The sequence below is a fragment of the Carya illinoinensis genome, chromosome 16 (assembly GCF_018687715.1).
Source record: "Carya illinoinensis cultivar Pawnee chromosome 16, C.illinoinensisPawnee_v1, whole genome shotgun sequence".
NCBI classification, from domain to species: Eukaryota; Viridiplantae; Streptophyta; class Magnoliopsida; order Fagales; family Juglandaceae; genus Carya; species Carya illinoinensis.
The window spans coordinates 26,899,725-27,021,470 of record NC_056767.1 but is presented as its reverse complement, the minus strand read 5'-3'; the positions used below and the strand labels follow the sequence as shown (position 1 = coordinate 27,021,470).

General features: G+C 36.7%; 6 protein-coding genes across 10 annotated transcripts; 3 read left to right on the top strand and 3 right to left on the bottom strand.

Annotated features, from left to right (window-relative positions):
- Positions 1-5,824: 5,824 nt before the first annotated feature.
- LOC122298990 (uncharacterized mitochondrial protein AtMg00310-like) lies at positions 5,825-6,403 on the bottom strand. Its single transcript, XM_043108832.1, has one exon. It carries the CDS (start codon positions 6,401-6,403, stop codon positions 5,825-5,827), a length of 579 nt encoding a protein of 192 aa, XP_042964766.1.
- A 37,380-nt stretch (positions 6,404-43,783) lies between these two features.
- LOC122298989 (uncharacterized protein At1g24485-like) lies at positions 43,784-45,436 on the top strand. Its single transcript, XM_043108830.1, has 3 exons — positions 43,784-44,403; positions 44,558-45,033; positions 45,147-45,436. Exons 1-3 carry the CDS (start codon positions 43,784-43,786, stop codon positions 45,434-45,436), a joined length of 1,386 nt encoding a protein of 461 aa, XP_042964764.1.
- Positions 45,437-51,007: 5,571 nt separating this feature from the next.
- LOC122298988 (uncharacterized protein At1g24485-like) lies at positions 51,008-52,324 on the top strand. Its single transcript, XM_043108829.1, has 2 exons — positions 51,008-51,624; positions 51,769-52,324. Exons 1-2 carry the CDS (start codon positions 51,008-51,010, stop codon positions 52,322-52,324), a joined length of 1,173 nt encoding a protein of 390 aa, XP_042964763.1.
- Positions 52,325-52,388: 64 nt separating this feature from the next.
- Positions 52,389-52,895, bottom strand: LOC122298987 (glycine-rich protein 23-like). Its single transcript, XM_043108828.1, has one exon. The coding sequence runs from the start codon at positions 52,893-52,895 to the stop codon at positions 52,389-52,391; it is 507 nt and encodes a 168-aa protein (XP_042964762.1).
- Positions 52,896-68,193: 15,298 nt separating this feature from the next.
- Positions 68,194-69,864, top strand: LOC122298986 (uncharacterized protein At1g24485-like). Its single transcript, XM_043108827.1, has 3 exons — positions 68,194-68,588; positions 69,126-69,146; positions 69,336-69,864. Exons 1-3 carry the CDS (start codon positions 68,194-68,196, stop codon positions 69,862-69,864), a joined length of 945 nt encoding a protein of 314 aa, XP_042964761.1.
- A 7,254-nt stretch (positions 69,865-77,118) lies between these two features.
- On the bottom strand, positions 77,119-95,053 carry LOC122298625. 5 transcript variants are annotated; one of them, XM_043108459.1, is made up of 10 exons: positions 94,874-95,053; positions 94,495-94,742; positions 94,307-94,417; positions 92,892-94,171; positions 90,084-91,449; positions 81,055-81,334; positions 79,839-79,946; positions 79,459-79,737; positions 78,947-79,090; positions 77,119-77,538 (listed from the first exon to the last, which is right to left on the bottom strand). In XM_043108459.1, exons 4-10 carry the CDS (start codon positions 94,087-94,089, stop codon positions 77,350-77,352), a joined length of 3,564 nt encoding a protein of 1,187 aa, XP_042964393.1. In that variant the 5' UTR covers positions 94,090-94,171; positions 94,307-94,417; positions 94,495-94,742; positions 94,874-95,053; the 3' UTR covers positions 77,119-77,349. The 5 variants fall into 5 exon arrangements, with proteins under 5 accessions (XP_042964393.1, XP_042964394.1, XP_042964390.1 ...); XM_043108460.1 differs by having other exon boundaries at positions 94,307-94,361; XM_043108456.1 differs by having other exon boundaries at positions 94,307-94,742.
- Between the last annotated feature and the right edge of the window lie 26,693 nt (positions 95,054-121,746).

Below are 121,746 nucleotides of genomic sequence, written 5' to 3'. Positions count from 1 at the left end.
AAATGAATAGTACCTCACTAAGTAAGTTCCCAGGAAAGATTGGAGGGTCACAATGGACACACTTAAAATTTCCAATCTCCTAGACAGAACCTCCTTAGACTATACGTATCCACACTACCACACCAAAACTCCACCCCACAAAAAGAACCTAGTGGCTCTGATACCAATTGTTGGGAATTTGGACCTCCAAATTCACCCCCCTAGGATCTACCCTTTGCAGGAATAATACGAAAATAGAGAAATAATAACAACACAAGAAATTTACGTGGAAACTCCAAAACAGGAGAAAAACCACCAGACCCAGAGAAGAAAATTCACTATGTGAAAAATTGTTACAATCACACAATTTTTCTCCTCACCACACCCACAAAGCTACCCCACTAGTAAATCTTTAACTCTACACCTATTCCCCTTTTACAAAAGGCTAATAGAGGAATTTAACTAAAGTTAAAAGTTACTAGATAAGCTTTCAACTGGTGCACTTAAACTAAGAGGCTAAGCCTCTTATTTATAACCTCAAAAAACTGCCCCTTTATTATTTCCCACCGGTGTGGGACTAAAAGGAGCAAAAAACAACAAATTCAACGCATGGTATTCTTAGCACAGGCTAGTTTATGTACTGTAGCAATTGCGACTAGAAAATTTGTGTTTGGTTTTTTGTTCATATTCAATATATCCACATTAATGTGGATATATAGCTTCTATGATTCGTTCATCATTGTCCATTTTAATTTTCCCATTCAGCAACTGCAGCCTCATGCAACACCAATTAATACTATTAGCTAGAAATCATATATATGTAATTAATCCCATCCATAATCCAAGTGGATAGACTTCAGTCAAATCTTTATTCAGCCACGACAATATGTACTGCTTGGGATGACGATATGTCTTTAATTGCAATTTCTGGACAGTCTCTTCAAAAACCACGTTTTCACAATTGTCCCTGTCAATGATCATTTTGTAGACTTTATTTGCAGTGTGCAAGTCGTGTTTGGAAAATATTGGTTCTCAACCAATCGTCCCCTGAATTGTCCTTGGGAGTTAGTAGACTCTTGTGAACAACTAGAGTCTCATGACCATCACCATACAACACATCACCATCTTCATCATCGTCATACATAGGCTCTCCTACCTCTTCAGTTTTGTCTACCACATCTTCTTCAATTAGGAGATTTTTGCCCTTCTAACTAGTAGGCTTCCTGCACTTAGTCGCTCTATGTCCCTGTTTACCACATTTGAAACATTTAATATTAGAGTTAGAATTACCCTGCAGTGGTTGCTAGGTGGGATGGGGCTCTTGAGGGCGAATTGGCTGCTTGCTGTGATTGCTTCTGATCACTGGCCTTCTGATCACTGGTCTCCTATTTTGCTGCTTTTCCACAATAAGTGCATGCTGGTACTCTTCAGAAATAGTCCACAATGAGTAAAGGTTGAGGACATCCTGCAAGGGCTATCGTAATCCCCCTAGATACTGAGCCACCATTTGCTCTTCTGTCTCAAATAAATGATTACAAGCTATCAATTGATAGAACTCTTTAGTGTAATCATAACCGATCTCGTGCCTTACCTCAACGAGTGAAGTCGCTGAAACAAAGATTGAGTGTAGCCGAAAGGGAGGAAGTAACCCTTCATCTTCTTCTTCATCCTCTCCCAATTAGTGATCTTGGCTTTGCCCTGCTTGTCTCATGATCGCCTCAATTGTTCTAACCACACAGATGCTCTGCCTTTGAGTTTGATGGCGACTAATTTCACTTTAACATAATCTGGGACTTCCTTAAAATCAAAAATCCACACCGCTTTATTCAACCAATTTGATGAACCCTTCAACTTGTAACATACCAGAAAACTTGGGTAGATCCACCCTGAAATTGAGGTCTCCATGTCACTTCTCCCAACCTTGGTACTCCCAGAATAAAGCACGATTGTGTTATAGGTTTTCGAAACTGGATTCAGAATCATGATCTTCCATCTCACGATCGCCGAAATCCTGTGTCATTAGATGCCGGGTTAATTCTGTAACTTGCCTCTGCAAATCCTCAATTATCACATCCTGAACGTTATGATCACATTGCGGGAATTCCTAGTTCAGAACCTGCCCAAGACGACCACGACCACAACCACTAGCCATAGAAACTGATGGGATATCACCCTAGGAAAGACGTTGAAGCTTTGATGCCAACTGACGCAGGATAGAATAACGATTATTTTATAAACTAGTTTTAACAGATAACTTACAAGGAAGAACACAAGATAATCACTCAAAAACATGAGAAACACCTCTAATGTTCAATTCAAAATTATTAAATCAAAGAATGTAAAAAATCAGCCTACAAGCCGGGCTGTATAGCTGAAAATTAAATACGTAATTAAAGAAATAATCTGTCAAACCAAATCGGGTTCAGAATCACTTCCTAAACCATAAATGAAATATTATAATAAAAAAAAATTAACTAAAAATAAAGTTTCGGAAGGGAAAATAGTAGATTTTAACTTTGAAAACGATGCACATCAAGCAAAGCTGGGTGGACACAACGTGCGCACCGAAAAAAGGCTTTTCAATTTATTATTTTTTGAAAAGCCGATTGTGCATGCTCGTGACATTTATCCTTTCTATGATTGGCTGTGATGTGGAAGATATGTACTATAATATTAGTACTATTTTTGTCACAAAACTGACCGAGATTATACAAGAGATATTTTGGCATTCCAATTCGACTCCCAAGTATTTTTTTAGAACTTTTTAAATTTCAGGACCTGTCGAAAAGGGTACAAATTAACCCTTGCCACTAAAATTGAAAGGGCTTGAACTGAATACAAGCACGAGGAAGATATAGCGCGCAAACCTTCATCTGGCTCAATGCTGATCCCAGAATTAATTGTCAAGCTATATATTAAACAGCAACTTTCACCGTGGGCAGCTTATAGCTTCCATGAATATGAGTTTTAAACCAATAAAATTTCGACCAGATACAGTTTTAAATGAAGCTATATATATAGGTAAGAGTAATACTAAATATAATTTTTGAGTGTGCAAGTACCAAATATACACTCATTTTGAAAAAAAAAAAAAAAAACAAAAGTGAAGTCTATTTAAAAAAAAAAAAAAAAAGGAGATTTTTTTACGTGGATACCACAAGTAGTCACCTTTTTTGTTAGAATCATTCATATATGTAGCATTGTAAATTACCAATGATATAAATTAAAATAAAATCAATTGATGGGTTGTTGTTGACAAAACAAAGTAAGGAGAGTAGTGCACACAATGAGGTGCTCATCATGATGATGATACCATAAATTAATATATCTTTTCTATATTTAAATACATTGTGGAGATGGTGTCTGGTCCTCTATCTACCATTCATGTTTTGACAGGCCAAGCTTGTTGCTTTTCTCAAAACCCCCACCCAAAAAGAAAAAAAAAAAAAAAAGAAAAAAAGTTCCAGCGTTTAAATATTCATCAATAAATCACCGAAACTAGCAAAGTGGTGGAAAAAACAATTCCTAGTACTTATTCCAAGCCAAGTGGGAGATGCTAGTCACGTCTTATATATTCAACTTAGTGCATTTCATTGTTTACTTTTCTGGACCAAGTTCATTGCTATATATGCAAGAAATTACGATGTGTATGCTAATTAAGCCCCACACTCATATTGAAATAAGAGGGAATTTCATATCAACTAAGCAAGGCACCGGTACCTCGATCTACTGGCTTTCTTCATTGTAATTTCATGTTGGCAATGTGTTTGTACTGTTAAATATTAATGTTGGGCCGGAATTGGCCTAGCTGGCGCGACAGCTCCATCGGATAAATTAATGAAAACAACCAGAAGAAGGAAAACCGACCAATATATAAAGAGCTACGGAAAGCTGGCAGGTTACGGCCATTGCCGGTTGACCAACGGCAAGGTGCCGAGGACCAGAGCTACTGTATAGGGCAGGCATAGGTGAGAAGTCCAATCGTGCGAGACAGAAAAAGATTTGCTCAAGTTGTTGTCTAAATTTGAAGATTTCAAGTAAAAAGGAGCAAAACATGTCAATTAATTAGTACGTCTTATAATATTCATTTATGTTCATATAAATATTTGAGAGAGTATTAAATGAGTAATAAATGCTATAGAACTCACTTGATCGTGCATGTCTATATATTTTTTGGGTACTTCTATATTCTCAGCCCAAATACCTACTCAAGAAGGAATTTTTTATTTTTATTTATTTTATTTTTAAATATTTTTTTTTAAAAAATTCACAACATCACTAAAAAACACTTCCATACTCACTAAGTAAAAAAAAAAAAAAAAAAAAGATTTGCGACACACTTTAGGTCCCAAAGCATTTCTCATATTTTTTTTAGAGGCGTTCAAGTTGGAGACATGATGTGCGAGAGACTAACAAATAAAAGGAAGATTAGGGCCCACGATGCATAAATTGTGTGGAAAATAGTAACTCGCAGTTTTTGCTTCCAAACAAATTCCAGGTGGACATTGTTTTTTTTTTTTTTTTTGAAATGGTCATTTATTTAAAAGCCAACAGTTACACTAAATTTATCGTTCAAAACTACACGTACAAGTTCAGTAGGAGCCCCCTCGATCCAAATCCTCTCGCTATTCGAGTGCTTTGCCAATTGAGCTGCTTCATGGGCAGCTCTGTTGCCATTCCTGTGGGTGAAGACCACTCTCCACTCTCTACGCCTCTCCATCATTTGCTGTATGTCATCTATTACTTGTCCTCTCCACGAATCATTCACCACACTAGAGTTGACAGCATCAATAACCACCTTTGCATCGCCTTCGAACTCCACCAGATTTAAACCCAGCTCGTGACACAGCTCCATAGCTCTTAGCAGAGCATAACATTCAGCTAGGCAAGTAGAGTTCACACCTACCTTAGGAGCAACCAAACACGCTAGCAAGTCCCCTTCACAGTCTCGGATAACAACACCCATGCCCATCCTCTCTTTCTCCTTATCAAAAGCGGCATCAAAATTGACTTTGACAAAAGGTCTCCTGGCAGGTACCCACTTATCTCCCCCCCCCCCCCCCCCATAACTGGTTCGCATATGGTATACACGGATCTCTCAGGTTTGCTAGTTGGAATTCACTAAGCTCGTTACTGGCCAACTCCAGTACCATCATAGGACTTTTAAACTTGCTTTCAAAAACCACCCCATTTCACCTAGACCAGATCTGGTGGAGAATCATTGAGATTAGTTCGAGCCTATCCTTTTCTAGCCTTGAGTATAATTCCCCCCATAAGTTCTGAAAGTCAGTGTACTCCCTCTTCCATTTCCTCACTGGACTTGTTCCCCCTCCCAGCACATCGGTGGATGCTGTTCAAGACCACAGGGCATGTATCACCGTCTCTTTCTCCCTTTTGCAGATTGGGCAAGTGTTATTATCGATAGCTTTCTTCTTTTGCCTTTCGTAGGCAAAATGTCGTTTAAAGCTTTCCACAAAAACTGTTTGGTCTTCCCTGGAACTCCTAGATGCCATAGCCTTTGCCACTGCTCCTCACCTTCCCACCCGTTAGAGGTTTGACCTTGCACCTGTCTACTCTGCTCAAGATCCTCATGATAGGCATTTTTAACTGTGAAGATACCTTTTGCTGTTTTCAACCATATTAGTTTGTCATTCGACCCCCTTGAACTGATAGGTATGGCACATATAGCTTGTGCCTCTTCCTTGGAGAAAACTGCCTCTACCACCTCACGCTTCCCGTATTTCTTTCCTGCATCTATTAGCTCAGCTACTCTTGCCTCAGCTCCTAAAGTGTTGATTGGTGATTGGACCTGGTAGGTTGTTGGCCTCGGCATCCACTTATCCGTCTAGATTTTAATACTCTCCCCGTTACCCACCCTCCAAACCAGACCACCTTTCACTAGATCGAGGCTTGACCAGATGCTCCTCCATACGAATGATGGCCCCGACCCCAGCTTCGCCTCCAGTAGCCCACTGTTTTGAAAATACTTTTCTTTGAAGATCCTAGACGCCAACGAGTTGGGATCCTTTATAAAACGCCACCCTTGCTTGGCAAGCAAAGCTCTATTAAAGCTGCCAAGGTCCCTAAACCCCATTCCTCCCCTTCCTTTTGCCCTTCCCAATTTATCCCAGCTTCTCCAGTGAATTCCTTTCTCTAAGTTTCCATGTCTCCACCAGAAGCGAGCTAACAAGGCTTCTATTTCTTCAACTAAGGTGCCAGGTAACTTGAAAACACTCATCGTGTACGCTGGTATCGCCTGCAAAACACTCTTGATCAGAATTTCTTTACCTGCAGTGGAGAGGAAACTAGTTTTCCAACTACAAATTCTCTTCCATATCTTCTCTTTCAGTTCTCTAAAAGATTTGTACTTTGATCTTCCGATAATTGTGGGAAGCCCCAAATACTTGTTGTAGTTGTTGCACATCAGACCCCCTACTTGTTGACTAATAGTACTTCGGGTTTCGGCCCTTGTATTCGAGCTAAAACAGATGCTTGTTTAAGGTTTGCCCCGATGCCCTTTCGAACTGCAGCAATATGTTGGAGATTACAAACCATTCTACTTGTTTTGCTCTACAAAAAATAACACAGTCATTAGCAAAAAGTAAACGGCTAATCCTTGTGCCTCCCCTCGCCACTGTTACTCCCTTAATGGCCCCACTGTTTTCAGCATTTTGAAGCATCGCACTCAAGCCTTCAGCACAAATCAAGAACAAATATGGTGACAGGGGGTCACCCTGCCTCAAACCTCTTGAAGGGATGATGGTTTCCCCCGGTACTCCATTGACTAAAGCAGCATAACTCACTAACCTCACACACATCATCACTAGACTTGTCCATTTCTGCCCAAAACCGAGCTTGAATAACATGGCCTCTAGATAATCCCATTCAACCTGTCGTATGCTTTTGACATATCCAACTTCACAGCCATACTACCCTCCCTTCCCCTTTGTCTCGAATGCATGGTATGAAGAAGTTCATAAGCTACCATAATGCTGTCTGTTATGATTCTACCAGGAATAAAAGCATTTTGGTTCCAAGAAATAATTGAGGACAGGACTTGTTTCATTCTATTTGCCATTACTTTCGATATCAACTTGTAAATAACATTACACAAGCTAATAGGTAATAGTCATGTACTGATTTTGGGGAGTTTACCTTAGAGATCAGCGCTAGGTATGTGTGGTTCAGCCCTCTCGGCATGCTAGAATTCCTCAGAAAATCCAAAACAGCTTTTGATACTTCATCTCCAATCGAGTCCCAATGATCTTGGAAAAAACCCTCCCCAAAGCCGTCGGGTCCTGGTGACTTGTAAGGGGACATTTGTTTGAGAGCTGCGTACACCTCCTCCCTGGTGAATTTTCTATCTAATTTGCTTCTCATATCATCGGTCAATCTTGCATGTACCCCATGTATACACTCTACGATGCCCAAAGGAGGCGGGTAGGATGACAAGTACACCTTTGAGAAGTGGTTCCAAAAACCAGAAGCTATAGCCTCATTATTCGATAGCTCCACCCCTTCAGCTGTAACTACCCTTTCAATCTTGTTCTTTTTCCTGCGTTGGTTGACACATGCATGATAAAACTTTGTATTTATGTCCCCCCCTTTTAACCAGTGGCTCTTAGCACGCTGCTTCCATCTCAGATCCTCCTGGTCTAACAGGAAACCCAACTCTTTTTGCACCATTTTCTGTTCAGCCATATTTTCACTGCATTCATTTCTTTGCAAAATACCCAGCAGCTGTGTTTTCTCTTTAATATCCCCGGTTCTTCTCTTTACCAACCATCTACTCCATTTTTGAAGACCCCTTCTACATGCTTCCAGCTTCCCTTGAACCCGTGCCAACCAATTGCCCCGTGTTAAACTCCTCTGCCATTCGGTCTTCACTATTTCATTGCACCCCTCTTCCTTAACCCAGTTAATCTCATATTTGAAGAAAACATGGTGGCTTCGAGCTGTGCGCCTGCTCCATAAACACTCTAATAAAATCGGCCTGTGATCTGAACAAACAGTAGGTAGAGTTTCGACCCTATACGCATCGTACATCGCTCTCCATTCTGGGTTTGCTACCACCCTATCAAGTCTTTCCTTTATAAAGGTATCATCCTCATGTTGATTACAGCAAGTGAACTTGTCTCCCTTCTAGCCTAAATCAGATAGATTTCCATCTTCCAAGACTCGCCTAAACATCCCCATTAGCTTCTCATTCCTTAGGTTCCCCCCCTCCTTTTCATCATTGGTTAGTACTTCATTGAAATCGCCTATTACTCCCCACCCCCCTTCAGCAGGCCTAAACGATGATAATAATCTCCATGCTTCCCCCCTATGCCTGGCCTTGGGTTGGCCATAAAAGCACGTTAACAACCACTTCCCTCTACGCCGTTCCTCTTGCACCAGGACGTTAATATGTCGCTGAGAGTAATTGACCAGCTCAATGTGTTCCTTCTGTCTCCACATTATCATAAGACCCCCGCTTCTCCCAATTGACTCGACCACTATCACCCCTTCAAACCGAAATCTACTTGCCACTTTAAGAGCTCTACCATAAGATAATTTCGTTTCCATTAAGAAAACCACGTCGGACACTTTTTCCTTTACTAACATGCAAAGGCTTTGAACTGTTCGGGGGTTTCCAAGCCCCTGACAGTTCCAGCTTAGGATTTTCATGACTCGTGGCGGGGCTGACTCGCAGCCTCCGCCATGTCCAGCCGTGTGTACACCTTCCTTGGCACTTCTCCAGCTCGTCCCCTCTTGACTCACCTCTGTGTAAAGGCTTCATTTTTATCCCCTGCATTGGTGGACATTGTTGATGAGTGGTGATCCAGTCTTGTAAGAAAATGTCATGACTCATGAGTTGAGATATAAGCTGTTTCCTCTTCAATAGGCCTCAAAGACTATACGTAAACCTTCTTCCCTCCCCTTCCTCTCCTCCTCCTCTTGCAACCCATAGCTATATTTTTAATGTTCCATGAAATTATTTATGACATGGGCGGCGCCGTACGTAATTGCGAAGTAGTAGTGGGAATTCACACTGAACACTGAACTAGTTTGTCTTCTTTTTCTCACGAGACATGATTAATCTATTGTCTAATTGAGAGATGTCCTAACCTCTATGACTTGTGGTTGACTTCCAATAGGAGAGTACTTTGGCAGAGTCTGTTGATAGCTAGCCTAGCTAGTTAGGCATGCAGGCAGATCAGAAAGCGTACGTGAGACGTGGTGGGGTGGGAGGCCTCAAATGTGTTATCCTCTCTAAGGTTTTAAACTGCCAACATGCATGGTACGTAGTTAGACATGAGGGATCGGTTCGCATGATCTTTTTTTTTTTTTTTTGGTCCTTTCAAATTCGCAATTACGAATGTACGGTGGGAGACACGGCCGTGGGAGTGGTCGGATTGGCCGACATGGCAGGTATGGATCACCAGGCCGCCGGGCTCGTCCGCACGGGACCCTTGGCGTGGGCGAAAAACCCGGCTTGGTTGCAATAGGAGATGTAGGGGGTGCTGCTATGTCATCAAGTAGCTGTCTGCGGCCTGCACCTACCGGCGATAAGATATATATATATATATATATATTGCAAAATCTAAAAAGAGACCAATTAACAAAGTGCTCTATTATTTAGTATGATCTACAGCTAAGAACTTGTGAGTTTTATAGCAATAAGAAGTTATCGATTCCATTAAGATTCCCTAGACCAATTTATATGGTTTAAGACAAAGCTATATAGAGAGGATGTTATGATCAAACATATATATGTAAGTGAGCAACATCGATGATCTGTACGCAATGAATTGTTTTCTGCAAGCAAAAGTAACACAACTCTTTAATGGAAATAATTAGTGATCTTAATTAATTATTAATTACCAGCTAATGCTCGGGCTAAAACTGGAGATGGAACCAAAGGAGAGGAAGCCAAGAGAATGCAGATAATTAGTAGAATGGCCTTCATCATGTCGATCGAGGTCAGCTGATATATACTATGATGGTCTGTTCTTCCCTCGACCTATTTATAGGCCAATATGGCGAGATATTTAAACACTTAATGTGGTATAGCAGTGTTTGGTTCTCTCTCAACTTATTCCCGTTTTGATCGATCGAGCGAGTCGATTTTCTCAACGCGCACTATGAAAAGCCATCGGAAGTCAAGCATTGAGAAAACTTTTAAAAAAAAAATTATCAGGCCATCTTATTTATGTTCTATTAGTCATTGTAAATTAGTAGAATTCAGTTTAGTGGCCGGATGATGATGACGAGTTCCATATATCCGTAGAAATCTGGCACCATTTTTCTTAATTCCTTTGTGACAATGTCCTCCATGATGTTGTAGATTTAGGCATATGTCAATAAATCCCAAAAAATCCCAAAGCGAAGTTGTGGAAAAAAATTACCATATGTCTTCCAAGCCAATTGGGTGATGCGAGTGTCGTTGTCAACTTAGTGTATTTCATTGTTTTCTTTTTTGGACCGATCGAGTGCATGAAACTCATTAATTGTTATGGAAGAAACGATGGCATGAATACTAAAGCCCTACATTCATATCGAAATCAGAGAAAATTTCATATCAAGCAAGGTACCTTTTTGCCATCCGGCAACTTTCCGGCGCTGGATGTCCCTTCTGGCAACTCCCTAATGTCAGACTGGACAGATTTGGCAGCAGGAAGGCGACGAACTGGCGTTGGAGCTGGTGGCTGCCAGTCATCCACCAATATTTTTTTTTTTTTTTCAAATTTAATTAGACGAGTATAATCTAGTGTGAATGTGCTTATTTTATCATTTGTTAACAAGGTGATATGGTGTAACAACTCAACCCGTTATGAGGCTGGAACCAAGATTCTCATAAGGCGCCCTTTATTTTCACAAATAGTGTCACGTCATCTCATCTAATTATTATAATTTTTTTAAGGGTGTAACGGGTTCGGTTTGGTCCAGTTTTGTATAAATTTTATGACCGAACCGATATACACCAATTTTACATTTTCAAGAATCGATCCTGGACCAATTACCCTCCTAAACCGATACTTCTGGTTTTATTCGATCCGGTTCAATCTAGTTTTCTAGTTATAATTAAGTGTCAATGTAATTATATATTATATATAAAAATTATATATACGATTAAGATTAAAATTTTATGTTATAAATTATAATATATAATTATTTCATATATAATTATATAAAGTATATATAAAATTTCATATATAATTATATATATTATATATAAAAATTATAGATACATATATAAAATCTTTTATATAACATTAAAAATTAAGTTTTTAATATATATATATATATATATATATATATATATATATATTTTATAAACCTGTCCGATCTGATGTCGAAAAGCCAAGAACTGATTCTAGACCGGATTTAACCTGTTTTTAAAATGTAGGAACCAATTCCAGATTGAATCAATTCAAAATCAAGCCAACCAAAACAGGTTCAGGCTGGGTTGGTTTTCTGGTTTTCTGATTTAAATTTTCAACCCTAAAATTTTCAAACTCCTACACAAAATATAATAAATAATTTAACATTTTCAAATTAAAAAATAAAAATAATATTAAAAAATTATATTCTAATAATATTTTATTCAATTTTCAACTTTCATCTAATCTCATATATAAAAACAAACGAGACCTAAACCCAAACTGCCTATCTTTAAGAAAAATCACTAGACGGTGGGTTTTGTGGGTTTAAACCCTAAGCTCTTCCCCCGCCCCCCCCCCCCCCCAATGTCCTCTCTCTCTCTCACTCTCTCTCTAAATTTCCATTACCAACTTACCACTCCAAACTGCAGTCCGTCGTTCGTGCCTCGTCATGTCCTCACCATTTGACCATAAGTCCACATTGGTAAGCCTTTCTGACCATCTCTCTCCCTCCCTCTCGTTCTGTGATGTCACCAACTTTCACGTAGGGAAATGCAGGAATCAAGGCTTTAGGAAGATGACAACACGGGTCACACACCCTAACAACAAGTACTAAGTTTGTGCACATGCAACACGTGTAAGACAAAAGAAGCAACAGATAAGTTAAAGTCAATCAACTAAGTACTAGAATTGATAAATATAAATTTACTTAAATATAAGCATTTTAAAAGTAATACAATTTTTCGATAAAAATATAAATAAACCAAAATACAATAACCAAAAGCGAGAAACAAATCACATCCCATGAGAAAGTGATCCCCAATCACTTCTCCAACAGAGCCGCATCCTTAGTTTTTGCATCAAAATCTATATTATCAAGAAATGGTACTGCAGGTAAGCAATAGACCAAATAGCCCAAGAGATAAAAATACATTTATGCAACCAACAAAATGCGTGCATATGATGAAATATGCATGGAACCCAAAAATCATCCTTTAAAAACAGTTATTTCCAACACACGCTAAAATCTCATTTTGGCCCAATAACAGATCCATTAAAACGTATCTGCCATTTTCCCAGAAAATGGTTCATATGAATCAATTTATCCAAAATTGAATATCTAATTTTAATCCGTATGCACCATGATCTCTCCTAGGAATCATCCGCACATCTTGGCTCCCTTCACCACACCACGGGTAACGACTGTGCGTTTGTATTGAGCGATACCCAGTTTCACGGCTAGCGCGTTTGTGGCCAAGCATCCTCTAGCCAACGTCAGTAGAGGGGCCACGGAGTCGGCACGAGAGCATTACCATCTCGTCCATCCCGTAGTCACCCAGTGACAACCCAAGAGATCTCACTCAGTATATTCTGCTCCCAAGTGACCAGATGAGCTCCATTGAGATAATACCCTATTTTAGCTTACAGTCATGATACACACGCACCTAAAAATCATCTTACACATAAAAACCCAGTTTTCATTCATTCACATGGAAATGCATGCCATAATGCAATGTATAACATGACACAATGCTCAACAAATCATAACCCAACATAATCCTATTTCACAACAACTCCATCCTCCAATCCATCGGACCCCCAAACTCTATAGACTCAACGTCCAGCAAAACCAACCAGATCACAAAGAATTGTTAGTATAAAATATACTTAAATCTCAAAAAGGTATTTGGAAAACTACATACAGTGCTAAAAGGCAATTTCTGAAAGATCAAGGGCACGCAAGCTCACGGGTGATGCCGAAAGTGGCGGAGCAACGACAGAGCCACTATTTCAAGGAGCTAGCCGTGGGTCCAAAACAGGACAAATGGAGGGGGAGCTACGGTGAGGTCATGGCCGAGCATTGAGGAGTTAAAGGGGTTGTGGGTGGTTCGAGGTGGTGGTTGGGGGCCGTGGGTGGAGACGCAAGGTGGAGATTGGCCATGAAAAGTGAAGAGAGGCTGTGGAAGAGTGTGGTGGCTAGGGGTCACAGTGGGGCATGAGATTGGCTAGGGGAGGTCACCGGTGGAAGGGGAAGCCGGTGGTGGTGGCGGTGAGGTGGTGTGGTGGCGCACGACAGTGCTGGCTTGTTAAATTTGTGCATCTCACTTTGTGCGTGGGAGGGGTCGGCGGCAAGATGGAGGCTGGGTTCGGTGAAGGGAAGAGTCGCTGGTTAAGAGAGGAGCTGCTTTTGGCATGGAGGTGGGTTACAACGAGGTTGGCGGCGATGGAAGGAGGAAAACCCGTGGGTTTCCTTGGTGGGGCATGGGAGAAGGTGGCCGCAAGGGGAATGTTGGGTTTGATAGTGGAGGCTTGCCAGTTTGAGGGGAGGCAGCTGAGGTGGGTGGTGATGCCAAGGCGGCGCATGGTGGTTAGGCTAGGTGGGTTGCACGAAACAGAGGATAGAAAGCGAAGAGGGGGGTTATGCGGGCTAGGGGGAGAAAAAGAAGAAGGAAAAAGATAAAGAGAGGAAAAAGAAAAGAGAGAGAAAAAGAAAAAGGAAGGGAAAAATTTGAGATCCAATCTTTCAACTCGGGGTCTCGAAACTGATCAAACAAACGGGATTTAAAACGATAACTTAAATTAAAACATAGGAACTAAATAAAATAAAATAGTAAATCCAACAATAAACTGATTTAAAATAAAGAGCATATTAAATAATGATCAATAATTAATAACAATAAAACACATTGAATTAAATTTCACAATTAAAAAATTATAAAATAATACTACGTAAACCATGTAAAATTTAAAACAAGAAAGTCCATACTTCTAATAAATGCAATAATTACTTAGTTAAAATACACGTAAATACAGGGTATCACACATTCGCCTCCCTCTCCAATTTAGTCTCTTTGTCTCTCACACATTCTAATCTCTCTCTCTCTCTCTCTCTCTCTCTCTCTCTCTCTCTCTCTCTCTCTCTCTCTCTCTCTCTCTCTCTTGCACCCTATTGTCGTAGTCAACCAAGCCTTGCACAACCACGAGCTCGTTGCTGCCGGTAAGTTATTCTCCATAGATATTTTTGTTCCTCAATCCTACAACATAGATATTTTTGTTCCTTGATCCTACGACAAGAAGAACTTGTCCTTGTATTGATTTTGCGCTCGATGTGGTGTGGAAAAATGTGTTATTTTATTTTTGAGCTCTATGTGTGTAAGTATGTTTAACATATTGTGTTTAGTTGTAAATACTTTATAAAATATGTAATTTTTTTTCTCTGTTCTTGTTTAGTTGAGTTTGATGTTTTTATTGTTTTTGGGCTTGATTTTCTACATGTAAATGGTTGCTGGAGTTTTTTGAAGCCCACCCCATGTGCAGCCCAAGACTGATTTGGAAGTCGGTTTTATCTTTCTTTTAGTGTCTGTGGGAGTTTTCTTTGGTGAAGTGGAGGCCAATATGTTATTTAAGTGGGTTTCATTTTAGTGTGAGAGAACTCAAATATGGGGCCTAGCCCATGTGTGTGAACCCAAAAGTTGAAACAAAGGCCCACCCTTCCCTCTATGCGGCATCTCTTTGTGCTGTCAGTGTTGCCAACCTGCCATCGCTAAGTGTCTGCTGAGTGGAATCCCCTCTTTCCCGTCTGCCACTCCCCTCTGTCAACGCTAAAAGCTTTGGCCATGGCAAATACTTGATCGTAGTCGCTACATGGCAACCATTGCATGCCACACGTGGGGCGCTCAACTTCCTCCCACTGTCCCGCACCACCAATCGCAGCCACAGCTGTGTTCCCCAAGCCCTAACCCATGACCTATTTATCATGCCTCACTCACTCGAAACTCATCTCCAAACCTCTCATCCTCTCTTAAGTCTCCTCCTATCATCTTTCCCTTCCTCCGATCTGCAACTCGATCGGTAGCTTTTAGGAAAGTTTTTCCTTAGCGCTGCCATGCGTCATAGTGGCCAACCACCGTTAGCAGCTCCTTTGTGGTTGTTTGACCACCCCCTCCACCTATTCCACTCTTCCTGACCTTCTCCTCCCTTGGTTCCATCCCAACCCGTGGGCTAAAACCCAATTTTGGGATGATTTTTGAGAATTAAGTCGATACTAAAAATTAACATTGGAACTAATTTGCAATCTTCAAGCTAGTGTGAGATAGACTAACCAGTTTGCAATAGCATCAAAGATAATCACAACTTTTCTCCCGTTTAACCATAAGAAATTATCGTAGGAATAACATGATCAAAGCAGACCATAATGGCCTAAAGCATGCAACAAAGGCAACTAATATATAATTCCAAAACATGATTTCATTCTTTGAATCACTATCCATGGAAGCTTATGTTGGAAGATTTCTTACTCAAGCTATCTCATTTCAACCACAGCATGTGTAAATAAAAAAACAAGTAAAGGGTTAAGAAATTACCTCTATGACTTGAAGAAGCAATCTCCACTGTACACTCTAACATAGCTGATTTTGAGAGAGGAAAAACTCCCTCTATCCCTAACCATACACCATAATAGAATCTAATGGCTGCCTCTATTATACAAAGGATGAGAGAAGGGGTTTCCTCATATGTTAATATTTTTTGCTCATCCCATTATCAGCCCAAGACCAATATAAGATCTATGCCAGTCCATAAAAAATATAACAGCTTATCCATCAAAGAAAGATTGAAAAAAATGTGCACCATTAATCTTGCAATATGTAAATTAATTACAAAGGGAAGTTACTCTCAAACTACCTCGGGTGCATTAAAGTTAGGTTTGAAACATCCTCTGGACTGTCTCTCAGAATACTATGGCAACCACAGTTTTTGCCTTAGGGGTGAGAGGAAGTTGAGCCTGAAATTTTATGGAGGAGGAACCCAGAAAGCTAGTCTTGGTTTTTAATTTTTAATGGAGATTGTTGGTGATATTAGAACCAAGATCAACCTACTCAATCAATGCAGGATTCCAAGCTACCTATGCAGAAAACAAGGAGCTAGTCAAAATCCAGGTTTGTTTCATTTGTTATTATGATTACAAGTTGGTTGTGTTTTTTTGTGTTTAATTATATGAATTTGGTGGTGTTAGATTATTATCTAGAATATATTGATCATAATATTCTAGCATATGTATGCAGGTAATATGACTTATTCTCTATCATATTTAGTTTATTGTGTGAATCAATTATTATAAATTAGTAATCCCATGGGTAGGGCTCTCGGCCATGTGCCGAAGTACAACGGTGACCCCTGGTCCTCTCTCCCCCCCTCCCCCTGGCGCGGGTCCACCTCCCATGGTTCCATAATTGAAATAGGAAAAAAAAAACAAAAAATGGAATAACAGAAAAATAAAATAAAAAATACACAAACAATCCAAACAATAATTTCCATCCATAACACAAGTTCTATCCAATATTTCAAATCAGAAAAAAAAAAACGTAAATTTGGAAAAAATGAACTCATGGACTTAAAGAGGAAGAGGAGCCTGAAGAGGAGAGAATAGCGACTGTGAGAGGGAGAGAAGACAGAGGCAGCCATATATATATATATATATATATATAGAGAGAGAGAGAGAGAGAGAGAGAGAGAGAGAGAGAGAGAGAGAGAGAGAGAGAGGAAAACTAGGGAGTGGACTTAAACCCAGCCTGAGGGCTGGGTGAGGAAGGGGTAGCATTGGGCATCGCCCTCGCCCTCTATTTCCCCTGGGAGCTAGGGCCCCTGCCGCCCAGCCCTACATTCACCTATAAAAAGAAACAGATGTTATGTTTATAATAACAATTGAGAATAGTGAAAAAGCATTAACCTTAAATTGTTCACTCTTCTCAATCTTTTTTATTTTTTAATTATTTAAAGAAAGAGTCAAAATCACATGTCCAAGAATGACTCCTTCCCACATTTATTAATAAGCCCTCACTTATGGTGGAGGAAAAATTGTAACAATAGGATCCAAACACAATCAACAATCTACCAAAGGAAACAACAAAACGCAAAACACAAAACAATCCAAAATAATTAAACCCAATCGTAACCAAAAATATTAAAACTGATGTCGCATATATGCCGTACCCATTAAGTCTAACATGTACAAACCTCTCACCTCACGTGGTAAATCCACAGGGTCTAAAGCCAGCAATAGTACCTCCCCCAATGCCCCAGCTATGGCTAATACATTAGCCACTTTATTGCCTTCCCTAAATATATGTTTAATAGAGAATTCAACATCTAACAAAGTCAACAATTAATCCCAGAAATCCCAAAGATACCACATTGTACAAACTCTATCCATCAACCAAGACAACACAATTAAAGAATCACATTCAATATCAATGGAAAAATAACCCAATTGTCGACAAATTTTTATTCCTTCTACAACTACCCGAAGCTCCGCTTCATTATTAGTACAAGAACCAAAGAATTTTGAAAAAGTAAATATTAACCTCCCTTCATGCTTCCGAAGAACTCCACCTCCCCCACTAGGTCCCGGATTCCCAGAAGAACTACCATCTAAATTCAATTTCAATCCTCCACTAAAAGGCTTCAACCATCGAACAATGTCAACTTAGGGGCCGAGGTTTCAGAGGTTGTATCTCCAACCTAGACAACATCTTTAAATCACGATTAGATATCCTCTTCACCTTGGAGATTTCAGATGTAAGGAACTCACCCAATATAAAACTGAGATCCAAACCTTTTGGATAGATTCATACTTTCCCTCCATGCGTGCAACACAACACCTTTGCCACACTCTCCATGTAACCACAATAGGGATTAAACCCAACAAAATACCAACCTGAGAATGTCTAGATGATCTAGAAAACCACAACTATATTCTATCTTGCCAAGATTGCTGTGCCAAGAAAGGAACACCCATCTCAGCCAAAATTTTCTTCCAGATTTCCTATGCTAACTCACCTTTGTCTAGCACATGTTCTAGATCCTTCTCATGTCCCTCCACACAACAATTGCACCGAGAAATAATAGGGATTCCCAGCTAACGAACTCGCCTATCCATACTTAAACAACCAAAGGATGCTTTCCACACAGCAATAGACATTTTTTTTGGAATAAGGCTATGCCAAATTCATCGTGCCCAATCAAATATGTGCATCTTAATTCTTAGAACCTCCCATGTCGATTTTGTCATAAATGTCCCCTGATTATCTAAAAGCCAAATTAAAATATCCTTCTCATTTCTTAACTCTCCCACTAGACTCATAACCTCACTTGCTTTTTGTGGGCCCACCAATAGCTCAAGTCTCTCAACATCCCACCTATCGTTTACAACCATCTCTAATTTTAATGCTCAGATCCTTCACCAATGCAGGCTCTTCACACAATGACCCTTGGTCCAAAAATTTATCAAACCACAAAGAAATATTTCCAGCACGAACCTTCCGCTTAGAATTTTGCAAAAGAATAGGAAGCCCTTCCACTATTTTCCTCCAAAACCTCGACCACTTATTTTCATCAAAGGACAAAGAAACATGCCCCAGTTTAACATATTTAGCTTTAAAGAATTCTGACTAGAGAGACTCCTTAGTCAACAAATTCCATCCAAATTTCAAAAACAAAGATCTTTGTACCTCTTCAAGTTTTCTCACCCCAATTCCCCCTTCCTCCACTAGCAAACACAACTTGTACCATGCTCTCCAATGCTTCTTACTTTTACCATCATGCTCCCCCCAGAAAAATTTGGCAAATAAGCCATTCAGCTTTGTAATAACAACTTTAGGCACCTGCAAAACTGAAAATAAATGGAGTGGTAAACTCGTAAGTACACGCCATAATAAAATCAATCTTCCCGGCCCCTTGAGACAAAAGTCTACTCTTTAAACCCAATAATTTCTTTTCTACCCTCTCCAATAAAGGCATGAAATGCCTAATTTTTAATCTACCATCCTCTATCGGCACCCCAAAAAATATAAAAGGAAAATGATCCTCAGAGAAACTAGTCTCATCCAGTATCTCCCTAGCTCTACTACCTGGCAAATGCTTAGAGAAAAAAATAGTAGACTTGTCATAATTCACTCTTCTCAATCTCCTTTTCCATTTTATTTTATTTTCTACATGATATGAGAGCCATTGGCTACAATAAGCTCAATTCTATGGACAATTACTTTTAAAGTTCTTCCACGAGCTTTACCTCTCATAAAATTTTCTCAGTTACGTCCCTTTTTCAATCTAGTTTTTCTCAAATCAGATCACCAATCAATTGTAGGAGTTGTCATTAGCATTTTGGCATAAGGGCCATCAATTTCCTATTGTCTCTTGCAATGTTTTTCCCTTTGTGATAAGTCTCATATTCAACGTGTTATTCGGTATTCTTTTTCGTTCTCTATACGTTCTCCAGATACTTCCAACGTAGTTAACATATCATCATTCATGATAAGTCTTATATTCAACGTATTATTTGGTGTTATTTTCTGTTCACCACACTTTCCTCAGAGCCTTCTTATGCATTTAACGAATCATTGTCCTTCTTTTCATCATTAATATCGTACATCGGTTTGCCCATACTGATTTCCTAGTGTCTCCTTGAACATTTATTTTCCATTCATGATAAGTCTTGTATTCAATGTTTTATTTGGTGCTCTTTTTCATTCCTCACACATCCTCCAGAGGCTTCCTACACACTTAACAAATCATTGCCCACCATTTTATCATCAATCTCATACATCAATTTGCTTCCACGCACCCCTACACATTGCCTATAGTTTTCTGCCAGCCATGCACTTGAGCCACGTATCACAGAGACTCTTTTGTTAGGCCGTCAATCAGACCCCAAGTCCCATCCACCCAGCCGGCAATGTGATCTGATTTTAAAACTCAAGATGACATCTTTATCATCATCTTGAGTTTAAGGGGATGTTAGAATATTACCATAATATTCTACTGCATATATGATAATATGATTTATTCTCTACCATATATATAAAATATATATATATATATGTTATATATTCAATAACAACTGATAATAGCAAAAATGTAACCCTTGAATTCTCTCTCCCTCCTCCACTCTTCTCAATATTTTTTCTATTTTATTTTATTTTATTTTCTACAGGTGGGGTATTACAGTAGTTGGACTGTGGTGTTGACTATGTTATACTTGGGTATTTTTGCCATGTTAAAGGTGTTCGAGTTAAGTTTATCTTGGTGTGGTTTGTAGTACTCTGTTTTCTCTAAGGTTATACTTCGCCCCCTCCCCACTTTTTTAAGAAGTCGTCAAGAAGATTTGTTGTTGGTGTGGTTTGTGTAGGAGATTAGGAGAATGACCATCTTTTGTGGAAAAAAAAAATTAAAAAAAGCAAACTAAAATAAGAAATCAATTGCAAGACACAAAATTTACGTAACATGACCAAGTTCATGGAACTATAGAGGATTTTTTTTCCTTAAGGAATTACAAAAGCTAGCAAAATACTATTCTAGAATGGCCACAGTGTTCGTTAATTACATATTTATAGGTTTGTATGGCAAAACCCCTAATTTCACAATTACGAGATTATTCACTTGAGCTAAGTGTCAAGAGAGCATCTGGTGAACTCTCTATCTATTGTTCACTTGAGCGAGTGTCAAGCAAACTCTCTGTCTGAGTTTCACTTGAGCGACCTGTAACATGAACATTGAATGGACTTTCTGTCTTGCATTTCTTGACTCACAAACCGGGTCAGAAAGATTTTCCTAGAGGTGAAGCCCTCAGACCCCCATGAGGCTTGTCCATGGAGCGCAGACTTAGGCCAATAAACAACTCTACCAAAAAATCATAACGAATTATTATTGAGTCAGGCACTACAAGAGATATATTTTTTGAGACAAAAAATTTTGTCTCAAAAAATGGAAATTTCATCCCTAAAAGTTTTGGGAGACGAAAATTCTCCAAAAAGTATTTTTAGGGACGAAATTGAGCGGAACCGGTCGAAACCGTTCGAACAGGAAATTTTTTCTGAGACAAAAAAATGTCGTCTCAGAATCAAGTTCGAACGGGAATAGTTTTGTTCGAACAACATGAAATGTTAATTCGAACCAATAACCATATCTGACCAAGTCCGTTCGAACAAAAAAGTTCGTAAGCGACTTTAGTTTGAAGAAAAATATTAACTGTTCGAACAAATAATCTATTTACAAAAATCTTCTGTTCGAATGGACTTTTAGAAATGAATTTATTCGAATGAGTATTTATTTGTTCGAACGAACGCATGGATTGTATTTCCCGGTAAGTTCGAATGGGTATATTTTTGTTCGAATGGGAATTTATTGGTTCGAATGGATATGTTTTTGTTCGAATGTATGCAGAAATGGTAATTTACCATTCAAACGGCATTGATCAAACAAAATGAAATTGATACTAATACAAATTGTAATCTATATACATCAATTGTTCAAACGTTTACAAACATCGTAAATATTAAAGGCTATTAAAAAAAAACAAATGAATTATGATTGTGGTGGTGGTGGTGGTATAGGGTTTTGGGACATCATTAATTGAAATTGTTCAAACATTTTTTGGTTATTTAATTGTAGCCTCTCTTCTAATCTTGCTTCTAAATCTGCTGCTTGATCTAATCGGGTCAACAACTCTTTTTCCTTCGATCTCAATCGTTCTATCTCAAGTGCAGCTTCCTCTAATTTTTTAGTGTTGTCGTCATTCGATCTGGCTTTAGAAGATGATGAAGATGTTGAGGATGGCTTCACGCAACGTCCTAAGCCCTCAAATATCCAGAATGTGATCCAAGAACTTGAGAAAAGATTTGAGCAGCGTTGACAGATGATTCATCAGATGGATCCGCAACAGTGTCTTTAAGAGATATCATCTTGTCCTGGAAAAAGAAAAACATTAAAATTAGTATATGTAACAAAAATATATTTAGACAATGAAATTAAATAAACTTAAACTTACATAATTTGCCTCTGCCTCTTGATTGCTCCAAACACCATCACGATTTTTATGTGCTTTAGCATACAATTGGGTCAGATCATAATCAGTAGGATTTTCTTCTTGCTGCAAAATAAAAATTAATATCATAATTTATACGAAAAAAGTGTATATATTAAGATTTATTGGAGACAATAAGAACTAACCATTTTTTTTTGACAAGCGATGAAAAGATCGAGAACTCGCGTGATGGTGTATCGTTAAATTTGATCTATTTGTTTTGTTCACTGTACTCCGTTTCTAAAAAAAAGAATTATAATTTTTATTTAATACATCTATTATATATTATTAAAAAAAAAGATAGTAGCGAAATTATCTGATAAGCAGGATCTTTAAACAGATCACAAACTTTCTCCCATTCGTTTGGTGGCATTGCTTGGAATGGATTTTGACGCGCCTCTGTCGTAGTACTGAACTTCTGGTAGTGTGCATGGCATCGACCTTTGTACCTCCGAAATGCATTCGACATGAGTTCTTCAATCGTTAGTCGATCCTCCCGCCGACCAAAATTTAATTCAAACTCGTCCTTCAAAGAATTATAAACAATTAGTATAATTTCAAACATTTGCATTTAAATAAAAATGTTATACAAAGTAACTTATTACCAAACAACGATTTTTGATGTGGTCTTTCACATCTTGGGGAACTTTAGCCCAGGATGATGTAGCCATCGGTGCATACGTACGAGTAAGTGTACCAACATAAGAAGCAAGCCAAGCTGCCGATTCCCAGAGCCACCGGTGTGATCATCAGATATATCAACTTTAATTTTACCCACTTTCCTTACTTTTTCTATGCAGACACCCCTCGTAATGCCTCTAACTCGGTGCTGGTTTACAACAGCTATATATACAAATGGCTTAGAATATATTTTAATTAAATTAATCTTATTTGAAAGATATACATTGAAAAAATACCTTGTTCTGGTTCTGGTGACGGTGGCTCACCATTGTTGGCAGGTGAAGCACTCGGGGATTCGCTAAGTGGTGGGGATGGCTCACGTGTTCTTTTGCGTTTAGGAGGCATATTTGTTTGAAATTATAATTAATTATTATTCGAACAAAATACATAAAATATTTTTATAAGAATTTTACCTACACGCATATCTGTTTGAAAATCATTCGGTATCAGTATTGCTGGACCAATCGCTCTCATCCTCAGTAGACACTTCAGTTGATTCATGTTCTTCCGACATGTAACCTTCAATTACTTCGGGTTGAACATCTTCTCTGCGCAATGGGACCATGTCATAATGGCTTAGATCAACAAATAGATTGATGCCTGATTCATTTTCTTGATATGCTTCTTCATGGTCTGGACTATCAACTTCTTCATGTGGTTTGTCTACCTCTGGAATATAATCATACACATTTCTTGGCGCAAATTTCTCGACTATTCTCCATGGATTTCCGAACTCCGGATCATCTAAATAAAAAACTTGATTTGCTTGGCATGCGAGAACAAATGGGTCGTCCTCATATCATTTGCGAGATGTATTGACACTTACAAAATATTCATTCTTACGCACTCCCAATCTAGGATTCGAGACATCCCACCAATTACATTTAAATAACCAGACCATATATCCCCCCACATACTTTAATGCTATGGTATTCTCCACAATTCCATAAAAATCAATATTTTCATCCCCATGGCTTCCTTCGACAACAACCCCACAATTTTGAGTTTTCCTATATCGTTCTCTGTCTACTGTGTGAAATCTATATACACGCACCAAATATCCTGAATATTGGATAGCCCGCTTAGACGGACCACATGCCAAAGCATATACTTCTGGTGAGATTTCACCTGAATGTTCATTATATTTCGATGCAACCTACATAAATAAATTTTATTCTACTTATATCAATATCATATATAAATATGATGACACCTACAAATTAAATAAAGTTTAAAATACTTTCAAGCATAATTTTTTCCCGAATAATACCGTATGTTCAAACCATGAGGCAAATTCTTCTTCATGCGTCTTTTCTACGTTAGTCACACCATTCGTGCGAAGTAGTTGTATTGTTCGCTGCATATGTTAATGTGAGTTATTAATTTGTATCAATATATACTATATTATTAGAAATGCACTTAATACTACTACCAAATTAGATGATCATCACGAACCTCAAATACTGTTCAATCTCTTCACAATTATTTAAGACATACCATCGAGCTCTTTCAAACTCTTGCCCACATAGGTCATAGCCCCCTTGTGCACCTATAGGTCGTACTTTCTAGGAAAACACGGTAAATGCTGACGAAACTCCCATTTGTCCACCTTCATAATTTCGATCCAGTCTCGTAAATCTAGTATCAACCCACGAAAATACATTGAACAAAATGTATGCCACTCATTATGAATATATGACTCTGCGATCGATCCTTCCGGACGAGCCTTATTCCCCACAGATCGCTTAAGTTTTCCCAAAAACTGTTCAATAGGATACATCCATCTATACTGAACGGGGCCAGCAACTAAAGCCTCACGAGGGAGATGCACAGCCAAATGAACTATTACATCAAAGAATGAAGACGGGTACAAACTCTCCAATTTACACAATATCAATGCAATGTCAGCTTCTATTTTTAATAAGGCATCAACTTTCAACGTTCTACTACAAATATTTCTGAAAAATCACCCTAATTCTGTGATAGCTGTACGAACATCTGGAGTAAGCTTTCCGCGCACACCAACTGGCAACAATCGCTGTAAAAATATATGGCAGTCGTGACTTTTTAGACCAGTTATCTTCCAATCATGAGGTCGGACACATCTTGACATGTTTGAAGCATAACCATTGGGTAATTTGATTGTCATAAACCAATCACAGAATTTCTTTCTCTCATCACTTGAAAGTGTATACCATCCAATGGGCATATAAGCTGATGACCCAGTATCTTGCAAATGCAACTCTGATCTGATTCCCAACTCTTTCAAATCTTTACGAGAGTTGACTGTATCTTTTGTTTTTCCTTGTATTGACATCAGGGTACCCAAAATATTCTCACATATATTTTTTTCAATGTGCATTACGTCTAGATTGTGACGCAGTGTTAAGGTAGACCAGTATGGCAACTCAAAAAAAAAATACTTTTTTTGGTCCAATTCAATTCCACTACTTGTCTTTTCCTCTTTCGGCATCTTGCATTCTTTCCAAATCTGTTGTCTGGGACATCTGCCAATTGAGTGAGAATATCGCTGCCAGAATACTCTGGCGGTGATGACCTACGATTAACTGTTCCATCAAACATTACCCTATTGTTTCGCCATCTATGATCATGAGGTAGATATCGACGGTGTCCCATGAAACATAATTTCCGGCCATTCGCTAACCACTGAGACTGTGTATCTTTGTTACAAACAGGACAAGCCATTTTTCCCTTTGTGCTCCACCCAGACAAGTTCTCGTATGCTGGAAAATCATTAATTGTCCAAAGTACTGCAGCATGCATTTTGAATTCACGTGAAGCGGCCACATCATATGTATTGACACCCTGTTCCCACAACTCTTTCAACTCTTCTATTATTGGCTGCAAATATACATCTATTTCATTTCCTGGTGACCTTGGCCCTGGAATCAATAGAGTCATCATAAAATAAGGATCCTTCATACACTTTCATGGTGGCAAATTATAAGGCATTACTATGACAGGCCAAGTGCTATGAGAAGTGCTCATGTTGCCAAATGGATTAAACCCATCAGTTGCTAAACCAAGACGTACATTGCGAGGTTCTTCAGCAAACCATGGATACTCGTCATCAAATTTCGTCCATTGTAAGGAATCTGCAGGATGAGTGAGAAATTGATCATTTTGAACTCTTTCTGTGTGATGCCAAGTCATATCTTTCGCAGTCATCCGGGAAGTAAATAATCTTTAAAGTCGAGGAATAAGCGGAAAATGTCTTAGCACTTTCTGGGGTACATTACGCTTATCTGATGTCCATCTTGACTCAAGACACACCGGACATGATTCACATTCTGCATATTGCTTCCAGAAGAGAACACAATCATTCTTACATGCATGGATGATATTATAATCAAATCCTAACCCTCGGTTCAATTTCTTCGCTTCATAAAAATTTCGAGGTACTACGTTATCCTCTGGCAGAGCCTCTTTAAATAATTCAAGCAGCATATCGATAGCCTTTGCAGAAATATGACAAATAGACTTTATATGGAGCAACCTGACAGTGAATGACAACTTGCTATGACGGGTGCACCCTTCGTACAATTCTCATTGTGCATCCTCCCACAATGATCCAAAGTCTTCATTTCCCCCAAATGACTGGGTAGATGTTCCTTCTCCAACCCTGGCACCAAATATGCCTGCACCAAGATCTCCTAACATTTCAGTCATATCTTCTCCATTATCATAACCATCATCAGAAATATCAACATTTATGTCCTCCGTGTCGATCTCGTTACATTCATCCATCTGGTTGGTGTGACTGCCAAATCTAACTCCTTGGGGAAATGGTTCTCCATGTAAAACCCAATGTGAATATTTACCATCAATTCCATTTACGAATAAATGATCCTCCACAGTCGTCATATTATAAGAACTAAGGTTTTTGCACTTTTTACATGGGCATCTTATAAATCCTCGACTATCAACACTCCCACAAGCAAATTCTAAGAAAGACTTCACCCCTTGTGCATATTGCTTATAGTCTCAACCAAGTCTATCTCCCAACAACATCCAACTTTTATCCATCTATTAAGGAAAACCACAATCATGGGATAAACACTATCATTCAACTATTACAATACATGTGTTTAATTACTCTGTACTTTTAAGGTAGTTGGTCCTATCCCATTCGAGAGACTATCATCTATATCGCATATATACTCAGTCTAAAACTCGTATGTTAGTAAAAATTTCGGCAGCATTTCCCTACAATTCTCCAAGTATGCTAGTCACGATAAGCCGTCGACCCTATTCATGAGCCGAGAAACTTATGAACTACATACTCGAAGAATGTAGAAAAATGCTAAACCAAAATTTAAATTGACTAACACAGGAGTTATAACTAAGTATATATGCCATATAGATGATAGAATCCCAAACTGTCCACTTTGGACAATTCAAGAGTTATACCCAAATATTCTTTAAGAGAATATTTGGCCACAACTCTCGAACGGGTCTAAGGTTTAAATGCATATAAAATAACTACAAAATCCAAACACTCAGTAGTAAACATAACAAGCATACATCACAAATACATGGGAAGATTACATTACAAGTATACATGATGGGCTATTAAAGATTTTTAAATATTTAATACTTGAGTACTTACTTATGTTCAAATATTTAATTATAATTTTTGCCATAAATATCTTATTATTATATTTGGAGTATTAAGCTATTTAATTAGTGTATTTAGATATAATTAATTATACATTATGTATTAATCATCTTATTACTTGAGTACTTAAATATCTTCACATATTCCATTATAATTTTTTAATTAAATATCTTATTATTATATTTGGAGTATTAAGCTATTTAATTAGTGTACTTAGATATAATTAATTATACATTATGTATTAATCATCTTATTACTTGAATACTTAAATATCTTCACATATTCCATTATAATTTTTTAATTAAATATCTTATTATTATATTTGGAGTATTAAGCTATTTAATTAGTGTCCTTAGATATAATTAATTATACATTATGTATTAATCATCTTATTACTTGAGTACTTAAATATCTTCACATATTCCATTATAATTTTTTAATTAAATATCTTATTATTATATTTGGAGTATTAAGCTATTTAATTAGTGTACTTAGATATAATTAATTATACATTATGTATTAATCATCTTATTACTTGAGTACTTAAATATCTTCACATATTCCATTATAATTTTTTAATTAAATATCTTATTATTATATTTGGAGTATTAAGCTATTTAATTAGTGTACTGCAAATAATAAGTATTTAATTCTGTGATACTGTTCGAACAAACACTCTATAAGTTCGAATGGAACGCTGGTCGAGTTATATTTTGTTCGAACAAATAAAAATTAATTCGAACGGTATTCAGAGCATTCGAATTAAACCAACCCAGAAACCAGTCACGAAACAGAGCACAAAACTGATAAACAAAACACAATTTTTGCATTCATGATGCCATATTTCAATATAACAAACTCAAAACTATATGAATATCTCTAAATATGATTATTAAACAACTTAGAAAACTAATAAAACTTACCTCTTGTACTAGCAATTCAAACTTTAGTCAATCCACAATACCTATAGATACATAAAACACATTAAACTGTTGTTCTATCCCAACAAATAAATGCAAAAACTCTATAGATATTTGTAAACGAAAATCAGAATGAAAAATACAAAAAAACACAACTTACCTCTTGTCCTTCTCCTTTCTCTCTCAAGAATCTCTTCTCTCTCAACGCTTTCAAGCTCTCTGTCTCCACAACACTCTCTCACAGCCTCTGCCACGCTCTCTCTCCTTTTCTCAATCTTCAATCCGAGTGAAAATGAAGTGAAAGGATCGGATTAATAATATGTGCATTTCAGTTCGAACTAAATTTTAATCAGTTCGAACGCGAAAATCCAAATACCGCTAATTTTTCCCACAATTGTTTCCCGTTCGAATTAATATTTTTCCAGTTCAAACAGAAAAAGGAATATTCTCCAGCATATACTGATAACTTGGCGCGAATTTTCCCTCCAAACAAAAAAAATTCGTTCGAACATGAATTGTCTCTATTCTAACTAACATTATATTAGTTCGAACAGATAATTAGATAAATATATAACTATACACATAATACACCCAATATTATTATGTGTATATGTAAAAATTATATAGACTATATAATACTAAGTGTCACTAATATCATAATACTAAGTTTCTTATCAATCTATAATATTATGTATTTAAAATAGTATAATATTTTATTTACAATCACTAATAGTGTTATACTTATAAGTTAGTATCACTATAAGTATGATACTAAATATCACTAATAGTATAATACTAAGTGATATTAAAGTATAGATACCATCAAAATATGAAAACTAATAATACTGTAATACTTTATAATATAGTCCAAGTACTTGGTTTATTATTAATATACAAACTAAATATATTAGAAATATGTTTGTTATACATATAATTAATGCAATGTTTTACTATATACTTACTATATTTACTTTATAATGCAATGCTTTAGACAATATTATTTCATACTCATCTAATCCATAATATATATACTATTACATATATATATACTAGATACTTACAATATATATAAGTAACTAGTATAAAACTCTATACTATCGATATATAATTATCTAATATATATTATTATATATACTTGGAACTAAATTTTTTATTAGTACTAGTATACTCTGTATTATATACTATTATTACTAATACTTCTCAATTGTTTTACCTCTTGTACTTATATATATATATATATATATATTTATGAACTATTATATACTTCATTCGAACTTATACCCTTCCAATTCGAATTTATACCCTTTTAGTTCGAACTAATTATACCTCCGTTCGAACGAAATCACGTTATTTAAGCCGCGAACCAGTTTCTTCTCCATTCATTTCGTGCCTCCTCTCATTCGAACTCTTCCATTCCTCTGCCGTTAGCAGCCACAACGCCGCCACCAACTCCGACCAACTCCTCAAATCTCCTAGAACAAGAGGTATGGGTTAAATGTGCTTTATTTTTATTAGTTTTTTAGTTAGTTTTGGGGGGGTCGGATTTTGAATCAATTCGGCCCCATTTTGTTGTTTTGGGGGCAAATGACACAACTATAATCGGTAGAAATGATAGGGATTTACTCCTAAATCATTTCTACCGATTAAAATATTGGATTCCTATGTAAAAATGAATGTGTCGGTTCGGTTCTGAGTCGACTCAGCCATGTCTGTTTGGCTCAGGTCCGTTCGAATGAATATAAATTCCATTCGAATTGAAGTCAAGTCCATTCGAATTAAATTTATGTTCATTCGAATGGGATATAATTTTATTCGAATGGATTTTAGGCTAATTCGAATGGAGTTATCTGAGGTCATTCGAATTAATTTTATGTTCATTCGAATGGCCTTTAATTTCATTCGAATGAATATAATTTAATTTGAATGGAATTAAAGGCTATTCGAATAAGCAGTTGTCAACCATGATAGCACAACATCATCATTCCTCTAATTCAATTTAATTAGATCACATATATCTTTTATACATCAACAGTATACTAATGGCAAGCAGCAGCGGAAGAAAACGTTCCAGACCCCAAATAGTAGAAAGTACCTCCGCATCTCCTTCTCAGCCGGCCGTCAGGCCTATACTAGTTGAGAGGGAGATCATTCTAGGTGACTTCCGTGACCTCACTTGGGAGGGGCGGAGCATACATGACATCATCACCGATCGTGGATGGACCCCGATCTATCAACAGAGGGGCACAGCATATCCTGAGATGGTCGGTGAGTTTTACCGTGCCATGGGTGAGCAGCCTGGTGATGCTCTATGCTATAACTTAGTGGTCCGGGGAGTGAGTATTATATTCTCTCCCCGCGTTATTGCTGAGTTTCTAAATTTGCGGCGAGAGCCCGGTGCTTATCCTGCAGCAGCGAGATCAGTAACTGCACCATCTGGAGAGGACACAACAGTCGCATCCTCATCGCTAGTGCCGGATGTACAGACCGTAGAACTGGATGCTAGCTCGGATGATAGCGAGAGCGGTGATGAGGTACCTGATGATGGTCTCACAGACGATCAGGTTCGTAACCTAGTGCGAGACCCTGAGGCTCCTCCATATGATGGCAGTAAAGTGATCCGACAGGCCGACTGTATAGCATTTTTCAGAATGCTTAATTTGATTCTTGGGTATAACATTGATCCGAAAAAACACAAGACTGATTTCGGGATCGAGCGGGCCAGATTTTTGTTACGGTTAGCACAGGGGGAGCCGATTGATCTGGCATTATATTTCTTCCTCCGCATTCGCACAGAGTCACGCTATTCGGGTGGAGGTAGTCTACCATTTGCGCTTTTGATATCTAACCTCTTACTCCATTCAGGGGTTACAGTGACTTTGACTGAGCGGAGGTCACCACAGATGGGGCCCGTTAACAAGATCACATTCAGTAAGAGCAAGGGTCACTTGTCGAAGACTCGTCCAGTCCTACAGGATCAGCCTCCGCCTACTGATCCAGCTTCTACTACTGCTGCCCCTATTGAGAGACACCCTGCTGGGGCTACTCCAGATGAGGTACGAGCTATATTGGCGGACCACCGCGACATTTTATTGAGGGACTTCATTCAGCCTATGATGGAGAAGTTTAAGGACCTAGAAGGATGCTTGCAAACTTTACAGGAGGATTTTGATTTATATAATAAATAAATATTGTTAGTAATTTTTTTACTTTTTTATGTTGTATAGAACGTCTAACTCATTTTGGAATGTAATTAATGCAGTATAGTTTTTATTTTTAATGTTTGCTAGCCTCTTTATTGTTAATAACACATTTCTTCTCATTATACTTAGTGTTCACGATAATTGAAAAAATGACACTATCTTTAAATTAATATTTAGTTAACTAAAATATTTTTAAATTAATTACATAAAATTAATTATTTATGAATTTGTAAATATTTTAATTCATTGTAAATCATAATATATAATATATAGAACTTTTTATTTACTTTAGAAATGATAAAAAAATTAATAGAAAAAATATGTATTCTTACAATTTTAACAATATATCTTTTCAATTAAATAATACCGTTCGAACACGTTAATACTAATTCGAACAAATAATATTGCATTCGAATTAATTAATTTTCTGTTCGAATTAAATTTAATTAGTTCGAACGGTATAGATTTTTGGAGACGACCTAATTCGTCTCAGAATCTCAAGTTCGAACTAATTTGTTTTAGTTCGAACGGATTTATAAGGTTTTCCATGTTTGGAGATGAAATTAAAATTTCGTCTCAGAAAAGTACTTTTAGGGACGAAATTAATTTCGTCCCTAAAAATTAAATTTCTTGTAGTGAGGACATCAAATCATGCCACTACAGGAATACATTAGGCTCTACGTACCCAACACCATCTTCATGTCACTTATAGTATCTATTTCGTGGAAAATGTCCAGTGTTAATATCTCTTTTTTTATACTTAATGGATAATATCCATTTCAAGCGAAATAAGATGATCTAGTTATTCATAGCATGGCATAGGCAATTACTTCAATATATACAATAGACAAGATGTAAATAATTAAGGGGGATGCATTGGCTATTGCGCAATATCAATTTCTGATCAGAAGATGCATGGAGCGAAGCTAGGCACCATTTTGGTGATGGATTTAGCTTCTATATATAGTCGAATCTCTGAACAACATTACTTGGACTCCATTGTATCCAGGAGGCCTACAGATTGGGATTGTAATTGATAACTTGGACTAGTTATAAGCACTCTTTGAAGTAAAAGAAACTTTCTATTTATAAGCACGTTTAATGTCATATATATCAAACACATCATTACCGATGTGGAAATTTTGTACACTTACATGATGATCACTTATTACGAGAAAGTACTATTTATGTTTTGGTTTTTTTAGCGCCTATTGCAATTCATGTGTCCCATAATAACCTGTACATGTACTATATAGCATGTTATATATATATATATATATATTTTTTCTAATCAAACATGTTATATATATAGTCGATCTCAAATAGAATGACCAACACTACAACAAAATAGGCATTTTCCCACGATATATGCTCATGGAGAATACTTCCTTATTGTTACAAATTGTATCAGTAGAAAAAAAATTTACTCTTTTGTCATGACTTCATATCCCATGATTTCAAAATTGTGGGTAAAATTACTTTTTGCGGTGACATAAACTAACCTTTTTGTACTAAATGTGTTCGATGGACAAAAAAGTTAGCTATAAAACTATATGATTTTCTTTTGTAGCGACATATAAGTATTCCACAATTCAGTATTTAATCTATTTGAACATCTTAAAATGAAGGGTTGAGATTAAAAGTACAAACCATCATCTTTTCCCTCTCTCTCTCTCTCTCTCTCTCTCTCTCTCTCTCTCTCTCTCTCTCTCTCTCTCTCTCATGCCACAGCACCCCCTTCCCATTCAGTCTCTCTCTCCTCGGCTCCACCCCAGGCCACCGTTGGGCCCATGTCACCGCACCACCACCACCAACCCCCCATCTTGCCAATGAACCCCTTTCTCCCTTTCCCCCAACCGAAGTCTCCAGCATTCCCTCTCCCTCACACGCTCCATCTCCCTCTCAGTATTCTCCTCATCATGGCCTAGATTTGCCGCTAGGCCCACTATGAGCCACCTCGACCCACAATCTCAGCCCCTTTCTCCTCCCAGTGCCATCATGGCCACCGCCACGAGACCACTGTGTGACACCTCCTCAAGAGGCAGCAAGCAACAACTATAGCCCTGAGCAACACTGTAGCCACATCTAGATTGTTTATGGTATAACAACTATTGCCTCTAGATTTTTTATGTGATTGATTGTGTGTATTAAATTATAGACAAATCTGTTTTATAAATTGATTATGTTGATGTGGTAGACTGAGGAAAGCGGGTGTGGTTTGTGATGTTGTTGGGTTCTGAAATTATTAGATTATGCATATGGGAGTGTGAAGTGGAATCCTATGAATTGATGCTATATTGGAGTAACGTAATGGTTGGACTGTTTGTAGTTGATGGATTTAATATTTAATCTTTAACTTCACTCATATTGGATGTGTGAGCACGGAAATGATTTCTAAATACGTGATTATGTTTGAGTTGGACAATATTTATTGATGAATTGTATTGAGGTGTTGAATATAAGCTTATGGAGTTTGGATTGAGATGGTGTGTCTTGAAGTGTTGGGATTGAATGATGGAGTTGTAGTAAGTTTGGAAAGCATGGTAGTGCTGGTTTTAATTGGACAGATTTTGTATATTTAATGTATTAACTATGATAAATTATAGGAGTGATGCATCGGGTTGACTAAAGAAGTTTGTATGGAATGTGTAGTATGTGTATAAAGCATGTAAGCTTTGTGAAAGTGTGGAGTAGGTGCATAAATGGTATGGGAAGATTTCATGTTGTTGATTGTATTGGTATGCTTGGTTGGGAAGTGTTATGCTTTGGATGTAAGAAATAAAGGAACCTGATTTGGTGTTAGATTAGTGTTGGATTAGATTTGATTGTGTATGGAGTTGTATTGGTGTGCTTGGTTGGGTAATATGATTGTGTATGCTTGTATTACATGTTTGTTACTTCTATTAATGCATGATGCAATGCAGGATCTGAAGAATTATCTCAAAATTTGAGTGATGTAATTTTGTTAAGGAGTAATACTTGGGTCATTTCTGTGTCTTAAGGTGCTGTCACTTAATTCTTCTAATTTTTTTTGGGCTTTGTACAGGTCTTTTGCTGTCAAATATGTTGTTGAAGCTGCTTGCACTATGCTTCGTGTATACCAAGTAGTTGAACATGAGAAGGTGTCATTTCATTTTGCTTATATTCTTTTTGGTTAAACCTTTTATCAGTGAAACTCAAGTCTTTTTTTTTTTCTTAGAACTATGGTGCCATTTCTTTTCTTAAAGATGATGAAAAGAGATGTCATTTGAAACTCAAGTATACATTCGAGATCAAAAGAGCAGTTAGAAGAATTTTGCCAAAACAATTGTATTTTTATTCTTTTATATTTCTTTTACTCTTTCTTTCCCCTCTTATGAACTGTATATATGTTTGTTTGTGATATTTAGTAATTTAGTTAAAAGTTAATTAGTAGGTGTGAAACGATATCTTTTTTTTTTCTTTTACAATTTTTTTTTCTGAATTCTTTTACCATGTCTCGCTGCAAATGCTTCATTTTTTTTTTTTTGCCAGAATACCTTTTCTTCCACCCAATGCTCTAGTAGCCAATACTAATACCCACCGGCACATTTTGTGGTCAAATATAGTAGTTCTTAGCAACCAACCTTATTTGAGTAACCTTTTGCCACGAAATTCGTTGGCTTTCTCTGCTATCTATTTGATGAATAAATGTCACAATTTCTCATGAGTTTGTGAATTGGTGGGAAAAAAATACTTGATGTCACCAACTTTAAGTCATTAGTCTCCTACGAATAAATTTAATGGAAAAAGATCTTTTCCCATTAAGACCATAGCTTTTCCAACCACATGCCCTTGCGGGAAAAGTCAACAAATGTTGTAGTGTGCATGCATTGTTAAGATATAAAATAAATAATAAAATCTATTTCTTCCTATCAGTTTAAACTTTTGGAACAGTACTGATGATTTAATATGGTATCAGAGCATAGGTCATGAGTTCAAACCCTGACTATACACTCTATCTCATTTAATTAAATATTCTACGTGTTGGGTCACCCATTGATGAAGAGTCTGGCCGTGTTGGATCACCCATTAAGGAAGAGTCTGACCCACACGTGAGTGTTGGGAGTGTTAAGATATAAAATAAATAATAAAATCTACTTCTTCCTATCAGCTTAAATTTTTGGAATAAGTAGTGATTTCACATACGGTAGTAGTACTTGATTATGGATCTATTACTTAATTACTCGGCGCGTTCTTAATTAATTTATTTTTGAGAGATATGAGATATACTCGCCACAACCAGCTTCTTGGACAAGAATTAGTCCTGATCCGTTGATGATTATGATCTCTTACAGCTACAAATGAATGATCGATCTTGATTAAGAATATTGATGTCGTTGACTATTAATTCTTAAAAACAATATTTAATCATTAAGGGATCACAATTGATCTTTAATTAATCATGCACACACTGATCTATATGCTTCAATTCTTAATTTTTAATAATGTCGTAGATACAATGCCATGTGTGACAATCGTTTTTAAATATTCCTTGATAATCGTTTTAATTAATTAATATTGTTTAAGTAATCATGTGTGGTCTGATCAGGCCATGAAATGTGAGTCTTGCAGTTTACTTTAGTACTACCGGACCGATCGATCGATATATATATATATATATATATATAAATAACTAAGCTAGCAACTTATATATATATATATATATAAGACTTTCATTACAAGTAATTAAACTCGATACAAATTATACAGGCATACTTTCATTACAAGTAATTAAACTCGATGCTGCAAATTATACAGGCATACAATATATATATATATATATATATATATATATATATATAATATTTACATATAAGCATGATGCCTATCATTAGCCTGACCCTTTCTCACCAGTTTTCTTAGGAGTGAGGGAATATAACTAAATAAGCTGACCAAATTTAAACTAATCAAAGTCGTTGTTCTTCATATATAATACTGCTTAAAAATAATAGATGTTACCTAGTCAATAAACAACAGAAAAAAAAAATATTCATAATTATTTATTTTTTAAGAAGAGGACGGTACTCCAATTTTATTGATAGCCCCCACTTATGGCAAAAGAAAACCATGGCTACATCAAGACGCTTGGAAAAAAAAATGTTCATGATTACTTATAGTATGTATTCTATATATGTGCATGGCAGATGCAGATCGAACCCTGTTGGAATCTTATGGCTTTTAAGTTCCTATATATTTTTCCTAATCGCTTTTGAATATTCAAAAGCGATTAGGTACTTTTAGGTCATTAATTAATGATCAACTTGTTTCTGGACAATTGGTACTTTTAGGTCATTAATTAATATATACATTAAATATTCTTATAGTTTTAATGCAGAAAATGCTAAAAACGACCTCATCATTCAGAAATAGGATACTCTTTATTTCATTAGAAATGGATAATATTCATTTAGTCACGGGAAACATTGAATATTTTACGTATACTACTATACATCCATTTCACTTGACATGAAGATCAGTATCATTAATGCCCCTTTATCCTACTATATGTACTAATATGTACTAAGGTGATCACAACATCGTTTAATATTTGTCATTATTGGATCTACTCGATGAGTATTTTCTACTAACTACATAGCGTGCAATTGCTTGCTTATTTGATAACTGTATATAGTAACGTAATTGTGAGCATTCATGCTTTTGAGTTGTTGGAATTATGTTGGCACTATTCCAATGATATACACCTTGATCTACCTAGCTAGCTACCTAGCTATATGCTGCCACTGCTGTTCCGGAACATTATGCTAATTATAGGTGTCGGTATTATGTGCCTATTAATTAAGTTGATCATCTAATTAGTTTTATGTTAGGGTTTTGTCAGCTAGCCGTTTTCATGGTAGTAATGTGTATATATATATACACACTTTCTTGTACAATATTATGATTTTTTTTATTAATATATTTTCTCTTACCCAATAAGGAATGAGATAATGGTGTAATATGGGATAGTACTGGTCATGTAGTTGTCACACACAAACACACATATTATATATTCTCGTTGATGTTTGAATACGTACGTACTAATTATACAAACAATATTGGATAGTCCCATTGTAATATATTTTTATGATAAAATATAACATTAATACTTATAAATCTAATGAAACCTTCTCTCTCCTCTCTTCTCAACCTAGCTAACATGTTACACTTTCTCTAAAACATCAACAACCCACGCTCAGTGCGGAGCTAGAACTAGCCTAGATCCTTTTTTTGGCCATCCCTATCGATCACTTAATCTTAGGAAAAACCCTCTCATTCTTCTCCCATCACTATCGATGGATCACTTGATCTTCTCATATATATCTATAAGAAATGTTAAGAAAGAAGAAAAAGGAAGATGAAGAAGGTTACACCATGGAGGAGTAGAGAAAAATTATTCTCTGTTTTTGGTATATTGAAATAAAGATAGAATCACACACAAATAGTAGCCTTCGCACTACACATATATACACCCTGTACACTACCTGCCAAAAGAGGCACCACACATTGCTACTTGCCAAAAGAGGTACCACACACTGCTACTGGCCAATAGGCAGGACAACACTACATAGTAGACCTATTCTGCTTCCCACTATCCTTTTACTGCTATGTACTGCTTGGCAGTGAAAGGATACAGAAATGAAAGAATACAAAAGAAAGGTAGCACACTTTGGAAAATAATGTATAGCAAATTAAGATGATAAACGACATCCAGCTTTAGTAGGCTCTAATACCCTCCCACAAGATGGAGAATATAAGTTAACAATTCCCATCTTGCTTAAGTGAGTCTGCAGAAGATAGGATGGAAGTGCTTTGGTGAGAAGATCTACACACTAAAGGTGAGAGGGAACATGAGCTACAGTAATGGCACCCTCAAGTATCTTGTCTTGAACTAAATGGCAATCCAGCTTGATATGCTTGGTACACTGGTGAAATACTAGATTTGCTGCAATGTGCATTGCTGGTTGATTGTCACAGAACATTGTGGCAGGTTCTGGATGAGATACTTGTAGGTCAGTGAGAATAAATCTTAGCCAACTGAGTTCACAGCAAGTAGCTGCCATGGCTCTATACTCTGCCTCAGCTTAGATTCTTGACACAGTATTTTGCTTCTTAGATCTCCAAGAGATCAGAGATTGCCCCAAGAAAATGCAATAACCTGTCACTGATCTTCTTGAGTCCGGGCAGGATGCCCAGTCAGAGTCACAGTAAGAACTAAGTTATAGGACTGAGGAGGATGATAATAGCAAGCCTTGGCCAAGTGCAGCCTTAATATATCTCAATACCTTCTGAGCTGAAGTTAGATGAGCTATTGTAGGTTGATCCATAAATTGACTGAGAGTTTGAACTGGATAACTAATGTCTGGTCGAGTAATTGTTAGATAGAGCAATCTCCCAATTAATCTTCGATAGATGGAGGGATCAACAAGCTATGTGCCAGTGTCCTTACTCAGCTTCAAGTTTTGGTTCATGGGAATTTTTACTGGTTTGGCCCCCAGAGTTCCAGAATCTGCAAATATGTCAAGTGCATACTTGCATTGGCAAATGTGAATACCTTCTGAGGATCTAGCTACCTCTATCCCAAGAAAATACCTTAAAACTCCAAGATCTTTAATTTTGAATTTATCATGTAGGGAATCTTTGATGGCAGCTATAGAGTTTAGTGAGTCACTAGCAACTAAAATATCATCCACATATATGAGTAGGGATGTGAAGGAGTTCTCAGTTGCTAGAGTGAATAAACTGTAGTCTCCCTTGGATTGAACAAAACCAAATTTCTAGTAAGAAGGAGGTCAACTTTGCATACCATTGCCTAGAGGCTTGTTTCAAGCCATACAAGCTTTTGAGCAGCTTGCATACTTGGTGAAGATTTCCTTTTGTGTATCCTGGTGGTTTTTTCATGTAGATGTCTTTCTCCAAATCACCATGGAGGAAGGCATTATTAACATCAAACTGATGTAAGTGCCAACCTCGGGTTGCAGCAACAGAAAGGAGGCATCTCACAGTGACCATTTTGGCCACAAGTGAGAATGTCTCATTATAGTCAATCCCCTCTTGTTGAGTGTACCCTTTTGCTACCAACCTAGCTTTTAGCCTTTCTATACTTCCATCAGAATTTCTCTTTATTTTATAGACATATCTGTAGTCAATAGCTTCCTTGTCAGGAGGCAAGTCTGTGAGCACCCATGTTTCGTTTTGTTCATAGGCCAACAACTCAGCACCCATGGCATTACTCCAATTAGGATCCTTTATGGTTTGTGAATATGAGGTAGGTTCAGATGCAATTGAGAGGCTAGAGGAGAAAACTTGTAATTGTGGTGAAAAAGATTTGTAAGATAAAAAATCATGTAAAGGAAAAAAAGAGTTAGTGAGAGGAGAGGATACCTTGTCCACAGATTGGCCATGTGATGTGAGTGCAACTTGCTGGCAATGGAAGTCTTGGAGGTAAGTGGGCGTTGTTCTGGTCCTACATGACCTTCGAATGGCAGGTTGAGATGGAAGGGAAGAGTTGCTATCAGCAGGAGACTCAAGAGTAATAGAAGAGGATGGACTGTTTGGCTCAGGACCAAGTGATGAAGTAGTGTAAATGGTATGCTCAAGAGAAGAAAAAGGGTCATAAAAATCCTGTTCAGCAGTAGATAAAGGATGACAGGCAGAGTCTATTTGAAATGGATTGGAAGCATGATTAGGTTGAGTTGGAGAAGCAAGTTCAATGGAGCAATAGGATTGAAAAGGAAAGACGTCTTCATGAAAAATGACATCTCTTGAAATGAAAGTGACTCTAGTTTCCAAGTCCAATAGCTTGTATCCCTTGACCCCAAATGGATAGCCTAAAAAGACACATTTCCTTCCCCTTGGATCAAATTTCTTTCGACCATGGGATAAAGTAGATGCAAGACAAAGGCATCCAAAAATTCTCAAATGTGCATAGTTAGGCTTAATGGAAAATAGGACTTCATAAGGGGTCTGATTAGCAAGCAAAGGGTTTGGACACCTATTGATGAGATAAACTACAGTAAGGATGCAGTCATTCCAAAAATTTAGTGGTTAACCAAATTGGAAAAGCAAAGCTCGTGCCATATTTAAGAGGTGTTGATACTTCCTTTCCACAGTACCATTTTGTTGGGGTGTCTCAACACAGGTCCTTTGGTGAATGATTCCCTTTTGATTAAAAAAATAGTCATTTTAAATTCAATGCCATTGTCACTGCGAATGGTCTTTATTTTTCTTTCAAACTGAGTTTCCACCAAGTTACAAAAAGACTCAACACATTTTCTTGTTTCAGATTTGCTTTGCAGGATATAAATCCAAGTGGTTTTAGAAAAATCATCTGCAATGGTCAAGAAATACCTTGTGCCATCATAAGCTATGGTAGAGCATGGCCCTCAAATGTCACAGTGAATCATCTCAAATATAGAGGTGGACTTATGTGAGCTAGTGGGAAAAGGGAGTTTACGTTGCTTAGCAAGGGGACAAATATAACAAGGAACATTTGTATTAAAATTGCATCCTTTCCTTACAATAGGATCCTCAATTAAACCAAGTCTAGAATAAGACATGTGGCCTAGGCAACAGTGCCAGAGGTCACTGTCATTCCTATTGCTTCTAGCAGAAGATGAAAAAGGATGAAGAGAAGGGGATAAAATAGATAAAGCATCTGTCATAGCACTAGGGGAAATTGTGGTGGTTAGGAGGTGGTACAAGCTGCACTTCATTTCACCCATCCCAATCGTGGTCCAAGTGGAAAGGTCCTGAATGAAACAAGTATTTGTCAAAAAAATCAAACAACAAGCTTGTGTTTCAATGAGGCTTTTAACAGAAATCAAGTTGAAAGAGAATGAGGGAACACACAAAACATTCGTAAGGGTAAGTTTTTCTGTGACCTTGACAGTGCCCAAATGAGTGACAGGCATGCAGGTACCATTAGGTAATTTCACAGAATATGAAACCTCTGCAGTAACTGAGGCAAAGAGGGAGTGGCTACAGATCATATGGTCTGTAGCACCTAAATCAATGATCCAAGGCATGTTGGTGGAAAAAGCAGTTTTATGTGCAAAAGAAGAATGAGTGGGAGGCATACCAGATAATTTTGAGGCCTTGGGAATACTGACACTAGTTTTGAGAATGCCTTGAGCTTGTTTAACTGAAGGAGAAACACTAGGAGGATCCTTTTGTTGAAGCAAGTTCATGAGCTGCTGGTATTGCTCCTTAGTGAAACTAACTATATACTCATGACCTTCCTCTTGGTAGTGGTCACTAGATAAGCTGGTTTGATTGGCAGAAAAGTTCATCACTTGGTCCCCCTTTCCTTTGTGCAGTTTGTGTCCTAGGGGGTATCTATGGAGCTTGTAGCACTTCTCAACTACATGGCCACTCGTGTTACAATAGGTACAAGTAGGAGCTTGGGCATTACCAGCCTTAAAACAGTTATCTAGTGAGTGGCCTTGGATATGGCAATGGGTGCAATAAGGTCTATCCTTCTTTTGGTAAAGTTTTGCATTGGTCTTAAAGTATGGATAGGGAGTTTTAGTAGCCAAGGCCATGGAATCAGAGGATGGAGAATAGGTGTTGAGGAGATTGTGTTGTTCTTGTTGTTGAATCAAAGAGAACACTTTATTGACAGTGGGAAGGGGTTCAATGAGCATGATCTGGTCTCTAGAGTTAGCATATTGGTCATTCAACCCCATAAGGAATTGTATTACATAGTCACGCTGGTATCTATTATTCAAAACATTAAGCTGTCCACAGGTACAGATAGGAACAGGGTCATAGATAGAAATTTCATCTCACAAGGTTTTGAGTTTACCATAATAGGTGCTTACAGAGTCACGGTCCTGCTTCAGGTTTGATAGACTTCTCTTCAACTGAAAAATTCATGGTCCATTTTGTTGTGTAAAACGGTCCTTCAATTCTTCCCAGATGACTCAAGCATCATCTACAAATGCTACACTTGACTTTATGTCAGAGTTTATTGAGTTTTGAATCCAAGAAACTACCATGTCATTGCATCTCTCTCATACATCAAAAAGGAGGTCATTTATGTTAACTGGTTTGGAAATGCTACCATTGATGAACCCCATTTTATTTTTTTCTCTAAGTGCTCGACGCATTGCTCGAGACCAAGTAGCATAGTTGTCAATTGCGAGGAGATCAGTAACAAGAATAATGGCAGTGTTGTCACCATTCTCAACTCGGTAACGATTGTTTGGATCTGAAAAGTTTAGGTAAAGTGTATTTGTATTTGTAATTGGGTTTTTTGTGTTTGTAGAGTTCTCTTCCAAGGTGAATCAGATGGAGTATTATCAACAAGATGGGTAGAGACTAAGCTTTGATACCATGTAAGAAATGTTAAGAAAGAAAAAAAGGAAGATGAAGAAGGTTACACCATGGAGGAGCAGAGAAAAATTATTCTTTGTTTTCTGTATATTGAAATAAAGAAGAATCACACACAAATAGTAGCCTTCGCACTACACATGTATACACCCTGTACACTACCTGCCAAAAGAGGCACCACACACTGCCACTTGCCAAAAGAGGCACCACACATTGCTACTGGCCAACAGGCAGGACAACACTACATAGCAGACCTATTCTGCTTTCCATTATCCTTTTACTACTATGTATTGCTTGGCAGTGAAAGGATACAGAAATGAAAGAATACAAAAGAAAGGTAGCACACTTTGGAAAATAATGTGTAGCAAATTAAGATAATAAACGACATCCAGCTTTAGTAGGCTCTAAGACCTCGATCCATGATATTATAAGTGCATGTACGTCGTTTTTTGAACAAAAATTTCGAACTTCTCTCATTCTCGTTCCTTTAATTTTCTATACTCTATTCGAATATTACATATTAGACTACTTCATTAACTTAATTTGTAGGAATCTTGCAAGTCAATAAGCAATTAATATATATAAGGCCGGTCATTTTGCCTTCAACCAACCTCGGACACAGCAATAAATCATGGGAATTTAAAAACCTTAATAATAGTATTTATATAATCCAGTAATCTGATTATGCCCAAGTCAAACTGGAAGCCCATAAATATACGTAACTAAAACTCTTGTACCCTCTAAATTACAACCCATTCAGAAATCAAAAAACCTCAAGGTAGATCGTAACGATGAGAAGTACTAGGTATAATCTTACGTTACTACTGGTCATGGTTCTGATCTCGGCGGTATTGGTCTCAAAGCTTAGTTTTGCAGCGTTTGTGAGCATCGATTGTGGAGCATCCGATCCTTACACTGATGAAAATAAGATAACATGGGCAGGAGACGATGGTTATGTGCAAAGTGGTGAATCCCAACAGGTTGATCAGCTTTACTCAGAAGATCATGTGCTCAGCACTCTCAGAGTATTCCCAACTTCAGGGAATAGTAATTGCTATACCATCGGCGGTCTGCAGAAAGCTGAAAGAGTTCTCGTTCGTGCAACCTTCCTCTATGGCAATTACGATGGACAAAACTCTCCTCCCACCTTCGACCTCTACTTCGATGGAAACCTCTGGATAACGATGACATTGTCAGACTACACAGAAAATACATATGTTTTTACTGAGGCGATATACATCGTAAGTGGAACTGCTACTAGCATATGCCTTGCTCAAACGATGCCTAATCAGATTCCCTTCATATCCTCGCTTGAGCTGCGTAGCTTGGGCCCGGATATGTACAGTCATGTGGGTGCAAAGTATTTCTTGTCTACAACAAATAGAGCTACTTTTGCAAATCAATCTGTCAGGTATTCATCCTTAATTTTCTCGAGATCTTTAAAGTTATCTCTCAGTAATATCATTTTAGTATAAAACGATTTAAAAAACGAGACCATGAAGTCTTAATTAATGAGCATATATGCATGAATACATGACCAGCCTGCCATATATTTGTATATATAGGTATCCTGATGATCCTTATGATCGATTATGGACTAATTATGGAGCTGATGGCCAATCTGCGGAGATCCTGACAAGTGATGCTGCTATTGATGTTAGTACCGCAGAAGATCAGCCTCCACAGGCTGTGCTGAAAAATGCATACGCCACTACAAGCACTAGTTTGGATCCTACTTTGGATACCAAGCTTCCAGCAGGAGAATTAGGCAATGTCTATGTCATTATGTATTTCTCTGAAGTCACTCGGTTAGACTCAACCCAGACAAGATCCATTCAAATTTATATTGACAACAATCCTTATTTAGACCCCATCATCCCACCTTATGGAAGCGTATTGGAGGTGTCCATCACTAATGTGGTTGCTTCTCCATCGACGAGCTTCTCTGTGCAGGCTACCCCTAATTCCACTCTTCCTCCTCTCCTCAACGCTTACGAAGTTTATACGATAATACCGTATGGACGAACAGGGAAAGAATATGGTCAGCTTGTTTTCTATCTGTTTACAACTTCAGCGTTCCACGAATTCTTTTATACTAATTAAGATCTAATGCTTTTTCTGTGTTCATCTCGGGATATATACCATGCCATGCAGTGGACAATGGGACGTCACCACCGCTATCAAAGACTCCTCCATCGCCAAAATATTCACCACCAACACCAGTTGAAAGTGATCTGCCGCCACCGCCACCATCGAAGAGTACTCTTTCGCCGCTAGCAAATTATTCACCTCCACCGCCGCCAGCAGATCTAAATGAGACTCCACCACCACCACCGACGTTCCAAGATGAAACACCCTTACTGAGTGGTAACGAGAAGATCCATATTGACAAGCTCCTGATCATATTGGTAGCCGTAATCCAAATATTCCTAGTTGTTCCATAATTTGCTGAGTTTCTTTTTATTAGCTATCGTGCGTGCGTGCATGCATGCACATGGGTTCACCTCAAAGTATGGTCTAGACCGGGGTGCGGACTGGCCGGACGGAGGTTTGTGGTGTTTGAGTGCCTTGGTGTTTTAAGCCCTTTATGCATTAACTTTATGCGTGTCTATTGTCATGTGAATTTCGCTGTTGTGTTAATAAATACGAATTATTTGCAATAAAAATGACTATTTATTGTGAGAATAGAACCATTTTAATATGAATGACCAATAAACGTTTATCTTATAGTGCGCTGTAAGCTGAAAGCATAAGAACAATTAATTGTGTTTATTTCCTGTCAATGTTTCAACACTCATGAGCAGCTGAGATAGCTAGTAATAAATCATGATGATTAAGAATATATGCAAAGCTAATCTTCAAATATTAATCTAATCAATGTAGAACTTTTAGGTTTGTTTGGTTTCACGGATGGTTTCAACCCATGTCATGATCTCATCTCATCTCAGCATGATTTAGACACCATTCAAACATGTACAAATATTTTTAATTTTTAATTTTTAATTTTTTCGTCTAATCATTATAATTATTCCAAACTCTCAAATAAAATATAAAAAATAATTCAACTTTTTTCAAATCTTGAAATAAAAGTAATATTAAAAAAATTATATTCTAACAGTATTTTAACTTTATATTATTTTTATTCAATTTTTTCTCTCTTTTCCAAAATCCCATAAAACATATTAAGTTAAACCATTTCACTATTATTCACAAACCATTTCACTATTATTCATAGATTTTTTAATTTTATTTTATCTGTATAACCAAATGAGACCTTAATCTTTATATATAATATATAATGAAGAACTCTACTTATATATTCTTTACACCAAATACCAAAATGTGATTTATTATTTTTATCATTTTATTTAATCAAAAATATATTTATGTGTGTATTTAAATAGAATTATAAAAATGATAAATCATAGGTTGATAGGTGTTTGAACCATAAATAGCATTTTGTGTATATGTATATATATAAGCTGGATAATGATAGGCTAACAATTCATTCACAACTTATAAACAACTTTAAATATAATAATATTTTTTATTATATTTAAAGACATCAAATCATGAAAACAGTCTAAATAAAATTTAAAATATTATTTTATTACATAGTAGACAAGTTGTTAATAAGATGTAAGCTTATCATTTTCCTATATATAATAAGCAGCCATTGAAGAATTAGACGTAGCAGAAGCCAAAGTCAGCTGATCTTCTTAATCATGGGCAAACAGCTAGCTAGAGAGCTATTCTAGTTGACAATCAATATAGAGTACTATCGTCCAATGCATTATCTCTTACGTACAGCTACAAATGATCAATATTGATCATGATGATTAAGAATATCCGTGCCGTCCGCTGCTAATTCTTAATTAAAAACAATTAATCATTAGGGGATCGCAATTCTATCTCTAATATTATGTTTATATGCTTCTTTAATTAATGTAGACTTAGATAATTAATTCATAATTAAGTCCACTCTTCAATATTAATCCTCTTAATTAATTAATTCCTTGATTATCGATTTTATTGATCTTTAATTATATATTAGTGTGTGAATATGATCTATTCAGGTAGTGACATAAGAATCTTGCAATTTACTTGACCATCGACAACCGGTGATAACGATAAATATTAATTAATTAATTCAAATCATTAAAACGTTAATTATAATCAAGCTCCTAAAAGCAAGCTAGCCATGACTATAGTCTTTCATCTTTTATATACATACATATATATATATATCAGCCTCAACGGTCTTTCACGCAGTTTTCTTAGGAGTGAGGGAATATTATAACTTTAAAAATATATAGATGGTATTTTGTCAATAACTAAATAAAATCTAAAATCAAGACATGGTGCAAATCAGTTCGATCTTTTACACCCCTAGCTCCCATGGAGTCTTGGAGATGATCAGCTCTCCTTTGGAGCGCTCCAAGGCCCGATTAATGTTTTATAAATTAATAATTATAAACTCAGTAGTACCTACACAGGATTAATGTTTTATAAATTAATAATTAAACTAAAGTTTAAAAAAAAAAAAAAAATCTTGCCGCCATTTCCAGTGCTAAGGTGGTGGCCAGCCACCATGGGTCTGGCACTAAACTAGCCAAGATCGGACGGATCGAATGGCGGGATTTGGTGTCTAGGTGGCACTAGATTGGCCAAACACAATCCGATCCAATGCCTCCGTGGCGTTGGACTTACCAGATCCAGCGTCTAGGTGGTGCTAGGTCATCCACATCTAATGCGGTGGTGGCTGCACCAGTTTAGTCATTCTGTGGTAGGATCAAGGCCACCTAAGGGCTGATCCAGCCATTCCAAGGCCGGATTCGGGATCATTAGCACCATCCACACAGATCTGTTGCAGGGATTTTCTGACAAGCTCCAATCGCCCCCAGCGGCAAGTGGCTGAAGGTGGCTAAAACCCTAAGTGGCAGTTTGAATTATGTTTAATAATTATCTTAAAAATAACAAGCATAAGGTGTTTTCAGAAGTTAAGGCTTAATTATATTTTATGATTTTTTATTTTTCTTTATAAAAAAATATTATTAGTAAACTTGTGAAATGTTGAGGTAGCGCGTAAGAATTGGAATATTACATGTAAAAACCAATCTTGACATGATCAACACCTCCCCAATAAATAATAGAAAAAGAATATTCGTGACTACAATATATGGAATATTATCCTGGCAATACAACTTAAAATTTCAACAAAGTCAAAATTCTGTTAACAGACTTATGGCCAATGATATGGTTCTCTAAATAGAAATAATAAGATCATTATTTTATGGGAAAAAAATCATATATCCATTGTATCAATATTTCTGGTCCAATGTCCTATGTACGTACATATATTTAAAATAGATTTATTATAAAATTATAAATAATTTAGTCTGACATTTTTCAATTTTTGATGGCATTAATTATGGCGTTTCAGTCGAAGGTTGACAGAATTTATGCCATGTGGGACCATAAACCAAGGCCAGCCGTTGACCGATCCATCGAATTACCCCTTATATATAACGTGAGAGGCATCATTAGCTACAGATCGAATTTTTGTTTTATTTTAAATGTTTAAATAACAAGTTTTACTATATATGCGAATTTACATATCAATCTGTGTATTAATATTGTTATATATATTCATATTTAAAATTTAAATTAAAATTATTTTCATTAAAATTTAATTTTTTGACCAATTACATTAGCTGAATGTACATATTAATGCACAGAATTACTTGTAACTAAATTTTTCCTAAACAATTTGGGAGACAACACCCTAGCTCGTCCTTATAATTAAACAACATAACGCAGCATATACGATCCAACGTTATACTGATACGTACATACATAATATTATTGTTCGATTGTTGGTTTAATTTTAAGTTGAAAATGGGTTAAATAAAGTTTTTGATTATTTACAAATTTAAGAAAGATTTAATTTGAGAGAGACATAGGTGGTCGCACCTTATGGCCATACAATCTTTTTTTTGTTTCTTTCAACTTTAAAGTCTATTCAAACATATCTTGAAGTGCAACCCGCCCCCCAAATTTCATAAAAACCTATTAATATTCATGTCAAACACCTTTTCTCTTTTCTACTTCTTGCTTTTGTCGTTTTAGACCTATTTCGATTTCGTGTATGTGAAGTACTACTGCTGCCGCCTACCTGCTGTGCTGTACTTTGGTTGAAAACATTATCGCAAGCTTGCAAGATTTATATAATTAATATGTTGCATGATGATCTGGCAATTAAAAATTCATCAAAGTCAAAATTCAATTATATATTGTGTTGAAACATTCTCTCCTCTCATTTTTATCTCATGATCACCTGACATTTTTCCTTAAAAATATCAACGTACCCATTATTGCGGTGGAGGGAGAGCACAGTGTTAGGAGGTTTATCTTCTCAAAACAAACCTCTCTACTACATTAGTTCATACTTTTTACAGCACCGGAATGCTCCTAAATTTCAACTCTACATGAGCTAGATTCAATCAATATATCGGTGCTAAGTTTTATTTTTTTGTAGACACCCGCCGGACCATATTTACGGTCAATTACAAAGCACCACTTACAAAGCACCCCCGCGGTGAACTTCTATTTGTTAGCTTCAAGCTCGAAATATCATATTAGGACCGACCCAACTTCTTTAGTTTTAGTCATTTCCCAATCAGTTGCGGAATTGGCTGACATGGCATTAACGTGAGCCGATATTATTAAAAAGATTAAATTAAAAAAAAAAAAAAAAAAAAAAAGACCTTTCCCCACCGTTGTCTTCCTCCATCCCCACCATCCTCATGTTACAAGCACTCTAAACTACACGCAAACCCCCCATTTGAAATAATTTTGTCAATATCACGTACCGTTTAATTCTCAATTTGTGGTTTTTAAGAAAATGTGAGGAAGGTAGGCCGTGGACAAAACAAAACCGATTTGAAAACTTGAGCTTTATTCTAACGTACATGGTGTAAACCAAAAGGAATGAAATAGAGAGAGCATTAAAGCCTAGAGGTAGAGAGGTATTGCATGGAATCATAGAAAGAGGAAGAATGGACCATGTTGCTGAGAAGTTGCCAAAATTGCTTGGACTTTCAAGCATGAACGAATTGTGTCGCTGAGATTTTTTTGGTAGTTATGGTGTTTGAACACTCGAAAAAGCTCAAAAGAGGTTGGAAAATGTGAAAATTTTGAGAAAGCTGACAGGGAAGACTTTTTGAGACTGGAAAGTGTGCAAGAAGATTTACAGGGAAGATGAAGAAGAAGAGAAGAAGAGCCTATGTTTTTTTACTTACAAGAGAAGTACTATTGGGGCAGGGGATTTCTTTTACCAGAAGAAGATGTAAGCCAATAGATGATAGAAATGCTTCGTTTTATTATTATGCATGGATGGACATGTACGCGAGAGGTACCTATCGCCATGTGCAAATAGACTTTTTGTTTCCCAATATATATGCGTACTCCTCTTTTTAATGAGAACGAGAAGCTATAAAGAGATTTATAAAATCCATAAATTGACATAGTTTTATATAATACGACGTTAAATCTACTTTACAATAAAAGTAATTTTATAATCTAACGTACCATATCAAATCAAGTCAGTTTGTGGATTTACTTTTATGAAATGATCTCTTTGTGACTAAAACATTTCTTCTTTTGAATTTTGTTTAGCTTTGTTGTAGCTTTGTACCTTTCGATCATGTTTATATAATATGGTGATCAATTTAAGTTGTGGCGAAGAATTCGCATTTCAAGATAATGTAGAAATATTAATACAAGTAAGACTTAACATTGTGGGAAGCTTCAAGCTCGTGTACTTAGGTCAATAAGCAATATATATATAACTCATGTGTGTCCAAGTCAAAGTACTGGAAGCCGCCCATAAATAAATATGCGACATGAGTTCCAAAACTCTAATAATCTGCCGGCTTCTACCCAATATATATACCTCTAAATTGAACAACTCATCATCCAGAAAACAAAAAACATCAAGATCATAGATCGTAACGATGGGTAGTACAAGCTCTAATGATCTTACGTTACTTGTCTTGGTTCTCTCAGCAGTATTGGGCTCAAAACCCAGTTTTGCAGCGTTTGTGAGCATCGATTGTGGAGCATCCGATCCTTACACCGATGAAAATCAGATAACATGGGCAGGAGACGATGGTTATGTGCAAAGTGGTGAATCCCAACAGGTTGATCAGCTTTACTCAGTCGGTCATGTGCTCAGCACTCTAAGAGTATTCCCAACTTCAGGGAATAGTAATTGCTATACCATCGGCGGTCTGCAGAATGGTGAAAGAGTTCTCGTTCGTGCAACCTTCTTCTACGGCAATTACGATGGACAAAACTCTCCTCCCACCTTCGACCTCTACTTCGATGGAAACCTCTGGATAACGATGACATTGTCAAACTACACAGAAAATACTTACGTTTTTACTGAGGCGATATACATCGTAAGTGGAACTGCTACTAGCATATGCCTTGCTCAAACGATGCCTAATCAGATTCCCTTCATATCCTCGCTTGAGCTCCGCAGCTTGGGCCCGGATATGTACGGTCACGTGGGTGCAAAGTATTTCTTGTCTGGTGCAAATAGAGCTACTTTTGCAAAGCAATCTGTCAGGTATTCATTCTTAATTTTCTCGAGATCTTTAAAGTCATCTCTCAGTAATATCATTTTAGTATAAAAAGATCGAAAAAACAAAACTATGAAGTCTTAATTAGTAAGCATATATGCATGAATACATGACCTGCTATATATATATAGGTATCCTGACGATCCTTATGATCGATTATGGACTAATTATGCTGCTGGTCAATCTGCGGAGATCCTCACAAGTGATGCTGCTATTGATGTTAGTACCTCAGAAGATCAACCTCCACAGGCTGTGCTGCAAAATGCATACGCCACTACAAGCACAAGTTTGGGTCCTATGTTGGATACCGAGCTTCCAGCCGGAGTAGGCAGTGTATATGTCGTTATGTATTTCTCTGAAGTGACTCGGTTAGACTCAACCCAGAAAAGATCCATTCAAATTTATATTGACAACAATCCTTATTTAGACCCCATCATCCCACCTTATGGAAGCGTATTGGAGGTGTCCATCACTAACGTGGTTGCTTCTCTATCCACGAGGTTCTCTGTGCAGGCTACCCCTGATTCCAGTCTTCCTCCTCTCATCAACGCTTACGAAGTTTATACAATATTACCGTATGGAAGAACAGGGAAAGAAAACGGTCAGTTTGTTTTCATTAATTTGCTTAAACGCACTTCTATATATTCCTCGATTTGGATCCCTACGTTTCATGATCCGTTGAACTAATAATGCTTTCTCTTGTCTTAATTTATCTCGGGCCAATAGGCAATGGAATGTCACCGCCTAAAGTTCAGACTCCAGCACCGCCATCTAAGACCCAGCATCCTCCGCCGTCGAAGGCTCCTTCGGAGCCAGTAAATTCACCACCACCGGTACCAGACGTTGAGACTCCGCCGCCATCAAAGACCCCGCGTTCTACTCCTACTTCGGAGCCAGCAAACTCACCCCCACCTGTACCAGATGAAACTCCACCGCCCCCATCAAAGAGTCGTTCTCCCCCATCGAAGACTCCTACTTCGGAGCCAGCAAATTCACCACCACCGGCACCAGTTGAAGCTCCACCACCGCCATCAAAGACTCGTTCTCCCCCGTCGAAGACTCCTACTTCGGAGCCAGGAACACCACAACCACCACCAGTTGAAACTCCGCCGCCACCATCAAAGACTAGTTCACCCGCAATTGTGACTCCACCAGCAGATCCAAGTGAGACTCCACCACCACCGATCCAAAATGAAACACCCTTTCTCAGTGGTAACAAGAAGTATATTGACAAGCTCTCCATCATATCGGCAGCCATAATTCAAATATTCCTACTTGTACCTTTGCTATTGAGTTAGTTCGTCTTTTATTGGCTATATAATTCGTATGGGCTGGACCGGCCCGGGGGGGGATTGGGACGCAGGTTTGTGGTGTACTTTGAGTGCCATGGTGTTTTAAGATTTTTATGCGCAAGTGTTTCCATGTCAAGTATGTGGTATTCGTTACTGTGTGTTATCCGAAGAGCCATGCACTACGTACTTCGATCGCTCAGTTATGGATCATGCTTAATTCATTCAACAGACGTCAATAGTAAAGTAAAGTGAAAAATAATTAATTTGTTGCCAACCTCAGGAAAGCTCATAAATATTAGAACTGTTCATCTAAAAACATATATAACAGCACTATTGACATACACACACGTATAGTGTGTATATGTATGTATGTTACAATATCACAGCATAACTCGATTGATTGTTTGCTGGATCAAGATTCGTTCAAGTTTCTGTATGAACATGGGGACTTCTAGGTGTGAAAGAAGAGAAATGAAACTTGCGGTCATGAGTGCACAAGTGCTATGCAATCACTTTGAAAAAATTAAATAAATATGAGACGTATAAAAAAATTTAAAAACAAATTAATTAATTTTTTAATAGTAGACTCTATTTTTTTTCAAAATAACTACACGATACTTGCGTACTCTACGGCTATATGTAAAATTACTCATGAAAGAAATAGGCTTATAAAGTGACTATATAAAATTTATTGAGCATTTAATGATGTCTAAAAATCTATACCGCTGACAATATATTGTTCTAGGCCCACTTTATAGCGATCCAGATTTTTCCATTCACGGCAAATTAGTATTATGACATTAAGATTTTGTTAAATATATACTTTTCATTGTGCATATCGTAGTAGTACTATATAGCAATACAGTTAACAATATTATAAGCATATTCCAAGATATAAAAATCCCATTAATATATTTATTACTTATTAGGATAGGAATATGTAGCTAGCTCACATTATTTTTAACTATCTATAGATCAGATCAGTTTTCCTTCTTTAACAAAAACCACATGTTCAAATTTAATTGTAAAACAAATTTAGAAGGAAATTAATTAAAAATTGGAAAAAAAAAAGTTATTCTAGGGAAGATAATATATAGGAAAAGAAGAAATTAATATCTTGAATCGGATTATACATGATATAGATATGACATGCATGTTACAAAATATACAATATTATTGTAGATCGATGACAAAATATGAAATAAAGAGTAGTATTACTCATAATATTTTATTTTTAGAATATTTTTGGAACCAAAAGCTTGAGTTTTGAAGCAAGATTCATTTTTCTTATAGAATTTAGCACTAAGTTTTAACAACCTAGCTAAATGTATATTATTTTTCATATTTTTTTAAAAAATAAATAAATATAATTTTGGGTAGTTTAAGGGGTTACTTAAATTTGTTTGGGAACAATAATAATTTCTTTTGTAAAATATTTTAAAATATACAAAAGAATATTCATAAAATTCCAGTTCCCTTCAATATTTCATTATTATTTGAACCCTAGGTTCACAAAGAAATTTCATAAAAATATATTTACAAACTTACGTAGTTGATACGATACATTAGATCTATTTATATAAAAATAGTTTTACAGTTTAATTCACTGCAATAAGCTGCTACATCAGTTTATAAATTTTATTTTATAAGATCTCTATGTGAGTAGACAGTTCTTTTATATAAATACTTGAGATACTCAAATAATTTGCTTTTTTTATTGCAAACTCAAGGCGTTGTTCAAGCAAACCAAATCAAAAACACCAGCTTGTTAAACGATTAACAGAGAGAAAAAGAAAAGGTCATAAAGCCAAGTACTTCCCGCAATAAGTTAAGAAAACTGTAAGAACCATTTCTGAATATATAATTCATGATACAAATCTTTCTGATCATCAAACTACAAATTCCATTATTGGTGGGGTATGTAGTACTCCAAGAAAGAGAAAAGGATGATCACCTGCTAAATGGTCGGTTCTGTTTAACTATTCTCTAAAAAAAACTTTTGACCATAGAAATATATATATATATATATATATATATATATATATATATAAATAAATGATATTTACAGTTTTAGAATGTTCAAGTTCCATGTATTATTTTTTTAAATATGTAATTTACAAGAAAAAAATCATATTTTTAATGCATGGTGGAATCTACTTTTTTTAAACAAAGTACGTGAAGCTTACATATCTTAAAACTATATATAGCATTACTCATATATATATATATATATATATATATATATATATATTCCCTTTTATAATCAACGTTTTTACAATTTTATTTTAAACCGAGTGTACGTATTTTGTAAAATAATTTGAATAATATATATATAGATAGATCATTATTTTATGGAAAAAAAAAAAAAAATCTTATAATGTATCATTTCTGGTCCAATATTGTCCTATATTTAAAATATAGAGTTATTAAAAAAATTTCTTGTTATTTTTCAATTTTTTATGACATTAATCTTGACGTTACTATAAGAAAAACGGACTTTTACGATCAATTAATTTTAACAAAAAAAGTATTTATAATTAAATACTCTTTTTGTAATTTTAACAAATACTCTTTTTGTTAAAATTAATTGATCGTAAAAGTCCATTTTACGTTTTTAAAGGTTGACGGAATTTATGACATGTGAGTACCATGAACCAAGGCGCGCCGTTGACCGATCAGACCCCTGACGTGAGGGGCACGTACGTAGTAGCCGCTACAGCTAGCATTTTTGTTCTTTTAATTAAGCAAAACAAATTTCATGGAATGCTTTTTCTTTTTTTCTTATTTACACGAAATTGAAAAGTGATGCCAATTAAGCACATTCGAAGTGCAAACAACCAGTCTGTTTCTGTTAAGGCCGCTGCTGATAAATGGGAAGTTCCTCCAAGAGGCAAGGTGAAGTTAAATTGTGATGCAGCTTTGGATGTGGTGCATTGCAAACTGGGAATTGGAGCAATCATTCGTGACTGGGAAGGGAATGCTTTGGCTACGATGAGACTGAATAAGGACCTATCACTACAAAAAAATAAAATAAAAAAATTGATCAATTGTGACCAGTTATTTTTATGAAAATGATTATTTTCTGTTAAAATAAATATGTTTTGATCGCAAAAAGTCATTCTCATCGTATATAATCTGTCACAAATAGTCATTTTTCTTATAGTGTATATACCGTAACCCTTTTCTAGCAAAAGCTTTAGCAGCTTTCCAAGCCACTCTTTTTTGCAAAGACTTGGGTTTTACGGACATACTATCAGAAGGAGACGCATTGCAAGCTTTCCAAGGCCTCAATTCCACGGTAGGGTTTGGTTCTTATCCTGTGTTGCTCATAGCAGACACGAGCTTATTTGGCTACTTTTAATTCTTTTTATGTGATGCATACAAAGAGGACTAATAATAAAGTCGCACATGTTCTAAGTAAAGATGCTTTAGGTATCAAGGATTCAATCATTGTTTTGAGGAAAATTCCTTCATGTGTTCAATCTCTTTTATAGAGATAGTTCAATAAAGTATATATGTTTTCCACCAAAATAAAAAAATAAAAAACAAAAACAAAAATTAGTATTATAAAAAACAGTTCTTCTACATACAGTCGCCAAATGGTAATTGTGAAGGAGTCTGCTGACGTGGCCGTTATATTGAAAATATAAAAATAAATAAAATTAAAATTTAAAAAAAAAAAAAAAAAAAAAGCAACAACAATGGCATTGATGCTCTCTCTTCAGTGGTCTTTTCTTCTCTTCGGCTTTATGATCGTCTTCTCAAGCTTGTCTTCGGCTTTGTGGTCTTCAAGTGGATCTGCGATCTCTCTTCAAGTGGATGAGCCCAAAAGGAGCCACTAATCTGGATCTTCAAGTCGTCTTCTTCTTCGTGGAAGGGTCGTCATCTTGGTCATTTCTATTGGGTCATCAAGTGGTCTTCTTCGTGGTCTATTGGGTCATTTCTACTAGGAGATTTCTAAGACATCCATGTTAAAGCACTTTTTTTTACTTGCTTCTGCTTTTAGATTTCTTGATTGGGTGATTTTATACTTTACTGTTTCTTGAATGCAGTGGGAGAAGATGATGCCCATGGCCATTTGCACCAAGCGGTGGAGTAGTGATTCTAGCTGATTTTTTCTACAAGTTCCAATCCTTTTAATACACTGAAGCTGCATGAACCTATTTAAGAGCCAACGGAAATGACTCGATCAACCATAGCGCCAACGGCAATAATAGTAAGATTCATGGTACAAGTTTTCAACCATAGCGCCAACCCCAAACTACAGGAGCAGCTCTACATAACCGAAATGAAAAGAGCAGAAAACAATGCTTTTCAATTTGAAAGACAACAATCAAGGGAAATGGGGTTGGTGCTATAGAAAGATTCAGAACACAGAGAGAACTGAGAAGGAGGGAGAGTCATCTGATCTAGGAAAATGGGAAAACATGTAAAATAATTGAAACGGTGCCATCTTAAATTTTCCACGTCAGTGCCATTTGTCTCGCACTTGCATAATCTGACTGCCTATAGCTTTTGAGTTTTGCTACATACAAGTACAGTCGCGCACTGATCTGTATACCAATACTGATTTATTTATACTTAAAATTTAAATTAACACTGTTTTTAATAAAATCTACTTTTTGACCAATCACATTATATTAGTGCACAGATTAGTGCACAATTATGCTTGCAACTATATTTTTCCATAGCTTTTTTCTATGAAAAATGATAAATGCAGCCGGTTGGAGGAAGCACAGCGTAACCATGTCCTACATGGCATTAAAACGTTTCATTTCGAAAAACTCTGTTTGTATACGGGGTGGGGAACCACCACGTACACATACAGCCACATGTTATAATTATAACAAAACGGCCCCGTTTCATTTTTATATGTCCTTTTTTAAACTTGAAATGCAGCTAATCCACAGTTCCCTCGATTTGAAATCTTCCTGGATTGAAGATCAGAGTGTGAAGACGACGCAAAGAAGAGAACCAGACTACCTCTCATATTTCCCTTCTTTGCATTTGAAACCTCATCTTCTTCTATTTTTTTTTTTTTTTCCTTCTTCTCATCTGAAACGTAGTAACCATCTCGTATACCCACGAAACCGTTTTCCTCAAGTCTCCAAAGCATTCTTCTTTGCATCTGTACTTTCTTTTCTGTGGTATCTATGATTTTCATCCGAAACTCCCATATTTTCATTACAAATCTCAAGACCCATATTATCCTGCCCTTTCGCGTCCATTTGTTTCAGAAAAAATCTAAGCTTTGATGTAAATATGGAGAAAGAAGAAAGTTACTGTTGGGTTAATCACGTTTTAATCATGTTTTTTTTTTAATGGCTGACGTGGGTCAGCGAGTGCGCAAAAGGTCCACTAGACGTGTACATGTAGCAGAATTGGTTTCATTTCATCTGGTGCATTGATCCAACGAAGATAAGCTCCTCTCCAGTACTTTTGAAACAGTTCGTTTCATTTCCTCCTTCCATCTTTCGTTTCATTTCCCCTTCTCGTTCTCCCCTCCACTTTGCTGTTCCCCTTCCTCCTCTCCTCTGATCTTCTCCTCCACTTAGCAAGATCATAATAAAACGGTGTGTTTTATTGAAAGTTTACAGCAGGCGGAGAGATGAAAACAATTAAAAAATGGCAAGGTGACTCAACAAACTTCTTCATTTCTCAAAACAGAACTCTGCTCTCACCCTCCGTTCAACGGTGAGGTTTGGACAACTGCAACTCCTTCTGCTTGCTACAACCCATCACTCAACGTCGACTTCCTCATTCAACGGCCTTCATTCTTCAAACCAGAAAAACCTGTCACTCCAAGTTGGCTAGGTCACGAGTATCCTCGTAATTCCTGCTGTGAAAACCTTGGAACGGGCATAATTTTCTAAGACTCTAAGATTGTTTGAGCATCTGTGATTTTGGATTGGGACTAGAAGTGTTGTGATTTGGGTTTGATTTTGTGTGTCATTTCTATGAGAATTGGGAGTCCTGCCTCATTGGGAACTTTTTATGGTGGTTTGGGTTTTTGAAGTCTGGGATTCTGGGTTTTGTTTCGTGGGGTTGAGGGGAAGGATGTCTTCAATGAGCAGGGAGTTGGTGTTTCTTATACTCCAATTCGTTTTTGTAAAGTGAAGAAAAATTGTGAATTTGAAGCTTTTATGTATGCCTCTTAACAGATTTATGTACTGTACTTGGTGACCATGGATGAGCTACATTTCTGTATTGATTTCCCCTAAGGGGTATTTTTGTTTTTGCTTCTATCTGGTTCTGGGCTATAGAGAATGGAATTCGATGCTGTACTAACCTTTTTCGAAGTTCAAAATCAGGCTGGGTTTCTTATGGGTTTGGGGTTCTCTCTTCTCACATCTCTTCTGCTTTTCACTCCTCTTCGACTCTTCTCGGTTCTTTTCTCGCCTTTTTTTTTGAAAAATTTTGTCAAATGATATCACGTCACCTAGTTACCCAACGGTTGCGCTAGCCGGTTGTACATAGCAGAAATGATATTTAAATGCGTACAATTTGGGACAAAAGACAAAAGATTGAAAAATGCTATTTAAAAAAAAATTCTAAAAAAGTACTTACTTCTCTATCAATTATTAATTAATATGTTGAATATTATAAAATTTGACATTCAAAATTTCAAGCTAATTAATGTAATATGGATTGAAGGTTAATTATACGCACATAATATTGTAGACTCACTACAGCATTTAATTGGGCCTTTCTTGCGATTAAAATCGATCGAGAAAAACTCATAAAATAATTTTACCAAAAATAAAAATCGTAAAATGTCTCGTCTTAAATTGGATTGCTGCATGCAAATTGAATTTATGGATTGTTGTGGATATATACCGTCTTCATGATAACCTGTAGCTAGCTAGATTAACGTTGCTATGTATTAGTTAATTAGTTCACCTATCTAGCTAGCTAATTTCAAACCGTCGGGTCATTTTATATCGTTGCTAATATATTTATTTGCTCAGATCATCATCAAAATCACTTTTTTGAACAATATATATATATAGAGAGAGAGAGAGGAACTAAAAGGAATATCAGTAATAATTAAGTCAACTTTTGCCAAACATTATAGCGTGGATGATATATATATATATATATATAAAATGCTAATTGCAAGCGCTCTGTGTAGACGGCTTGCAATCGGCGTAGCCACATCAACATGTTGTCTTATTTTTTTCTATCTTTTAATTTTTTTCTCTTTCCTCTTTGCAAATATAACATCTGAGTCTGGTCTTATTGAGGCAATTGATGGTGATGACGCAGAGCTCTTTTGGATTATTACCCTCTAGATAACAAGGACATCGTCACACAGTGCTTCCATACCGGAAAGCAAAGAGAGAGAGAGCTGGAAGTGCAACAATCCTAAAGCAAAGAGCAGTGGTTAAGGTTGTATTATCATGGAGAGGGTGGGACTAGAGAGTTTGTATTCAGTGGGATTTTTCTTTCTCTCTTTTAATTTCATTCTCTTACCTTTGAAATTTTCAGTTGTAATCCCTCCCTCTCCTCGCCTCCTACTAATTGATCTTCTCCTCCAACCGACCTCTCTCTCTCCATTTTGTTTCTCTCTCCCTCTCCGTATAAAGCAGACAGCCACCATTCTAAACAAACTTTAGTTACTATTTTTTTCTTTCTTCTTTTTTGACATTTCTTTGTTTGCATTTGCACAGAGAATAACTACAAGACTGGATTTTTTTTTTCCTGAAGACTAGAAGACTGGACCTTATTTTGCTTTCTAACGTTTTGGTATTTAGCATCAGATTTAAGGAAGTGAAGGTGAACTCAATGTTGAAAGAGCTCTTGATCTGAGGCTATGAAGTTTCTCTAACTTTTCTTAATTATGGATTTAGGCTTTTGAAATAGTTCTGAGTGCTAGTGTCAGGGATGGAACAATATTCCGATACACCTTTAGGAGATGCGAGGTCGCAAAGTCACTGTGGGAAGAAGAAAGGGAGGTCTTATCTTTCCTTTTTTACTTTTTTATTTTTGCTCTTTATTTTATATTTTTATTCCACGTCAGACATGATGTATGGCCCGTTACCTGCCGCTTGCACGCCACGCTTGTACCCAGCAGAACTGTATATATATATATATATGTGATGATATGAATTATAAATTTATAAAATGAATTTATATGGCTGCACGTACGTACGTGTCTTGCATGATTCCCAAATACGTGGAAGTTGGCTTCAAGCCTTCATCAGGATATTAATGAATATATAACTTCTATTCTAACCTACCTAGCTACCTAAGTCTTGGCAATCAGATCAACTTATTCCGTCAACCTTCCAAATTAACGCCAAGATTGATGCTGCATTAATTCACCATACAAAAACACTTTAAGAGTTTTTTTCAAAATGCTGACCATTTTAGCAATGTTGTACCAGGCCATATACTCTGGCAATGGATAATGCAGGATTTATATATATAAATATATATATATATATATGTGTGTGTGTGTAATGTTATATGCTCGAGTCCCTCTTATGTGCAATACTCTGATTATACTAAAGTTTCCGAAAAGAATGCAAGACTCAATATATAATATGTTCAAGATAATCTTGGCATATATATACAAACTGTGTAACATATAACGATATTAAAAATAAATGTCGATTGAACCAGAACAGAACCAACGAACCAACAGATTCAGTCTAAACCCTAATATCAAAATCAGAACAAGATAATAACAAGAAACAAAATAATAACAAGATCGATAACCAAGAAATAATAGAAATAATGCAAAGATAGAATAACACAACCGATTTACGTGGTTCGACCCTAATGGTCTACGTCCACAGCAGGAATGGGCCTCAGAGCTTTATTAATAATCAGTGTCCTTCACAGATAAGCCTCAGAAACACTCTCAAATTATAGGGCACTCATCTCACTACAGAAAATCACAGATTTTCTCCCTCACAGTGAAACCCAAGTTTCTTCCCTCTCTATTCTCTCTCTCTTGAAACCCCTCTCTCAATTGGCAGAAACAATACAAAATCAATTAGGTTAACCCGGAGGCTATAGCGATATATATATATATATATATATGACATAACAGATGACTCCACATGTATTGATCCTGCGGCTCAGGCTTGACCTCGGTTTGATGCAGCTTACGAGTCACGTGCTGGTCATGTGATCCATAGCTCAAATCATTAAAGCTTCATCAATCCAGAACCTTCTTTATATTCATCCAATCATAACACAGAGAGAAAGAAAGGTCAGATTAAATGTAATAATTTATAAATGCTAATTGCCATACCATTTACAATATAGTACTATATATGATCATGATATCATCCCAACGTTTTCTCTTGATGATCTTCTACTTCTTGTCGTTTTAGGCTAATTTGTTATTTCGTGTAGGTCAAGTAGCTAGGTGAGCTATTTCAATGGTTGAAAACATTATCTTAGCATCAAACGCCAAGAAATTAATAATTATAACCAGCTGCTTGCATATTACATCATGATGCTCTGGCAATATTACAAATAAAAATTCATCAAAGTGATCAAAATCCAACCCGCCATAGTTTATGTGTGTGTGTGTGTTATATAAATATATAATATATCTTTTGATGCCAGTCCTGCATTAATCCACGTCTTTCATGATCTCCAAGACCAAACCATGAGTTTCAATCTGATAATGTTGTCATTTCTTACAGCCCTTTCAGTTGTATTAATTATCTCAAAGCCCTCTGTTGCAGTGTTTCTGAGCATTGATTGTGGTGGCTCCAATTCTTCCACCTACAAAGACGAGAGCTCAATTGTCTGGACTGGTGATAATGCTTACATTCACAGCGATGAGTCTCAAGTTGTCCAATTTAGCAGCACAATTCCTTCTTGGATGAACACTCTGTTGTTCCTCCAGCCTGTCCAAAAATCACATAAGATAATATTTAAGTGGTTCAGCAAATTGCTTACGTCCACTGGAGCCTCTTTTATAGAATTTGTACGAGATTTACAAAAAAACTCTACAAATTTCTATGTCTCTCTCACGTACCCTCTTTCTCTCTTACTTTTCTTCTCCCACTGCCTCTTTTACACATTTAAGCTCTCCTATTTATAGGAGAGCAGACCACTATGTTACAGCAATCTGCTGCAGAAATTATGGAGTGGGTGCCTAGTAAAACAAAGTATGCTGGGTGGGTGCAATTTGTGCCTAACAAAATTGGTGCCTAACAAAACAAAACACCTAACGGTGCATGTGAAGCAGGCCACTTGGATGGCTTTCAACAATCACCCCCTCCACCCAAGTATGCCATACCAGGCTGCTTGCAAATTAATTCATTCTTCAAGTAAATGCACCTATTTCTTTGACATGAGAGCTTCTGATATCGAATACGCTCCAATGCACTCGAGGGTACTCAGTAGTGTACAATACTGATCAAGTCCAAACAATGTTGGAACTTGATTTATGTGACGACTTTCGTCAACATATCTGCTGGATTATCTTCAGTGCCAATCTTTTGAAGTTTGATGTCATCTTCTTCTAATATTTCACGTACAAAGTGAAATCGGACATCTATGTGTTTTGTTCGAGAGTGATATACTTGATTCTTGGCCAAATGAATTGCACTTTGACTGTCACAGTAAGCGGTAACCTCTTGCTGCTTAAAGATCAAATCTATTACCAATCCCTGTAACCAAATAGCTTTTTTCACGGCTTCTGTTACAGCCATGTATTCAGCCTCAGTTGATGATAGTACAATTTTCGACTGCAAAGTTGATCACCAACTAACTGGTCCTCCAGCCATAGTGAATACATATCCAGTTGTTGATCGACATTTGTCAAGATCACCTACATAGTCTGAGTCAACATATCCAGTTACTAGACTATCTTCACTCTTCCCGAACTTCAAACCGACATCTACGTCCCTGAAATATACCGTAGAATCCACTTAGCCGCATGCCAATGAACCTTTCCAGGATTATGCATATAGCGACTAACTAAGCTAACAGCCTGGGAGATATCAGGTCATGTACACACCATGGCATACATTAAACTTCCAACAACACTATACGGGACATTCCTCATGTAGTCCCGTTCTTCATCGGTTTTAGGAGAATGCAATGCACTGAGATTGAAATATGGGGCCATAGGAGTACTCGCTGGCTTCGTCTTCGAGTCGATGTTGAATCGTTGCAGTATTCTCTTCAGATACTGCATCTGTGTAAGGTGAACTGTACCTTTCACCCTATATCTGCTGATCTCCATCCCCAGTATTCTTCGTGCTTCTCCTACATCTTTCATTTCAAACTCATTACTTAACTGAGTTTTAAGCGATCTATCTCCCCCTTACTTTTACATGTAATTAACATATCATCTACATATAAAAGCAAATAAATGAAAGATCCATTTGCGAGTTTTCTGAAATATACACAATGATCGTATTAGCAACGAGTGTATTTCAGATCCATCATAAAGCGGTCAAACTGCTTATACCATTGCCGAGGTAACTGCTTCAAGCCATAGAGAGACTTCTTCAAACTGCAGACCCAATTTTCTTTTCCAGCTTCCTTAAAACCTTCTGGTTGAGACAGATAAGTCTCCTCTTCCAGATCACTATGTAAGAAAGTTGTTTTCACATCAAGCTGTGCTAACTCAAGATCATATTGTGCAACCAAAGCTAGCAATATCTGAATGGATGAATGCTTCATAACAGGAGAGAATACTTCACTGTAGTCAATTCCCTCTGTCTGAGCATAGCCCTTGGCTACCAACCTAGCTTTGTATTGCACTCCATTTTTAGCAGCTTGATCATCTTTCTAATTGAAGATCCACTTACAGCCAATTGTCTTCTTTCCTTTTGGAAGCGGCACAAGCTCCCAAGTCTGGTTCTGGTGAAGAGACTGCATCTCTTCATTCATCGCCTTTGTCCATTCAACTTGTTCACTGGACTGTACGGCTTTTCTGTAAGTGGTTGGGATCTCACCCCCTTCAGCTGGTAATGCATATGTCACATGGTCTGCAAAACGTGTCGGTACACATTTCTCTCATCTCGGTCTGTTAGTTGCTATTGATTCAGGTTGACATGGAGGTACTGTGACTGGATTATCAACCTCATCTTGTCCATACTTTTCCAACTTCTTCGAAGTAATAAACTCCACACTCTGCGAATCATCTGATGTTTCGCCATCACTGCTGCCTTCACTAGAATCTTTATGCTTATGTGACTTAAGCATCTCAGATTCGTTGAATGTAACATCTCTACTGATGATCACCTTTTTAGACTCTATACACCAGAGTCTATACCCTTTTACACCAGTACTAAAGCCCAAGAATTTTACTTTCTTGGCTCTAGAATCAAGCTTACTTTCTTTAGCATGATAGTAAGCAAGACATCTGAAAACGTGTAAAGAGTCATAATCAGTAGCATGTGTACCTCTCCACATTTCAGTGGGTGTCTTCCTGTCATTGGCAGCTGTGGGTAGTCGGTTGATGAGGTGGCAGGCATATGTCACAGCTTCAGCCCAAAATTTCTTACTAAATCCAGTATTCAGCAACATACATCATACTTTCTATAATAAAGTACGATTCATTCGTTCTGCCACACCGTTCTGCTGCGATGTACCTCGTATCGTGAAGTGTCTGACAATTCCCTCTCTCTGGCATACTTCCATGAAAGGGTTTGAAGTGTACTTACCTCCATTATCAGATCTGAGCTGCTTGATCTTTCTGGAGGTCTGAGTCTCAACCATTTTCTTCCAATCAAGGAAGATTTTCATCACTTCATCTTTATTCTTCATCGTATACACCTACACACGACGAGAATAATCATCCACAAAAGTCACAAACCAATGCTTACCTCCCAAAGATGCATTTTGGGTAGGTCCCCAAACATCGGAGTGCACATAGTCAAGTATTCCCTGTGTATTGTGTACTGCGGTTCCAAACTTGATCCGCCTCTGCTTCCCCAATACACAGTGCTCAGAGAAAGACAGTTTACCAGTCTTGGCACCTTTGAGTAAGCCTTGCTTCACTAGTGTTTGCAAAGCTTTTTTTCCTGCGTGTCCCATACGCATATGCCAAAGACTGGTGGTGTTGGCATCAGTCTCATCTAGTTTCTCACAGCCTGTGGAAGCTCTTTCATCAACAGTACTTCCTTGCAAGAAGTACAAGTTTCCTCGCCTCAAGCCCTTCATTGCCACCTGAATTCCCATTAGTACTTTGAGAGTTCCATCTTCAATGGCGATTCTGAATTCTTTTGAATCCAGAGATCCTAGTGAGATGAGATTCTTCCACAAGTCCGAAACATACCGAACTTCTGTCATAGTCTTGACGCTACCATCGTGCAGCTTTAACCGAATGCTACCTATTCCCTGAGTCTTACAGGCACTGTCATTGCCCATAAGTACTGCTCCACCCTCACTCTTTGTGAAGTCAGTAAACTAGTCCCGATTGGGACACATGTGATAGGTACATCCAGAATCCATAATCCATTCATCAAAATGACAAATGGATGATGAACTTATCAAGAAAAAATCTGAATCATTATCTCTGTCCACGACATTGGCTGTGGAAGGTTGATTATGCTGTTGTCCCTTCAGGTTGGGACAATCCTTCTTCTAGTGTCCTTTGTTGTGATAAAAGGAACACTCATCTCTGGTGAGCTTTCTGCTGACTGATGAACCACGTGATGTGGCCCGGGTTTTCGATTGAAAACCGTTCTTCTTTCTGGGATACCTTGACTGTGGTTTCCCTCTTGCTGTTAGAACTTCACTTGATATATCTTGTTGTACCTGCTTATCCTTTTTTCGGTACTCATTGCTAATTAAAGAACTAGATACATCTTCAAAACTAATCTTTTCCTTCTCATACAATAGAGTAGTACTTAAATGCTCATATGTATCAGACAAGAAATTCAACAAAAGTAAAGCTTTATCTTCATCTTCGATTTTAACATCCAAGTTTAACAAATCAACAAGAATTTGGTTATAATTATCAAATGTTCAGACATTGAAATACCTTCACGAAATTGGAATCTAAAGAGCTTCTTCAAGTGCAAACGGCTCTTAATGCTCTTCTTCATGAACTTATCTTTCAATTTCTGCCAAAGTACCCTAGCATTTGTCTCTCTCATGACAAAATACTTATGTTCTTTGGTAAGGCATAATCGGATTGTACTACAAGCTTGAGTATTAAGCTTCTTCCAATCCTGATCAGTCATATTATCTGGTTTTCCTTCCAACGCAATATCCAACTCTTGTTGGATCAAAACGTCCATGACTTCACACTGCCACATGCCGAAGTTGCTTGTTCCATCAAATTTCTCAACTTCAAACTTGGCATTTGACACAGTGTACCGACACCCGGAGCTAATGGCATTTTCAGAGCTCCTATCTCTTCCAGATCCTTCCATTTGAATTTAGAAAATTTAGACTCAAAATTTCAAAATTATAACCATACGGATGAGTCTGGAATGATCCAAATAGTTGGAAAGTACTATTTGATCGTTGAAATCAGACTTCAAATGGCTTAGATCAAGCCCAAAATGGATCTGAAAAACGGACAGCCCTGATCGTCTAGCGCGTGAGATGCACGCGCGGCACAGTGCGAGTGGGCACGTGTACCAGTTCCTCCTAAGGCGCGTGGGGGCGCGTGGGCATGTGTCTGCCACGCGTCTTCCTCCTCTGGCGCGCGTGGGCGCATGGGCTCAGTGGTCTTCAACCTCCAATGCGCATAGGGGCGCGTGAGTTGCAGTAGATGCACGCGCCGATCTTCTAGGGGCGCATGTGGGCTCTTTCTACCTTCGTTTTCGATTCCATTTGCGGTAACGGATTCCTCTCGACGCGAGAAATACCCTGGAGTTATCAAAAATTGATTTTGATCAACTTGAATTTTTGGACAGCTTGAACCAGAGCTCTGATACCAGTTGTTGTTCCTCCGACCTGTCTAAAAATCACACAAGATAATATTTAAGTGGTTCAGCAAATTGCCTACGTCCACTGGAGCCTCTTTTATAGAATTTGTACAAGATTTACAAAAAACTCTACAAATTTCTATCTCTCTCTCACGTACCCTCTTTCTCTCTTGCTTCTCTTCTCCCACTGCCTCTTTTACACATTTAAGCTCTCCTATTTATAGGAGAGCAGACCACTACATTGCAGCAATCTACTGCAGAAATTATGAGGTGGGTGCCTAGTAAAACAAAGCATGGTGGTTGGGTGCAATTTGTGCCTAACAAAATTGGTGTCTAACAAAACAAAACACCTAACGGTGCATGTGCAGCAGGCCACTTGGGTGGCTTTCAACACACTCAAGTGATGAGCACCCTAATTAGAGTATTCCCAACCCTAAAGAAAAACTGCTACACCATCCTTGATCTGGACAAAGGGCAACGAGTTCTTGTGCGTGCAACCTTTTTCTATGGAAATTATGATGGGAAAAATTTTGCACCAACCTTTGAGTTGCACTTCGATGGAAACTTCTGGGCCACGGTCACCACTTCGAACTTTACCTATGTTGTCGAGGAAGCCATTTATGTGGTGAAGGGAAATGCCACGAACATCTGTCTTGCTCAGACGCATCCCGACCAGGCGCCATTCATATCAGCACTAGAACTGCGCAGCTTGGATGCCGAAATGTACAGCAACGTTGGCATGAACCATGCTTTGTTTTTGGAAAACAGAATAGCCCACAGTGCTAATCAAACTGTTCGGTATCCGGATAACAAATACGATCGAATTTGGAACACAAAGGCACGGCGATTTTACACTCTCTGAGGATGTCATCAGAAATGAAACTCGCGCGATTGATGTGAGTGTGGGAAAAGATCATCCTCCGCTAGTTGTTCTGCAAAATGCAGTCGGGACGATTGGCACTGCATGGGGTATAGGCATAGAGAAAACTGGACTTGGATCGAAGAAAGTTCCTATCTTCATCATCGCCTACTTCTCTGAAGTCATTCGACTAAATTCAACCCAGAAAAGATCTATTGAAATTGTCATAGACAACGAATAATTTTCAAACGAATTTTGTCCACCTTTTGGAAGCGTATTAGAACCATTTAGAAGTTTACATTACTAACATTACTGCTTCTTCCAATACTTCATTCACAGTAGGGGCTGCAGCTGCTTCTTCACTTCCTCCTATGATCAACGCTCATGAATTTTTCTCTCTTAGCGATGCACTGACTGAAGGAACCAATAACAGAGATGGTTTGGATTTCTAACTTTTAATCTTCTGATAATTGTAGTTCTGTTGAAGTTGTTGATCAGTAACTTGGTATAGGAATAAATGTGATGGATTTTCTTTTGGTTCTTCGTTTTTTTGGGGTGAATCTCTGCTCATTTAGTGGAAGGCTTATCTGCACTGAGAAAGGAATTTGATGTGTTAAAGCAATGGAGTGGTGACCCGTCTTCCATCGTCATTTACATGACAAATACGATCAAATTTGGAACACAAGGCACGGCGGTTTTACACTCTCTGAGGATGTCATCAGAAATGAAACTGACGCGATTGATGTGAGTGCGGCAAAAGATCATCCTCCGCAGGTTGTTCTGCAAAATGCTGTTGGGACGATTGGCACTGCATGGGGTATAGGCATACAGACAACTGGACTTGGATCGAAGAAAGTTCCCATCTTCATCATCGCCTACTTCTCTGAAGTCGTTCGACTAAATTCAACCCAGAAAAGATCTATTGAAATTGTCATAGACAACGAACAATTTTCAAACGACTTTAGTCCACCTTTTGGAAGCGTATTAGAAGTTTACATTACTAACATTACTGCTTCTTCCAATACTTCATTCACAGTAGGGGTTGCGGCTGCTTCTTCCCTTCCTCCTATAATCAACGCTCATGAATTTTACTCTCTTAGCAATGCACTGACTGAGGGAACCAATAACAGAGATGGTTTGGATTTCAGATTTCTAACTTTTAATCTTCTGATAATTATAGTTCTGTTGAAGTTGTTGATCAGTAACTTGGTGTAGGAATAAATGTGATGGATTTTCTTTTGGTTCTTCATTTTTTTGGGGTGAATCTCTGCTCATTTAGTGGAAGGCTTATCTGCACTGAGAAAGGAATTTGATGTGTTAAAGCAATGGAGTGGTTATTACACTTAGTGATCAAATCATGGAGGTAGGGCGTGGTGAGGTGTGCTGAGAAGTAGTGTTGTTGAAGGAGGAACGACCGCGACCATTGCTGTAATAGCGTCCCCTGCTACGGCCATTACAACCACCATGTGAAGATCCACGACTCCTTTGGTCACGCGGTGTAGTAGAGCTGTAATTAGCAGAAAGTTCTCCAGAAGAAAGAACAGTTTTAACATTATGAGAAATACGGGTCTCATGAATGAGTAGCATTTGATATAACACATGAGAAGTAAGAGGATCAGTTCTCGTAGTAATAGAGGTTACAAAAGTCTCATAGGAAGGACCTAACCCATTCAAAAGGTAGGTCACAAGATCTTTGTCAGTTACGGGACTTCCAGCAGCAGCCAAGGAATCAGCAAGCATACGTACCTTGCCAAAGTATTCAGAGATGGTTTGTTCACCTTGAGAAAGATTGGTGAGCTGAAAACGCAACTAAAACTCCTTAGCTTGAGAGTGAGAAGAGAACATTGAGGCAAGCTTATTCCAGATATCAAAGGCTGTAGTAGATGAGAGAACATGACTAAGAATAGACTCGGACAGAGAAGAAAAAAGAATGCTAAGAACTAATTGATCTGTGCGTCTCCATGAGAGATATGCAGGATTGGTTGTAGGTGCAAAATCTATTTCAATGAGAAACTTAAGAGGAGAGGGAGAGGTCCATCGACAAATTAATATAAGTCTTGACCTCTTAGGTAGGCAGAGGTTTGAACCTTCCATAGAAGGTAATTTTTTGTGGTTAATTTGGTAGTGATAAGATGAGAGACAGAAGAGGGAGGAGGGTGGGGTGAAGAAGACGAGGCCATGGATTAAAAGTGGACAGTTTGTCAAATGGCTCTGGATACCATGTTGAATGAACGAGAGAGAGTGGAGCAATATTTTCTGTCTGTTTTAAAATGGTAATTACGAAGTCTATATATAGACATTTACAAGAATAAGAATCAAAGTGTAGCTAACGATTTACAGCAGAGAGTAACAAACTACAACAGAGAATATCAAGTATGCAATAGAGTTGGACATATTGCTCTTCAATGCAGAAACCGATTCAACAATGCTTTCTAGTATGAAGCTCCATCAAGTTTTTCTGCCAACTTCACAGCACAGCATCCTCCTTCAGACAACTCCTGGTGCCCTGATTCGGGAGCCACCCATCATGTTACCAATGACTTGAGTAACTTGAACTTATCCTCAGAACAATACAATGGTGATGAAACTATTCGAGTTGGTGACGGTAATGGACTTCCTATCAGTGCTTACGGTGATTCTTCTTTGCCCACTTTATCTTTTGCTTTTCTTCTCAGAAATCTATTACATGTTCCACTCATTACTAAAAACCTTGTCTCTGTCCTTAAATTCTGTGTGGATAATCACTGCTTCTTTGAATTTCACTCATCTCACTTCTCTGTGAAGGACTCTCGAAGCGGGAAAATCCTCCTCACAAGGCCAACCCAGACTCTATGTTTTTCCATCACCAGTGTCCAGATCTTCCAGCCACACCTCTCCTTCGGTTTACGTTGGGGAACGTGCTTCTGTTGCCCAATGGCATCGAAGGATGGGTCATTCTTCTTTAGATCAAGTCTCCAGAATTCTGCACACACGGTGTTTACCAGTTTCTCCCACTGATGCAAATTTTCAATGTGCCAAATGTCCCCTTGCAAAAGCCTGTCAACTTCCTTTGTCTCTCTCTAATGGGCCTTTAGACTTAGTTTACTCAGACTTATGGGGCCCTACTCCTTATGTTTCTCGTATGGGCTTTAAATATTATGTCTTTTGTTGATCATTTTACAAGATTTACATGGATTTTCCCTCTCAAACTCAAATCTGATGCTATTACCATTTCCACTACCTTTTTACCTCTTGTTGAACGCATGTTTAAAACCAAGTTAATCACATTACAAACTGATGGAGGTGGTGAATTTAAACCCATCACCTCTGTATGCCAAAAACTTGGAATTAAGCATCGTTTCTCTTGCCCACACACTCATCAACAAAATGGGCTTGTTGAACGTAAACATCGGCACATAGTAGAAACCGGACTTGCTCTCTTAGCCCAAGCCTCTTTGCCTTTTACTTTTTGGGCCGAAGCCTTTGAAACAGCAGTCTATCTAATTAATTTTCTGCCGTCCCCCACCATTAATAATCAATCCCCTTATTTCATGGTCCATCAAAAAGAACCAGATTACAATTTTTTAAAGGTATTTGGTTGTGAATGTTGGCCTAATCTACGTCCATATTCATCAAATAAACTCAATTTCAGATCCACTTCCTGCTTATTCTTAGGCTATAGCAATACTCATAAAGGCTATAAGTGCCTTGATCTCACTACAAATCGTCTGTATATTTCTTGTGATGTCCGTTTCAATGAAATGTCCTTCCCTTATAAAAACATCACACGGCCCACTACTCCACCAGTTGCTTCAACACACACTTCCTTACCCATCTTTCAAACTTCTATTCTCGGCCCATATCCTGTTTCCTCACCTCCTACTTCACTACCAGCTGAAACCCCATCACTCTTCTTACCTGACCCTGGCCCATCACAGCCTAGTAACACTCCTAATCTTCTCAATCAACAGTCCAGTCCACAAACCACTTCATCTTCAACCTTCGACATCCCACTCTCCTCTAACCCAGACTCATCCTTATTATCTCAAGCTTCAGTTTCAACTACTCTTCCTGCCCCTCCACGCTCACCTATCATAACTCGCTCTACCACCAATTATCTTCGCCCACGTATTGCCACTAATGGCACCATTCCGTATCCTCCTCGACACTGTTTTAGCACTGTTCCTACTGTGCCTGATGATCCTTCAAGTTACTCTACAACCTCTAAATTCTCAGAATGGCGTGAAGCCATGACTCGAGTACACTGCTCTTCTAAAGAACAACACATGGAGTCTTGTACCTCCTGTAAATGTGTCTAACGTGCTCGGTTGCAGATAGGTTTACAGGACTAAAACTAATGCTGATGGCTCGTTTGAGAGGCGCAAGGCGAGGTTAGTTGCAAAAGGATTCCACCAGCAATCTGGAATCGACTACCACGAGACTTTCAGTCCTGTGGTCAAACCAACTACAATCAGACTCATCCTGTCCATTGCTGTTACAAGAAAATGGTCACTGCGCCAGTTGGACATCCAAAATGCTTTTTTGCATGGCATACTCACTGATGAAGTCTACATGCAACAACCTCAAGGCTTCATTGATCCCATTCACCCCAACTATATTTGCAAGCTCCATAGGGCCCTATACGGCCTTAAACAAGCCCCACGATCCTGGTTTGCTGAACTGAGCTCTTGGATTCTTCATTATGGTTTCACTGCATCTAAAGCCGATCCATCCTTGTTTATATCTCATCATGATCATACTATCATTTTTCTATTGGTCTATGTTGATGATATAGTTATTACTGCCTCACATCCATCAGCTATAACTACTCTCATTCATGATCTCGGTACTGCATTTCCAGTAAAGGACCTTGGCAAGTTATCTTTTTTTCTGGGACTTGAGGTTGATTACACTAAGCAAGGACTTTTACTTACACAACGCAAGTACATTAAGAGTCTTCTCACTCGAAGCAACATGCTCTATACCAATCCAATGTCATCACCCATGGTTGCCTCCCTAAAGTTTTCAAAGTTTGATACCCCTGATATTGCAGATATCACGTTATACCGAAGCTTGGTTGGTGGTTTACAATACTTGTCCCTAACTCAACCTGACATATCCTTCTCTGTCAAAGGTCTGTCAGTTTCTTAATGCTCCAAAAGCCACACACTGGAGTGCAGTCAAAAGAATCCTTCGGTATCTTAAAGCTACAATAAATCACGATTTGCTCTTTCAACCTCAGTGCATCTTCACCCTTCAAGCGTACTCTGATGCTGATTGGGGTATCTGTCCAGATGATCGTAGATCAACAGGAGGCTACTGCATATATCTTGGCAAGCACTTACTTTCATGGAGCTCAAGAAAGCAAAAGACTGTGGCTAGATCATCAACAGAAGCGGAATACAAAGTAGTTGCTGCTGCTGCTGCTGAAATTATTTGGATTCAAACACTTATCCGAGAGCTTGGTCTTCCACTTACTCAGTCTCCAATTTTCTAGTGTGATAATCTTGGGGCAACATACCTTTCAGTTAATCCGGTCTATCATTCAAAAACCAAACACATGGATATAGATTATCACTTTGTCCAAGACCGTGTAGCTGCCAAACAACTTCGAGTGTCATTCATTAGTTCAAGAGATCAGATTGTAGACATTTTCACAAAGCCTTTGGTTGCTGACAGATTTCTCCATTTCAAAACGACTCTCAATGTGGTTGACACCCCCTTGGATTCGCAGGGGCGTATTACACTTAGTGATCAAATCATGGATTCTAAATCAACTTCACAGCAGATGCACAACACCTCATAACACTAGATTTATTTGCTCTTCTTCTAGAATGTACTATAGTTATTCTCTGCTGTAGTTTGTTACTCTCTGCTGTAAATCGTTAGCTACACTTTGATTCTTATTCTTGTAAATGTCTATATATAGACTCTATAATTACCCTTTTAAAACAGACAAAATATTGCTCCACTCTCTCTCGTTCATTCAACAGTGGTGACCCGTCTTCCATCGTCATTTACATGGAAATGGGTGGAATGCAATGCGGATGCCATACCACTGTAAGTCAACTCCGCAAGATTTTATAAACTTAAAAAGGATTTTATAAAAATAAATTCATAAATTGACATTATTTCATATGACGGATTAGATTAATTTTATAATTAAAATAATTTTACAATTTGATTTACCACATCAAATAACGTTAATTTGTAAAATGAGTTATTAACCACAAGAATCTCAGTAACTTTGGGCTGTCTGGTTCACTCCCAGATTTTAGTTCCATGGATGTTCTTCAAAAAATGTGAGTTTAAGAGCATTCCCATCGGATGTCCCAAAGCACTGAATTCCTCATAATTTGAGAAAATATTTAAGAATTTCATCCCAAACCACCCCCATCTCATTCCCCATTTTGGGGTGAATGGATGAGATTGCTACAGTGAATCCCCATATTTGGGGATTCACTGTTTTTCCCCAAACTATTATTTTAAGTTTATAAAATTGTTTGTAGTTAAGTTTATAAAGGGAGGTGAGAGAAAAATATAATAAAGAACAAATAAAGAAATATTATTTTAATAGAATAAAGAAATAATAGGAAATAGGATGTAGGAGATTTTTAAAAGATGAGTAAAATTTAGAAAAAAAAATTAGGAAATGTACTTTTTAACTAAATTATAGAAAATTTTATGGGGAATAAGGATAGGAAATGAGATGTAGGAAATTTTTGAAAGATAAGTAAAATTTAGGAAAAAATTTTAGAAAATGTAGTTTTTAACTAAATTATAGGAAATTTTATTGGGAATGGGATGTAAATACCCTTACAAATTTGTAAAACATGCGGTCCTGTCCTGCATTTCTCTGCTGATATATTTTTTCTTCTCTCTACTTTCGAATTTCAGTGATTTGCACAATAACAGCTTAAATGGGACCATTCCTGATTTTCTTGGCTCCTTCCCTGATCTATTACTTCTGTGAGTGAGTTCTATTAGGAAAGCTACTTATGACATTCACACACACAGACATTGGAGAACTGATTAGCTGAAAACTACCCTTTCTTACAAGTATTTTTGTTGTTCTTCTTTCGCCCAGGAATTTGGCTGATAATAGATTCAATGGATCCGTACCCACCTCTCTATCAAAGAACAAGAACTTGACATTGATGTAAGTTAAAAGTTATTCAACTGGTTAACTTCAAACTAATTCAGAAAAGTAAACAGGACTGTTAGGGATACTTTGTATTTGTTTTCTTTTCTTCCCATCTTTCGATTTCAGGGTATCGGGTAATTGCCTCTCTGGAATGACCTGTAAGGCTGCAAACGTGCCACCACCGCCGAAACAACAATCACCTGACACTCCACCGCCCCCAACACCCAATTCAGGCAGCCAGAATTCTGGTGACAGCAAGAGTGTTGACATGCTACAAATCATACTAGGAGTCGGTGTCCAAATTTCACTACTTTCTTTACTGTTGAGAAACTTCTAAATGAATGCTATCCTTCAATAATACCACATCCTCCTCCTGTTATGCCTGTGTGCATGTGTTTTACTCATCTTTCTGCAATTTTCAGTGATTTCTATAAAAGCACTAGATATTACATATAGCATATGACCTTTATAGTTAGAGTCTACATGATTGAACATGTACTCGCTGTATAATGCCAATTGACTATAATCCAAATAGCATTAACACGATCACATGAGAGAAGAAGGACCACCAACCATTAAGAAAGGTATATATCATGAAACCATGACGGTGTGTGTGCAAAGTACATTTTTCCCATAAATGAATATACATTAATTAAATATACAAAATAAAGGAGAACTCACCCCATCACGTGTTGCAACTTGTTCTTTTTTTTCTTTTTCAACACCATTACATTGCAAGCATGGTGCGGTTCCAAATAACCAAGTGTGAATAAAATGGGAATAGAAATACTTTAACCACAAAGAAATTTCATAAAAGTAAACCCACAAAAACTTATGTGAATTTATGTGATATGTTAGATTGTAAAGTAGATCTAACATATTATATGAAATTATATTAATTTGTGAGTTTACTTTTGTGGGATCTCTTTGTGACTGCAATACTTATATCAAATGGGAAACAAAACAATTTAAACAAAGAAAGAACAAAAGCAATGTACTGATTCCCTGCCTCAGTCACTGTCGCACCGTTGACTCCATAACTAATATAATGCAGCAAATTGTGTTATGAAGCAATCTAATTTGGATGAGAAGCTATTTCACAAAAATATTACTAAATAACCTAAAGAATTATCACACATCATGTACAACAGGATTTTAAATCTTCTTCCACCAGTCCAAACAAAGCAAGGCAGAGAACACCCCGCGCCCCCCCCCCTCCCTCCCTTCCACCCCTCCATCATCTCCCCCCCCCCCCCCCCCCCAAAACAACACAACCCTCTTCCAACCCACCCACCCACCTAAGAATACACGTGCAAAAATAACATTCTAATGTTTAATAGGAATACAACTTGGGAATGGGAAGGAAAGACTGGTATCACCAACAAAACCAAACACACCTTTCAATGCATTGTGCAGGGATGTAAGGTGCAGCGTATTCGAAAAGATCACCTTAAATAAACGATCCTTTTCAGCCAGAAACGAAAGTGGTTCCCTTCCCTTTAATAAGACACCCAAAACCAACCATGAGAGCACCTACAGGATGTTATCCCCACCGACAGACAGAATCTTTAAACGGTTCAGGATGATATGGGTTCATATGGATAAGATAGCCATGGGTGCTTCAAAGCCTCTGAAGCTGAAGGGCGCTTTTTTGGGTTTATCTCTAGTATATGAGCAACAAAGTCAATGAAGCCTTGGTCCCCCATTGGCAATCGGTGCCTTAAGGATGTCTTTTTGGGTATCAGGTATTCCAACCTGTTTGTTTCCTGAAGAATGGAAAAATGGCAATATTTTACAAATCATCTAATTTAAAATTCCAAAAAAATCTAATACAATATTAGAGTAGGAACCATAATTTTAATTTCTTTCAGTGCATACATACCATTTTTCTTTTTGATAATCTAGTATTTACACGCTATGAATTGACATTGATGCAAAGAGTCAAAGAGTTGATCAACACTATTATTTAACAGAACTATGATATTGGTTGGATGCATATAATTACTAAGTTTCAAGAAACCAAGTATATTGAATGTCAAGGTATAAATTTATTTCAATTAATTTGAAACCAATATGGCCACCTCATCCACCAACCCAACAATGTGCTAAGTTCTCTTGAAATAACGTTTCCATTTCAAAGAGAAGAGAATGTAATGTTTGTTGGATGCTGCACCAGCGTAGCATGTGCCCCCCAAGCATAAAGACACCTAATACCCAAACTTTTTTTTGATAAGAAACACCTAATACCCAAACTTGGCATGCTATAACTCTTTAAAGGACAGTCGAGCTCCAACACGTACTTTTTTCCATATCAGTTGGCTTCTCTGCTTTCTTTCCTATGTGCTGGGCCAGATCTCACAACATTGTCGCAATGACATATTTCCTCTACTTTCCATACTCACTGTCCTAGCTACCTGCGTACTTCTTCATTTCACAGGTGCGCACACACTTTTTTTTTTTATTATTTAAATGTCGGGGAACCTCTCCAAGACAGGGCCTTTCAGACCCACCCCTAAAGAGTAAACCCCGGTCTGTGCACAATACCCTCAAAAGTTTCCCTACAAGGAACTACTTAAATCACTGGCTTCTCACCAGGGGGTGTGGCCACAAAGGATTGCTTGGAGCCCATGAGGTATTGAACCTTAGACTTGAAGGGAGTGATACCCCAAGACAAGGCCTTCACCACTTGGGCCAACCCCTTGGGGTTGCGCGCGCACACAAATGTTGAACACACTAATTTTTATATCCATTTTATATGTTCTATTATTAGTCTTTGACACTAAAAGTGATCCATGAATCTTTCATTTCATATCCTGTATTTTCAACAATCAACATATGGGCATGTCTGTATAGTGTGTCAGAGTTGATAGATTAGCCTTACTTCTGAAAACTTACACTAAATGCTGGATTATGTTATACCTGGTCAAAGTACCAAATCATATCTCCTATAAACAAAAGGTGGAAGATGAGATCTCGCATTCAATTCCATGCAAATGTGGGAAAGAATATCTACCAAATAAAAACAAAAAGACCCACAGCAAGTAATAGATATTTGAAAACGAGAACTGAACCAAGAATTCTCTTTCTTTATCATCAATCAAATTGAACAGAAATGCACAAGCAAGGATAATTAAGTCTGGGGGGGAGGTAATGATCCTAAATTGAAACTTTTACCTGATTTCGTTCATAAAGCATGTGACTTTTGCTAAAATATTTGTATGTATCCCTTCCTTTGGCCAGCATGCTTTGATTTATGGGACCTATAATTCCAATCACCCGAGCTAGCAATGTTGCAGGTGAATCATTTTGGAAGAGAACCTAAATCATTGCAAAATTCATTTCAACAATTAGCATCCACATCAAGGAAAAAAAGAAAAGGCAAAATAACAACCACAATAAGATCTCAGTTAAATTGATGGTAAAAATTATCAATGCATAACAAGTGATGCGGGTATAAAAACAAGACACAGGAAAGTATCCATGGTTCTCAGCCATCTTTGAGAGTAAACTTAACGCATCATGAACGATAACACAAAACAGTAGCAATTCAGCAGAAAATCAATTTACCAGGTAGCTTTTATATAATTTAGACTCCTTGTAATGGAGACAAAAATGGCAATGACATAATAAATACATAGACAGAACAGAGGTACACGTGCTATATGTATATTCACGTGCAAACTTACATTGCCAGTACAAAGTTCTGCCAAGATGCAGCCAAGTGACCATACATCTATCTTCTTATCATATGGAAGTCCCAATATAACTTCTGGTGCTCGATAGGACCTGGATTGAACATAGGAGCAGAGGTGATCTGTCTCAAAACAACTGCTCCCAAGATCAATGACCTTCACCTCACATCTGCTGTAACTTTTCACCAATATATTTTCAGGCTTCAAGTCACAGTGTATTAGGCCAAGGCCATGCAGAAACTGAAGTGCCTCAAGACACTGAATGGTAATTGACTGCAAAATCCAATCAAAATAAGTAAATATGCCAGCATGGCTAAAACACAAATTAAATAAAAAATTAGAGCTCCCAAGAAGAAAAAGACATGCCACAAAACCTGCAATCTTGGCATCGTGAAGTAAACCTCTCCCCCTGCTTCTCTATTAAATTTGTGAAACTCGTATAAATTTGCCTTGAGAAGCTCACATACTATTAGCAAATGTTCCTGCAAAATAAAGCGAAAGGTAGCTACCGATCAATATAGCATAAATTGAGAAATCATATGCACAATGTCAAAAACAAAAAATGACCAAATATGACAAATGCAATTCGCTATACATATGGAACCAACATAGAAAATTAGCAATCACGTGTGTCATGCAAACTAAACTGTTGTTTGCATATTCTTTAACCCCCATCTGACAAAGTTATTAATCTCACATGCTTTTGACAGAAGAGCAGAGAGAGATGTAGATGACATAAGAGATATAGATGAGAAACAAAGTCTCAATAAAATGTTTGCACAACTATCTGTAGAATCTTGTCTCCTGGCATTAGTTATAGAAAGAGAATTTAAAAACTCAAATCAAGATCCCTCCTCTTGTTGGCAACCAGAATCACACAACATTAAACTTCATATCCTGGTAAGTTGGTACTCGGGAATCTTTAGCTAATTTCCCTTTACCTTCTCAAGGCTACAATGATTTCATTCTACCAAGTTGACTTAAGAAATACATATCAGGAACAGAAAACTTTTGACTATTGAATTGAGAAATTATGAGCCAAGATACACACACACACACACAAAAAAAAACTTCAAGAGAGGGAATGACCAACATAAGTTTCCTATTTTCTAATCTATACAGTAAGAGTAATTTTGGCTGTTGACACAGGTAAAAGAAGTAAACAAAAATTGATAATAACCCTATATACAACTTCCAATTAAACTGGGCCCAGCTTTATGGCTCTTCATCATGTTGACTTCAAGATCTGACCCCATTTAAATAGTGTCGTAATCAGTCGGGAATCTGAGAAACGGCACAGTACAAGCCACCATACTTCCAGAGGCTCAGCTTCTCCACAACTGGGGTCAGCCACATGAGTTTGTTACTGCCATTCTATCCTATTTAAAATCATACTCTCCGTTGTCTCCTAATTAACGTATCCTTTGCACAAAAAAAATTAACATATCCTTCTTCATTGCTTCAAATTAGTTGTATTAGGCCCCTTTCTATCTCCCTTTCAAGTTTCAACAAATAACTTTAATCCTCAATGCACCATGCAGCCATAACATGTGAAGAACCAATAGCATGTCGAATCATATTTACACTTACTCGATAATAGAAATAATCATACAATCGAAGAATGTGGTACTTGTCAGCAGGGTCGTGCTTATTCACATACTTGAGAAGCTTTATCTCATCAAGGCTCTGATCAAAAAAATCCTTGTTGTTCTTTATAATTTTTACACAGACATCCATACCAGTGTGCAGGTCATGTGCCTGTATAGCTTTACTGAATGCAGCTGACCCAAGATACTCAGTAACATGATAACGCCCAGCTATGACTGAATTTAGAACAACGTGGAAATTCTTGTCCTCTTCAAAGCCAGTTCTGAGCAACAAGAGATGTAATTAGATAATCTTTAGAAAGTATAAACTGGAAGGCCTGCTTACTTAGGCAACACAAAACAGTGAGTCCGTATGTGTGATGGTAAAACAAGTTCTCAGCATATGCTGTTAGTAGAAGCACCAAATTGATAGAAAAAGTTATATGCAAAATTAAGCTTCTTGTTTTTACAACTTGCAAACTAAGACTAACACTTACCATAAAATAGTTTACACAATTTTCCACCAAGGACACACAACAAAGAATTTGAGGAGATAAAAATGGCACTGGTGAACCAATTGTTATTGGAATTTATGGTCACATGACCCACATGTGCTTCTCGATTTTTGATAATGAAAACCCCCATTTTCAATTTTGAAAATTTGAGACGAGACATTCCCACCATTGAACAATGGAGACCCCAGTCTCATATTCCGTCAATTGATACCTGAGCCACATGTCTTGCCATGTGTAATAAAAATAATTAAAAAATACAACACAAGAGTCCCAAGGAAATTTAAAAAATACAAAACATAATATGATACAGAAGCTTTCTTTTTTTTTTATAAGTAAGAGATAAATATTATTGAAATGAATGAGATAGGCATAAGCCATGTACACCAGGAGTATACATATAGTGGAAAACCAAAGCAATAAAGTGTGGAGAAAAAAATTCTTCAGCTCCTCCCTTGTACATTCCTTATCATCAAAACAACGCGCATTCCTTTCTAACCAAATACACCACATGATACATAACAGAATCATCTTCCACACCGCCGCCACTTGATGACAACCTTGCAACTTCCTCCAAGCACCCAACAAATCCACCACCCTCGAAAGCATCACCCAAGGAACATCAATCCTTTGAAAGATCTCAATCCCACAACCCCCTTGCTACCTCATAATGCAATAAAAGATGGTCCACATATTCACCATTCTTTTTGCACATATAACACCAATCTACCACAACACAACCCCTATTACTCAAATTGTCCGTAGTCAAGATCTTCCCAAGAGCAGCAATCCAAACAAAAAAAGCAACTTTAGAGGGCACCCAAGACTTCCAAATAATTTTCCAAGGGAACGGGGTATGATCTTGTATTGTCAAGATTTTTTAATACGCCTTAACCATGCATTTCTTATTATTGGACCTCCAATTCAAACTATCCCCACGTGCCATAGGCATCCCCTTGGAGAAAAGCAAGCTGAAAAAATCTGAAACAATAGCTAATTCTCAATCATGAAAATTCCTAGTAAAAAGAATATTCCACTGGTGAGAGCCATGTGAAAAGATTCGCATATCCGCCACTAAAGCCTCCCTATTCACTGCAATACTATAAAGCGCCAAAAACGCCCTTTTCAATGCATGATCTCCACACCACACATCCCGCCAAAAACTGAAACGGTTGCCCTCACCTGCTACAAAACAAATCTGATTTTCAAAACATGGCTACCCCCTCCTTATAAACTTCCATAAACCCACGCCATACCCCCCTCTCACTACATTAGAACACCACCCACCCCAAGCCGCTCCATATCTAGCATCGATGATTGCCTTCCACAATGATCCCTCCTCCGAATGATATCTCCACAGCCATTTCCCCAATAACGCTTTATTAAAAGTTCTCAAGTCACACACTCCCAACCCCCCCTATACAACTGGAGCACATATTGTCTTCCATTTAACCAGGCGGAATTTCTTCTCCTCCCCCATACCCTCCCCCCATAAGAACCCCTTAAATAATCTCTTGATCCTATCCACCACCCCTACAGGCATCGGAAATAGGGATAAGTAATAAGTGGGGAGATTAGTAAGAGTGCTTTTAATAAGGGTGAGACGACCCCCTTCAATAAATACATCCATTTCCAACCAAGCAACCTTTTCTCTATCTTCTCCACCACCCCATCCCAGATAGCTATAGCCTTAAAAGTTGCACCCAATGGTAAGCCCAAATATTTCATCGGCAAAGAGGACACTTTAGAATCCAAAGTGTTTGCTAAGCTGAGAATACTAGTGACCGCACCCACTGGAACCATCTCAAACTTCCCTAGATTCACCTTAAGTCCCGACACTGCTTCAAAGCAGCGTATCAGTACTCATAGAGTCTGAATCTGGCTAATATCCGAATCACAGAAGATAAGAGTATCATCTGCAAATAAAAGATGTGAAATAATAATAGAATCACCAGTGCTATTGCCCATCTGAGCACTAGATAAGAGACCCCCATCCACAGCTGCCTTTACCATCCGACTAAGAGCCTCCATGACTATTGACGAACAGAAGAGGTGATAATGGATCTCCTTGTAGCAGACCCTGAGAACTATTAAAGAATCCAGCAGGAGTGCCATTAACTAGCACTGAGAACTGTGCAGTAAAGATACAGTGACTCATCCAGGAGATCCACCTCTCACCAAACCCACATCTCCCAAGCAAATATAATAAAAATTCCTAGTTCACATGATCATAAGCATTTTCCATGTCTAACTTACAAAGAATATCAAGCTCTCCCTCCCTCAATCTGTGATCCAAGCACTCATTAGCAATGAGCACTGAGTCAAGAATTTGTCTCCCACGAATAAATGCGTTTTGTGGCTTGGAGATAATCTGTTCCATCACAGGGCTTAACCTGTTGGCAAGCACCTTTGAGATTATTTTGTAAATACCACTAACCAGACTTATAAGACAGAAATCCTCAATACTCGACGCCCCTTATTTCTTAGGGATAAGAGCAATAAAAGTCGCATTGAGAGATTTTTCAAACTTTTGAAATGAATGAAATTTACTAAAAACCTGCATAACATCACCTTTCACAATGTTCCAGCAAGTTTGAAAGAAACCCATAGAGAAACCATCTGGTCCTGGTGCTTTGTCCTTCGCCATACCAGAAATGACCTTGTAAATCTCATCTTCATCAAAAGGTCTCTCCAGCACACTCACACTCTGCAGATCAATGCTCTCAAAAGCCAGGCCATCAAGCTTCAGCCTCCAATCAGCTGGTTCAGTGAGAAGGGACTCATAATAGTTCACAATATGGTTCTCTATTTCGTGAGGCAAAGACAACTCCCCCACATCTGAATATAACAACTCAATAGCATTACTACACCAATGAGAGTTTGCCACTTTATGAAAATACTTCGGGCACCTATCCCCCTCTTTCAACAAAAGTGCCCTAGATTTTTTACGCCATGAGGTCTCTTCCGCCAACAAAACTCTTTCCAGATTTGTCATAATCGTGCCCTTCCTCAACAACCCCTCCTCTGATAATTCTCCCTATAATTCCTATCCCTCTATCTCCTGCAATTCCTCCAATAGGACTAACTTCTGATTGTCAATGTGGCCAAAGACTTCCAAGTTCCACTTCTTCAAATCTAGTTTCAAAGCCTTTAACTTACCTGCAAGGAGAAAACTTGGGGTACCAACGAACTGGTACGACGACCACCAAGCACTCACCAACTCTACAAACCCTCCACCTTAAGCCACATATTTTCAAATTTGAAATACCGTCGACCATTGTGGATGCCCCCACAATCTAGGAGAATAGGGAAATAGTCAAAGCTAACTCGAGATAACCGTTTCTAACAAACCTCCAAAAAATGGGCTTCCCACTCAGGAGAGACAAGAAATCTATCCAATTTCGACCAAACCCGACCGTTAGACCAAGTGTACTCGCCCCCTATCAAGGGGAGATCCATAAGGTTCAAGTCAAAAATAAAATCTGAAAACTCCTCCATGGCCACAAGATTCCAAAACTGCCCTGATCGCTCGCTCTGGAAATGAGTAATATTAAAATCGCCCCCATGCACCACGGCACATCCCATAAAGAATATATTCCCACCAACTCCTCCCATAACCTTCTCCTATCCCTGTCCACATTTGGCCCATATATGCCAACAAATGCCCATTCCCATCCATCGTCCACATTTTTTAACACAGTTGCTACCAAAAAATCTCCAATACACTCTTATATCACCTCAACCATTCTTTTATCCCACAAAAGTAATACTCCACCTGAGGCTCCCACCGAAGCCAAATATGACCAACCCACATACGAACACCCCCCATAAACTACGCACAATGCTTCTATCAATGCTTTGCAACTTTGTTTCTTGAAAACACACCACATCACCCTTCCACATCCGCAATAAAGATTTAATACAAAGGCGTTTATTGCGATCATTAAGCCCTTGCACATTCCAAGAAATAAGCTTAGGCTGCCTTTAAACATGAATTGCCCCTCCCTTTCGATCTCTCCCTTCCGCCACTCCCTTCCTTCACATCATAATTAATGGAACAAGTTAGCCTTTTGAGTTCCCTATCCCTCTTTATAGCTGATTTTGAATGGCTTTCTTCCAAAGCCACAAATTAAAAAAAATACAAACTTTTTTTTAATCAGTAACCAATTCAAGAAATGCTATAACTACATATTTAAAAAGCCTACTTTTTTATTTTTAAAAAAATTAAAAATAAAGAATAAAACTAAAAACTTAATAAAAATAAAAACTAAATTTTAAAAAAAATAAAGTTAAAAAAACTTGTATTTAAGAAAAAAAAGCATTAAGTAAAATTATAAGGACACAACCCAAGTACATAAGAAAAATATAATAGAAAACAGCCAATTGTAAGGATGAAGAAAATGAACACAATTCCATGAAATCTAAAAGGCTACTGGAATGAGAGCTATTGTACGCCATCATCTATATAAAGAGAATTGAACATAATGGCTCTTAAATTTTTTTTGATAAGTAAATGATTGTATTAATAAGCACAGCCCAAGTACACATGGGGGTATACAAGAGGTAACACCTAGTTAGGAGGACATAATGACTCTTAATTTAACACCATCATCTCACAAACTTCAAAAGTGCCAGTATTGCATTTCCACCAAATACACATCATCAAACACGAGGGAGTGGACCATCCTCCAAATTTCTAAATCACTATGAGTTAGCAGGACTATGCAACAAGTCATCAAAGTGACCACCTATTAGGACATGACCCATTTAATCCCAGAAGTACTAAATTTTTTTTTTTTTTTAATAAGAGATAAATATTATAGATATGAATGAAAAAAGGCATAGGCCGTGTACACAGGAAGTTTACAGAAGAACACCTAAACACATCATCTGTGCAATGAATTAAAGAAAAAAAATCATGAACATTGTCCCCATTTAGTACTATAGAGGAAAACCAAAGTACTAAAGTGTGGAGAAAAAAATTCTTCAACTCCTCCAATGTACATTCCTTATCTTCAAAGCAACGCGCACTCCTTTCCGACCAAATACACCACATGATACACAACGGGACCATCTTCCACACCGCTGCCACTTGATGACAACCTTGCATCTTCCTCCAACAACCCAACAAGTCCACCACACTCAGAGGCATAACCCAAGCAACCTGAACCCTTTGGAAGATCTCATCCCACAACCCCTTTGCTACCTCATAATGCAATAAAAGATGATTCACAGATTCTCCATTCTTCTTGCACATATAACAACAATCTAACACTACACATCCCCTCTTCCTCAGATTATCCGTGGTCAAGATCTTCCCAAGAGCAGCATTCCATACAAAAAAAGCAACTTTAGAGGGCACACGCGACCTCCATATATTCTTCCAAGGGAATTGAGAATGATCTTGAGTTAACAAAATTTTATAGTACGCCTTAATGGTACATTTCTTATGATTATTAGACCTCCACTTAAATCTGTCCCTCTGTGCCATAGGAGTCCCCTTGGAGTAAAGAAGGCTGAAAAAATCTGATACAATAGATAGGTTCCCAATCATGAAAATTAATATTAAAAAGAATATTCCACTAATGCAAGCCATGAGAAAAGAGTCGCATATCTGCCACTGAAACCTCCCTATTTGCAGCAATACTATAAAGAGCCGGAAACGCCCCCTCCAATGCATGATCTCCACACCACACATCCCACCAAAAGCTAATACGATTGCACTCACCGACTACAAAGTGGATCTGTTTTTCAAAACATGGCCACCCCCTCCTTATAAACTTCCATAAACCCACACCATACCCCCCCTCTCACTTCGTTAGAGCACCAACCACCCCAAGCAGCTCCATATCTAACATCAATGATTGCCTTCCACAATGATTCCCCCTCCAAATGATATCTCCACAACCATTTCCCCAATAACGCTTTATTTTTTTTTTTTTTTTTGAAGTAATAACGCTTTATTAAAAGTTCTCAAGTCACACACTCCCAACCCCCCTTGCACAACTAGAGTACAGATTGTCTTCCATTTAACCAGATGGAATTTCTACTCCTCCCCAATACCCCCCCCCAACAAATAAGAATGCCCTAAAGAGTTTCTCTATTCTGTTCACCACCCCTACCGGCATAGAAAATAGATATAAAAAATATGTAGGGAGATTAGTAAGAGTGCTCTTAATAAGGGTGAGACGACCCCTTTTCGATAAATACATCCGTTTCCAACCTGCCAACATTTTCTCTATCTTCTCCATCACCCCATCCCAAATAGCTCTAGCCTTAAAAGTTGCTCCCAACGGAAGGCCCAAATATTTCATTGGCAAAGAGGACACCTTACAATCCAAGATGCTTGCTAAGCTGAGAATATTTGAGACTGCACCCAATGGAACCATCTCGGACTTACCAAGATTCACTTTGAGCCCTAACACTGCTTCAAAGCAAAGTAACAGAGCTCGTAGAGTTTGGCTCTGGCTAGTATCGACATCACGAAAGAGTAAAATATTATCTGCAACTAAAAGATGTAAGATGATAATAGTCACCAGTGCCATTGCACACCTGATAACCAAATAAAAGACCAATATCCACAGCTGCCTGTACCATCCGGCTAAAAACCTCCATAACTATAACAAACAAAAGGGGAGATAATGGATCACCTTGCCGCAAACCCCGGAAACTATTAAAAAAACCAGCAGGTGTACCATTAACTAGCACTGAGAAACGTGCAGTAGAATTACAGTGATGCTTCCTGGAAATCCAACCATAAGTACTAAATATTGATGCCATAAATCCCAAGCCACCTCATAGTGAAATATCAGATGATCACGCTTCCTCCACCCATTTACACAGACAACACAGTCCATCAGTACAACATTCATTTTCCTTGACTTATCCACTGTTAAAACCTTCCTTGACACTACCAACTAATAAAAGATGTTACCCTTACCAGTGCCTTACTTTTCCTTACATTCTTCCAAGAAAAAGTAGATCCTCCCTCTTGAGGAAAGATTGGATGGTAGAAGGACTTGTGTCAAATGCCCATCTTTTGAAAGGAATCCAACATATCGCAGCAAAGTAGAAGATGGTTCCCATATACCTAATGTGGTGTATTTGAAGGGAAATAGCTGTAGGTTTTAATGGACTCAATTTCCTGACTTTCTTGTATCTACTTCTAGCCCCTAATTCTTGTGCACATCTCATGTATGTGGGCTACGCCTACTTTTTTAATGAGAACTAATAAACTTCTATTGTACCTATCAAAAAATTAATATGGTTTATATTTTTGTTAGTTTTATTATTTTAATGTTACATTTTTTTTTAAATTCGTCCTTTGTGTTGTTTGTATTTGTATTTGTATTTTTTTCTGTATTTATTTCTATAAATTGTTTTAATACGTGGCAAGACACATGAAGTTACTCCACCAAATCAGCATTTCCATCAAGAATTCAACATAAAATGAGATGGGGTCATTGAAAACTGGTCTCAATGCCAAAAAATTGAAAAGCACAGGTGCATGTCATCATAAATTTTCGTTATCATGAAAAAAAAATAAGGGCGGATGAAAGAAAACAAGACATGCCTATAAGGTTTCACAATCTGCAACAGATTGCCACCGACATCCTTGAATTCAAAAACTAAAATTAAGATCAAATGCCTCAAATACTTCCATGACATGTTTCATTCATGGGAGACAAAAAAAAATGAACTCAGAAATCCCACAAGGAACCTTTCACAAAAGAATCCATTTTGCAGAGTTCGCATTTGACCTATTAATTATGTATGAGGAAATCAGAATCGAACCAATGATTTATGTACACCAAATCTATTATGTAAATTGGCTAATAAAGTCTTCAAAAGATAATTTAGCCAGCCAAAACTACTTTCAAGTTGAAGGCTTACCAAAAAATAGAAGGAAAAAAATTGAGGACATAATAATAATAATTAATACTCGTGAAGAGATCTTGGTGTTAGGCACGCATCCAATAGTCAGTTCCATTCTCACACAGGAAAAAGAACCCATATAAACTAGAGCTCATTTCAAGTCTCTCTATCTCATCTAAATCACAGTAACTATCATGAATATGCGATCCTAGAAATATGCTACACTTGCTTTAGGTTTTTTCTTAGTGATATAGAAGACACGTTTTTTGGGAGGGGAGGGGGGCAGGGTATTAAGTTAATATAGAAAGAAGTTGGAATCCAGGTTCGAACTATCTGGTATAAATCAAACATGGATCTTTGGTATGGACGGATTATTGTCAATATTGTAGCTATGGTAGTGAGAAGAAATAGAGAGAGAGAAAGAGATATATATATAGATAGAGAGAGAGAGAGAGAGAGAGAGAGAGAGGGAGAGAGAGAGAGGCTATTAACCTAAATCTAGAAAAGAAAAAAGGGAAAAAAAACGAGCACCAGTGTCCAAAGTACAAGCAATATTCTACATTTAATGTAGATATAAAGGCAGCATATCAAGCCCATTGAATAAAAAGAACCAGCTGAAAGATTGGGAATGTAGGAAAAAACATACCTGTTTTTCCTGTGCACTATCTTGAGGTTAAAGGTCTCAAATTCCTCCTCCTGAGCCTTTATCTGTCGTACTTGCTCTTGCACGGCTACCGCCTCTTCATCTTCGAGTGATGCTGCTGGATCTTCTTCCCTTAAGCCACTAGTTGTTTTGTCTTCTTCTCGCTTTGCCTGCTCTCTTTCATCATAACCATAATTAGAGACTGTTGAGGGAGTAGGATCAGAGGATCTCACGGCTTTAGCATTATTTTCATCCCGGGAACTTTTGCTAGGTGAAGAATCACTACTTCTTCGCCTCCATGAAGTAAGCATGTCATCAGGCCCCACCAAAGCATTAAGGCAGGCATCAGTTTCATCACTGGTGATGGCATTGCAGTTATTTGACCATAAAGATTTACTAGAGCCTGGCAGCACCAACTGTCCATCTCTCAGTGGTGGGGGGAACGAAAATCCCCCATCAGTCTGATTTTTCATCTGCATACTTACACCTTTATCATTCCCAGTGACATATTTGTTGGCCTCATAAGTGGTACTTTTCTTGCTCTCTCTGTTTGATCTATTAATATATTTCTTGTCCAAGTGATGAGGATGTCTAGACCCACCAAGTCCAATATCATGATCACGAAAGTATTCTAGATCCCCTTCACTACTTCCTCCAACCAAACTTTCCCGTACTTCACTGCCAATATCTGCAGCATCACTGTTGATCCCTACACCAATTGATCTAACCGAACCATGTTGATCATCATCCAGACAAATATCATCTATTTGCGACCTCCCACTATCATTCAGGACTTTCCCATCCCCTAACATGATGAGTTCATTTGTCTGAGTCACAAAGCCCTTCCAGACAGGTTCTGTGCGCATCAGATTCAGTTCTTCTTCATCCATCAACTGTCCATCATATTGAGCAATTAAATCATTATCGTCAGTCTTTCCATATATGTCAGTTGTTGACAGCCCTATAGGATCATCTGTAGCTGTAACTGGTACCGCATTTTTTGCTTGAAAGTACTGCTCACCAGAGAAGTAAGAATCCTCCTCAGCAAAAGATTGATCATCATCCTCATCTTTGGTTGGAGCTCTATCCTGCAGATCTGGGACACTGCCATGCCCTGTGCCCTTTTCATTGTCACTTGGGTAATCAATTTCATGAGCCAGAAACCAAGCCTCATCCTCGATTGGTTGTCTAATATATCCAATATCATCGTCGTCATCATATTCATCAGAGTCCCAATACTCATTTGGATAGTCAACAGATTCACTTAATCCATCACCAACGGTAGCAAAACCAGAAACCAGATCAGATGTATCCTCTGCAATTCCCTGACTTACAGATAGCCAACTACCTCCCGGGATTCTTTTTCCAGCTGTGCATTCAATCATAAGCCAGGCATTGAAAATTCCTTATTTCTCAGCAAGAATTCAATTAAAAGAACAGAAAAGGTAAAAAAGGGACCAACAAAAGAGTGACTGAAAAGAAATTGTTGAAGCCAGAAATTGGGACCTGCTCCAGATAAATTCGACAGCTCTCAGAGCTAAGTAATCAAGCATGCTTGCTTAAACAATACAGCTAAAAATATATGAGATTCCAAGATTTCACCGGCCATAAAAAGTGTATCACCCACGTTGTGGAATTTCAAAAAACCATTCCAAAATATTAGCTGAATGATTTTGAGCAGCAATGTGATATATAACAGATGCACACAGAGGCACTTAAGTTGAAGTCTATGCTTTGAATGTATCATAACTTGAATTCTAAACTGCAATGCAAATGGCCAGACTGATGGCATAAGCTTCAATAGATTTAAACAACCTAAATAAATTTTAAGACATTTTTTTGATAAGTACATAAATTTGAAGCCATGATGTCATATATATAAAGTAGAAATAATAATGTCCTTTCACAAGGTTCAGAAGCTGATGAATCAAGAATTATAGAGTCAAAAAATGAACATGTGCAATGATCACAAGCTAGACTCCTCAAAGAACTCCTGTAACATAACATATACACAAACACAAGAATATGCAATAAGAGAAGGGACGGGGATACATATTTCGAAAGTAATTAACCCACCAACACAGTGATTATGGTATGTGGTTTCAACTAGCAAGGAAAAGACATATTCCAGATCAATGGTAACACAAAAAGTGGCAATGCTCAGAAACATATTCCAAAGTACACACTAGGCATTCTATTCACTTTTCATTGAAGTTTCTTACTCAAAAAAAAAAAAAAAAAAAAAAAAAAAGCACATGCATGGCCAAGCTACAGCTTAAACAGCAGTTGAGGAATCAAGACCCACTCAGGTGCGTGTGCAATTTTAAATAGAAGACACCAGCATGGAATCTGCCAAAAATAAAAATAATAATAATAGTTTCAGATTTCCAGTTTGTTAAATAAAGGTGTTCTCACTTGCCCAAACGTTAAAAAGAAGGTGTTCCATCAATGTATTCTGTAATACGATTCCAATGTTTGTATATTTTTACGTATGCCATTTTTTGAGTCTATTGCTAAGTATAAGAAGCTTTGCACAAGTTTTCATGAGTTTCAAGTGTGTTACAGTTTATTGTTTGAGTTTCATATAAAAGTTTCACTGGCTTAAAGCATCTGCAACATACAGGTACTTCCTTTGAAACACCACCTCGATTTTTCGAATGAGATGTAAAAAACAAAGTAAAGAAAAGAGAGAATGAGTGTATAAGTACACACAAGAAACACAAATAATCGACAAACAGGTTTGTTTGCAGACAAAAGAAAACTATTTGAAAGCAAAGAAATCATCTGATCATATCCATCATATGAGCTAACCTGCAGAGTTAATTTCTTGTCCAATAGGAACATCCAGGTATGATCCTATAAGGAGAGTGCTATCAGCACTGGTGAGTTTTGCACCAGGTCCTTCTCTCTCAAACTTTTCCTCCCAATTAACATTCAATAACTTGTCTTCTGATTTCAGTTTAACAGGTGGCAACCTAGGTAATTCTTCCTTCTGATTCTCAGATGGAAAGGGAAAACTCAAACTGGTATTATGCTCGGATCCTCCTTGTGAATTACCTAAGAACAAGGTTCTTCCCACCTCATCCACCTGTTCCTTGATTGCTGCCCTAAAATCAATCATTTCTGACTTTCTCTTCCCTTCTTTTTCGACAGAACCTGCAGCATTATCATAACTGGTTGACATATCCCCCTTGGCAAACGGAAAAACAGTCTTGACAGAACAATCTGTCCACATATCAGAAGATGAGTTTGTGCGCTCCTCACTTCTAGACCATGGATTATCTGAAAAGTTTTCTTTGAAATATGTGCTACTAGTCTTAAGATTCTGATCAAGTTCTTTAGGCTCAGTTGCATGGCTTCTCTCATCCAGATTTGCTTTACTAGTACTTCCAAGCCATGAAGTTCTCTTTTCAGCAGACAAATTAATCTCTCCTCCAGTCTTGAGACGGGCTTTACCAGCAGCATCAGGAACTTCACTTGTAGTGTACCTCGGTTGTCCCGATCTCTGAAACTCCAAATAGTTACTATTAGTACTGCTACCATCATCATTCTGATATGCTTCAGCAGGACCATTACCAAGATTGAACTTCAACGAATACAAATCAATCACAGTATCCTCCGACCCTTTCAAGAAAGTGAAGCTCTTGTCACTCGTCCCAACCAATTCATTATTTTTATTCTGGTCACCAGGAACAGCAGCATTGTTCCATTTGATTTCAGACCCATTTCTACCAGTCCCACACTCTATCTCTTTCACAATTAATTCCTGTGAAACACTATGGCTATCCCGAGGCACTGAACCTTGATTTTCCCCTAATATTTTGTCCCCATTCTCCTTTTCTAATGCATTTCCCAAGTCCTTACCTTTGTCTCCAATCATAAGCTTCTGAGGATAACCGTTCAAATCCGAACGATTGTTCAGCTCACTGCGCAAAGCTGCCTCAGCTCTTGTGAACCGATTTCTTTGCAGAAATTCCAGAATGCCATCGACTGAGTTTGGTTCTGCCATTTTCAACCACTAAAACCTACAAGTAGGTCTCAGAAAGAAGTATCCACCATACCCGAGAAACCCCACCAATAAAACCTCATTCCTGAACAAAAATAAAATAAAATTAAAATGCTAATTTTTTACTGCACCGTCTTTGCCAAGAAAATTCTGTAGCTCCATATAAAAAAAAAAAAAATTTAATTTAAGAATTTTTATAAGTATAATGTACAAAACTTACCTCGTACAAGGCTCAGGCAAGCGACGGTATTTTTGTCGTCCTGTGACCTGAAGGCCTGAACAATAAGAAAAACCTAATACTCAGAATTCCAAAATTTTCTTCCCACTCTACCTGCATTTTCCGAGCAACCAAAAAAATTCTTAAAAAATGGTTCAATTTTCCTGTTTCTCTCCAAAATACGACAATACCTAAGTTACAGAATCGGCCAAAAAGCCGTGCCGGCCTGGCTCTTAGACCACGAATCAGTCATGCATACCGCGGATCCGAAGATTGCGAAATCCAAATCCTATAGATTCCCATTTCCTTTTCCTACTCTAAACCCCAATCCCATAACACATTCGAGAGCATTTCCAAGTTAGGAATTCAATTTCCACAACAGTTTCTAATGTAAAGGTACTTCCTTCGGAAAAATCAAGGGAACCCAAGATCTGACATTCTGTTTGTGAGCAAATTTTGTCATCAGTTTTGGCGGAAGAGTAGGAATATGGTAAAAAAAAATTTTAAAAATAACCAAAATAAAAATGAAATAGAACAAAATAGATATAAAGGGGGAGGAGGAAGGTGCACCTGAGGACGGACGTGGTCGGTTGCTGCAGGGAAAGGCGCAGCTTCGGGGTTTGTGTTGTTTTTCCCCCTCTCTGGCTCTTCCTGTGTAGGCTTTGGGCCCTGGGGAACTCTGGCACCTGCGCTCCTGAATTGAGGTGGTGGTGGTGGACCATGCGGTTCTCTTCTTTGGATGCTTTTGGATTTATTCCCCAAGTCTATTTTTTATTTTACGTTATTAACCACAGGCACTCTCTCTCGTTTTTTTAACTCAGTTTAGGATTTGATTGAATTTAGAAATGAGTTAATCTTTAAAACGGTCAGTCTGTTCATCTTTAATAAATAGCCCACCAATAATTAACTTACACGTAGCCGCCTCACCATTCATAATCTATGCCTCCACCGCACGCACGCTAGATCCATCTCCTCTCATTCTCTACCTCTCCCATAATCCAGATTTGTGAAATCAATCCACTCTCTGTCTCCGCCACTGAAATTGCCTCCTCTTTTTGTTGTCGCACAAGCCATGCAACCCACTTCACCACGAAGGTATTATGCACGATTTCTCTCTCTCTATTCTCTCCTCACAGACTCGGCCCAAAATCGCCTCCTTTCTCCGTCGTTGCACGAGGAATATAGCCTCTCTCTGTTGTCGCATGAGGAACGTACCCCTCTCTCCATTCTCTCCCATGGAACCCAGAAGACGGCCATCTCCATTTTAGGGTTTTTTTTGTGTACATTGGTCATGTTCTTTAGGTTTTAATGACCATTAATTTTGGCTCATTTTCTTTTCTAGCCCGTGACTTGTATTTTGGAAATCAGAGGTTGATGTTGTTTTTTTCCTACTAGAGTTCGAATTGATTTGTGTTCACTTCACTTTTGTTTAGTTGCTGAGAAAATATTGGAAGCAATAAGGGCGCCACTAAAATGTGTGTGATTTGATCAATATCTTGTTCCGATTTTTCTGTTACTTTTTTCTTGAGTTTTCTTGGCAACCAAGCAGAGATGGGTTTCTTCTTGATTTTAATTGTTGGTTGATTTTGGTTTGATTTTGGAGAGAAGATAGAGATGATCGACGGAGATGGGGGAGATCAGCGAAAGATGGGCGACGACAAAGATGAGGGGTCTCAGGTCATGCAATTGAATTATCTAGTATGACGCACTCCATAGACTTAATATGAAATAAGTAATATGTCAAAATTTAATTGGAGGCTGTTTATCGGTCAATAACAGACTAACCGCTCCAAAGCGTTTCTTTTTAGAAATGAGTAACTTTTAAATAAAAGTTAAATAAAATATTATTAAAATATTATTTTTTTAATATTATTATTGATTTAAAATTTTAAAAAATTAAATTATTTATTATATTTTGTATGAGAATTTGAAAAGATTGTATAATAAGATAAAATGCTTTTCAAATCCAAATGGTCCTTAAAAAATAATGATTTTCTTCTTTATTTTTTTATTTAATTTAATGAATTATTTATCTTTTTAAAAAATTATTTATAGAAATTCAAAATATTAGGCCATGCAAGCCTTTTAAATAAACATTCAACCAGTTAAATAAAACTTAATTTTTATATCTCTACCTCTACTATTAAAGTGAGTATCCAACCATGAACAATGGTGTGTTTGATAACTATATTATATTTTTACTCTTGAGTTTTATGATGGGTTCGGCTGTATAGCTTTTATGGAGTGGGTTATGATTACGTCTAAAAAATAATGTAATAGTTGTAAGACAATTTTGAAGTGTCAATTTCACATAGAGACAAATTAAAAAAATAGCAGAATGAATAATAAAACTAAAAATTTAAGAAAACAAAAATTAAAGTAGCAATGTAAGACAAATCTTTTCTGAAAAAAAAAATAAACTAAGAGCCAAAATGTAGTAATGAAAAAGGTTTGACCAGAATTAATAGCAATGAAGTAACGGGAATCCTTTATTTGAACTTGATAATTCTATCCATATCAGATTCATTGGATACGTAATTAGAGATCGTAGCACAAAACTCTCTAATCGGAAAATATATTTTTATAACCAATTTGTTCAAATGTAATTATTGAAAACCACTCTTCTTTTTAAAGCACGAATTGCTATCGTATTAAATTTAGATTCAACGACTACAATATACTTAATAGCAATACTATAGCAAAGAATCACACCAATAAGATTAACAACCAGATCATAAACACCTCAACAATCCCATAGAGAAAGCATGACTGAATTTATGAAAAGTATTGATTATAAAATTATCCAAAAATAAGGAAGACTAATAAGAGATGATAAACAAAAATTGTATCAATAAGAAAGTTTATTACATGAATTTGATAGAATTGAAATCGTCATTATTCAAGCAAGTTCATCACTAGCCTCACCAAGAAATTGGCTCCCAATTCGAAAGAGGAATAATTCTTTTCCTAGAAGATGAGTTTCTCCAAACCCTAGCCTCATCTCTCCCAAAAACCAGAAGAGCCTTTTTCTTTTTTCTCCCACTTGGCTCTCTATTTTCCTTACTTTTCACAAGCTATCCCCAATATGGAAAGAAAATCAAGTGCAAACTAAGTAGGTAATACTCCAGATTTCTACGTACATATTGCGGGCTCTTTTCAATTAGTAGATGGTCAAATTAAAAAATATCTATTTCTAAAACAAATGTAGCTCATTGAGTTAGATTTCTAATGCATCTTGAATTACCTCAATCAGATATTAGTATATGAAGATATGACTATAATACTAACAGACACTCAGAGAGGTTGCAGATTCTAAATATGTTTCATTAATTACTCTTTCATTCCTTATTTATGACTTGAATTTCTTTGACTTTGGATGTATGAAATTCTCCTTTGATTGTTCTCTTCTTTCTTATTAGCCAGACTTTAGTTTATCATTTTTAAATTCATTCTTGCAATAAAATCATTAGACACTGAATCAAAACTTAGGCATTATGGAATTAAAGTTTAATTTGGAAAAATATAATCAAAATACCTAAATGACACATATAATTTAGCAATTAAACTCGTAAAAGCAATGTTCAGAATATACTTTCGTGCACTCATCAGGTTAGCTGTGTTTTTCATCATTTGATTGTCAAGTTAAAACCATCCATGGTAGGGGTGTCAAATCGTGTTAACGGGGTCGTATTCGTGTCATGTCAAATCATGTTAACGGGTCATATAGGTCAACCCTAACTCGACCCGTTAAGCTTATCGTGTCAAAATCTCAAACCCTAACACGACCCATTAACATAACGGGTCGTGTCGTGTCAATCCGTTTTGACCCATTAATAAATATTATGAAATATGTTTTTTTTATAAGTAAACAAATAAATTAAGAAAATATTACGAAATAGGTTAATACGACACAATAGAACTCATTTTAAACTATTTATATAAATGGGTTGAATATGCCTGAAATTAACCTTTTTAACCTGATTAAATTTAACATAATTTTATATAAATGTTAAAATTACAATATCTATAAAAATTATAAAACTAATTATAAGTCCAAAACTACAATACAAATAATAAAAATATCGAAATTGAAATTCTAACAATTTTATTTTGAGATATAAGGGTATAATTCTAACTTTAACTTTCTTAACGTGTCATAACGGGTTATAACGGGTCAAAACGGGTTAACCCGTTATCAACCCGTTAAGCAATTGTGTCTTAACGAGTCAACACGTTTTGACCCGAACCCATTAAGGCTAAACCCTAACCCGCTATTATCGTGTCGTGTTCGTGTTGGGTTGACAGGTCGTGTGACATATTGCCACCCCTAATCCATGGCATTCTTCATAATCCAATCATCGTCATCTGTAATTAGGTTGTATCTTGTAGGGAAACACTGGTATCCTTATGATTGATGTGTGTATATTTTGTTTTGTCTAATGGTATTCCTATGATTGGCGCTTGCAATAGATTTGAAATTGCGTGATTATCTCTATCGAATGTGAAAAAACTTGACTTTTGCATATAATATCCTTGGTTCTGTAGAAGGAGATGTGCTTTTGAGGGCCTTTTTGGTCCTTTTGCTTGCCTTGTATTCGAGGACCTCATTGCCTTCTTTATTTCGCCTTTACACTACTTTTTAATTTTCCTTCAAGAATCATCACTTATGTTATTCTATTTTTAATGCTTCTCTTTCTATTCTCTCCTTTTTTTTTTTTTTTTGTTCTATAAAATTCTTAGCCCTCTCAATTATGAGACATTTCCTTTCCATGGGATCCTAAATTGTTCCTTTTGTTTGAAACAAAGCCATTATTTACTTTTCATCCCATTTCTTTTTCTCGCAGGTGTGAACTTGAGTTTCTTAGTTCTCATAAACAATGGCAGCACCGCCTCTGCAACATGAATACCACCAAGTCTAGCTGCATCTCTTGCTCTTCAAACTCTCAAACTTAAGGCAATATTGATAAAGCGACTATGATGATGAAAAAGCCAATGAAATCTCTATATTAGGTTGGTGTGGTTGGGTCAACATGTGTGTTTAACAGATACTCGCATTGGGATTAGTATTACTGCTCTTCAAGATGCTTGCCCAGGGGAGTGAGTACTCTTTGCTCACTCCAATGCAAGCTCCTATTGCCTGCCCTAGTTTAAGATGATGTTGCTTGCCTCGGTGCGAGCTGTTATTCCTTGCCTTGGGTGCTAGCACTTATACTCACCTCAGGCATGCATTTCTTCTCTTTCGAGAGTGAGAACTCTCCTTTGCCACTTTGCTCACCGAGGGCTGAGTGTCACACTCCTCCTGCAATGCTTGCCTAAAAGTGAAGCAAGTATTTCATTTAGGCCCCCAACAAAAAGATATTTTATTGGAGCAACTTTGCAGCCTAACAAACCTACTAAGTAGTTAATATTCATCACTTCTCCCACCAGTACCAATTCTGACTTACCCAAGTTCACCTTGAGGCTCAAGATAGCTTCAAAATACAATAATACAGCCCTTAAAGCTAGAATCTTTCCACTGTCAGCATCACAAAAAATAAGAGTATCATCCGTAAATAATAAATGGGAAATTGAAATAGCACCATTATTATTGTTTCCCACCAAGAAACCAGCGAGAAAACTCCTACTACAACCTCTATCATACGACTCAAAGCCTCCATAACTATAATAAAAAGAAAAGGGGATAATAGATCCCATTGTCTCAAACCCCTCAAACTCTGAAAAAGACCACAAGAGTTGCCATTTACTAAAATAGAAAACCAGATGATTGAAACACAATGTTTAACCCATCCACACCACCTATCTCCGAAGCCATATCTTCTTATCATATAAAAAAGAAAGTTCCAACACACATGGTTGTATGCATTTTCCATGTCAAGCTTGCAAAGAACCCTCAGGATACCTTCTCACATCTGATTGTCCAAACACTCATTCGTAATCATAACCAAATCCCATATTTGTCGTCCCTGAATGAAAGCATTTTGAGGTTTAGAAATGATTTTATCCATCACTATACTCATGCAATTAGCTAAAACCTTCAAAATAATTTTATAAATCCCGCTTACCAAACTAATAGAACGTAAATCTTTCAACTTATAGGCACTAGCTATCTTCAAAATGAGGGCAATAAATGTAGCATTTAGGGAATTCTCTAACTTATCACAAGAATAAAATTATTGGAAAACTTGTATCAATTCTTCTTTCACTATATCCCAATACTCTTTAAAAAAAAAGCCATACAAAAGTCATCCAAACTCAGAGCTTTATCTTTACACATTCCTCTCACTACCTGATACACATCAAATTCTTCAAATGGCTCCTCCAACCAGCTAGATGCATAGAAATCCAGCTGGTCAAAATCCAGATTCCAGACCATCAAGCTTAGTATGCCACTCCGTTGTCTTAGTTAGAAGATCTGTGATCTTGAATCTCATTAGGTGATTGAAACACATTAATACAAGAATGAAGTACCTCAATGGCGTTATTGTGCCTATGTGAATTAGCCATATTGTGAAAAAAACTTAGCGCATTTGTCACCCTCTTTCAAACAAAGCACCCTTGATTTTTGCCTCCAAGATATTTCTTCCATCAACAAAACCTTCTCAATTTCAGTCACCACCTCATTCTTTCTTAACAAGGGATTAGTACATAGCATAATCGGATTGCCCCATATCTTCCTTGTTGCCCTCTTCCTCATTAACTACTATCTAAAAGTTAGCTTCTATCACCACATTTTGTGAAGGACTAGCCATCTGCAAAGCACCATTCAATTCCGCTGATGATATGCCGAGACCTCCATGAACATCCCTAACCATTTCCAGATGCTGAATCCTTTCCTCTAGCAAAATCTGCTCTACCAAGCTTGGAAATAGATCTCTCATATAAACTCCATCAAACAGAGAGTTCATAATCACTATCGGATTAAGGAACCCCCCATATGTCTCCTCCCCACCGTCACGATACTCTACCAAATCTCCATCTTCTACTTCCTCCGACTGAGAGTGTTGTGCCAACCCACCATGAGGTTCGACGACGACCAGCAAAATTATATGTGCCAGAGCTGGAATAGGCAACTCAAGTGTTGGTTCCAATGAGGAAGAAGTAATAACCTTAGCCAATACACTCGATACTGAAATATCGGATTAGACTTAACCATTCTCCTTCTAGACCCACCTTAGGTCTTAACGAAACCTAGCCCAGTTTCCTTTATATTACCTTTCACTCTAACTGTTTCCTTACGCCCCACACTAGAGATTAGCCCAGAACCCTTCTCTCCATTCATACTACCCATATGGGCCTTACTCAGATTCTCATGGCCTGAGAACCCCATACCCAGATCCATCCAACTCAACAAACAATCCACTTTATGATTCAAGTCTAATAACAGCTCCTGCATGGCCCTCCACGACATCACCTCCCCTTCCTTTTCCCTAGACAACACCCTCTTTGAAGACTATTCATCTTATTTAGGAATACGAATGGGCTTCTACTTTAAATTCTGAGGAAACTTCACCGAGTTACCCCTGCATCCCCCATGCTCCTCCCTATTAGCCACCAGCCCCAACGATGATGGTTTCCTCAGGGCCTCCACATATGAACCCTTTCATCCATCTACTGCCCTTGAAATAACTACTGAACTTTCTTTAACTTTATTTTCTCACTCGAAACAGAGGGTTGCAATATCACCTTCTTCAATGTTTCGCCGAACTTCCTTCATCCTTTCCCATTCTCCCATTCTAGCACCACAATCAGGTCTTGCAATTTCTTGTGACCAAACTCCAATAAACCATAGTTATTGTGACACCTCTGCACCACCAGCACCTTTCCTTCGAGTTCTAAGAAACTCGGAAGAACCCATTGAGGCTGTATAGTCTCTCACTAATGTAACCAACCACACCATCACTTTAACATCAATGGAAATAAATTTCACAACTCGGTGACTGCTCTCCATAATTCTCCACCACTTCTCATTCTCCATTTTCATCTTAAATAACTTTTGATCAATAAGGAACTTCCGACATGATCCTATTGCAACCAACCAATAAGAAAACAAGCAATCTTGCTAAATATTACTGAACAACTAGATTACATAGACAACTCATGGTAGAAAAAGAGAGAGAGAGAGAGAGAGAGAGAGAGAGAGAGAGAGAGAGAGAGAGAGAGAGAGAATTTTTCATTTATAAGAAAATTATTATTATTATTTGAAGATTTATAAGTGAATAACAAGTGGAGCATTGTATGTCCTATAATGGTTTCAATATGATGAGTTCTAAACATTTTGATTTGTTATGTATTAAGAGAAATGCTTATTACAACCGAGCTGGGGCACTGTGGGGAATCGTTGCCGCCATGGAAAATGAAACTGCGTATTTTGAGGATTATCAAAACGGCGTGTTTAATTTTTTTTGGGTTGCCTGGTTTGAACCTCGAACACTTCTCTCTTCTTTAGGCCTCTTTCTCCAAGCTTCTCCCTTCATGAGTCTTCTTCCTCTAAGCCTCCCTCTTCTCGTATGCAGCTCTCTCACCCTTTTTGGAGACACGATCTGCATAACAGCCACCATGAAATCGAAACCCAACACCACGAAGACATAATCTGCATAACAGCCACCACGAAATCGAAACCCAACACCACAGAGACAAAAATCCCCCCTTCGTCTTTACCAGATCTTCCAAACCACGAAGCAACCCACATGAATGAATCATCACTGCCTCTCCCTCGTCTTCCCCAGATCTTCCAAACCACAAAGCCCTCTTCTTCCCCACAAGACAAAACCCTAACCTAAAATCCTGAAACCTAACCTTAACCCCAATTAATTTCTCCTACAAAATATCTTCAAGGTGCAAAGTTGGATCAAAAGTGGGCTGAGGGACTTTTCCATTTCCCATGCATCGGTGGATTGGGGCATCCCATTTCTGAATGACAATAGGCAAACTATATATGTGTGGTTTGATACATTATTGGGGTAAATCTCTTTTCTTCTGTAATTTCAAAATCTTAATATTTTCTAAGCTTCCAATTTCCTTATTTGCACGATTAAAATGTTTTCTTCTTTTGTATATATCGCTGCAAATTGTAACTAACATCAGTTATTGATAAGTAATGAAAACATATGTTTATAAATGTTATTACTGATAACTAATAAAATAAATTTTTTACATATCACTAGATACTTTTATGTTTATGGGTGGTAATGTTCCTTTGGTGAATATTTAGTTGTTGAATTTATTCAGTTACTTTTTTACCAGTTATGGATCGGCACTAGCAGAAGACAAGGAGCAATCTAATTTGGAAAGCGTCGTTTCTTCAGGTTGGCCTGCATCACTGCACTTGATTGGGAAGGTAGAACATCTTCTATGCATTTTAAGATGCATTTTCTTCCAATGTTTTTGCACATAATTCTCTTTCCAGGATTTGATTGGCTTTCCTTGTGAGTGGTATATTATGCATTTTCATTTCACTTCACTAGTTTATACTTCCATTTTATTGTTGGTTTTGCAAAAGATTGTTGGTTCAAACCTTAAAACACCGAAATTTCTCATGGCATTCGAGTTTTGGCTCTCAATTATCAGATGGTTATCTTTATTCTGTCTCAAAACTCATGCTTTTTGGAACCATCTCCCATGTAGTCATGATACCAGACTTGAATGAGATGAAAAGTGGTATGAAATGATACTTTGTTTTTCAGTGAACTACAAACTACAGTTATGAGAAGCCACTTAATTGGATATGGACATCTTATTATGATAAGGTTCCTGCATTTTGTGGAAATGGTGATGATGATTTGATAATACTACCTATCTTTCATTATTGCCTCTAACAATACTGCCTATCATTTGTCCTTGTCTTTATCATATGCCAGCACAATTTATGTGTAGTCCTTGTTAAGTATGCATTTTCTTTTTAATGTAATGTGGCATTTCTTGTACCCTTTACAGTTCTATCAATTACTTATATATTCCAATTTGTACTTGTACTATTCAGCAGATAAACAATGCTGGCACAAATAAAGGTTTTAGACCATTGCTGGAGTTTTCTGATGAAGATATTAAACAGGTATTCATATATGAATTTGTTAGTAATTTTTTTAATAGGTTCTAGTATTACCTATCAAAAAACAGAAGTTCTGGTATTTGAGAAGTTTCACTTTCTCCTGTATTATGTAGGTGTATTTAAGCTAGCAACTCTTTGAAAGTAATATGAGTTATCTTATTGAGTCACCTCTTTAATGATAGAGAACTTGATTTTAAACGTTGCTAGTTTTCGTTGTTTGAATAACTACCAATTGTTAGCCAAGCTATAAACTGCTATACATGAATAAATGCTGAGAATTATCTTTAAACCCCAACTCCCAAGGGTGCACACGGATGCTTGTGTGAGTGGAAGAAGAGGTAAGATGTGTTTTACCTTAGAGCTTGAATTGATTTTCCTGGTCTCTCCAATTGTAATTTTATAATTCAGGTTGGAAATGTGAGATGCAACCGTAATATTTTTTTTTTTTTTGGTTTATTTTGGTGTCCTGTGAAAATTGAGATATGCACTAGGCAGTTTTACTAGTTTGCAGTCTATAAAGACTCTTCCACAAGTGCAGATGTGCTAGCAATTTGTAACGTAATGAGCAGTTTGTAATGTATTAAACAATTTGTAATTTGAGAAGCAATTTTAATGTATTGAGATGTAATTTGAGAAGCAGGCTTTCTATATTAAGCAGTTAGTAATTTGAGAAGTAGTTTGTTGTTGAGAAGCAGTTTGCAGTTTGCTATTGAGAATCAGTTTGTAAAGTATTGAGTAGTTTGTAATTACATTGAAGCAGTTTTAATGTATTGAACAGTTTATAATTTAAGAAGCAGTTTTAATGCATTGAGCAGTTTGTAATTTGTGAAGCAGTTTGTAATTTAATGTATTGAGCAGTTTGTAATTTAATGTATTGAGCAGTTTTTAATTTGAGAAGCAGTTTGTAATTTAATGTATTGAACAGTTTGTAATTACATTGAATTAGTTAAAATGTATTGAACAGTTTGTAATTTAAGAAGTTGTTTTAATATATTGAACATTTTGTAATTTGAGGAGCAGTTTGTTGTTGAGAAGTAGTTTGTCATGTATTGAGCAGTTTGTAATTTGATAGGCAGTTTGTAATTTGATGTATTGAGCAGTTTTTAATTTGAGAAGCAATTTGTGTGACGCCCCCAAATCCCCACGCCCGAACACGGGGAAATCGAGACGTCCGGATGGTGACAACCCGGGTTACCATCCTATCGACGGGTGCCAAGTGTGTGCAAAAGCAACAAATGTGCACGAAAGAACACGCAGCGGATAACGAAAGTCATAACTAAGTACCAGAATTTTTCTTAACGTAATACAAGCTGTTTAAAACATACATAAATAAAATATGACAAAAACAAAAATACAGTTTTAAACCAAATATAAAGCATAGCATCAGCAACCCGGCGGAGCCGCATCCTCGGGCTCAGCCTCATCCTCTTCGTCCTTCAACTCTGCACCAAAAGCTACGGAACCAAAAATGGTACCGCAGGTAAGTAAAACCCAAACACTATCAGATAAAAAAACACATAGAACTCAAACAACATGCATGAAACATGCCCAATGCACAAAGCCCATAAAACACGATTTTTCCACACACGCCAAAAATCCATTTGGCCCAAAAACACATCCTTTCCGAAAAACACGCCAAAAGTCACATTTGGCCTTTATCCGACTCAAATGAGAATCCATATTAACCGTATGCACCATGACCTCCCCTAGGGGTCATCCGCACACCCTGGCTCCAGTGCCACACCGCAGAGTACCACACCGCAGAGTACCACCACGCATGTGACACCTAATAAGCGATGCCCAGTTCCGCGCCCCGCGCGTTCGTAGCCAAGCATCCTCTAGCCCTCACCAGCGAAGGGCCACAGAGTCGGTGCGTAGGGCGATGCCCGGTTCCGCGCCCGGCGCTTTCGTAGCCAAGCAACCCCTAGCCCCCGCTCCCGTCGTCTAGCGACAACCCAGGGGACATCACTCAGTTTATTCCACTCCCGAGTGACCAGAGGAGCTCCACCGGGATAATACCCCATCCCGGCTTGGGGTCGTGATACACACGCACCCGTAAGTCCACTTACGCCAATAAACAGGCTTTTCTCACTTAAACAAAAACACACGTGCATGCACCATGCAATGCCATAACAATGCATAAAAATAATCAACCAACATAAATCAAATAAACAGGCAACTCCGTCCTCCATCCATCCGACCCCCGAATTCCGCGGACTCAATCCGGAATCAACCAACCAGCAGATAAATTATTGAAAGAGCAATATATATTTAAATCTAAAAATAGAGTTTGGAAAATACTTACTGAGCTATATGGCAATTTTAGAAAACACGAGGTGTTGCAAACGGCGGCGAAAAAGCAACAACGTCACAGTGAAAATTCATTGTGGCCGTGGGTTGTGAAAAACCCACTTTTGAACGGGGACAAACCAGGGCTTGGGATTGATAGGGAATGGTCTAGGGATGATTGTGAAGCTATTGGAAGTGGTGGTTGGCCGTGGGTGGCGGCGAAATCACCGGAAAGAGGCCGGATTTCTCAAAAAGGAAAGTTAGCTCGTAGGAGCTATTCCGGTGGTCGTTGGAGGCCGGAAATAGGTGGGTTAGGACGGCAAGGGACCGGTGATGAAGTGGTGAAGAAATGGTGGCCGGAGGTGGAGCGACGGCGACGGATCGGAGCCAAACCCGTGCGGGCTTCAAAGGGCTTTTCCGGCCAAACGGCCGGCCGATTGGGGGTGGAAATTGGTGGGAAGGTGCGCCGGAGGGAGACGAACTGAACGGTACCGGCGGTGAGCCGCACGGTGGCTGGACGGCGGTAGATCGGGGGTGAGAGGCTTCCGGCGTGAGGGAGAGAGAAGAGAGAGAGAAAGGCCGGGGGGGTCGACGCGGGGAGAGAGAGAGGGAAAAAGAAAGAAAGAAAAAAAAAAGAAAAAGAAAGGAAAAAGAAAGAAGGAAAAAAAGAAAAAGGAAAAAGGAAAAGAGATGTAGGGAAAAGACGAGGTCTAATCCTCAGTCCGGGAAAAACAACACTAAACTGCCGCAACGTGATAAAAACCACAAAACAACTAAAAGAAAAAAAAACACAACATCAATTAAATTAAAAACAATTTTAAAACGTAAATAAATTAAAATAAATAACTAAAATATTAATTAAAATAAAAACAAATATTTCAGCGAAAAAAAAAAACTCAAAAGCAGGTCATCACAATTTGTAATTTAATGTATTGAGCCGTTTGTAATTACATTGAAACAGTTTTAATTTATTGAGGAGTTTGTAATTTGAGAAGCAGTTTTAATGTATTGAACAGTTTGTAATTTGAGAAGCTGTTTTAATGTATTGAGCAGTTTGTAGTTTGAGAAGCAGTTTTAATGTATTGAGCAGTTTGTAAAGGCTTTACAAGGTCTTGAGTAGCAAGTTAATGTAATGGCTTGCCAGTTTGTAAATACTAACATTAGATTAAAACACAGAAATATCAACAATTGTAATGCCCATACATAAATACAAACAACAACTTGACTCCTAATGCACAAGTCTGCCTTGCAACAAAAAAAATGGTACATCAAGTTAGTTTCTAGTATTACAACTCAAAAATATTTGTTGCAATATTAGCCCTGCCAATAGACCTGCCAATATACAATATACCAACAAATGGCTTCCCAATACACAAAATACCAATAAATGGCTTCCCTTCCCAATATATAAAATACTAACAAATAGCTTCCCAATGTACAAAATACCAAAATATGACTTCCCTTCCCAACATACAAAATACCAACAAATAGCTTCCCAATTCACAAAATACCAACAAATGGCTTCCCTTCCCAAGATATAAAATACCAACAAATGGCTTCCCAGTATACAAAATACCAACAAATGACTTCCCTTCCCAACATACAAAATACCAACAAATGGCTTCCCAATCCACAAAATACCAACAAATGACTTCTCTTCCCAATATACAAAATACCAACAAATGGCTTCCAAATACACAAAGATTTCACTATCAAGCATGCCCTACAAAACATACAACATACATCAAGTTAGTTTCCAATATTACAACTAGAAATATCACTTGTAACAACATTAAATATTAGTATTATTAATAACATACCCATTAAATCATATCATTGCAACGGTTGTGATCCATCCAATTCAAATTCTTCCGGTTGTAATGCATCCAACCCAAATTGCATCTGTAAATAGTAAATCCCAAATATTATTGCGTTAGAGACAATATTATTAAAATATTGACAACACATGAGATCCACTTACACTTTCTTGACTCCCAATCACCGTTTCTTGGACATGGGTTCCACTAGTGTGACATACTGAGCTATATGGATCAGCCTGCATGTCTCCAACACTGGGAGCATTCATCTCTGAAGAGCCAAATAAATTCCTACAAGTGTCTACGATTGGTGTATCTCCTCCATCTCGCTAATAAATAAGTCACAAATATTTGTTAGCATTTTTGAATAGCTTCACATTAACAAATTCTAAATAAAACCCGTTGATATACAAAATTGGCACCTGCTTGCATTTCCCCTTTATGGGTGCTTTCTTAGTCTTCGTCTTTGTTTTAACTTTCTGCATGTCTTTCTCTATCCTCGATACTCTCCTTAGAGATGGAGGTTTACCTTTCCCTCTCACAATGTTCGGACTGAGTACTTTCTTTGAACTACCAACTGCAGTTGTGTCCTTTATCGTACAACCAACATTAGAACCCATTAGGGTGATCGATGGGGGTTCTTGGTTGGAACGATATAAGTCAATCATTGCATACAATTTTGTAGTTGCATCCTCAGTAAGAAGTTTTGAACCTGCTGCATGAGTAATCATCTAATAACATATATTTAACAGACTTGAATATCTATTTGCATCTGCCTAATTATCCTCTGCGTCATAGCTATCACTGATTAATGTGTACCTCCTTTTGATATCCTTCTTTCATCGATCTAAAATGTACCTATCTGACACATACTTAATCCCGTTACTTTTGAATATTGCCAAAATGTGTCTACACAATATCCCTCTCATCTGAAACAACCCACATGAACATTTTGCAACTCTATCTTTCTCGCTAAAGTCCATATAGTATGTAACTAGCTTAGTGAACTCTTCCACATGAACTTCATCCTCTATAAGATAAGTCTTTACTGTACCATCCATCTTAAGTAACTCTGGATCCATATCAATAATGCCGGTAATTTACTATTGAACTTCTCTGAATTTAGCATTCGTGTACAGATCTTGAAATCTCTTTTCAATTAGAGATCTAGATATACAGGAAATTGAGACACTAAATGAGTGAAAGTCTGCGGCAGTTTCATTCTCAATTTTCTTTTTCAATGCATTGTCAAACTAGTCGACAAACTCTTTCAAGTTTGTCTTAGCATGAACATAACCATAAAAAATGCATCCATGCTCTAGCTCCGCTGTGTTGTACTCATTCTAGCCCAAAATACATCTTTCAAAAATGCCGGTATCCAATGCTCACGCTCATCATATAAACTTTGCAGCCAAGCATTGTCATGCAAGTTAGATGTGGTGAGTAGCTGCTCCCATCAATTTTCAAACTCTTTAACACTTTGGATGGCATACACACATTTCATCAAAGAAGTTTTCATGCCACTTTTGTACTAAACATGGGAGCAAAACTTCTTGGGGACTTTCTTCAATATATGCCACAAATAAAATCGATGTCGGCTTTCTGGAAACTCAATGGAAATTACATTTTTCATCGCTCTGTCCTAATCTGTGATAATAGCTCTCGGAACTATACCATCCATACATTGTAACCATATCTGGAATAACCATACAAACGTCTCCATATCCTCACTAGATATCAATCCCATGCCCAACAAAATTGACTGGTCGTGGTGATTTACACCAACAAATGGTGCAAATGGCATAACATATATATTCGTTAGATATGTGGTGTCGAAAGTGACCACATCACCAAAGTACTGATATGATGGCCTACTACGAGAGTCTGCCCAAAAGACATTTTTTAATCTTCACTCATCATCTAAATCCATCAATGCAAAGAACCCGAGGTTTTTGTACTGCATTCTTAAAAAATATTTTCAAAGCACTCTAACGCCACCTTTCCCAAGTCGTAAATGTCTTGTCTTGTCGATATAATTACGACAATCCTTTTCTAAAAATGGGAGGTTCTCGAATCCACCCGCACCAACCACTAGATTGCCAAAGCTTTTATTCATTCGAATGTCAGCCAAGTTATTTTCTAAGACTCTTTTTACGGTCTCACTAACTTCTCTATTACAATGAAAGAAGCGGGCTTTCTGTGGACTGAGACCATGATTATAGATATTATGAATTGTTGTCAACCATACCTTTCCCTCAACTTTTAAGGCATTAATCTTTGCCTTACATTCTGTCTTTCCTGTCGGACGTGGTTTGGTGACATTCAACGTTCTATTCAGAGCCTTCCCACCACGGACACAAGCAAGGGTGACATATCTAACAGTCCCATCGTCAGCTTTCTTACTCCTTTTTGTCATCACCCCAAATCTGCATTTCTTATCAAAAGAATTAAATTACATCTCTGACTTTGGCTCCTCAATTATATCACCACCATCCATTTGGACACACTCAGGTGTCCCGATACTGCCATCCTTGGTTTCCGGTGAATCTGGTATATCCTTTTTACTCTTATCATCAAGTCTAGAGGATGTAAATGGTGCTTCAGTTTTCCTACAATTGGGTTGATCCTCTGTACGAACTCTTGAACTCGTTGCAGAGCTTGTAGTGATGAGAGGAATCGGAGGTCCCATCCCATGCTAAAATTGGTAACCAGCATTCTGTATAAGGCACAAAAATGAATGCAATTAAACTTTCAGAAAAAGCACAGTTATTAAAAAAGGACAGTAGCAAAGTTGCATCACCACCTGAATGTTAATTAGATATTGGTTACCATCTGGATATGGCATACAGGTCGGTGACCATGCAAGCACTGGTCCATGCCAAACATGCTTGTAATTTGAAAGGTTTGGAGCAGTTATTGAGATGTCCTAACATAAAAAATAATAATGATAATTATCTATTACAAGGTTGATGTAATCAACCAATAAACATCAACTCAACACATTCCAACAAATTTTTAAAATAATATAACAAATTGTGCATGGAGGATTTGAGCCCACTTGTGTTAGCCGAGATGAGTGATCTTCTCCTTTTTCCATGCTAACAATCCCAAGAAAAACTATATATACAAACAGTAAAAGAATAATTAATGTGAAACATAAGTGAAAGCCATGTAAAAGTTTAGACATGGAAGTTTAGTAGTTATCAATAAGCACTATTATGGAAAATAACCATTTCATGTTCGTTGTGGTGTTTGTGTAGAGATATAAATTATTGCAATTACTAGAAAAGAAATTATTGCACTATTAATATGGAAATAATATATATTTAGCAAGCTTAGCTGCTTTTATTTGGAAGTTGTAACTTTGATCCTGATCACATCCTAAATGACCTTTGAAATGAAATATTTTTTTATTTATTAATTTTAATTAAAAGAACGTTATCAAGGATTATCTACCAAATGATCTAAACAGTTACGTGGCATGAAATCCATTATATAAAACATCCATTATACCACCTATATTTTTTCAAGAGATGAGAAATGTTGTTCTTTATAATGAACTCTATTATTTTTCTGCATGTTGTGATATTTTGAACAAGACATGACGCATTACATGACCCACTTAATTTCTAATCAAAAACCATGATCAACACCCACTTCATTAATTTACTCTTTATCTTTTCTCATTTTCATATGTTCATGTCACTCGGTGCATAGCCGTGTTTTTAATCATACATTTAGACTGCAGGACTAAAATATTATTACCCAATAGATCCAAAAGGTCAAACCATATATATTTCTAGCTGTCACACAACTGGCCAGGCCAACCATTACAGGAGCATCTCCAATAATAGGACTTGCATTGTTTTGGGTGAATTGGCAAATGTGCCTTCTACGTATCCAAGCAACATTAATGGAGTTAAAAAGCCAATTCCTTTTAACTAATAAATCAGATATAGAACTTCAATCACTTACCAAACAACAAGATACAACTAAATACCATAGCACCTTCATCTTAAAGACTTGGGCAACACAAACTCATTTTAAGAGTTCTACGAACATACCCATACCTTCCAAGTAAGTACCATTGGAGTTAAAAATAAAAATAAAAAATGCATGCTTTTGTTTATATCATGTTGTTTGCATTCTGTGTGTGTCTTATTATTCATATTTCAGAAGCTAAACACCAAGGAAAAGGAACTTCTAACCAAGATTTTGCCAAGATTTCACGTTCATATTTCAAAAAAGGAAAACCAAGATCTTACCTGAAGCTAGCCACGAAGACAAGAAGCCAATGAACAGAGATTTGAATACAAGATGAAGAGGACAAGGTGACGAGGTAGAGCTCTTCCTTCTTCCAAACCCGAAGACGACGGCAACAAAAAATTTCCCTCCAGACTTGAAGGCGACGGCGACAAACGATTTTCACTCCAGACTCGTTTCTTCTAGTTTTTGGCTTCTGAGATCACAAATTTTCCCTCCTTTCCATTTGGTTCGATTTTCTTCCCTTTTTTGTTTTTAATAAATCGGATGACCTGGCATAATGCCACATCAGCCGATTCCCCAAAGGGTGTGCGCAGCGGTTTCCTATAGCACTACTCATATATTCAATGATTTTACATTTTCTGTTTCTTTTATCTTGATAAAATGTAGTAGTATTTTCAATTGAGCATACATGTCTTGCATGTAAAATCCTTTCCAGTTTTCTAAAAACATTAGTACGAAATTTGTATACATCAACAAATATATAATATGAGTAATGTAAGATATAGTCTTAAGTTACATTTGGGTAGTGAGGTTATCTCAAATGAACTGTGAATTGTAGTGAAAAAGATAATAATAAAATATTGAACATTAGTAATTAGAGCATTCTCATTGGATTGACCAAATACATATTTAAATTTTAGCTAATATTACATGAATTTACATTTACCTATTGCATTTGAATTCAATCCCCACATTGGATTATCCATTTACTCTATATATAATATTAAAATATTATTAATTTAATACTTTTTTATTTAATTTATTTTTGTCACATTTTGTAGTTCTACTAATTAAATATTAATAATAATTATATTCTAATGAAATTAATATTCAAAAAAGTATTATTAAATGTTAATAATAATTATATTCTAATTAATTTAATTTATTTACTTGGAATGAGAAACTAGTATTTTAATATTTGATAAAGCAACTGTTGTCTTCTATATTTGGTGAAGCACTACAATTGAAATACAAATTATTTTAGAGATGCCTAATCCAATGTGAGGTTTTTTTAGCACAGATTATCTAAATTTTGGTCATCCTTCAATTTTGGCCAAGCCAATGAGGATACTCTAAATGATATTGAAAAGTAGGTAAAAAATAATAATAAAATATTAAATAGTCTACTACCAAAGAACTTTAGGATGTATAAGACTCGCATGCTCCTTTTGAAAAAAATAGGATCTACCATTAATAAAAGTTTTTTCATATGGATCCTAAATTTATTTATTTTTTTTAAAATAAAGTGATTGGAGTTTGAACACTCTAAAACAATAAATATTATTTTTTAAATAGTATTATTCTAAAGAGAATTATGTCAAATTACATCCTATGCTTTGTTTCTATTTGAAAAGCTATTTTGATGGGCCAGGAATGAATTACACTAAAGTCTTCCCTTGCAATTAAAGAAATAAATCAAGTAATTCAGTCCAAATAAAGAGTCAAAATTAGTCTTTACACTTCAAAGGAAAAATATAAAAATACTTTGAAAGGAATAAATTATTGTTATAGGATACCTATGGGTAACTCATATATAAGAGTATCATATTTTGGAAATTCTATCATATTTTTAATCATTCCCAAGCATATTTTCAGTCAAATTTTCAAAAATTCATATTTCTAAGCATCCCTTTGATGAAAATATAAATTCTTAAGGAAATGTACGTTAAAATCTTCGAATAGACTATCCATAAAATAATCTCCTCTGTTTTGCACTTAAATTTATATATATATCTATATATATATATATATATATTTATATATATGGGATTTCCACTTTGTTTGATTTTCTCAATAATTCATTAGAGATGGCTTAGGGCAGATTTGGGGTATGGGATGAGATACAAAATTTTCATATAATCTCATTTTATCTCATCCATCTTATTCTCAAACATAATTTAAATACAAAATTTTCAAACTAATTATTACAACTTTTTCAAATTAATCATTATAATTTTTTCAAACTTTCAATTAGAAAATAAAAAAATAATTTCAATCTTTTCAAATCGCCAAACAAAAATAATATCATAAAACTATATTTTTACAATATTTTAACTTTATAATATTTTTTATTCTACTTTTTCTTTCTTGATTACTTTCTAAAACTCAAAAAATACTCAACTCAAATTATCTCACTGCTATTCATAAACGATCTTACTATTATTTACAAAATTTTCATCTCATATCACTCCCTAAACTTGCCCTCATATGCTTCTATTGCATGCACCTCAACCCATACCCATATGTAATTTAATTTTGCTTTCTACTTTTCATAAGCAACCGTGTGAATCGAATCCATCCAAGAACAAGTATTAGAAAAGAGAACATTGTGGGCTATTAAAAGTAAGAAAAATTAGATAAATATAATATTTTTACAACTCATTTATAATTATGTTTTAAAATATGGTTTTTTATATATAATAATGATGTCTTTTACAACTTATTTTATAAAAATATTTTATATTTAAAACCGAAATGTAAAAAGAGTTGTGCCTATATCATTATTTGAAAATTTCTACTCATTATTCTCACACCACATATAATTTTTTTATATTTTCTTCTTATCAAATGTGTGGTGTATGGATGATAAGTAGAAGATATCAATTAGTTTAAAAAGAATAAAAAATAAAAATAAAAATAAGTATAATGAGTGAGATGATAAGTATGAAATGTCCAATATGGGTTTGACATTTGTTAACTTTTTTGTGATAAAACTAAACCAAAAACAAAATAACAAAAGAAAAAGAAGTACATAATATATTTATTTATTTATGTAGACAGATCAAGACAAAAAAGCAAAATAGTTTACATTAATTTGGTGTGAATATGATTCGATGCATAGAGAAGATGGTCGGATCGAATCTTAGACAAAAGACCAAACCAAAATTCATGTGATTTTTTAAAGCATTGGTCTTAAATTTTGTATGACTTATGCAACAAATTTTGGTCCCTTATGGGAAACTTTAGGCTCCATTTGGTTAGGGTTTTTAGGAAGAGCTTTGGTATCTTAAGATGTTTTGGGACAATAGTACAACAACAAAAATTAAAAAAATGTGGAGGTTATTAGGATTAGTAATATATGATATGATCCATGAATTTAATATGAATACAACACAAAATTAATGGATTTGGATTTTATATAAATAGGTTTGGGTCAAAACGGGTAGACTCTTAAAGCGTGAATACTAAACGGGTCAATCCGCTTAACCCTTAATCAATCTGCAATAACTCATTTAGATTTTATTTTAAAATCACAATTTATTATTGTTGAGTTGTAATATTGATATTTTTTAATATTATTATATTTTTATTGATAGGATTGTAAATTTAGACTTATGCTTATATTCATTATTATTGGGTTTATAATATTGATTTTATTATAGGTTAGAATATGAAAAATATTAATATTTTTTTTGATAGTAGGTAGTCTTATTAATTTTTTTAAGAGATAGTGTGGCTATTAATAAATATAAGTTTTTTTTTTATGTGAGATTATTTTAATCGGGTCAAATAGGTTATGCGGGTCAGTTCAATCCATTTACATAAAATAAATTGAAACGGCTTAAAATGGGTCATGTCATATTGACCAATTTTTAATTAATTATTAAAAAGATCGTGTCGTGTCGTGTCATCCCTTATTTAAATTGGTTATTTTAGGATTTGAAGGTTTGATCTATTTAATGTAACGGATTATGTTTGGGTTAACACATATAGTCAAATGTTCATAACTTGACAAGACACAAACACAACCCACAAACAAGAACTGCCACCCCTAGAGATTATACCCGCCCGCAAGAGCTACAAGAGATTCTCGTTTTGCAAAACTAGCACACAAGGAGGGAGATCTTCCCTTTCTTGCAAGTCAAGAACAGTGTGAGAAGGGAAATATTTCTCTTGAACCATTCTTCTCATAGATGGTGAAGGTAAATGATAGGGGAGATGCTCTTCTTATGGCTCATCATGTAATTGTTAATATGAAACTACATAATTTCTAAAATGACATTTAATGTTGAATTAAAAGAGGGGTTGTAACAACATGATTCCTATGTGTCACAGATAATGAAGAACAAGTATTTCAAAGATGGGAAGTTATTGAAAGCACATCTTGAGCCTTGATCTTCTTTCATTTGGAAGAGTATTATATTTTCGTTGGATTTACTCAAAGATGGCTTGCTTTGGAGGGTAGGGAATGGATCAAAAATCAAAATATTGGTAGATAAAATGGATTCATTCTCTAGTTTCTTACATAGTTCAATCCCCTATCATAAGCATATTTGGAGTCAAGGATAAGATGATATGGAGGCCTTCCAAAGATGGGATCTTTAAAGTCAAAATTGCTTATCATCTAGAACTTGACAAAATTAAAAAATCCCAAGGTGAAACTTCAGCAGAATCATCTAAGGAGAAAGCATGGAAGTATATATTTGTAGAAATTAAATGTGTTAGGAACTGTGAAACACATTCTTTGGAGAGCTTGCCACGACCTGCTTCCTACAAGACTTAATTGGTTTAAAAGAAAGGTAGTTGAAGGGCCTTGATGCCCTATATGTGAAAGGGAGCAGAAGTTAACTATTCATACCATTTGATCTTGCCCAGCTACGAGTGATGTGTGGGGAGACGAGACTAGTCCTCTCAAAAAATAGTTGAGTGAAGTTGCTAATGTTTGGAGCTTATGACAAAGATTAAGCAAACATTTGAACCTTGAGGAGGTTGAAAATGTGTAGTGAGTATTATGAGAAATCTTTGGATTAGAAGGAATGCACTCATTTTTTATAATAAATTTGACAGACCACACGTGGTTATACAAAAAGCAATGAAGAACTTGGAGGATTATAAATCTACTCAGAAACCTGTCAACTTTATAATTCAGACTAGTTCAAGAAGGAAGCAAAGGAAATGGAGAAAACCTGATGTGGATTATATGAAGATCAATTGGGATGCTATAGTGGACACTAACTCAAAGAAGTCAGGATTGTGAGTGATTGTTAGATATGCTGAGGGAGAATCTAAGCTTCACTGTGCTGCAACGTATATGCTAAATTACAACCTATAGTTGCAGAAGCAATGGCTTTGAGAAGAGCACTGATATTTTGTTTTGATCTATGCTTCTCAAAAGTTGTCTTTGAGAGAGAGCCAATAAATTGTTAATGCAATCAACTGTTCATATGAAAGTTTGGCAGAAGCAAATTCTTTGATTCATAATATTAAAATACTGATGAAGTACAGATTGGGATAGAAAGTGTCATTCAATTACAGGAAGACAAACTTGGTTGCACGTCAGTTTGCTAAATTAGCTATTTCATTGTTAGGAGAGCATATCTAGATGAAGGAATGTCCCATTCAGATTATGAATATGGTGTTGCAGGAAAAAATTTGTTACGAGTGATATTTTATATTAGTAGTGTTATGTTGATTTTTTTTTTTAAAAAAAGGGGTTGCAAAGCCTATGCGGCAACGTCAATAAGCGTACATGTCGAATTGAGAAGAAATGATAAACCGAGACTTGGGTTATTGATTCGGGCATGCTTTTTTAAACCTTTTTGATTTTATAATTCTATTTGAGTACTGAACATCAAAAATATTTTTGGAGAAATTATAGTTTCAAGTTAAAATATTTAACATGTAATATTAAAGCATATGATTGCTAGTGCTTTATGCCTCGTGATATTTGACCTAACAAAATAATATGAAATGATAATCATATCTCTTTCATTATGGTTACTAGAGAAATTGAATATCAATCTAGGAGAGAATGATCATTCTTTAAACTTCATTTTAGAGTGTTTCTTGATAGCTAGAGGCCGAATAAAAATGGACACCAACTCCATAATTAAAAAGATATGAAATCAACTTTATTTGGCTTCTCTTTCACTAAACGAAAAATCGACACCAATTTCACATTATTCTTACTTAGTTTTACTTGTAAGAAATTTTAAAATTAGAACCTAAATTTCTCCAAAACAAAATGGGCTTGGGCTTTAAGATTTTGAACCACTTAGAATTGTCCAAAACAAAGCTTAATTACACAATCATCCTGGCTAGAAGTTCTATTTCATGGAGATGTTTGAGATCTAAGACTTGAATCAAATCCATATTTCCAAAGGAAAAGACCAATTAAACACATCCAACGGGATGGTACTTTATGTACAAATACGATTCGTTTGGTAGCACTTTTCAAGAAAATAAGTGTTTTTGCAAGAAAAGTGCTGCCAAACAAAAAACTTCATAAAAATATTCTAAAATTTTTTATAAGAAATTAAGAAAAAAAAAAAAAACCATTAACGTATCTGTTGATTCTTCCCTCCCTCAACCCTATATACTCCCACCCACGTGCCAAATTGCATGGAGGGATCAGCGGGTTGCGATGTTGCAACTTAAGAGTATTATTCTCATGAGTTGACTTTTATATATCGAAAAATCTTACTCATCATTTATATATTATTTACCTGTTTTTATTTTTTATTTTTTATTTTTAGTTTAAAAAGTGTGTGATGTAAAGATAATAAGTAGAAAAATTCTTTATTCAATGATCAGAAAATCTATTTAATCAGGAGAAATGATATTTCTAATCCTAAGATGTGTAAGTTTCGTGCACTCTTTTTAAAAAATTGAGTAAAGTTGTGATCCATACGAAAAATCTATTTTTTAATGATAGATCCACTTTATTTTTTTTTATTTTTTCCTTTTCAAAATGAATTTGTCGGACTTACACTCTAAGACTGTATTTAACATTATTCTTTAAACTGTAAGAGGATTAAGGATTTATATCTTCAACATAATTTTATGTATAGCTCTTACAACTTTCCGTCATATATATGGAGGTGTTTTGGTCACTTTATAACTCATAGTAGTCTTTTTATTTAGCCTGCCATATCTCCATAATAATATAACTCTAATGTGTAATATGGGTTACCAAATGAGAATAAAACTCTTATAGATGCAACCTCGCTGCCTGGCCATTGTGCGTAGGGTGGGGTGAGGGAAGATAGACTAATTGATTTTGAAACTTTTTTTAAGTAACAATTTTTGAAAGTTAAATAAGGAGTATATTGTTTGGCAGCACTTTTCTTGCTAAACACTCTTGTTCTTAAAATGTGCTACCAAACTAGTCATATTGATCCATAAAATTTCATACCCTTAGCATTGTTTAATTGGGCTTATCTTTTGAAAATATTTTTTTACTTTGAAGTTATCGACTCTTTAAGAATTTTTAAATAATTCTAGGTTGGTCAAAATTTTAGGATTTGTTTGAAAATACAACTGTTTTTAAATATTTTCAAATTACTTTACTACTATTTACAAAGTATTTATTATTATTTTACTACTATTAATAAGTTATTCACTATTATTTTATTGTCATTTACAAACTATTTAATTACCATTCACAAATCATTTCACTACTATTTATAGATAATCTAATATATTTTTAGCATCCAAATAGAGCCTTAGGGTTAGTTTGGATACTATAGTTAGGGCTAGTTTAGGTACTGAGAGAATACTCTAGGACTATTTATTATTATATTATTACTTTTTACTATTATTCATTACTATTCGTTATTATATCATTACTTTTTACTACTATTTAATATTTTATCATTAATTTTTCATTACTATTTATGGAATATCTAAGATTATCTCACTACTCAAATGCAACCTTAGAATTCAAACACATGGTTCTTGAGAAATTTGAGTCTCGAAATTAGAATTTTTCTAACTAGTAAAAAGAAGTAAGAATGACACGAAATTGGTGCCAATTTTTAGTTAAGTGAAAGAGAAGTAAAATAAAGTTGGTTTCATATCTCTATAATGAGTATAATTCAAGTTATAGGTTTCACAAGAAGTAAATGCCAAAAAGTCCAATATTACTCTTTTATAACTAACATATTGATTTGAAGGCTCCTAATAAAGAGGTTGCATGGTACAAGCTAGGACAACGAACTTAACATAGATTACAATTTAAGATAAGTTAAAAAAACATAGAACATTGGATGTCAATTAGATTAGTTGATTGATTTATGATTACTATGTTATGATACAATGTGTTCGAGATTAATGACAACCAAGCACAACTAATGTAAGCATGTTTGATTCATCTTTGTTGTTTTTATAAAGATGTCTTAAGTTATTTTAGAGGCCTAAGTATTAAAGTAGCATCTATAATTTATCTTTTTAACATATTGTTCTACATTTTTTTCTTTTGAGTTGATCCCTTATTTTATTTTATTTTTATAACTATAGGAATGATTATTTATAATTTAATGTGGATGGTGGATTAATCTGAATTCTAGCGATATTCTACTATATTAGAGAAATGATATTTGCAGTTGTGAAATGTACAAGTGATGCGTAATTTATTCAAAAAAATAAGTAAATATGAGACTTATATAAAAAAAATTAATTTTTTAATAATATATATTATTTTTTTTAAAATGATTAGATTACATAATTCATAATTGTACATAACATTATTTTTTTATTATTAAAATATGAGTAACGTGAAATATATGTCGTCCATCATGAGAAGAACCATTTAACGAAAAAATAATCATAAACTTAGTTTAGATCATTATGTTTTATTCCCTATTCTTAAACAAATGAAGAGTGGAATTGAAGTTGCGATCAAAGAAAAATTTAATCATGTCCAAATATTAAAATACAATAAAATTAAACATTTTTTATTAGAAAAAAGGGATGTCATTGGGTTGTGATCCGTATTGGAGGAAGGTTGTGATGATCCCAACGCGTTGACTGCCCAACCACCTACCCTCTTACCCCCAACCTCCCTACGACTTCACTAATCTCACAACGCTCCCGTAACAAATTTGTCTGATTTTGAGTTTGTACGTTAAAGAAGATTTTAACCGTCTTAACTTAACTGATGGGAAAAATGGCTTACCCTATCTCAAATAAATCCATTGAGTTGAATTGACTTCGTTATAAATAATTATGAATTAAGATAATAGAATAAATTTTATAAAATTTTTTTAAGATCAATTTAAATATATTTAAATATTAAAATAAAT

Excerpts from the sequence above, each read along its gene's own strand:
- LOC122298990 (XM_043108832.1), bottom strand. The coding sequence starts at position 6,403 with ATGTGCAACAACTACAACAAGTATTTGGGGCTTCCCACAATTATCGGA.
- LOC122298625 (XM_043108456.1), bottom strand. The coding sequence starts at position 94,089 with ATGGCAGAACCAAACTCAGTCGATGGCATTCTGGAATTTCTGCAAAGA. Across the intron at positions 91,450-92,891 it reads ACAAGAAATTAACTCTGCAG|CTGGAAAAAGAATCCCGGGA; the intron begins GTTAGCTCATAT and ends TTGAATGCACAG. Across the intron at positions 79,947-81,054 it reads ATGATTATTTCTATTATCGA|GAACATTTGCTAATAGTATG; the intron begins GTAAGTGTAAAT and ends TTTATTTTGCAG.
- LOC122298987 (XM_043108828.1), bottom strand. The coding sequence starts at position 52,895 with ATGGCTGCCGATATGATGGAGAGCTTGTCAATATACTTCTTGTTACCA.
- LOC122298988 (XM_043108829.1), top strand. The coding sequence starts at position 51,008 with ATGGGTAGTACAAGCTCTAATGATCTTACGTTACTTGTCTTGGTTCTC. Across the intron at positions 51,625-51,768 it reads TTTGCAAAGCAATCTGTCAG|GTATCCTGACGATCCTTATG; the intron begins GTATTCATTCTT and ends ATATATATATAG.
- LOC122298989 (XM_043108830.1), top strand. The coding sequence starts at position 43,784 with ATGAGAAGTACTAGGTATAATCTTACGTTACTACTGGTCATGGTTCTG. Across the intron at positions 44,404-44,557 it reads TTTGCAAATCAATCTGTCAG|GTATCCTGATGATCCTTATG; the intron begins GTATTCATCCTT and ends TTGTATATATAG. Across the intron at positions 45,034-45,146 it reads ACGAACAGGGAAAGAATATG|TGGACAATGGGACGTCACCA; the intron begins GTCAGCTTGTTT and ends CATGCCATGCAG.
- LOC122298986 (XM_043108827.1), top strand. The coding sequence starts at position 68,194 with ATGAGCACCCTAATTAGAGTATTCCCAACCCTAAAGAAAAACTGCTAC. Across the intron at positions 68,589-69,125 it reads AGTGCTAATCAAACTGTTCG|TTCTGTTGAAGTTGTTGATC; the intron begins GTATCCGGATAA and ends TGATAATTGTAG. Across the intron at positions 69,147-69,335 it reads TCTGTTGAAGTTGTTGATCA|GCACGGCGGTTTTACACTCT; the intron begins GTAACTTGGTAT and ends TTGGAACACAAG.